Source organism: Alosa pseudoharengus, unplaced genomic scaffold, assembly GCF_046254945.1.
Source record: "Alosa pseudoharengus isolate Yale_2024_CS ecotype anadromous, Long Island Sound unplaced genomic scaffold, YU_APseudo_1.1 YU_APseudo_1.1_scf_1, whole genome shotgun sequence".
Lineage (NCBI taxonomy): Eukaryota > Metazoa > Chordata > Actinopteri > Clupeiformes > Clupeidae > Alosa > Alosa pseudoharengus.
In genome coordinates this window covers 33505211-33615193 of record NW_027468564.1, presented here as the reverse complement: position 1 = coordinate 33615193, position 109983 = coordinate 33505211, and the positions used below count along the sequence as shown (strand labels likewise).

General features: G+C 41.4%; 4 protein-coding genes across 9 annotated transcripts in view; 1 reads left to right on the top strand and 3 right to left on the bottom strand.

Annotated features, from left to right (window-relative positions):
• Nucleotides 1–4682: 4682 nt before the first annotated feature.
• On the bottom strand, nt 4683–66088 carry LOC143125921 (NACHT, LRR and PYD domains-containing protein 12-like). Of its 4 annotated transcripts, XM_076287754.1 has the most exons (23): nt 65978–66088; nt 65670–65783; nt 65186–65299; nt 64880–64993; nt 63505–63788; nt 61599–63354; nt 54526–54696; nt 52903–53055; nt 52589–52759; nt 49362–49532; nt 48016–48168; nt 47702–47872; nt 42383–42553; nt 32600–32770; nt 32044–32196; nt 31729–31899; nt 30938–31108; nt 27347–27499; nt 27036–27206; nt 13521–13691; nt 10073–10243; nt 9425–9450; nt 4683–5815 (listed from the first exon to the last, which is right to left on the bottom strand). In XM_076287754.1, the coding sequence occupies exons 1-23, from the start codon at nt 66043–66045 to the stop codon at nt 5262–5264; spliced, it is 5523 nt and encodes a 1840-aa protein (XP_076143869.1). In that variant the 5' UTR covers nt 66046–66088; the 3' UTR covers nt 4683–5261. The 4 variants fall into 4 exon arrangements, with proteins under 4 accessions (XP_076143869.1, XP_076143878.1, XP_076143887.1 ...); XM_076287763.1 differs by lacking the exon at nt 32600–32770; XM_076287772.1 differs by lacking the exon at nt 49362–49532.
• A 13554-nt stretch (nt 66089–79642) lies between these two features.
• Nucleotides 79643–83252, bottom strand: pin1 (peptidylprolyl cis/trans isomerase, NIMA-interacting 1). Its single transcript, XM_076287741.1, has 4 exons — nt 83110–83252; nt 81821–82018; nt 80623–80733; nt 79643–80065 (listed from the first exon to the last, which is right to left on the bottom strand). Exons 1-4 carry the CDS (start codon nt 83165–83167, stop codon nt 79956–79958), a joined length of 477 nt encoding a protein of 158 aa, XP_076143856.1. The 5' UTR covers nt 83168–83252; the 3' UTR covers nt 79643–79955.
• Nucleotides 83253–83600: 348 nt separating this feature from the next.
• On the top strand, nt 83601–87580 carry ubl5 (ubiquitin like 5). 2 transcript variants are annotated; one of them, XM_076287731.1, is made up of 5 exons: nt 83601–83685; nt 84219–84291; nt 85522–85605; nt 86093–86130; nt 87170–87580. In XM_076287731.1, exons 2-5 carry the CDS (start codon nt 84236–84238, stop codon nt 87211–87213), a joined length of 222 nt encoding a protein of 73 aa, XP_076143846.1. In that variant the 5' UTR covers nt 83601–83685; nt 84219–84235; the 3' UTR covers nt 87214–87580. The 2 variants fall into 2 exon arrangements, with proteins under 2 accessions (XP_076143846.1, XP_076143837.1); XM_076287722.1 differs by having other exon boundaries at nt 83605–83712.
• An 81-nt stretch (nt 87581–87661) lies between these two features.
• vav1 (vav guanine nucleotide exchange factor 1) overlaps nt 87662–109983 on the bottom strand; it is a 44100-nt gene continuing 21778 nt past the window's right edge. Inside the window, exons 10-28 of one of the 2 annotated variants that reach the window (XM_076287702.1) lie at nt 109840–109939; nt 109198–109293; nt 108768–108836; nt 108436–108522; nt 108044–108129; nt 105266–105398; nt 104929–105038; nt 104308–104409; nt 99603–99697; nt 98134–98156; nt 97930–97966; nt 96769–96905; nt 95458–95523; nt 95223–95254; nt 94703–94813; nt 91116–91203; nt 89147–89273; nt 88721–88875; nt 87662–88517 (exon numbers count right to left, since the gene is read on the bottom strand). In XM_076287702.1, the coding sequence (XP_076143817.1) occupies nt 88464–88517; nt 88721–88875; nt 89147–89273; nt 91116–91203; nt 94703–94813; nt 95223–95254; nt 95458–95523; nt 96769–96905; nt 97930–97966; nt 98134–98156; nt 99603–99697; nt 104308–104409; nt 104929–105038; nt 105266–105398; nt 108044–108129; nt 108436–108522; nt 108768–108836; nt 109198–109293; nt 109840–109939 (1708 nt within the window). In that variant the 3' untranslated portion in view covers nt 87662–88463. The remainder of the gene's footprint in view (nt 88518–88720; nt 88876–89146; nt 89274–91115; nt 91204–94702; nt 94814–95222; nt 95255–95457; nt 95524–96768; nt 96906–97929; nt 97967–98133; nt 98157–99602; nt 99698–104307; nt 104410–104928; nt 105039–105265; nt 105399–108043; nt 108130–108435; nt 108523–108767; nt 108837–109197; nt 109294–109839; nt 109940–109983) is intronic. The other variant, XM_076287711.1, reaches the window with a different exon arrangement.

Sequence of the window (109983 nt, the reverse complement as noted above, 5' to 3'; positions counted from 1 at the left end):
TTAGCTAACTTCGTGTGACACTACCGTTCGCCAAGAACTGATCAAGTGAAGTGAGCTGACCTGAGGCTGCGCAGCACTGAAGGCAATATGTAAAGTGTTGAAGGCGGGACAGACGTAAGAAAATAGACCTTGCAAAATGCAAACATGCGTGCAATCAAACAACTGCATATAGGCCTATGCCATGTAAAAACGTGACATTATTGCGAATTAAATTGAGTTTAGTTTGCATGAATTTTTTTAAACTCATGTCGTAGGCTACGGCCCGGTTAGGAATGTACGGGCCGTGGCCCGGTGGTTGGGGACCGCTGCCTAAGCTTTTCCTTAGATGGCAGGAAAAATCTTCAGCCTATTAACTGACCACCCGATTCACGTTGGCTAGGGGGGAAGGGGGGCCATCAGACATTTGTGACCAGTTAATCCGGCCCTGCCCCCAAACAAATCACACCTTCCCACCTCTGACAGCTTAAAAGAACTCACAGACCTATTCACAAACCTGCGGCATTTTGTTAGAGGAAGCCACGTTGTTGTTTAAACTATTGTTGCTTCTAGCCCACGTTACCTCCAGTTTCACTTGTTGCAGGGATGCACACATTGCATGAGCGCTCATAAGCTTTCTATTTGAGTTCTACATGCTGGAAATCTTAGCTCTCAGAACTCGTGTGTCTTGACGCGGCCGTTTGTAAGATCAAAATAAGATGTTCTAAATGGAACGCGATCGTATTTTAGACATTAAGATCTCCAGTAGATGTAGCACTACGACACACATTGACAGTGAAATACCGCCGATGTTTGTAAGATCAGGTCAAATAAGACGTTCTAAATGGAACGCGATGTAATTAAGCTGTTCAGATCTTTTCCAAGCGTCTTGGAGACGTATGTGTGCTGACGTGTGTGCTGGGCTATGTCTATATAGTTGATGACACCAAATTAATAAGTATTTCTGACTGGGGAAACTTTTGGCCTAGTTTATTTTTTTCTCAGTCCGCGGTCCCATACAATTCACTGGGCATAACTTAATTTCGCGGCTACGTGGACCAGTAGGTTAATTGTTGAGGAGGCCCATAGTTTGAGAAAAGCTGCAGATCATAGACAGAGAAAGCATAATGCTCTGAGAACAGTAGCCAAAGGTCTTTCTGCAGAAACAACAAGTGCCTTGGTGCGCACACCCCTGCTTTCACTTTGACTCCCTGCATTTCTACATTGTGACAAAAACTGTCAGTCAGACAGTGAATTTTGGTTTACTAAATTAGCATAATGCGGTAACAATTATCATTTCAATTCTACCTGAAATCTGCTCACTGCAGACGTTATAATGCAGACCCAAGCAGCAGCACAGCCTTGAAAGATGCACACTTTGAATTTGATCAGAGCGGCTCTGGTTCTTGACTGGCTAACTTGATGTGATTGGCTGGATGACCGTTCAATAAAATCAACAGACCTATTTGTGTCTCTCTGTGCGTTATGGTAGATACGGTTCCAACTCTTTACGGGAGCGTTTATTTCCATATTTTACTTTCATTTTAATCTGACAAAAAGTGTGGGGGATAGAATTGTGTTCCAGCAAAAATGTGTACGTTATAACACCCACATCCCCCACGTTTGCTACGCGCCTGGGGTTGATCATAGCATACCCAACTACAGCTACTGTAACTAGACTATTGCACTACAGGTGAGGGCAAACTGATATATATCTGACTTCCCCAGGTGCTTTAGAGAGATTGATGTTTTCAAAATGTCTCTCAGTTATCACTTTGTTTTACACACTTCACATGAACCACACAGCAACACATGAAACTGGAGACTATTACAGCCTATAATACTTGGCTCATCTACAGAATTGGAATGATTTGAAGTGAACGCCTCCTTACCTGTTCAGTACGCAGTCTTGTCCCCTTTTCCCCTCTCTCACATATTTCACAAGGCAGGAGGTTCTCTGAAGCTCTCAAGTGGTTCTTTTCTTTAAGATGGTGTGAGACTCAGTGAAACTCAACAAGCAGGATGTCTGAATGAGGTAATTCTGTTAATGATCAAGCAGCTCATGAATCACTGCAGAGGTCAAAGGTCATCTCCTCACCTGTTTTATAACTCACCGTCTTACAGCACACCAACAGAATCTAGTTTTGTGTACAATAAGAATTGTGAAGTTTTATATTACATGTCTAGATTGTCTACATGTAAAACCAGTTCACCATGAAATAGCATTAGGTCCTTGTGTGGCCTAACATGTTTTTCCACTGCTCACAGAACCAAACACATTGAGACATTGAGGGTGTGTATAGCCTGACGCGTCATACTCAGATTCTAGGTCCCAAGGAGCCAAAAGCTGCTGAAAGACCTTTAGCACTTCTTCAGAAAGGGTATGGACAAGCTGTCACATTCTCTCTGTGACGTCATAAATAAATTAATAAATAAATAATGAATACCTCCCCCAACCTGTGTGATTTAAACAGCGCTAGTACTGTCAGTCAATAAACTCCACTAGTAGTGTTATCAGTCTGTAATCATAGTCAGTTCCTGACAGCTTCAAACACAATAAATAACAAAGGCCTTCTGGAGAACACTGCAGGTCACAGCACTGTGTGCACAGTCACAGAGAGAGAAGTCTGTATTGCCTCATGTTGTGCTGCATTGGTTTTACTCAAAGTGAAATATATATTATGTGTTCACTACCTGTTATCATTGATACCAATTGTTAAACACAGTATACAGGTAATAAAAACTGACCTTGTTCCTCCCATCACCACGTGTAGTCTTAATGACCTACTGCTGCCATCTAGTGTTCCAATAAAGCAGAGGCCACATTGATGAGCCAGAGGACATATGAAAGTACCATTGTGTCTCAGCCATAACTCCTATGGGACCTATATATTGCTGTACATGGTGACTACCTGAGAGCAGTTAATGTTACCGGCCAAATTTAAATCATATAGCCTACAGTTTTTGCACAGGTGTAAATGTCTGCTTGCAACACATATAGGCTGCAGGTTATGGCTGAGACACATGGTACTTTCATATGTGCTTGTACTGTGCTCTGGTTCATCGATGTGACCTACAGCTGCAGATACCCACACTCTGATGAGGGTATCTGCAGAGATGCTCCCTGCAGCACAGGGGACCGGTGAGTAGGAGGCCGTTTGGAACCAAAAGGCCCATTTGTTCTGCTTTAAGCACCATCCTGTTGTTTGATTGGATGCTTACTCTCCCTCCTGCTGTACTGATGGTAGAAATATATTTCAGCTAGAGGAATAATAATTATTTTCAATGAATTGTTACATTTCTCGTAGCTGTGTCTTTATTTTATGAAACCTTGCCAGGTATGTGGACCTGATGATGTTTTCTTTAGGTCAGAATAAAGTGGAGCGACTTCTGCTATAATTGAGAATGCACATGCGTAGTGTGAGTGTCATTTTGGAGCACAGATAAATGCAGAGCCAGTCAGACAATGGTGGAAAAATCAGGAATGAAAGTTTGTTTACAATGGTAAACACCAAGGGGAAAGAGCATGGATTTATAAAAAGATTCAACAGCTTCTCTGATTAGAGGAGCAAATAGTTGGACTTGAAGTGTCCCTCCAGGTTGAAGAGAGAGGGGCGTTAGTCACTGGGCCCAGTTTACCTGGACCACTATAAAGCCAGCAGAACTCCAGACGAGACGTCCATCAGCATTGGTCATTCAGGCCATTTAGACTCTCAGATAACGCAAAAAGCAACAGTGACACTGAACACTCTCTCTCTCTCTCTCTCTCTCTCACACACACACAGAAAATAGTTGTCATATACAGAAAAATCTGAAAGTGAAACTCCAGTGAAAAGTGTGAAAACTATCTGAAAGAGTAACTCTAGTGAAAGTGTGGCCAGCACTAGATCCGCCGCCACAGTGACTAATCTGGCAAGGGGGAAGCTGCCCACTGAGCTGGTTGGGTCTGCTTCTGGTTCTGTCTGATTGGTGGATCTGCCAGCTGCTACAGAGGGGTTGGGCCAGTCTGTGGCCTGGGAAAGATCGCTCCATCAACAGGTTCCCCCTGAAACCAGACACAGCAACGCTGCCAAGACAACTAATCCAATGACGCTGAAACCGGAGCGGAACCAGAACAGAAGCCAAATTGATTGAACATGACAAAAAGTCATTCAACAATATACTGGGTTATGAAATGGAGGGACAGTGAGGACTGAAGCTTCAGGTCCGTCAGCGGCAGCAGGAGCATAGTGGAGCAGTACTAACCAAAGATTCTAGAGCACTCTGCTCTAGAATCTTTGGTGCTAACTTCCCAGCAGGCCTGAGGAAGCAAGAGTTGTCTGACCCCTCACCCCACTTTTCTCTCTCTCTCCTCTGCTGTGTCTCAGAAGCTGGATGAGACCCAATGAAGAACAACTAACCAGCAATATGATGATGTTTCCTTATTCCCTATAGGACATTTTCCTGGGAATGAATTAACCAGCCTCATCCATTACATGAGACATGAGTACTGAGGATGGTCAGTCTGTTAACTGGACTTAGTTCATCTAACACCTGTGCGTATTGGTTTCACAGTTGGGTCTCAAAAGGCAGTAGACACCCTCTGGACTAACTCATCAAGGTCAACTGGTATGACCTTTGCTCACTGAGAATGCACAAGACAACAAACCATTTATTTGTAATTTTCAATTTATTTCAGTTTTCCTATAAATGAAACCCTGTTCCCCTTTGTTGATGTACAGTACACATATCAAAGTAAAGACAACATTTTAAGCAAATTACATACAACCTATTATTGAAAATAAAAATACTCCCCTCCCTCTCTCTCACTCACAATCATATCAGAAAGTCTCCGCAGCAATAAACTAAAATCAAATAACAGTGGATTAAAATTCCCAGCCCTGAGAAAACCTGTCCACTCTCACTGTACGTCCACTTTTAATCTTCAAATAACATACAACCAATTCAAGTTCAAATTTACGAAATTCAAAACACTGCATCTGATATCTGATGTGTTTGGTCTAGTTGGATACTTGTCTACTCAAAATGCTCATTATACATCATGTAAAATAAATGATCAAATATTAAAAGAATAAAAGAATAAAGGATACAAATGGAGCAACAGATAGAGGGAGAGAAATGTGTGTGTGAAAGAGAAGAGGAAGACAATGGAGGGATGAAACAGAAATAGAAACAGGAGAAGGAGCCAGAAAAACAGGAGGAGGGATGATGAGGAAACAAAACAAACACACACACAAGTGTATAAACAGGAGTGTGTGGCTCTCCTCTACTGTAGGATTAGGAGGTCATGTGATCTGACACAGGGACACTGAGGAGTTAGGATGAACATAAAACCCAGGATAGAGGGGCTCAGTGAATGTGGAGTGGAACGTGTGCAGGTGGGTGAGCGTGTTAGAGGAGACGCTGTAGAAGGACAGAGTGCCTGCTGGCCAGTCCAGATACACTCCTACTCTGCTGGAGCGGGAGGAGGGGGCAGGTATGGCAGTACTCTTATTATTGTGCCAGGCAGAGTAGCTATAGTTACTATAATGCACCAGACACCAGGACTTGTCATTACATCCAAACTCACTGTCATTACTCTTCCTCTGGATGCTTTTATAGGCTACTACTATTGCAGCCTTCACGTTCAACCTAGTCTCCCATTCATCCTCCCACTCAGCCTCCCAGTAGCAGCGTCCAGACTGACCCTCTCTACACAGCACCTGATACCAGTAGTCAAATCTCTCTGGGTGGTCAGGATACGGCTGCACCTCACTCACTCGTGTCACCTTCCTGTTCCCCTCAGAGAGAGAGAGTTTTCTGTTTGCTGTGTTTGGGTCCAGTGTGAGCTCACAGGCATCTGCACACAAGAGGAGAGGAGAGAGGAGAGAACATCCTCATCAGAACATTGGGTAGGAAAGGACATGTTTACAACACACACACACACACACACACACACACAAACTCCCTCTCTCTCACAAACACATTCAGTAAACACAAACACATGGAATAGCAAAGGAAATGCTTACAATACAGACACACAAAAAACAGTGCTCTCTCTCTCTCACACACACACACACTCAGCAAAGTCAGTAAACACACAGAAGAAACAGAGTCGGCAGCAGAGAACAGGATGCTGAATAGGGTCATTCCGTGTGAAATCACCCAATTTGGCAGGTGACCCTCTCTGAAAAAATCTGAAAAAAATCACAGGTGTTTGTAGACCAAACCTATGCATAAATCTTAAATAGTATATCTGTATCACTAATGGTTCCAAAACTACAGTCCTTTGAAGTTTCAAGTCATTTTAAGCATCGTGGTGAACAATCCTTTTTGTTCAACTTCCAACATTATTGGCTCTTTTGGTATTTCACACACATTAGTGAAACTATGTGAATAGAAGTACATTTTCCTGTTGAATTAAAAAATCCAATCGGATCTGGAGTGTTTAGATTGGATATGTGCAGCAAGCAAGTGACTCTCTTACTCTTCCATTGACTTCCATTGTATTAAAAGAGCACCACATGTCGTGCAAAGTGGTACTGCAGATAAAGTACAAATTCAGTGGATTTATAGACAATATTTGTAAAAAATCTTATCTCAATGAAGAAACTCAGCAACAAGCCCACATTTTGGGCAGATGATCCTCACATACAGAATGATATATGGTAAAATTAAAAAAAATCCTGTTAACTGTCCACGTGGTGAAATGAGAAGATGAAAACGGGCTTTTTGAAAATCAAGCCCAATTTAATAAAAATGCTCTGACAATATGATAATGTTAACAACCAAAGTTAATGCATGGACATGACCTTATAATCCATACATGAGTGGGAAAAAAATCTGATGAATTTGTGTCACATACTTTTTGAATGACAAGCCCTCAAAGGTGGTGATGTTTTTTCACATAATGAATTTATAGCCATTTTCAGAGCTTTGCAGAGGGGAAATTACACAAGATACACCTGATTTGATTGGATTGTTTAATTCAACAGGAAAATGTACTTCTATTCACATAGTTTCACTAATGTGTGTGAAATACCAAAAGAGCCAATAATGTTGGAAGTTGAACAAAAAGGATTGTTCACCACGATGCTTAAGATGACTTGAAACTTCAAAGGGCTGTAGTTTTGGAACCATTAGTGATACAGATATACTATTTAAGATTTATGCATAGGTTTGGTCTACAAACACCTGTGATTTTTTTCAGATTTTTTGGGAGAGAGTGACCTGCCAGCCACTGGGTGATTTGACACGGAATGACCCAATAGAGACAGAAGGAAGGGAAGGGAACACATGCAGAACACAAACACACACACACACACCTTTCTCTCTCTCTCAAACACACAAAACATAAACACACTCAGTAAACACACACACACACACACACACACCTTTCTCTCTCTCTCAAACACACAAAACATAAACACACTCAGTAAACACACACACACAAACACACACCTTTCTCTCTCTCTCAAACACACAAAACATAAACACACTCAGTAAACACACACACACACACACACACACACACACACCTTTCTCTCTCTCTCAAACACACAAAACATAAACACACTCAGTAAACACACACACACACACCTTTCTCTCTCTCTCAAACACACAAAACATAAACACACTCAGTAAACACACACACACAAACACACACACACACACACACACACACCTTTCTCTCTCTCTCAAACACACAAAACATAAACACACTCAGTAAACACACACACACAAACACACACACACACACACACACACACACACACACACACATTACTCCCTTTCTCTCTCTCTCAAACACACAACACATAAACACACTCAGTAAACACACACACACAAACACACACATTACTCCCTTTCTCTCTCTCTCAAACACACAAAACATAAACACACTCAGTAAACACACACACACACACACACACACACACACACACACACACATTACTCCCTCTCTCTCTCAAACACACAAAACATAAACACACTCAGTAAACACACACACACACACACACACATTACTCCCTTTCTCTCTCTCTCTCTCTCAAACGCACAAAACATAAACACACTCAGTAAATACACACACATACCCACACACAATAAAAAAAACACACAAACAATCCTGAACTCATTCAAAACACACACACACACATTACTCCCTTTCTCTCTCTTTCTCTCTCTCTCTCAAACACACAAAACATAAACACACACAGTAAACACACTCAGTAAACACACTCAGTAAACACACACACACACACACACACACACACACACACACACACACACACACACACACACACACACACACACACACACACACACACACACACACACACACACACACACACACACACACACACACACACACACACTACCAATTGGGGGGCAGCCGTGGTACTGGTTAGCGCTTCGGACTTGTAACCGGAGGGTTGCCGGTTCTAACCCCGACCAGTAGGCACGGCTGAAGTGTGCTGAAGTGCCCTTGAGCAAGGCACCTAACCCCTCACTGCTCCCCGAGCGCCGCTGTTGTTGCAGGCAGCTCACTGCGCCGGGATTAGTGTGTGCTTCACTTCACTGTGTGCTGAGTGTGTTTCACTAATTCACGGATTGGGATAAATGCAGAGACCAAACTTCCCTCATGGGATCAAAAGAGTATATATACCTATACTTATACTTATACCAACACACACAATCCTCAATCACAAACAGACTGACAGACTTCACCTCTGTATTCAACAGCATCATCCAGGCCCTGCTACAGGACAAACTCTCCCAGCTGAGTGTGCCTGACTCCACCTGCAGATGGATCACAGACTTCCTGTCTGACAGGAAGCAGCAGGAGAAGCTAGGAAAGCCCACCTCCAACCCGCTAACCATCAGCAGTGGTTCCCCACAAGGCTGTGTTCTGTCCCCTCTACTCTTCTCCCTTGTGGACTTCAGGAAGAGCCCAGCCTCACCTGCCCCCATCACCCTGTCTGGCTCCCCAGTTAGCACAGTGGAGTCCTTCTGCTTCCTGGGCACCAGAATCACCCAGGACCTGAAATAGGAGCTGAACATGAGCTCCAGAACAAAGAAGGCTCAGCAGAGGATGTTCAACCTGCCAAAGCACATGATGGTGCACTTTTACACTGCCATCATTAAGTCCATCCTAACCTGCTCTATCACTACCTGGTGCGCTGCATCCATGCCAACGATAAGAGCAGACTGCAGCGTATCATTGGTTGTATTGAGAGGATGATTGGCTGTGATCTGCCATCACTCCATGACTCCACCACTCCATGACCTGCATGCCATCCCTTAGTTATGCTGCTACAAGCCTTTTCTTTCTCTTTCAGTGTGTTTCTGCAGGCCCCCATACATACAGTGATCACCTATGCCAAAGTGACATTTAGCTGCTAAATAGAAAAAAGTAACTTTGACATAATTAGTACATCTATACAACACTCAACAGTAGATCAATACTTACATGTTTTCAGTTCTCCATGGCCATGTCTTAAACGATAGAGAGAGAGAAAGAAAGAAAGAACAAAATAAAGAAAGAGAGAGAGAGAAAAAGAGAGATAGATAGAGAGGGAAAGAGAACAGAAGAGTATCAAAACATTAGAGCCTCTGTAATCGTCAGCAGCATGTGACATGTTCTTCATGAAGGGTTTTAGTGATGGTGGTTTGAATAAAACAAATCTATTCATGTTGTAGTAGAAGTGCATTCTACCATTATTGAATGTTGGTGGACAGTAGGCTTTACCAACTTGAGTATTGTGTAGCCATTCTAAACAAAGTTACTGTGTTATAAGACCAAGAAACCACTTAAAGCCTTACTAGTGACTTTGCAGGCGTATTCTAAACTTTGTCACTGATGGTGAATGTTTCCAGAGTGCATCATACCCCTCATTAGTTATCAAATTCCAAACAACTAATTAAACTGATCACTGCCTCAGCCATGATATTAGACTCCAGTGACACTCAACACACACTCGTCACCTAACCCATATTTACTGCTGGGTAGAAAAAACACTGAAATAATGTTATCTAGTGAACATATTGGTATTGAACCCATATCTTAAAGACACTGCTTAAATGCCTGAGGAAAATACAAGGAAAGTCAAACACACACCTCAATGTCTGGAGCTTACAGTTGATGTCACTTTTCAGTGCACTCAGAAGCTGAATCCCAGTGATGTTCATGTGATTGTCACTCGGGTCCAATTCTGTCAGGGAGACCATGTGTTTCACAGCAGATACCAAAACCTCACAGGATTCCTCTGTCAGTTTACAACCAGCAAGTCTGTAAAAGATCGGAGAGGAACAGGTGTACACAGCCAGCCCTGATATCATGATTCTCTTATGTGTCTCCAGGACCTACATTATTATTGCACACCCTTCTTCAACATGAGTCCTAACCTTGGTTGATTACAGAAGATTACAGAAGCTAGGTTTAGCTGGGTAACATATAAAAATATTGGTGGGGACATTTTTGCCATCTGAAAATATTGATTAGGACTAGTTCCTAGCGTCCCACCCTAAACCTACGCCCATGCATGTTCACTGTTATACTAATTCCAAAGCATATACAAGTATTCATGATTAGTATTAGTCATTTACTTCTGACAGATCATATACGAATATAAACTCTATATGCCCTATTTTCTGTATGATGTCTCAATACAATTTTGGCCGCAGTTTTTGAATTGAGTATCAAACTGTGCACATAGACGATGGTTATCTGGTGAGCCCATACAATGACAGGTCTGGTGTTGATGCAGTGCCATCTGAGGTCCAAAAGACCACGCCCATCCAGTTTATTTATCAGCTCTTTCCCTTGTTTGCAAAGATTTCTGGATTCTCTGAATGTTTTAATAATATTATGTCCTACAGATGATGAACTCCCCAAATACTTCACAATTTCATGTTAAGAAGCATTAAATTACATCGTTTCATTTGTGCACACAGGTTTGTACAGTGATGAATAACCCTACACCTTTACTTCTAAGAGACCTTGCCACCAATGTTCCCTCTAAGCTGCGTGCGCGCGGCCGCGCAGACCAGTCGATGTGGCCGCGCAATAAATTTTTCAGACCGCGCACATTTTTCAGACCGCACAAACGATTTTTTTTCGGGGGTTAAAAATCTGAGCATCAACGGCGATGTAGGCTAGGTAATAAACATTTAAAATACTGACATGTCTGACAACCAAGCCAGATGTAGCCTAAGTTAAAATGTTTACATACAAAGTATCCTTTAGGCTACTCTAGGCGGGCCCTGCTCCAGTTATGTAGTAGGCTACCATGGCGAAAAGAAAGGCAGAGCAGATGCCCCAGAAAAGGTCTGCCTAACATTTAAACATGAGTGGCCAGATAAAATACTCCAATCTGACACAAAAGATGGTCCAGGTAGGAAAAAACTTTCAGACATATTTACGAAAGGAGTGGCGTGATCTGCAAATTCTGCTCGGAGGCAAAAGTGGAAGGAGAGTTCGCTCATGGGAAAACTTGGTCTTGGACATTAACTTGGACATTAAGACTTAGACATGGGAACTCTATCGAACAAATTCTCCCCGAAACTAATAAATCCCTAGAGAGACGAATTCAGAGAGCACGATCCGACCCTGAACATATACAATTATTAATCGACAATGTGATGGTAGCAATTAACACCAACATGTCCATGTTATCAGCTCAGGATACACGATCATATGGCACAATGCTTGTGCTTTACATTACGTTTCGCAAACAAACTGATTTCAGTTACAAGACAGTTTTTTTCTGGAATCATTCAGCTTTCAGGATGCCCTGCATAAAACATCCTTGATGCCATTACCAAGTTCTACGCAGACCATGGAAAATGGTATGTTTACTTCAGATGGTGCTTAAAGGCTGTATCAGCGATTACGGCTGAACGTCACATCTGTTGATGTTCAAACAAAACAGAGAGCTAGCTCGCTACTCCCTTCCCCTCCCTCCCGTGCAATTGAAACTCTCATAAACGCGCATCTCGTCGGTTATTGGTTTGGAACACTTTATTTTGCCTTTGAGTGGTTGCCAACACTTGTTTGTAGCAATTGTTTTTGTGTACAGATCTCGGAGCCTAGGCTGACTACAGAGACGTGTTTTTTTGACGGCCTGCTTATGGCAGACAGCTAGAGGATCGTTAGGAAAGATTAGATTAATTTGATCATTTATGTTTGGGCCTTTTTTGTGCCTGAAATCGCTGATACAACCTTTAATGTTGGGCAGACTTAAAGGAGTGGCTGCTTTACTGAAGCGTCAGGTACCGCACCTGACAAGATGAGCCACATAGCCAGATAGGCCTATCTCCCTCAATAAAATTCAAATGACATGTTTTGTAGCTTAGTTTGTTGCAAACCACTCCAGTTCTAAAATGGTTTAGGCTACCTTTAGGAAAAATGACACCATGTCAATTTAATAAGCATTAGCATTTTTCTTTCACTGAAGTTCCACTTAAATGTTGTACCTGCTGAGAAATTACTAAACACCTTGGATACTTATATCATGATATATATATAATATATATATATATATATATATATATATATATATATATATATATCATTATCAGTCATAACCAGTGAACTAGTAATTACCTCTCTAAACCTTATTGAAGTTCAACCAAAGATCCTTTAAGTTCAACTAAACTGACTGGTAAAACACCACCATTAAAATGTTCCACAAGTCCAACCATTATAAAGGATATTGAATAAATATAAACCTTTTTAGACATATTAATGCATTTGCGGTCATCTCTTTAAATTCCCTATGGCTAACGCAGGCTCGTGGTCATTTTCGGCAGGCCGCGTGGTTGCGAATTGCTCACAGTGCTGAAATGTGCGCTCAGAAAACAAAATATTTGATCAGTGCTGAAAAGAATTAGAGGGAACATTGCTTGCCACTTTCAGATGCTGTTTTTCATACCCAATCGTGTTGCCAGTTACCCTAATTAGTTATGAAACATTTCTCATTTTGATTTCTTTATCATTACACAACTTTTCCAGCATTTTTTTTACCCCCGTCCCAAAATTTTTTTAAAACATGTTGCTGGTATCAAATTCAAAATTAACATATATTTTTCATGAAATTTGTCATTTTCAACATTTGATATGTTCTCTGTGTCCTTTTTGCAACTAAATAGTAGTTTCAGAGATTTGCAGATTATTACATTCTGTTTTTAATTCACATTTTACACGTCCCAACTTTTTCTGTTTTTGGGTTGTACATAAACTGAAGGGAACACTAGGTCTGAACTGTCACCCCAGTTAATGCATATTCTGTTTTATCTGGCACCCTGATTAGGTGAAATCAAAAGCAGATTATGGCCTATTCTGATTAAAAATTGCATCACAATTATTTTTTTTTATCCAGCCGGTTGTAACCTTTACATATTTGTATACATTTTTACAGGCAGCCGATTCACAGTGCGTCATTACATCAGACAGCATGCAACAAAACATTCTAAGCAACATCAGACAAGAAAGAAAACCCAATCTCTTTCAAGATGCTGGGATCTTGTAAAGCCTGTGAAACAGAATTCACCCAATTAACACCAACCTGAGTTTCTCCATCTTACAGTGTGGATTCAGTGCTTGAGAGCCCAGCTTTCCTCCACAATCTCCCAGTGTATTCTTACTCAGGTCCAGCTCTCTCAGGTGGGAGTTTACTGACTGCAGGGCAAAGGCCAAAATACCACCAGACTTCTCAGTCAGTCCACAGCCAACAAGTCTGAAAATCAAGAAGACAAGGGGGTCAAAGCAAATCATAAATTGTATCAATCATAAAAGCGCATTCATTTCATTTTATTCATTTATGGGCCATTTTACCAAATTCGTGCAAATTTCTGTCCCACACTCCTGACTCCAGCCAAATGTGTTACATCCTTCTTACCATGTCCCTCTTATAGGTGTACAGAGTATATGGAGAGCCACCATCCCTTCCACATTGTGTCTTTTGTGTAGTTCACACACAATTGTTGTTCAAACTTTGGAAACTGAAATCTTTTTATTTTTTGGAAACATAAATGAGTGTCAGACCTCCTTTTTATTCTCTGCAGTGTCACCATACCTTCCTCCCAGTCTTTTTGCATTTGTTCCTGTTCTTGTTTTAAACTCGTAATAAATTACCGTTTTCATTTCAAATATCATAATTATCGTGGTTGATTACCACGGTGTGGAACCCGTGTGTTTAATCCCTCCCAGCTTCATCCGAGCCCGCTTTTGACATACAGTAGGCCTGGTACAATTGAAATAAAACTGGTACCCTACTGATTCTGTTGTCTAATTGATGGTTTTAACTGGGATTCAGATTAGGCTATACCTGATTTTAAAAGGCGCAACATTTTCACCACAAAACGTGCACTGTATCATGTAGCCACTCTTCATCTTTCTATGTTCACATCCACATTAAATCCATTCCTCTCATGTTATCAGGAGAATACAGAAGCTTAATGTTTTATTTCGAACATTTACTTTGGTCTCACTCATTGGATCCGAATAACAGAAATAGCCAACTTCAAGTCATGGTAGGGTAAGTTAAGCTATAAGCATATAGCCAATTAAACATGACCAAAGTGAATGGGACACTTTTTGAAACTATTTCAGCTTGTGTAGGTCTATCAGTGCTTTCTGAGCATATTTTTAAAAATACCGCGGTAATACCAAAAACCGTGATAATTTTGGTCAATATAACCGTGAGGTTAAATTTTCATATTGTTACATCCCTAAATGTTACCAAGGCTGTGTGGTGGCCACCTTTATGCTATTTCTCCAAAAGAACTGAACAGATTTAATGCATTGATCAAACTTTTGAAATTGAATCTGTTATGCTACTGATTTCTATTCATATATATATTTGATAGACGTTTATTGCTAGTCTTACAATGATCGTAGATTTGTGTGTGTGTGTGTGTGTGGGGGGGGGGGGGGGGGCACCTTTATCTCCATCTCATCAAACGAACTGAAAAGGACACTGGATCTAATGTCCACACACAAAAAGGATACAAAATGCATGGCCTACGTTTTGACAATGTAAGTAAAGTATATGTAGCGTGATACAGGCAAATATAAGATTACAATATCGCAATATGTAATTGACACTATAATGTAACCATGCTAACACGTATTAACACTCGTTTTTGGTTTGTTGTCATGTTTCCCGTTCAATAACGCACTCGCTGCTGTATTGAAATAACACTACACGCAAAGAGCTGTTTGAACTGTTGAAGCGTACGTGAACCACGTGACCGCGTGGCGGCGACTTCAAAGAGTGTCGGAACTCACTTTTTCTATGGCTCTGGAAGAAACCCACTAGCTGTTAGCCAATCAGAGTCAAGCAGCTTAGCTCGTTGAATATTAATGAGAACTGAGCAAATCGAGCTGAGTCTTCCTGCAGGTTTTCAATACCACGCTAGAATGGCTTGAAACAAGGTAACCAAGGCATGTTTTCCACAGAAAATGTTACAGAGTCCATGGTAGAACTTCAGACATTACCACAAAGTAATGAAATATGTGTGGCAGGGCATCTTTAAAAGTAAAAGTATTTGCATAACAATGTATTTTCTTAATTAAAATGCCACAGCCCATAATGTTTTTTTTTTATTAGAATATAGACATTAAGTTAGTTTTAGGTTCTACTAGGCTAGTTAGTTTTAGGCTATTCTGCTTACCATCTGTGGTCCAGTTTACATCCTGACTTACAATGCTGGAGACTGTAATTCTGGTTATAAGGTGATCTGCTGAGTGAAATACCATTAAGCAAAACACGAGAGTACAAAGTTTAACGGGGTGGACAAGGGAAACGTCCGGTGGATTGTAATGCCAGTTCTGCTGGTTCAGATTGTACAGAAAAGTTTTTTCAATGTGTGAGTTGTTGAGAAAGGTGTTTTTATGATAAGGATGTGATGCTTGAAACTGATGCCTCAAATCAGCTCGATCAGTGTTGAGCTTTTGAAGCGCAAGTGTTTCGAAACACTGCTTCAAAAGTGGTTCAAAATGTCATGTGACCACGGCTAAGTGAATCTTCGGTGCATTTCACCTGTGTCGACAGCAAGCTGGTTCAAAGATTTAGAGTAAGGTAAGACAAACGTATGCCAGTTAGGTAGGCCTTTTGTCGGAGAAAAAAAACTGATCATAACATGTAACAGAACGGAACGATGGTGTTGTAGAAATGTAGTGGAGTAAAAAAGTATAGATAATTGCTGCAAAATGAAACGAAGTAAAAGTCAAAAGTATGCACTATAGATTGTACTTCAGTAAAGCACAGATACGTGGAAAATGTACTTAAGCACAGTAACAAAGTATTTGTACTTCGTTTCATTCCATCACTGCAAATAGCAAAAGCCCAGGCTGCAACACTCCTTTTTAGGCATCTGCAGGGAGGTTTACCAACATACTGCACACCTACGGGCCAGCTGGCTACGGTTACCCTCAGCCCCCTAAACCTCACTCCTGATCCGGGTCATGACTAGCCTGACTCCGCTCTCCTACGTACTTCCGCTCAATTTTCATTTCCCTTCAGTACGTCGTCTGGGTCTGCGGTATATTCGCGGGTTTTCTCCTGCAAAAAATTTGCAGGTCCAATCGGCGAACAGAGGGAGTGGCTGAGAATGATGACGTTGAAGTCGTGCGCTAGTTTGAGCCAGACATACGTCGCGACCAAACGTTAGCTATTGGTTATGTCAGATCCAGAGTCCATTTCAACAGAGTACTCGCCTTCAAGGAAGTTAACGCTTGGCAATGGAAAGTGGCCAGACTCTCTGTACATTATGAAATGTACTAGAGTCTGGTAAGACCAGGCTAGGTCATGGCACCAATGTAACCTATGTTGTGTTGCGTTTTCGCGAACGGTCCAGGATTCCTACACAGTGGACCACCCTTGTTTTGTTTTTGTTGTAGGAATTTGGGAAGGAACCTCATCTTACATTTAAAAATGTCTGTGTTTACGTTCCACCTCGAGCTCTCCCTGATGCAGCGTGTGACGTCATCCACTCCACAATCGCAAGGCTTCAAACCCAACACACTGATGCCTTTTTTGTGATCTCTGGCGACTTCAATCACATAACACTGGATTCCACACTCACGAATTTCTACCAGTTTGTTGACTGCCCTACAAGGAAAAACAGGACAATAGACCTCATGTATGCAAACGTGAGGGATGCATACAGTGCAAACCCCCTTCCCCCACTGGGAAATTCAGACCACAACCTCATTCATCTTCAGCCAATGTACAAGCCCAAAGTACAAAGGCTACCAGTTGCCACACGCACCTTCAGAAAGTGGACACCTGAAGCGGATGAGGCTCTGAGAGACTGCTTCGAGTGCACTGACTGGAGTGTGTTACAGAATGGAGAGGACTTAGAGGTCACACAGTGCACAACTGACTACCTGAACTGATCTGTATGGACATTGTTGTTCCCACCAGAACTGTACGCTGCTTTCCCAACAACAAACCTTGGATAACCAGCAATGTCAAGACCCTTCTTAATAGCAGGGGTGTGATTGGCAAAGGTAAAAAAAAAAAAGGAAAATATACGTAGCACGGAGTGACCCCCCCCCCCCCCCGATGGTTTATAGTGTTGGCTACCGTATATATTTACATCACCTACACTTCATAAAATTCATGAGGCAAATCCTATGCGAGGGTGGCACTGGAAAAGGGCCTTAAAGGAAATATATTTGGGGCAAATACTAGGGGGGTCCGGGGGCATGCTCCCCCGGAAGAAAATTTAGAAAAATAACCCTTTAAATGATGACATCTGATGACTTTTATGGGAAGTATTGATACATTGAGATACATATATTTCAAACAATATACCATATTACAGCCTATAAGTCCTAAAGAAATTTATAATTTAATTTAATTTATAATCTGTAATTTTAGCTAATTTATAATAGAGCAAAGTAGATGTAGCCTATAGACCTACACAAGACTAAACCAAATATGGCTGAAATATATAGGCCATCATGATCATTTTGCCAACAGTGACGGAGTGGATTTTTTCCATTTATAACATGTTTTGTTTATAACAACAATTGAGTTAAAATGTTGACTAAATTATTTACTATACTCCTACTTGATGATAATATATCTTCCCCCTAACAGTCCTCTGGGCCTACGTACAAAATAGTGAATCATGTGATAGGCCTACTGATATTTTGATGCTGATTGAAGAGGTTGTTGATATTTCAGTTCCAAAGATAATCAAATTACATCGATTCCTCTCCTCCCAAAGTAACACTGTAGGTCCTACACCTCTCCTCCTAAAATAAATGGTAGGCTCTGTTTTAAGCTACTGCACCAGGATTGTGTAGGCTAAGCGGCTACAACAATAGTTTTACAAGCGCACAATGGAGAGCTAGGGTTAAAATGCGGACTGCGCCTTTAAATTGGCGACTTTTTATCTATCAGCACATTGCTTCCACTAAATATTCAGCTCAATGTTATTATGTGCAAGACGTTTACTAAGTATGCCAAAGCTTTGATCTTGCACCGTCACCATAACGTTACGTTTTCTCATGGTGAGATGGCATCCTGAAATATGTTTTAGACAAGGGGCGCAAGGTTCACGGAGGTGAACCTCTGGACAAACGCGAAATGACAAGGTGTTAACTAAACAACGTAGTAGGCCTAAGGTAGACAGGCTTTGAAAACCTGTAAGGTCTGTCACAGCTAACTGCAAGCACAGCTTACACGCGCAGAAATTAAAATTCAATATCAGCATCACGAGATTTATTATCGGAAAATCCTGACAGCGAACCCGATGCAAAGCCAAAACGAGGGGGGAAAAAACTTCATACATGATGTCTTTTTAAATCAATTTGTTGACCTTTACCGTTTCATGGCTTCTGCTGAGAAGTGCGCCACACACAATGAACTTGAATCAAGCATTCTTCAGAACGCAGCTGATCAACCCGTCTACTTTCACTTTCAATGAAATCCTAGTAAACGGAATACACTACAAGCGGCGTGATATTCGGAAAGATGTGAAGCACAAAACCCGTCGTCATTGTCAGCGGCCTGTTATAATGATGGCATGTGTAATGCAGAAATATAGCCTACCTCTGATCGACAGACCCCCCCCTAAAAAGAAAACTCATCGGATCTATACGAATTGCATGGGTCTCATTTTCAAGTCGAAAAAAACGGAATTCCGTTTAAAAACGGAAGAATCACACCCCTGTAATAGGAAAAAGATGACGTTCAGAGAGGGGGGACATGGCAGAGCTGAGGCGCGTGCAAGGGGAACTCAAAGTCAAGCTGAAGGAGGCTAACGAGGACTACAGAAGGAAGGTGGAACAGAAGTTGCGGGAAAACAACATGAAGGAGGCATGGGACGGCATGAAAATAATCACTGGCCTGAAGAAGAGCAGCAGCTCTGTGGAGGGGGACCTGGACAGGGCGAACCAGTTGAACCACTTCTACAACAGGTTTGACTGCCCTGCTCCAGCTCCAATGGCAGTGGTCTGTCCACCACCCCGGCTGACTAAGACACTGCTCTTTTTTGCGTGCCTGCCCTACCCCCACCTCCCAGCCTCTCCAGCTCTGCATCCCGGTGACACCCAACGACCTAAGCCACCATCACCTCACGCCCTGCCCCCACCTGATGCCTCCTTGCTTGTGCCTGTTGAGGTGTCCACGACTCTGGTAGTCTTGACAGGGACATCAAGGAGGTGGTTATCCCCCAGCCCCCATCCCCACATCCCCTCAATACCAGTGCAACACTTACCTCCACCATCATAGGCTATCATACCCCCACCATCATTGGATATTGCACCCCTCCCCCACATGGCGATCACGAACAATGAGGTGACAACGACCTCAGTCAACAGCCATCAGACACACAGATCCCAGATGCAACCCCCCTCCCCTCCCCTTACACCCCCCATCATCACAGCAGATCAAGTAGGAGCTCAACTAAATAAACTTCACACCAATAAGGCAGCGGGGCCTGACAGGCTACTCAAGGCCTGTGCTGCTGAACTGGGGGAGCCACTGAAGCACATCTTCAATTTGAGTCTACGTCTCGGACAAGTTCCAACACTGTGGAAGACATCATGTCTCACCCCTGTCCCTAAGAAGCCACACCCTAGTGAGCTTAATGACTACAGACCTGTCGCTCTAACATGGATCAACAATGGAGCGAAGTGGTCTTAGGTATGCTCAGACCCCAGGTACGCCATGCAATAGACCCGTTACAGTTTGCATACCAGAAGAAAGTGGGCGTGGACAATGCCATCACTTATCTTCTACACAGGACACATTTTCACCTAGACAAGGGGAAAAGTGCTGTGAGAATCATGTTCTTTGATTTTTCAAGTGCTTTTAACACCATCCAACCCCTCAGACTGGGAGACAAGCTCTTGCAGATGGGTGTGGACGCTCACCTGGTAACCTGGATTACAGATTACCTGACTGAGCGGCCCCAGTTTGTTAGATTGAACAACTGTCTCTCAGACACTGTGATCAGCAGCACCGGAGCGCCACAGGGAACTGTGCTCTCTCCAGTCCTGTTCACCCCGTACACATCTAACTTCTGCTACAACACTGAGTCATGCCACATGCAGAAGTTTTCTGACGATACTGCAAATGTGGAGGTGGTAAGCACCTACAAGTATCTGGGTCTCCACCTGGACAATAAACTGGACTGGTCAGCCAACACTGACACACTCTACAAGAAAGGGCAGAGCAGGCTGTACTTCCTGAGGAGGCTGCGGTCCTTCAATGTGTGCAGCAAGCTCCTCAGGATGTTCTACCAGTCTGTTGTTGACAGCGTCCTGGGGGGGAAGCACAAAAAAGGATGCGGGGCGACTTGACAGGCTGGTACGGAAAGCTGGCTTTGTAGTGGGAGCTGAACTGGAGTGCATCACTTCAATATCTGACAAAAGGACCCTGAACAAACTGATCAACATCTTGGACAATGAGTGTCATTATTATCAGATTACAGATTATCCATTCGCATGGCTTCTCATACCACTGCTATGCAGACGACACACAGCTCTATCTGTCCTTTCCACCTGATGACCCCTTGGTTTCAGCACGGATCTCGGATTGCCTCTCAGACATAGCTACATGGATGAAGGCACCAGTGGCGGCTGGTGGTTAAAAAAAATAACGGAGGAAGGAATGTCTGCTTGTTTGACGTTAGTGGCAAATGTGAGGTTGTGATGGTGTTGGTGGCATATGTGAACAATAAAGTATGTAGGCCGCCTACCCAGACACATTTATAGCAGCAGTATGTACTATGTAGCATTTTAACTGGCAATGTTGTGCAATAAATGCTGTTCTGACATTCTCGGGGGGGCAATTCGTCCAGGGACAATGGACTTTGTAATATAATTTAAATATATAAGTCACTTTGGATAATAGTGCTAAATTAATAAATGTAAATGTAAATAAATGTAAATTTAGGTCTGGGAAGTCAGGGAAGATATGTAGGTCTAGTTATGAAATACTGTTTTCCAGATGTGCAAAATTACGGAAAGTCTGGAGGTTTTGCTCAGTGTAATACATTGGCAGAAAAGTCTATAATAATAAAAATAGACACTTGTTTTATAAAACCATGTAACTATTTACCATTAAAAATAGACCTTAAATGTTCTTATTTGTAACATGCTATTGTTTTTAAAGCCAAATCGCTATAATTTAAAGACAGGTTGTAATAGCTAAGTGGGAATTTATGAAAGCATACTCGGAAGGCAAATGTTATTGAAGACGTCATTAAAGGAATGCATCATGGTCTGAAACATTCATTAACAATGTTACCATCCAAAGATACATTTAGAACGGTGAAAACAAGAACATAACAACAAGAACCTTATTTAACAATTGTTTAGTTAAGGCATAACTTGAATGACTATAACAACGCATAACTATCCAAAAATGTTTTATCACCAAGTGAACTGTCCACGTATGTGACAGGCCAGCAGTAGGCTATGGCTGATTGTTTTCTGTGCTAACGTTACCAGTTAGCCATGAGTAGCCTATTTGTCTGACTATGTAGCATTCAGTAACCTACACTTACCATCTTGTTTTGGAATATGAATTTTTGGAGCTGTCTTCCTGCTTTGATAAACGTTATCAGTGTATTTGAATGTATAAAAGATTTGAGATTGTCCTCTGATTCCATTGTACTGTTTATTTCACGAGCAAAAAACAAGCTTTCCGTTCAACATAAGATTCGTAGTTTGACTGCAGATAACATTCTTGAACCGTTGCCGCTAAAAACAGCAACCCCTATTGCAATTGAAAATTACTGTACGGAGGAGCTTCCTCCCTTGGCCATTGAAAACGACGTGACTCACGAGCTGCTGGGGTCCGAGGCGTTTATAATGGACTTCAATGAGGGGCTTGAGGAGGAAGCTCCTCCATACAGTAATTTTCAATTGCGATAGGTGGTGCTGTTGGCATTTTGACCTAGGGGAACGATTTTGTTCATTCAAAGTGTTAAAAATAGTAATATTAACAGTAATTTATCAGATTAGTAATTCACTTTATATATTTTTTTTTTTTTCTCTGAAGTTTTACGGAGGGTGTTCCTCCCTTTCCTCAATGAAGGAGCCTCCTCTGGAAGGCACACCACCTCCAACTGAACCTCTCAAAGACTGAACTGCTGGTCCTCCCAGCTAAACCTACCATACACCACGACATCAACATCAAATTTGACTCCCTGTCTGTTTCACCTACCAGGACTGCAAGAAATCTAGGAGTTGTTCTCGACAACCAACTAACCTTCTCAGATTATGTTGCCTCAGTCGCCCGGTCATGCCGTTTCGCACTCTACAACATACGGAAAATCAGGACTTACTTAACTCAAGATGCTACTCAACTTCTGGTTCAGGCAATAGTGATCTCACGACTTGACTACTGTAACGCCCTCCTGACAGGTCTCCAAGCCTGCGCAGTGAAACCCCTTTCACTGACTGTCTGCGCGCCTGGTCTACAACCAACCCAAAAGGGCACGTTGCCCCGCTGCTCATCCAGCTACACTGGCTACCTATGGCGGCCCATATCAAATTCAAGGCTCTAACCCTTACCTACAAAGTAGTCTCCGGTTCTGCTCCCACCTACTTGAATGCCCTCATACAGACATACGCTACCTCCAGACCGCTGTGCTCCTCAGACGAACGATGTCTAGCTCTACCACCGGTACGGTCAGGCCAATCCAAACTTTTGTCATCTATTGTTCCTCGTTCCTCGTGGAACACACTGCCAGTTCCTACAAGGGCAGGGACATCCCTCTCCATTTTCAAAAAACTCCTGAAGACCCAGCTCTTTAGAGAACATCTCCTCTCATAGCACCACTTACAACAAGTCTTGCTGATACCAGCACTTACCAGCCGTCTTGAACTGACACTCAACTGTTTAAAAACAGCACTCACTGATGCACTTATTCTTACTGTACTCTACCATTTTTAAATTGTCCTAAAATTGTTGAGAGAATTGCTTTAAAACTTAAACTGTTACCATGTTGTTAGTCGCTTTGGTTAAAAATGCGTCAGCCAAATGTAATGTAATGTAATGCAATGTGTCATCCACTCCACAGCACTATTGTAAAGCAGAAGAGCCTGATCAGCTGGAGACTTCGCTCACTGCCTTGCACAACAGACAGACTGAGGAAGTCATTTGTCCCCAGGGCCATTGAACTGTTCAATGCTTCACTTAAAGGAAGAGGAGAGATAGACATCTCCGCATAGTCTGTCTGCCTCTTCACCTCCTCAATGTTTGGATACTGTCTGTCCACTAGCACACTTTTTACTACTGTCTTTCTGCCTCACTGTTTGCGTGCTATATTAGCACATATGCATAACCCCTCCCTCCATGCCACAGCTGAACTGTGGCCACACTTATACCTTTTCTTAATATAGTTATATATATATATATAGATATATAGACTTTATTCTTGCACTGTTGCACTGTTACTTACTCATTTGCACCATCACCATGACACTCACTCACACAGAGCACCATACCATACCTTACTATGCACAGAGAATCACAGTTCAGTCCCTGCCTCAGTCATTGCAAGCGCCTCTTGATTGATTAATCACCCACTATGTGGATACTGTTTTTAGAATTGATTTAATTTAGATTAAGTGTTATTTAGTATAATTTGTATTTTAGTATATTCTTTATCTTCTACAGGTAGTAATTGCCCAAAGTTGTCAAAGGACCTCATTACCCATACATCTACTGCAACTTAAGCATGTGACAACCCGCACTCTGTCGTTGTTTCAAAATCTAGAGCGAAATTAAACACTTATAGCATTCCTAAACAGCAACGATAGTCTGTAGAGTAGCCTTACGTTTGATGAAGGGATTTCCTTAATGTTAAATAATAATTTGGCCCTTGCTACTAAAACGATGCACAAATTATTAGCCAATTATTTTGTTCATATTCACCCAGACTTGTGGCATTATAGGTTTCTGCATATTAGGTCTACCGTTGGAACAAATTAAGCCCATGATATGTAGGCCTAGGCCTATTTTATTCTTGTAGGCTATATGAGAAAAGGCCAAGTGTCTTAAGCACGGTTTTATTTTATTTTGGTATTGTCTCACCTCAACAAGGTTACCGCTCCTTGAAAACAATCAGATATAACTCTATAAAATCTATAAAGTCTATAAAGTATTTTTATGTTATATTTGGCTGCTGTGTTTGACTGAAATGTAGACTATCCTTTTTTCATTTCAATACAGTATATGATATACACCTCAGTTTAGATAATAATATTCACAAATTTTTTTGCCTAATTGACAACCATGACCATGATAATTGATAATATAAAATTAATGTGCACCTTGAGCAAATTATAAAAAATCTTTCAGAATGCTTTCCATTCTTGAACTGCATCGAATTGCATCGAATCGAATCGCACTGAATCGTTTTTTATGAACATGTATCTTTTCTTGTATCGAATTGTGCCCATGTATCTAGATGCGAATCGTATCGTCTAGGGGTGTAAAGATTAACCGATACGTATCGGTATCCGTTTTTAACGCGTAAGATACGGCTACATCGATATGTGAAGCCCCGTATCGGAATAAAACTGAAATGAACTGGTCGTTATATCGATTTACTTGTTACAAATCGGTTCATAACCTTTTCTGCTCGCTCAGACTCTGATTTACGTTGCAAGCAGCGCGTTCATTCCGCTTCCTGTTTTGAAACTACACATGGCACGGATTTGTGGGTAATGAAGTTTGTTTTGGGCTACACTCATTGCCCAATGTCGTCAAAGGACTTCATTACCCATACATCTACCGCAACTTAAGCACGTGACAACTCGCACTCTGTCGGTGTTTGACAGTTTTTACTCTTTTGTTTGTCAAAATCCAGCGCAAAATTAAACACTTACTATAGCATTCCGAAAACGGCAACGATAGTCTGTAGAGTAGCCTTACGTTTGATGAAGGGATTTCCTTAATGCTAAAGAATAATTTGGCCCTTGCTGCTTAAACAATGTACAAATTATTATTAATTTGGACTTGAAACAAAATAGGCCCAGTTCATTGATATGTAGGCCTATTTTGTTGTAGGCAATGAGAAAATGCCAAGACTGTCCGCACCCTTTTATTTTATTTCGGTATTGTCTTACCTCAACAATAGGCTACAGCTCATTGAAAACAATCAGATATAACTCTATAAAATCTATAAAGTCTATAAAAATGTATTTTCATGTTGTATTTGGCTGCTTTGTTTGGCTGAAATGTAGACTATTCTTTTTTCATTTCAATACAGTATATGATACAAACCTCAGTTTAGATAATCATATTCACACATTTATTTTTGCCTAATTGACATGACCATGATAATTTATAATATAAAATTAATGTGCACCTTAAGCAAATGATAAAAAATATTTCAGAATGCTTTCCATTCTTCAACTGCATCGAATCGCATCGCATCGAATCATTTTCTATGAACATGTATCTTTTCTTGTATCGAATCGTGCCCCATGTATCTAGATGTGAATCGTATCGTCTTTTACATGAGAGATTCACACCCCTAGTATCGTCTTTTACATGAGAGATTCACACCCCTATCATATACATTTAATTCCTTTTTTTTGCTGTTAGTGAATGTGTGTGTGTTGCCTGTATGCTACTGAGACCTTGAATTTCCCCTGGGATCAATAAAGTATCTATCTATCTATCTATCTATCTATCTATCTAAAAACAAAAACTGAACTGCAGATTCACCTAACTACTTGGGCTGTCTGACCGAGTGGGTCAGAGTTTGGGCTGGCCATGGACGAGGTAAACCAGTGTCACCTGGTTTCAAGCATTCCAACAATAGTTCCATGCATACTTTCACATTTTGTTTTGCACACTTTCACATTTGTGAGTACCTAATAGGGGTAAGTGTTTATTTTTGATTGATGTGTTGTCACTCCCTAGTCAGTCTGTAGTGGGAAGTGTACGACTACAGTGACATTGCAAACCCAGCTGACCCTTGTTAATTTTGACAAGTCTCATCGAGAAACCTGGGAAAGTGTAACAGACTTTATTTTCGCAGAGATAGTCATCATATGATAAATACATTCATTACAAAACCATTTGTCCCTCAAAACAAATAATTTATGACTGTTTGTGCCCTTTCCAAAGTGAAAGTAATTATCTCCACTATTAATGTCTCAATTCTAGAACCCAAAAACAGTAGCATTAAGTATAAGTAAGTATAAGTATAAGTATAAGTATAAGTATAAGTATAAGTATAAGTATATATACTTTTTTGATCCCGTGAGGGAAATTTGGTCTCTGCATTTAACCCAATCGGTGAATTAGTGAAACACACTGCACACAGTGAACACACAGTGAGGTGAAGCACACACTAATCCCGGTGCAGTGAGCTGCCTGCTTCAACGGCGGCGCTCGGGGAGCAGTGAGGGGTTAGGTACCTTGCTCAAGGGCACTTCAGCCGCGGCCCACTGGTCGGGGCTCGAACCGGCAACCCTCCGGTTACAAGTCCAGAGTGCTAACCAGTGGGCCACGGCTGCCCATTATTACATGCCCAAAGTGAGAATGTATAAATAATGCATTTATGAACTCTGTGTTTTTCAGAGTATTACTGACCTCAGTCTCTCCAGTTGGCAGTTTGGATTTCTAAGACCAGAGAGCAGCTTCTCTTCTGATGTTTGCAGATCACAGCCACTCATGTCCAGCTCACTCAGTTGAGACATATATGACTGCAGAACTGGGGCCACAATCTCAGAGGAGCTGTATTTGAGTTTACACCTGGTAAGTCTACAACAAAAGACGGGAACACTATAAGCAACATGTCCACTATATGTCTTTCACATTTCCAAATATGAAATAAAGGGGTTGGCTGTTAATTAGATGAAAATATAAATACCACCCTCTGTCCACTGTGCAAAAATACAGACCTCACTTCACAGTCTTGATTCAGTGGCTGATGGAGCAGTTCTCCTCCACAGTCCTCAAGCTCACTGTCACTCATGTCCAGCTCTCTTAGGTGGGGGTTTGCCCCCTGGTGAGCCAAGGCCGAAAATCCTCCCCTCAGTTTACAGCCAACAAGTCTGTTAAAAGATAAACCACGTAACAGGCAGTCATCAATACTGAAGTCAGAGAGGACATCATCAACCGTTGTTTATTCAGGGAAAATTGACTGAGCATTAAGCTCTTTTACAGCAATGCCCTGAGTTTACAAACAAAAACAATTTTTGCTGGACGGTAGCGGCGTGACTCGCCAGCCTACCCAAACCTAGCACAGACAGACGAACAAACTAATAAAATAAACTAATAAAAGAAATACAAAATAAATATGACATAACGGTAAACAAAGAAATAGGCTTAGCAACACATGGGCATTGGGCAGTGATGAGGACTCGTGTTATGTGGAAAACACACAACATAAAACATGGTGCTCATAAACGGTCAATAAGTTAGAGCGCTTCGGAAGCACAGGTCAGCTGTCTTCCACAGTTTCTCCAGGCAGACGCTGAAAAGTCAGGCCGCAGATCAGTTAGGCTGTCTTCAGGGCTCCGGAGGTGCCTGATGCAGTCCGTAAGGCTATCGATGTTTAATACTGACAGCAAGGCAGAACGCAATGAAAATAGCAACTTACTCTATCTCAAAGAGTACAAACAAAAAAATAAAACAAAACAGTACATAACTAGAGATGCACCGATATGGAATTTTAGGGCCGATAACGATAACCGATATTTATTGGTTTGTTGTGGCCGATACCGATACGATAACCGATAATATTACTCTTGAAAAAAAATTGTGAAAAGTGATTTGGGGAAAGCATTTAATAAGCATACTTTTATTGCAGTAATTTTACCTACCACCAAATGATGGACAGAACTCATAATAGTCCTCAATAGTATGACAGTCAACAACATAACAGTAGCCAGCCTAGCCCTACAGTATGTGTGGCTCCTTTAAGTGAACCTGACGTCAGTGAATTGCGAGTGAGTGGCTAGAGAGTTTGAATCGTTTTCATTTAGGACTAAACGCTCATAAACGGCTCAGCCTGGAATAAGCTACAGTATAGCGACCAAATCAGAGTTTGTGAGGGAAACTTAGGTTTAGTTTCAACTGCGGGTAACTGAATAAAGCTGCAACTCCTCAGACTGTATCTTATGTCCGTCTACTCTGTTGCGCACAACCTGCTGCAGCAGAAATGAAAGGAGTTAGCCCCGAAGGTTTTAATAACTTATTATGATGACCTGTCTGGAACTGAAGCACGAATGGTTAGCATATTTCTAGGTATTAATACAAAACCCAAGCTAAAGTAATGCAAATATAATACTAAAACACAACTTAGAACTAGGCCTACTTATGTACTCGTCCCACTAACGAGTTTGTTTATTTGTTTCCCCGACCAGCGCGGTGCAAAGTGCAAACACACCAGCACAAGACGGCTTTAGATAGGGCTGAGCTCCGCTCTGTTAAGGTTAAATGGCGGATCATTCACGAGAGGATTTTGAGATGCACAGATTCTCAAATGAACGCATATCCACAGATTTTGTTAGAGTGGTGAAATACATTCACACTGCTGACATTATATTGAGGAAAAAGTATAGCCAACCAAGCTCAAGTAGCTCAGTGTAGCCAGACGGACCTTACGTAGGCCTAAATTAGGACTTTAAAAAATATCGGCGCAAATTATCGGCCAGAATTCTGTTATCTGACCGATAATAATATTTTCATTTTTTCACTTATCGGCTAATAATATATCGGCCGCCGATATATCGTGCATCCCTATACATAACTTAAAAAAATATGAAAAAAAAAGACATGTCAATTTAAGTTTAAATGCAACACAGCGATTTTGTTGTAGGCCTACATAGACTATTATAAAAGATAATGAATTTTCAAACCTGTACCAAAACACATTTTCATTCAAACATCAAGTCTGCCTCAAAATACAACAGAGAAATCATGAACTCAAAATTTTATTGTGGGGAAAAAAAACAATGACGGCGTAACAGTGCAAATCAGACCTTTCAGAATAAGGATAATAGCCTAACGCTAATAACAAGCCTTGCCAAAATTATGGGTCATTAAGTAAGAATACAAAATAATTGTTAGATTAAGTAGATTATGTTAAAACGACATCGGACATTAGGCCGAACGTGAGAAACACCAAACTCTCTTCTACACACTTTGCAGAATGCTTTCATCTCGTCGCTTAAGGCTTTGTCAATCCACGGGTACCTCCCCACCCACTCCTCCCGGTACCTGCATAGACGCTTTTGCTTTTTAGCGGCGTGTTGGGGTTCCGGTACATCAGCCATGTCAAGGAATGAATGAAAATTAGCTAAAATCAGTGCATATTCGCGCCTAATTATAGAACGTCAAAAAAGAATCAAAGTAGCCGAGGCTGCATCCAGACACTTAGCTGCCGTCGGGGGCTGCATGCAGTCGACTCAATCTCTCTACGGACAGTTTTTAATGTTTATCAGAAAATAACTACTCTTTATTCTGATTGAGTATAATTTTCGGGACAATTAGGGCCGGATTCGGGAATCGGGATAAACGCTTAGATTTCGGGACTGTCCCGAATTGCTCAGGACGTCTGGTCACCCTAGGCTACACACAGATTTAAGTTACAACACTGTTTACAGCTCTTCGACTCACGGTAAAATGTCATTTTTGGTACATAGCCTAAATACACTTATGGGTGCTTGTGTTTAGCGATATAGCAGATCTAAAGTCCTCAGGGAGACAACCTACACTCTGATTTTATTAAGAGGATAAGTGGACTCAGTTAGCAGTTAGGGGCATTGTTTTTTATGATTCCCGAAACCCCATTCAATTGTGCATAGGGATTTTTTCTTACGAACCGGAACATGCAAAAATGGTAATGAACGCTTACAAATTGACGGTAGCGTCTATCTCACTCTTGGTGAGTGACTCAGTTACGTTGTTTAAGTAGCTTAATTGTTTAAAACTATTTAATTGTTATCGATAGCAAGTCACACATGTCTAGGCCATCATAGGCTAACAGTAAAAAAAACTGCATTGTGTGACAAAACTGCAGGTTTTTTTCTGCAGTAGGCTACTGCAATATTTTTGTGCCCAAAATATTGCATTGTGCAGTACAATGTAGGCCTGTGTTGTCAGTCAGGGTCGACTGATTGGTCTTTTGTTATTTGCACAGCTTTATCAGAGCAGCTGTGGCCTACTATGGCTGTTGGTATTGGTAGGCCTATGTTACTGTTTACACTTTTTTGCACAGCTGTGTTAGAGCAGTCTGAAATCATTCTAATTAAAGCTGGTTGTGTTGTCATAATTGTCATGTTGAGTAAATACGAAACACTTGGCTCTTTCTGTTTAAAATATTGATATCGCCAATCAGCCCCAAAATATTGGGATATCAGTTTTGGTCTATATTATATACTATACTAGTAAAACTAATCTAACATTTCTGGAGCCCTGAAGAATAAAGCAATGCTGTCTACTTTCAACTGTGTGTTTCTGTTAACACAGTCTACAATATTACTGACCTCAGTTTCTCCAGTTTGCAGTTTGGACTCTGAAGAGCAGAGACCAGATCTTCTCCTGACATCTGCAGGTCATTTTGACTCAAGTCCAGCTCTCTTAAGTGGGAGTTTGCAGACTGCAGAGCTGAGGCCACAATCTCACAGGACTTCTCTGTTAACCTACAGTCAGCAAGTCTGCAAGAGAGGAAAAAGAGGATAATGTCATTATGACATTAAAAATGCAATGTCTCATGTGACTCTTGCCACTGCCTGAGTCACATGAGATGGTGCTCCATCCATCCAATTGATGTTTCTGTTAGGTACTGTACATAAATGCCTTCAGTACATTCTGTGTAAAGGCAAATAACCAGTTTGGCAGAAGGGAAAGCAGAGAGAGAGATACTTCTTTTGAAGTAAAATGTTGATTGTGAATACATTTTGGAGGACAGTATCTCTGCATGCCATCGGATCCCACTCCTATTAGTTTACATCCATCAGGTCTATAGGTAATGCAATCTGATTGATTACACTTGATTTTGTATACACCACTGTTAAGTGGAGGAAAGGGAATAATGTGTATCAATGCAAGTGTGAAAGTAGTAGAAGTCACTAAAGAGCATACAGTGTTCTTGTCAGTTTATGACCAGCAGGTTAGTGACCTTTCTATGGCTTACTATTTCCTTTCAAAGACGAAACACAAATTGAGAAAGACAGTATGCAAATGATATGTAGTATAGCTTAGATACTGCCCAGCTTACTTGCAAATTCCTAACAATCATACCAACCTCTTAAAAATCTTTCAGAATATTACTGACCTTAGTTTCTCCAGTTGGCAGTTTGGGTTTCTAAGACCAGAGAGCAGCTTCTCTTCTGATCTTTGCAGATCACAACCACTCATGTCCAACTCACTCAGTTGAGAAATATATGACTGCAGAACTGAGGCCACAACCTCAGAGGATCTGTATTTGAGTCTACACCTTGTAAGTCTACAGTGACAGGGAAACATTATGAGTAACATATCCTCTATACCCCTTCAATTCTCAAATATTAAATGGTAAATAAAGATGTTAGCTGTTTATTACATAAAACAAAGAGCACCAGTCTCTTTGCACTGTGCAAAAAATACAGACCTCACTTCACAGTCTTGATTCAGTGGTTGGTGGAGCAGTTCTCCTCCACAGTCATGAAGCTCACTGTCACTCATGTCCAGCTTTCTTAGGTGTGAGCTTGCCCCCTGGTGAGCCAACGCCAAAAATCTTCCTCTCAATTTACAGCCAACAAGTCTGTTAAAACACAAGCCATGTAAAAGACATCATAGATCATAGAACATAGAATCATACGAATGTAATCAATTTAAGAGCAGGGCCCCGAGGAGCAACCAGAAGTCTGCTCAATGTGACTAAAAGTTTTCAGTGGTCGAACCAATGCGCCTAACATTTAGCTGTCGGAGGTTAGTGGCTTGTCAATATCGACAACTTAGAGGCCCGTACCTCTACCTCTGACCCCTGACCTTTTATTGCCGTGCTGTGAAAAATGTGGGTGCACTTAAATTGTGTGCCGGTACACCTAAATGAAGAAGCTAGGTGCACCATTGCAACCATTCAAAAAAGTCTGGAGCACTGAAGTGTAAAGCAATGCTGTTATGGTGTGGTTAAGAATACTTTCACAGTCCCCAATATTACTGACCTCAGTTTTTCCAGTTTGCAGTTTGGACTCTGTAGAGCAGAGGGTATTTTTTCTCCTGACTCCTGCAGGTCATTCTGAGTCAGGTCCAGCTCTCGTAAGGGGGAGTTTGCAGACTGCAGAGCTGAGGCCACAATCTCACAAGACTTCTTTGTTAGCTTACAGTCAGTAAGTCTGCAAGAGAGACAAACGAGTATAAAAAGGTAATGACTGAAATAAAACACATAGGGAAATTGAGCCATGATTACCGTAAAATTTTAAATAATAGCCGAGTCCCAAATAGACGCCTGTCTCTTTTAAACGCCTGGTGTGGCTACAGGTTTGGGTTAAAGACTGGTCTCCAGTAGAGGCCTGGTCTGTTTTTTAGTTTCGGGTTGTATTTAATCTTCTAAAACCCGTCAGATTGTCTGTTTAAAGATTCGCAATGACACGAAACCGTTACAGAAAGGAGGTTACAGCAGTGTGAATTAGATGTTGCACGTCGTTGCAAGCCGTCGCAAAGCATTCACCTTGTCTGGTCACAGTTGCAAGGTTTTAGAATGTTGCATCAAGTTGCTGCTTATCTCGTCGCGAATCTTGGGTGTGATTTGGGCTTAAGTATGGCGCAGACTCCGCACGTGATTATGGCATTAAAAGACTGCGGTGAAAAGCTAGAGTTCCAAATTGTATAGCTTTTTTTTTCAATATGAACTATGCCTATATGTCCGACTTTGTCATCGTTCAATTCATCCCGTGTTTAAAATTTGCGGAAAGGACGATGGTAAGCGTGTTTTTATGCTGGCAACAAAACCAGAACGGTTCGCGAACGTTATTCTTTATTCTAAATGCCATGGCGATACAGAGAAAGAAGTCAGAAAAGGAATTTACCTTAGACTAGGCTATATCAGAGCCCGTCTACGGACATTCTCTGGCTATATACTGAAATAGGTTAATGATGTAAAGTCAAGTGCGGGACTGGTGTGTGCACGCACAGTTTTAATTGATGAGTCGGAGTGGCAAGTGCTGCGCATAGTTGCAGTGGAATGTGGCTGCCCAGGGCATTATAAAACTTCTCACTCTTAGACCTACTCATACACGGCGGTGAAATGGCGTATTTAGCTGTCTATATTCAAATCATATGCTGGGGGAGAAATCGTCGGACATCCATGATTATTTTGTTATTCAGCACCCCTGGTCAAAAATATGTTCCCGCGCGCCTGGAAGTATGATTTGAATGTAGACTGTTGTCAAATTTGGCAAATACAAAACGGGAGAAACAATATGGTTCATGCTCTCTCATGCTGTTTCATTCGTGCCGAAAAGGAGGGAGAATTAAACATTAAGCACGTTCCACTTTTGCATAAATAATTCCTGAACGGTTTTGGTCAGGGCTGATAATGCAACTGTATTTGACAAAGGACCGATATAGGCTATTTGCTAGTGACAAAATATGAGCTTTCAGTGTGATACGATCTCTTTGTAAATTACGGAATTAAAACGTGTTTCATCTGTTCTGGCTATCCATGCTATTTGGATCTTACTGTATCTCACTCAATGAACAACATCTCAACACTAAATGAATGATGATCTGTAATTGTCATCAGATAGCCTAGTCATAGACATTCAGTGTGTTTGAAATAATTAATTCGATAATATTTTCCATCTTTGCAGAGGAAAAGTTTTGTGTAAAGGGAATTAAAGGCCTGTCTCATATAGACGCCTGTCTCTAATACTAGCCGGTGCAGTTTGGCGATTTGGGAAAATAAAAGCCCGGGCTATTATTTGGAGTTTTACGGTATTTACTGCAGTAGACCAGCCATCACTGTATGAAACATTACAAAAACATGAAACATGACATATTACATAGAACTATAAATCATCTGATCATCTAATATTTACAGATATCTAGGCTATATTTAACATTTATTTTATATTTGGCCTGTTATGAAATCATGTATTGAACAATTTAAGCACAGCTCAGCTTTAATAAACTCAAATAGCCTAGATGCATGCTTAGCATTTTGTGATCATTAAGGCTACTTTCACAAACTCTTTAGTCAGCTGTCCTCTGATTTACCAATAGCTAGGCGATATTTACATTTATTTTGTATTTGGCCCGTTATGAAATCATGTGGAACAATTTAAACACATTGTAAAACTTAAAGCCCAAATTCGGAGACATCCATGCATGTCAGAAATGTACTGCAAATTCAAAACTGGATTACTCTGGAACGGCTAACTGTACAGGGGACTGCTTTACACCTTTGTGTTCTGATATTTGGTTTGTCTTGTGTTAAAAGAAGGGTTCGTGAAGTATTCCACCGAGATGATTGGGTAGGGAGATCATGGACGCAAAACCTTCAGTAGAATGCATGATTAAATGGAATTATATTATTTACTTTTCTCGCGAACCGTGCAATTATCACACAGCAATTATCGGCTAACGTCGTTTAAAAGCTGAGAAAAAGCTCTTTCATTTGATACTTGTGATGTCTGTGTGATGAGTAGGCTACTTCGCGAGTAGTTCAACTGAGAAGAATGGGTGAATTTGGACGCACTTTCTTTCTTGCGCTTTCTCCACTGCATAAAAGACTAAATTAATTTGCGCTGTGAATGCTAAGATTATTTTGACAGGCCACAGGCTAAATAAAAATAGCTATTAATCGGACGCAAAGCAGAATATTGAAAGAAGGTGGCATCAAGGCCACCGTGGCCTGTAAACCTCTGATTTTGAAAGGGGCATCACGGTCAACGCAAGGGGCTACGACGGCCATGGCCGTCGTGAAATTCCTACCCTGACACTTAGGCATGTCTTTAATGTGGTGTGTAGGTCTAATTGAGTGCACATTGGTGATGAGTAGGTGTAATTGAGTGCCTGTCACTTTAAGAAAATACATGAGAGTAATTGGCCTCCCTTCAGCCGGACGGTTTTAGGCTAGTCGCTAGTGAATAAAAGTTGTGCATAGTGCATAAGGATATGTGGATGCAATTCATTATGTTTTCTATGTCATTAGATAAAATGAATGTTCAAAAAACTAACAAGTTGAAGACAATCTTTCTGGGATCCAAGTGTTGACGTGACCCGAGCTAGCAGGATAGTTACCAAGGAGCTCTTTCCAGATGTAAAAGTTTGCCATGGTTGCGTAGCCCATTTGCGTAAGTGCAAAGTGGTTCTCTCTCTCTCTCTCTCTCTCTCTCTCTCTCTCCTCTCTCTGTGTGTGTGTGTGTGTGCGTCTGCATGAGGCTATGTTCAATTCAACTCTGTAGTTGATCCGTCCGGTCAATAGCACCGCAGATTATATTAACGTCATCAGACAGGCTGTAAAAGTGTATGCGGGAATTTCTCGCATTATGATGGCTAGAGTTGCTGGACTTGAACAAATTATGCGCAATACCCGCAATCCCGCACTGAAATTTAAGCCCTGGAATTATCAGCTGAGGTAACGCTAATGGGTTTGAAATCTATTTCTCCGAGCTCGGTCTGTGGTTCCAGTGTTTCCCTAGAAATTTTTCCAGCAGCGGTGCTGTTAATCGTAGGAAGCCCCCCCCCCCGCAAAAAAAGATATTTTTTTTTAAAAATGACTCCTTAAATGGTGACTTCTGGTGGATTTTGTGAAAGAAATGGACAGATTGAGTTACAGTTGCAATACTTGAACAGGATTATTCATGTTTTTCTTTCACCTTTTTCATTTACATTATTAGCAATTAGCCACTGTACAACTGTACACTGTAGGCCACTGTACAAACTATTACTATTTAGAATATACAGTGCTGTGCATAAGTTAAGACATGTATTTATATAATAACATTTGTCCTATTTTTTTAAAATTAAGACCAAAAGGCAAAATATGTTTTGTATTCCTCCCTTTAGTCAATTTCAGCATGGGTGTCTTAACTTTTGCAAAGCACTGTATAAACTATATAGACTTCTCTTTCATGTCATTACACTGTATTGGTGCTGTGCAAGTCGAATTGAGTGCCTGTCACTTTAATGCTGTGACGGCTTGCTTGATTCTCACGGTTTTAAGCTAACTTAGTAGCGTTGTGCATGGCGCATAAGAATATGTGGATGAAATTATGTTATGTTTCCCATGTCATTTGGTAAAATAAATGCTCAAAAACTCGAAGAAAATCTATCTTGGATTATAGCAGATAAGTGTCTTGTATCATATCTATAATTTTGGTGAGCTCTACAGGAATTACAAACTATCTCAGATGTAAATGGTTGCGTATCCTATTACTCAAATTCAATTAAACCCACCAATAGGCTAGCTAGACCTTAGTTTCACAGCCTAGGTATGTTAGCAACACGGCTTGAAAGCATTACCTGTATCACAAACAAAAACGAAACAATGCGTGGAATTTATCTGGGAATAGGCTACTGAAGGAAGGTAGGGGCGAGCTATCTCGCTGGCGTGTTTAATTTGGTTCCTTGGTTAACATAATGTAGGCTACGTTTTTTTGCACAAAATTGAGTCTGCTAATAAACTTAAACATAAACACAAACAAGCGTGATCTCCTGTGGAATCCTGACTGCGCCTTCAACGTTAGCCTACTATTGACATGAAACCTGAACGAACGGCAGCTGTTCCTGAGTGTTCACTTGCGTCTATTTTTTTTTTTAATTTTAAATTTTAAAAAAATATTTTATTTTTAAATAACTTTTTTGCAGTGGCGCTTGATTTCCAGGAGCGGCGCTGCGCCGCTGATGAATACATTGTAGGGGAAACACTGGGTTCTCTGCATCTATGAAAATTCATTAACAGCAATCGGTAAGGGTAGACTTAAAAGATGAAAGTGTTGCGGTGAATTAAGTGTTGTTTTTGTCTCTTGCAGGAGAAGAACCTGATTTTTGGGGGAACATTTTCTAACAGAATTTTTTCATCATTCAGACTTTTTTAAATATTCAATAAAATGAAATGAAAATATTTCTGGCATCTTTCTTGTGTCTTTTTTGATCTAATTATGACCGCTGCGCAGCGAAGCATAACATATAGGTTTTGTCAGATTTTTTTTCTTTTTTTTTTTCGCATGGCCAATTTTCCGTCAAGGATTCCCGGGACACTGAAAGACCGGGGTACACAAAACTTGGTGGGCATGTAGCCCCACATGGATAGCATGGAACCATCGTTTTTCGTTTTGATCTGTAGCCCCCCCGCTGGACTGGACCCCCCGATAGGAGGGTAGGGCAGACACAGTTTTCTGTGAATATCTCGAGAGCCATAGGGTTTAGGAGGACCACCTTTTTTTAGTATGTTGATCTTAAGGGGCCATGTCAAGCCATTCCATAACCTCATTTCATGTATAGCACCACCTAGTTAAAAACAAAAAAGTAAAAATGAGGTGTTGTAATCACAGGTATCTGTGACCTAACATGGTCGAAACTGCACAAAATTGGAAGTACAGGATCATTATGACACCCTCTGAATGCACGCCAAGTTTCGTGGAATTCCGTTCATGGGGGGCCATACAATAAATTAATTTATGTTACTGTACACCAACTGGCCTGTAGGTGGCCGGACACAGTTTTCTGTGAATATCTCGAGAACCGTAGGGCCTAGGAGGACCACCTTTTTTTGTATGTTGGTCTTAAGACACCATGTCAACCCATCCCATTTTATTTCATGTATAGCGCCACCTAGTTAAAAATTAAAAAGCAAAAAATTAGGTGTTTTAATCACAATATCTCTGACTGACATGGTCAAAACTGCACGAAATTGAAAGTGTAGGATCAATATGACACCCTCCGAATGCATGCCAAGTTTCGTGGACTTTCGTTCATGGGGGGCCATAAAATAAATTAATTTATGTGTACATTTCGTGACCGTACACCGAGTTTTCTGTGAATATCTTGAGAACTGTAGGGCCTAGGATGACCAATATTTTGCGCATGTTTGCCTCCAGGGGTCATGTAAACCCATTCCATATGCACACATGTGCATAAACAGATACACATGCACACACATACATTCACAGTAGACATATGTACGCATGCATGCACATGCACACATACAGGCACATACACAGGCAAACACACAAGCACATGCACACACACACCCACCCACCCACACACACAAACATAAACATGTACACGCACACATGCACACAATTCAAGAATTTCTCAGAATTATGAACAGGCAAGATGGGGGTGGGGTTGTATAAAATGTATTTTACATGTGAAATCTATGAACTAATCATGTTTTGGTACTTGTTGTCTAGCAGATACCAGTGAGAATTGTGCATAATGCAATTCAGTGAGACAGTTAGAATCATATATGCCTTTCAGCGTGACTTATTTTTGTGCAAAAAATGTGCTGGACTGGGCGGCGGTCATATTTTGTAGCGCTGTGCGGTACATCTAGTTCATTCATAGCCTAGTGTAAAATGTGTAATCTCAAGTTCCGACCTAAATAAATAAAGGTCGTATAAGCCGGGGGTGGGCATAGCTTTTATGAGTCGTTGAAACATTGGCTCATTGTCGTTTTCGATGATTTGTCGACATCCCGGCGATGTCTTGCCAATGAGCAAACGCTTCCTAGGCGATGTCTTTTAGACTGTAACGGCATTCAACGGCCCGACATCGTAAGATTTATGTGTGCCGTCTGGGTAATTGTAAAGGGCATGAATAAAAACGCAAAAAACGTCCTTTTCCGAACCCAAAATTTAAATAAGAATTTTATCTTAACGAAACAACTCAAAAATATCAGAGTGGGATAGGTTGGGATATTGTATAAATTTCACTTAAATTGCAACCGCAACATGCCTGATTGCCTTTCAAACGACAACGAAAAATATATCTAAGCACTTTTTGCGTTTGAATGTAGCACGAAAAAAAATTTAAACAGCTGGACAAATGATTTAGCTAATTTATCATAGCCTGTAGGCCTACACCAGCCATTGTTGAACATTTACCTGTACAGGACATTGAGAGTAGCCCAGCCTAACAAGCAGATGTTGCAAAAGACATCAAAAGACGCAATTATCAGAAATAAATAATGTAATCTGCATCGCTTTATTTAACAAACTGCAAGCAACAAGAGGATTGAGTTTGCTGTGAGGCCAAACCCAAGAGCAGAGCCTATCTGTTAAGGCAGTCGATAGGCTATATGGTAACGAGCTGTGGAAAGACGTTAGAATGCGCTGGGCACTCTTTCTACAGCCGTACAGACTTGTCATTCGGCACATCCGTGGCCGGGAAAATGTAATGGCTTCCGCCCTTTCTCGAGCCCCGGAGGGGTTGGAATGAATGTGTATATCTGTCTGTATGTCTGTCTGTCTCATGTCTTGTTCTGTTTCAGGTCTCCTGTGTGTCCAGGCGCCGGATATATGGGAGGGTGGGGACTGTAATAAGGTCATGAGCGACACTGTGGACGGGTTGGCTGTTGGTTCAGTGTGAATGTACAGCCTGTGTGGGTGTTCACTTAGGCCTATGAGTGTGCACAGTTTGTTTTTTGTGTTTGTGTTTGTTAGCTATAGAATAGATTGTGGTGATGGGGTTTAGAAAAGTTTTTTCCAGAATCCCATGATATGGGCTCCTGTCTTTTGGGGGGGAGTGATGTGATGCCCCGGCTTTGCCGTGCCGTGAGGTGTCACGCCTTTTCCTCCCTTTGCCTTTATGGTACCTCTGAGCACTAGGCATATTGTTCCTGTTTGTCATGTCTGTCTTTCGACCTGCAGGAGGAGCTGGAGGGTTCAGTGGTCTCTTGTTAATGAGGGGCGTGGCTCCGTGTCAATAGACTCCAGAATAAAGCCTGTGTCCTGTGGCCTCATTCGGCCTCTCTGTCCTGTTCTGGCTTGACGCTGCTGAGAGCTGGCTGCGGCTGTTCAGATTGCCTTTTCTTTATGCACTACACATAGCCTACACATTGCTGATGCGCATGACACTTTATGTTATCTTTTGTTGCTCCTCACTTACTGACTTATGTACACATTTGTAAATAAATTTATGATTATTATTTAAACGTTATCCGACGGTGTCAGTCTCCCTATGTCCATTCCCTTTTGAGCCAAGGTGTTTGTGACAATGCTTTCTGAATAGCACAAATGTTCTTCCCAATCGTTTTCATAAAATAGTTTTCTGTCTTTGACTTAGCCTAAGTCTTATAATTGGGGGGCAAGCAGCGAAGCTGCGCGGCAACCCATAGTGATTCTACCTTTTCTTATTGGGGGCCAAGCAGTGAAGCTGCGCGGCAACCCATAGTGATTCTACCTTTTCTTATTGGGGGCCAAGCAGCGAAGCTGCGCGGCAACCCATAGTGATTCTATGAGTGCTTTCTTTCGTGCTATTGGAGCACGTAGGGCTACAAACATAACCTAAAAAAAATATTTAACTCACCCCTGTCAACTTTCACATTTGATGAGTATTTCACATTTAATCTAAATCTTAAGCTAATGAACAATATAGCCTAAAGTGCGCTTTGTTTTGTGCGATTCAAATAGCCTACCATCGGCACCTTTAAATAGGCTATGGAACCTGATAACTTCTGCATTTTTCTTTAACATTTCGCATTAGGGCTAAATCTTACAACAACGAACCATAGCCCAAAGCTTGCTGCATCAGACCATTACAAAATAGACCTATTAATATTACAAGAAGAAAATACAACCTGAGCATCACAAACAATAGCTATATGTAGGCCTATGCTGGCAACGCTCCAACTACAAGATGCATCGAAGAACTCAAAGTCGCAGTAATGACGTAATGGTCAAAGATCGTAGGCTATCGTTGACTAAAACACATATTTGTGATGTGGTAATGTTAATTTAGACATACAAATATTGCACATATTTTTAATTTATGTTTTATTTCAGCAAACTAAAATACTGTTTTGGTTCTCATCCGTTACCCACCCGCAAGGAGTTCCTTATCCGCCCGCACCCCTGCCCGTGAATTTTAGGAATGTCACAATCCACCCGTTTGAGCAACTTTTAAGTGGGTACCCGACCCGTTGCATGACTCTGATGTGAAGGATTCCCATAGGTCTTGGCGACCCATTACTCTACTCAGAGAACCAAGGTATCCGTAACCGTTTTCTTTCTTCCGACATTAGTAAGTTTGTTATGATAAAAAGCAATTTGTATCAATTGTATATGCCCCCAGGGACCTAGAAACACATCTGTCTGCAAAGACCCGTACCTCTGCCTCTGACTCCCGACCTATTATTGCTGTGCTGTGGAAAATGTGTGCGCACTTAAATTATGTGCTGGTACACCTAAATGAAGTTACGTGCACATCGTTCAATTTATCCCTTTTGTTTCAAATTTGCAGATAGGCCGATGGTAAGCTTGTTTTTATGCTGGCAAAACAAAAGGGTTCACAAACGTTATTCTTTATTGTAAATGTGTACCGGCATGGCGATAAAGAGAAAGAAGTAGGCTATGATTTGAAATGTAAGCTGACTGTTGTCAAATTTGCCAAATAAGATACGGGAGAAGCAATATGGTTCATGCTGTTTCATTCGTGCCGAAAAGGAGGGAGAATGAAACATTATGCACGTTCCACTTTTGCATAAATAATTCCTGAACAGTTTTGGTCAGGTCTGAAAATGCAACTGTATTTGACAGAGGACAGATATAGGTTGCTAGTGACAAAATATGAGCTTTCTGTGTGATACGATCTCTATTCCCGACCTATTATTGCCGTGCTGTGGAAAATCTGTGAGCACTTAAATTATGTGCCGGTGCACCAGTGCAACCAATCTAAAATGTCTGGAGCCCTGAAGTGTAAAGCAATGCTGTTATGGTGTAGTTAATACAGTCTACTTTCAACTGTGCATTTCCATTAACACAGTCTACAATATTACTGACCTCAGTTTCTCCAGTTTGCAGTTTGGACTCTGAAGAGCAGAGACCAGATCTTCTCCTGACAGCTGCAGGTCATTTTGACTCAGGTCCAGTTCTCTTAAGGGGGAATTGGCAGACTGCAGAGCTGAGGCCACAATCTCACAGGACTTCTCTGTTATCTTACAGTCAGCAAGTCTGCAACAGAGGCAAAAGAGTAGGGGTGGGCGATATGGACAAAAAATAATATCTAGATATTTTTTGTGATTTCGACGATAACGATAATTAGTCGATATCCTTTAAAAAAAATTGTAAAAGTCACTTTACAGCTCATTATTTATGAATAGCATCAATACAATAATAACCAATAACCTAACCTGTGACTTTTTAACCAAATCAACCAATGCATTATCACTCTATGACACATTTCCAATTTTGCCCCCGTGTGTGGCAATGACATGGTCTAGCCAGCTACATTAGAGAAGATGACTGGGCCTAACAGTGTCTCAAGAAAAAGTCTGAAGCTGAAGTTCCTTTCAAAAACCTTTACTTAGGATTCACTGTAAAACTAAGCAGACCAACAGAGTACATCTCAGTTATTCCCTTCGATGTTTTGTTTAAGAGAAATCATGTAGGCTAGCATTCCAAGTTACAGAATAGAAACTAATGCGTTAGCTTATGGCTAATGTATATGAGAAATCCCATAGAGATGCTAACGGTTAGCATAATCGATACACGTAGATATTTAGAGCGAACTTTAGTCCATTTACAAAAGGGTTACATGAGAAGAGTTCTTTGTTTACAACTGACTACTAAAATACTCAAAGGCAAATGTTTTCTCTCCATATAATACCATGTAGGAAAAAAGGACTGTCTCATGCTACGTGAACAGAAGTAGCTGCACAAAATCCCTTGTAGGCTACGTCTTGATCTCGCTACACAAAATAAACATTAGACCTGCGTGTGACAACGTGGACCCACTAGGGATCATGTGACACTTGCTCTGATGCAACGGGGCTTCTCTTGCATACACCTCCTGGATTTGTGAATGTATGGGGTTTCAATGCGTGATTTTGAGTTTTTTTCCCCCATAAGTAATTTAAATACTCGATAATGTAAATTTGCACATCGTTAAAACAACAATCACAATATTATCGCAGACGATATATATCGCCCACCCCTACAAAAGAGGATTAAAAATGCAATGTCTCATGTGACTCATGCCACTGCCTGAGTCACATGAGATGGTGCTCCATCCATCCAATTGATGTTTCTGTTAGGTACTGTACATAAATGCCTTCAGTACATTCTGTGTAAAGACAAATCAAATGACCAGTTTTGGCAGAAGGAGAAACAGAGAGAGAGAAATACTTCTTTTGAAGTAAAATGTTGATTGTGAATACATTTCAGAGGACAGTATCTCTGCATGCCATCGGATCTCACTCCTCCGATTACTTTACATCCATCAGGTCTATAGGTAATGCAATCTGAGTTGATTACACATGATTTTGTATACACCACTGTTAAAGGACAGGTTCGGTATTTTACACTTAAAGCCCTGTTTTCAGATAGTTTATGATTAAATATAACGTTTAAGATTGAAATTTGGACACATGCTGCTGTCCTGAGAATTTTCGGTTTCTGTGGTAGCGCCCCCCCTCCTCTAGAACGCTGCATAGGTGCACTGGAACAATCCTTCCTAAAACGCATTAAACTTTCGTTTACAAAGACGTGAAACTCACCGAGTGGTCAGGGGTGTTCGCTGATATGCTCACACAAAAATCGCTGCAAAAGATGCTTTCCAACAGGTGTTTACCATGCGTTGTAAAACTGTGGAGCTATTTTTCCAAACGCCTCAAACCCGTGCATTCTTCCATTGAGAGCTTGAATAATAGACACTCCAGCCCAGTTGGTGGCGATAATGCACCTTACACCGTCTTGCCAATTACAAGCAAACCACTGGCATTTCATTGAATACACAGAAGAAGCAGAAGATCGCTGTCTTGAAGGATTTTGCAACAGACAGCTAAAAATGAGGCGATTTTGTGCAGTTCCGCATTGCAGGAAAATTCGTAGCAAAAAATTTTGTCACAGACTTCCTTTCAACGATCCAGAAAGGCTAAAGTTGTGGCTGGAATTTTATGAAGGTATATTGGGTGCAAAAGTGGCAAGCACATTTAACTGCAGATTTTGCATGTGCACACTAAAGTCGTAAATGTGTAACAGTAAAGTTGAAGTTGTACATATTTTTTTATATCTTGTTAACACAAAATAGGGGCTACGGGTTCACAAATCCTTTTTACAGGTACACAAATCCTTTTTACAGGTACACAAATCCTATCCTGTGAGTCACAACTTTCAAGAGTCACGCACTCGACACTTTTGCTCCAATCGTTGCAGCGCAGTAGGTGCGAAACACATTTGCACATCCGTGTTTCATAATCTGAGAACATGCACAACATTCGTGCATTTGTAAACCCAAATGTGAACTAATGCATCCGAAGTTGTGCATCTGTGAAATAATTTCTCATTAATAAAATTCTACAGATCGCTTTGATTTTCTTGCACGACTACAAGTCAATTGATACATGTGCTCGAATCTGCTTCTACGAGTGACGAGTGACTTTTGCTCCTAGCTAGGTGATAAAATAGGTGCAAAAAGATTTGTATGTGTGCACGTCGAGCAATCGATCGAGAAAACAAGGCGGCCGGATCTGGATCCTGGATCACGCTCAGACTACCATTGCCTGCTCATAAAGTAAGTAACCTCAGCATGTTTCCTTATCAATGAAGGACACACGATTTATAGTTTTTCTTTGCACAAAGCGAGGAAAAAAATGTTGCGGTGTGCGGTGTTAAGTTCTACGACCTTATTATTCATAATGTCTGCACAGCAAACAATTGCTAACTTGCCTTGCACTATCCAATAGTCTTCGTGCAAGATACAAGTCAGCTGTTCGAAAATTGCAGAACGATTGTGTCAGATTGTGTGTCCTAACGATTTTGGACGGGCAGTGTTATATTTCTGTACTTCTAAACTAGTTATTTATCTAGCGATAGCTAGCTTGATCTGGCACTGGAGGATTTAGCAAGCAGGTAAACTAAGCTAAACATAGCTGTCATGATAATGTAAACCAACAAACAAGATAACTTTCTTCATATTATTATCATGTTACTTACCTTATGAGCAGGCAATGGTAGTCTGAGCGCGATCCAGATCCGGCCGCCTTGTTTTCTCGATCGATTCGCTCGACGTGCACACATACAAATCGTTTTGCTCCTATTATATCACCTAGCCAGGAGCAAAAGTATCGTCACTCGTAGAAGCAGATTCGAGCACTTGTATCAATTGACTTGTAGTCGTGCAAGAAAATCAAAGCGATCTGTAGAATTTTATTAATGAGAAATTATTTCACAGATGCACAACTTCGGATGCATTAGTTCACATTTGGGTTTACAAATGCACGAATGTTGTGCATGTTCTCAGATTATGAAACACGGATGTGCAAATGTGTTTCGCACCTACTGCGCTGCAACGATTGGAGCAAAAGTGTCGAGTGCGTGACTCTTGAAAGTTGTGACTCACAGGATAGGATTTGTGTACCTGTAAAAAGGATTTGTGTACCTGTAAAAAGGATTTGTGAACCCGTAGCCCCTATTTTGTGTTAACAAGATATAAAAAAATATGTACAACTTCAACTTTACTGTTACACATTTACGACTTTAGTGTGCACATGCAAAATCTGCAGTTAAATGTGCTCGCCACTTTTGCACCCAATATACCTTCATAATCTTTTTGCACCTATTATATCACCTAGCTAGGAGCAAAAGTCACTCGTCACTCGTAGAAGCAGATTCGAGCACTTGTATCAATTGACTTGTAGTCGTGCAAGAAAATCAAAGCGATCTGTAGAATTTTATTAATGAGAAATTATTTCACAGATGCACAACTTCGGATGCATTAGTTCACATTTGGGTTTACAAATGCACGAATGTTGTGCATGTTCTCAGATTATGAAACACGGATGTGCAAATAGGATTTGTGTACCTGTAAAAAGGATTTGTGTACCTGTAAAAAGGATTTGTGAACCCGTAGCCCCTATTTTGTGTTAACAAGATATAAAAAAATATGTACAACTTCAACTTTACTGTTACACATTTACGACTTTAGTGTGCACATGCAAAATCTGCAGTTAAATGTGCTCGCCACTTTTGCACCCAATATACCTTCATAGAATTTCTGGGGTTGGATGTGAGCACACCTGTTGAGAATCTGCAGAAAGCTGATCACCGTGTCTCTGCGGTCTGCTTTTTACTGAGGTCGCTGGAGGTCGAAAGAAATCGCCCAAAAAGCTCTTTCGCCTGAGAAACACAGCGGTTCCCACATTACCTCCTGGGACGACAGAGTTGGAAGTACTTGGGGTGAGAACTTATTTGTTATGTCCATAACCTGTCATGTTCACATCATGAGCCTAACACTAACCCTAGCCTAAATGAATAATTTGGCTACATGGTTTTGTACTTACTATTTTTTTGGCTGTGGAACTTTCATGATGAAAACGTAATGATTCACGTAGGCCATCATTCACATCGTGCAAGTTCCAAGACATTTTAGCATTAGCCATGGTTGGACGTGACAATAATTTGGATAGCGTAGTAGCCTACGATACCACGACTGCATAAGACTACAGAAAGAATACAAACAACCCCATATCCGTTTCCGGCAGCGGAGTAATACCATACCTCACAGCACATCCAATACAAGTCAATGGAGTTGGACAAAAACTACGATAAAACCTGTTGGAAAGAATCTTTTGCAGTGATTTTTGTCTGAGCATATCAGTGAACACCCCTGACCACTCGGTGAGTTTCACGTCTTTGTAAACGAAAGTTTAATGCGTTTTAGGAAGGATTGTTCCAGTGCACCTATGCAGTGTTCTGGAGGAGGGGGGGCGCTACCACAGAAACCGAAAATTCTCAGGACAGCAGCATGTGTCCAAATTTCAATCTTAAACGTTCTATTTAATCATAAACTATCTAAAAACAGGGCTTTAAGTGTAAAATACCGAACCTGTCCTTTAAGTGGAGGAAAGGGAATAATGTGTATCAATGCAAGTGTGAAAGTAGTAGAAGTCACTAAAGAGCATACAGTGTTCTTGTCAGTTTATGACCAGCAGGTTAGTGACCTTTCTATGGCTTACTATTTCCTTTCAAAGACGAAACACCAACTGAGAAAAACAGTATGCAAATGATATGTAGTATAGCTTAGATACTGCCCAGCTTACTTGCAAATTGATTCCTAACAATCATACCAACCTCTTAAAAATCTTTCAGAGTATTACTGACCTCAGTTTCTCCAGTTGGCAGTTTGGGTTTCTAAGACCAGAGAGCAGCTTCTCTTCTGATGTTTGCAGATCACAACCACTCATGTCCAACTCACTCAGTTGAGAAATATATGACTGCAGAACTGAGGCCACAACCACAGAGGAGCTGTATTTGAGTCTACATCTGGTAAGTCTACAGTGAGAGGGAAACATTATGAGCGACATGTCTCATATACCCCTTCAATTCTCAAATATGAAATGGTAAATAAAGGTGTTAGCTGTTTATTACATAAAACAGAAAGCACCAGTCACTTTGCACTATGCAAAAACACAGACCTCACTTCACAGTCTTGATTCAGTGGTTGATGGAGTAGTTCTCCTCCACAGTCCTGAAGCTCACTGTCACTAATGTCGAGCTCTCTTAGGTGTGGGTTTGCCCCCTGGTGAGCCAACGCCAAAAATCTTCCTCTCAATTTACAGCCAACAAGTCTGTTAAAACACAAGCCATGTAAAAGACATCATAGATCATTGAACATAGAATCATACTAATGTAATCAATTTAAGAGCAGGGCTCCGAGGAGCAACCAGAAATCTGCTCAATGTGACTAAAGGTTTTCAGTGGTCGAACATTTTGCTGGTCTAACTCTTTACTCTTTTTGTGTCTCTCTGGCCAGGGTCCTGAAGTGCTTCGTGGAATCGTGCCGGAGTTGACTGCGCAGGCAGGAGTCGGGCAGGATTCCACCATACACCCCTTTATTCTTTAACTATGGAAGACGGGAGGCGTAAGGGGAGGTGGTGGGTTGCGAGCGGAGTAACGCCAATGCTGCAACTTCGGCAGGTAGACTATGAATAAGTAACCTGACTGATTGAAGGAGGAGTGGCAAATTCCGTCACGCTCCTCCTGAACTTCTGTTTGTACAAGCCATTTCACTTTTAGAGCTCAAGGTTAGAGTCATCACCACAGCAGTCACCACTGCAGAGTTTTTTTCAAACAAATTGAGTTTGTTCTTATTGCAACAAAGTCAATTGCGGAATATAGTTGCCGAGAAGTGCAAAACAAATTTACATTTCCTGGTGCAAATTTTATGACATGTAATTCTGTGCTCAGACATTGCTCAGACACAATTTCCACCGACAAATGTAAATTAGTTTTGAACTTTGTAATTTTACACCCACAAATGCAAATTTGTTTTGCACTTCTCGGCCACCACAGTGGAAACCAAATTCCTCAAATAAATTATAGCACGCATGTAAGGAGCCTTAGTATAGGGAAGCTAATGCTCTGTTAATCCCAATGAAAAGTGATAAATATTGTACAATATTGAAAAGTCTGCTTGTCTGGAGGAGACACAAAGACAGCCTGGACCAGATGAGAAAACAGAAAGTAAAAATAAAACACATAGGGAAATTGAGCTGAGGTTAGATATCCCATTACTTTGTATGTATCTCCAGGTTGCTAGTGACAAAATATGAGCTTTCTGTGTGATACAATCTCTATTCCCGACCTATTATTGCCGTGCTGTGGAAAATCTGTGTGCACTTAAATTATGTGCCGGTGCACTAGTGCAACCAATCTAAAATGTCTGGAGCCCTGAAGTGTAAAGCAATGCTGTTATGGTGTAGTTAATACAGTCTACTTTCATCTGTGCATTTCCGTTAACACAGTCTACAATATTACTGACCTCAGTTTCTCCAGTTTGCAGTTTGGACTCTGAAGAGCAGAGACCAGATCTTCTCCTGACAGCTGCAGGTCAATTTGACTCAGGTCCAGTTCTCTTAAGGGGGAATTGGCAGACTGCAGAGCTGAGGCCACAATCTCACAGGACTTCTCTGTTATCTTACAGTCAGCAAGTCTGCAACAGAGGCAAAAGAGTAGGGGTGGGCGATATGGACAAAAAATAATATCTCGATATTTTTTGTGATTTTGACGATAACGATAATTAGTCGATATCCTTTAAAAAAAATTGTAAAAGTCTGAGTTACTTTACAGCTCATTATTTATGAATAGCATCAATACAATAATAACCAATAACCTAACCTGTGACTTTTTAACCAAATCAACCAATGCATTGTCACTCTATGACACATTTCCAATTTTGCCCCCGTGTGTGGCAATGACATGGTCTAGCCAGCTACATTAGAGAAGATGACTAGGCCTAACAGTGTCTCAAGAAAAAGTCTGAAGCTGAAGTTCCTTTCAAAAACCTTTACTTAGGATTCACTGTAAAACTAAGCAGACCAACAGAGTACATCTCAGTTATTCCCTTCAATGTTTTGTTTAAGAGAAATCATGTAGGCTAGCATTCCAAGTTACAGAATAGAAACTAATGCGTTAGCTTATGGCTAATGTATATGAGAAATCCCATAGAGATGCTAACGGTTAGCATAATCGATACACGTAGATATTTAGAGCGAACTTTAGTCCATTTACAAAAGGGTTACATGAGAAGAGTTCTTTTTTTACAACTGACTACTAAAATACTCAAAGGCAAATGTTTTCTCTCCATATAATACCATGTAGGAAAAAAGGACTGTCTCATGCTACGTGAACAGAAGTAGCTGCACAAAATCCCTTGTAGGCTACGTCTTGATCTCGCTACACAAAATAAACATTAGACCTGCGTGTGACAACGTGGACCCACTAGGGATCATGTGACACTTGCTCTGATGCAACGGGGCTTCTCTTGCATACACCTCCTGGATTTGTGAATGTATGGGGTTTCAATGCGTGATTTCGAGTGTTTTTCCCCCATAAGTAATTTAAATACTCGATAATGTAAATTTGCACATCGTTAAAACAACAATCACAATATTATCGCAGACGATATATATCGCCCACCCCTACAAAAGAGGATTAAAAATGCAATGTCTCATGTGACTCTTGCCACTGCCTGAGTCACATGAGATGGTGCTCCATCCATCCAATTGATGTTTCTGTTAGGTACTGTACATAAATGCCTTCAGTACATTCAGTGTAAAGACAAATCAAATGACCAGTTTTGGCAGAAGGAGAAACAGAGAGAGAGAAATACTTCTTTTGAAGTAAAATGTTGATTGTGAATACATTTCAGAGGACAGTATCTCTGCATGCCATCGGATCTCACTCCTCCGATTACTTTACATCCATCAGGTCTATAGGTAATGCAATCTGAGTTGATTACACATGATTTTGTATACACCACTGTTAAAGGACAGGTTCGGTATTTTACACTTAAAGCCCTGTTTTCAGATAGTTTATGATTAAATATAACGTTTAAGATTGAAATTTGGACACATGCTGCTGTCCTGAGAATTTTCGGTTTCTGTGGTAGCGCCCCCCCTCCTCTAGAACGCTGCATAGGTGCACTGGAACAATCCTTCCTAAAACGCATTAAACTTTCGTTTACAAAGACGTGAAACTCACCGAGTGGTCAGGGGTGTTCGCTGATATGCTCACACAACAATCGCTGCAAAAGATGCTTTCCAACAGGTGTTTACCATGCGTTGTAAAACTGTGGAGCTATTTTTCCAAACGCCTCACACCCGTACATTCTTCTGTTGAGAGCTTGAATAATAGACACTCCAGCCCAGTTGGTGGCGATAATGCACCTTACACCGTCTTGCCAATTACAAGCAAACCACTGGCATTTCATTGAATACACAGAAGAAGCAGAAGATCGCTGTCTTGAAGGATTTTGCAACAGACAGCTAAAAATGAGGCGATTTTGTGCAGTTCCGAATTGCGGGAAAATTCGTAGCAAAAAATGTTGTCACAGACTTCCTTTCAACGATCCAGAAAGGCTAAAGTTGTGGCTGGAATTTCTGGGGTTGGATGTGAGCACACCTGTTGAGAATCTGCAGAAAGCTGATCACCGTGTCTCTGCGGTCTGCTTTTTACTGAGGTCGCTGGAGGTCGAAAGAAATCGCCCAAAAAGCTCTTTCGCCTGAGAAACACAGCGGTTCCCACATTACCTCCTGGGACGACAGAGTTGGAAGTACTTGGGGTAAGAACTTATTTGTTATGTCCATAACCTGTCATGTTCACATCATGAGCCTAACACTAACCCTAGCCTACATGAATAATTTGGCTACATGGTTTTGTACGTTTACTATTTTTTTGGCTGTGGAACTTTCATGATGAAAACGTAATGATTCACATAGGCTATCATTCACATCGTGCAAGTTCCAAGACATTTTAGCATTAGCCATGGTTGGACGTGACAATAATTTGGATAGCGTAGTAGCCTACGATACCACGACTGCATAAGACTACAGAAAGAATACAAACAACCCCATATCCGTTTCCGGCAGCGGAGTAATACCATACCTCACAGCACATCCAATACAAGTCAATGGAGTTGGACAAAAACTACGATAAAACCTGTTGGAAAGAATCTTTTGCAGTGATTTTTGTCTGAGCATATCAGTGAACACCCCTGACCACTCGGTGAGTTTCACGTCTTTGTAAACGAAAGTTTAATGCGTTTTAGGAAGGATTGTTCCAGTGCACCTATGCAGCGTTCTGGAGGAGGGGGGGCGCTACCACAGAAACCGAAAATTCTCAGGACAGCAGCATGTGTCCAAATTTCAATCTTAAACGTTCTATTTAATCATAAACTATCTAAAAACAGGGCTTTAAGTGTAAAATACCGAACCTGTCCTTTAAGTGGAGGAAAGGGAATAATGTGTATCAATGCAAGTGTGAAAGTAGTAGAAGTCACTAAAGAGCATACAGTGTTCTTGTCAGTTTATGACCAGCAGGTTAGTGACCTTTCTATGACTCACTATTTCCTTTCAAAGACGAAACACCAACTGAGAAAAACAGTATGCAAATGATATGTAGTATAGCTTAGATACTGCCCAGCTTACTTGCAAATTGATTCCTAACAATCATACCAACCTCTTAAAAATCTTTCAGAGTATTACTGACCTCAGTTTCTCCAGTTGGCAGTTTGGGTTTCTAAGACCAGAGAGCAGCTTCTCTTCTGATGTTTGCAGATCACAACCACTCATGTCCAACTCACTCAGTTGAGAAATATATGACTGCAGAACTGAGGCCACAACCACAGAGGAGCTGTATTTGAGTCTACATCTGGTAAGTCTACAGTGAGAGGGAAACATTATGAGCGACATGTCTCATATACCCCTTCAATTCTCAAATATGAAATGGTAAATAAAGGTGTTAGCTGTTTATTACATAAAACAGAAAGCACCAGTCACTTTGCACTTTGCAAAAACACAGACCTCACTTTACAGTCTTGATTCAGTGGTTGATGGAGTAGTTCTCCTCCACAGTCCTGAAGCTCACTGCCACTAATGTCGAGCTCTCTTAGATGTGGGTTTGCCCCCTGGTGAGCCAACGCCAAAAATCTTCCTCTCAATTTACAGCCAACAAGTCTGTTAAAACACAAGCCATGTAAAAGACATCATAGATCATTGAACATAGAATCATACTAATGTAATCAATTTAAGAGCAGGGCTCCGAGGAGCAACCAGAAATCTGCTCAATGTGACTAAAAGTTTTCAGTGGTCGAACATTTTGCTGGTCTAACTCTTTACTCTTTTTGTGTCTCTCTGGCCAGGGTCCTGAAGTGCTTTGTGGAATCGTGCTGGAGTTGACTGCGCAGGCAGGAGTCGGGCAGGATTCCACCATACACCCCTTTATTCTTTAACTATGGAAGACGGGAGGCGTAAGGGGAGGTGGTGGGTTGCGAGCGGAGTAACGCCAATGCTGCAACTTCGGCAGGTAGACTATGAATAAGTAACCTGACTGATTGAAGGAGGAGTGGCAAATTCCGTCACGCTCCTCCTGAACTTCCGTTTGTAAAAGCCATTTCACTTTTAGAGTTCAAGGTAAGAGTCATCACCACAGCAGTCACCACTGCAGAGGTTTTTTCAAACAAATTAAGTTTGTTCTTATTGCAACAAAGTCAACTGCGGAATATAGTTGCCGAGAAGTGCAAAACAAATTTACATTTCCTGGTGCAAATTTTATGACGTGTAATTCTGTGCTCAGACATTGCTCAGACACAATTTCCACCGACAAATGTAAATTAGTTTTGCACTTTGTAATTTTACACCCACAAATGCAAATTTGTTTTGCACTTCTCGGCCACCATAGTGGAAACCAAATTCCTCAAATAAATTATAGCACGCATGTAAGGAGCCTTAGTATAGGGAAGCTAATGCTCTGTTAATCCCAATGAAAAGTGATAAATATTGTACAATATTGAAAAGTCTGCTTGTCTGGAGGAGACACAAAGACAGCCTGGACCAGATGAGAAAACAGAAAGTAAAAATAAAACACATAGGGAAATTGAGCTGTGGTTAGATATCCCATTACTTTGTATGTATCTCCAGCATAGAGACATTCAGGAAGAGATCACTGTAGAGAAGAGTATGGGAGGAGGAGGGCAGTAGCTTACATGGTGCTGTGGGAGAGCCAGCTTGTTCAAGCAACAGCTGAGATGGACAGCATGTGGCCTAATTTCTGTTAGGGTATCAGCAAGCATAGATGCACTGGATAGTAGCCTAGTAATATCTAGTGATATCTGCAAAATGCTCTTTGTGTCTCTTTCTTCTGACATTAGTAATGTGTTATGATAAGCAATTTACATAAATTGTATATGCACTCAGGGACCTAGAAACACATCTGTCTGCAAAAACCCTTACCTCTGCCTTTGAGCCCCGACCTATTATTGCCGTGCTGTGGAAAATGTGGGTGCACCTAAAATGTGTGCCGGTACACCAGAGCAACCAATCTAAAAAGTTTGACGTCCTGAAGTGTAAAACAATGCTGTTATGGTGTGGTTAATACAGTCTACTTTCAACTGTACATTTCTGTTAACAGTCTACAATATTACTGACCTCAGTTTCTCCAGTTTACAGTTTGGACTCAGAAGAGCAGAGACCAGATCTTCTCCCGATAACTGCAGGTCATTTTGACTCAGGTCCAGCTCTCTTAAGGGGGAGTTTGCAGACTGCAGAGCTGAGGCCACAATCTCACAGGACTTCTCTGTTATCTTACAGTCAGCAAGTCTGCAAGAGAGGAAAAAGAGGATTAAAAGGTAATGTCTCATCATGTCCTAGTAACGTTAGAGCAACACTGTGAAATGTTTCATAATATACTAAGAACTGTTAGTAGTCAGATTGAAATTATAGCATCTCTGTAGCATTTCTGTAGTTGAATATGATTGAAAGAGATGTGTTTGGAGTTGTTTAAAGGTTGTAGACTGATTCATAACTAACACACATTGAAATAAGCAAATAAAAAGTTACATTACATTATTATAATAGAGTAGTTCTAAAATGTGATTTGTTTGTTGATGATTGAGTATTTATGATGGACAAAGAAACAACAAGATAGACAAATTTGGGTAGATTAAATGCAAAAAGGGCTATCAGCGTTAATAGAGCTATCATCGTTAATGCTGTTGTTGAGATGTTAATCATGGTGAGATTAAGGGCCCTGCATAACACTCAATTTTTTTAATAGCATTTATCACGTGCAGCCAACCATTTTTTATTTTACACTGCCACTTGTGCTGTAATCAACGATTCTCTTTGGTTGCTTTGACCCTTTGATGGGGGTCCTATGTGCCCAGGGTCCTATGCTCCCAGGGTTTTATGTTCCTAAGGTCCTATGTTCCCAGGGTCCTATGTTTCCAGGATCCTTTGTTCCCAGGGTCCTATGTTCCCAGGGCCTTATATCATACCTGCCAACACTCCCGTTTTTTTATTTTTTTATCGCACACGCCATTTATTTAGGAAGTGAATAGGAAATTATATGTACCGGTACCTAATTTTACCAGCGATCCAGTGATCTTAACTCCCATAATTCATTACAACTAGACCGTTGGACCTGTTTGTTTCAGGTTTGTTTTCTCACCAACAGGACCGCACCAGAGTGCGTTAGATGGTGCGGACTGAGACCACCTGTTTTTGGACATGACATCATTTTAGTATTGATTACAGAGCCATAAAGTGAGATACGAGGTTATGACACCATCATCACAATGTTGTAATTCTCTGGAAATAGAAATTATGCATATGAAGGCTTAACTCTTCCCCATTCAGACAACATTGGATGACTACCCATGTATCCTTAATGACAAGTTTTGATGACCACCCCACTAGCCTATTACTAAAACTGTCATTGGACACAACCATATGGGTAGCCCTAGTAATGTATAAGGGTGGCTCTTATTAGACATCCAAGGGGAAAAGAGTTAAAACGCATTAGATGTAAAGTTATTTGCTGTTAAAGTGATGCCAAAATGAACAGAGGTCAATGGAATGCTAACAGCATTATTAGCCCCAGAGCCTCCCATAGGGGGTACACTTTCCGAACGTTCGCTTACCCCCTTGCAAATACCTTATAGAAGCTTTGCTTCCTTGTAAGCTTCTGCCTGGTCCTCCTGCTGTACAGGACAGAGGCGTATCAAGCTTTTTAAAAGTGTGGGGGTTGTGGGATAGGAAAATGAAACAATCTGGCCAAATTATAAATAACTCCCTACAGGGATGTTGTAAGTATTTTCTGAGAGGGGTGCGGACTATATTGGTGTCCGGGAGTTTCTCCCCCGAAAAAAATGTGAGATTCTAATTGCTAAACACACCATTTTAATGCAGGTTGGGAGGGACAGAAGAAGCAGTGCCTATGTGTGGCTCATGTGACATGTAGGCCTACATGCTCTACCTGCTATCACTTTACTAGTTGACACTACCCTACATGGAGACATATCTCATGTTATAAATCAAGAATCAGAAATTATGTTTTGTGCATGTGGGTTAGCAGGCTACAATAAATTGCCTCACAGATAACAGCCTAATTTCGAGGTATCACTAATACCTATTAAATAAATGTAAAGGACACAGAATAGTGACAGAACTGTAAGCTGAAATTCAAAAACGTTTGAAGTCCACCCAAACATATGCAAAGGGAATATAAATAAATTGTGTTGCATATAGCCATCTTAATTAATGTCAATTTAAAGATTATGATTAGCAGTTTCTATGTTTTTTCCATTGATAGTTACAAGCCACGTTGTTGTTTAAACTATTGTTGCTTCTAGCCCACGTTACCTTCAGTTTCACTTCCTTCAGGGACGCACACATTGCATGAGCGCTCATAAGCGTTCTGTTTGAGTTCTACATGCTGGAAATCTTAGTTCTCAGATGTAGAACTCAAATTTGTCTTGACGCCGCCGTTTGTAAGATCAAAATAAGATGTTCTACATGGAACGCGATCGTATTTAAGACAATAAGATCTCCAGTAGATGTAGCACTACGACACATATGACAGTGAAATCTGCCCTACTAAGGCAAAAGACCTTAACTCACCAGAGTGTGAAACTGAGAAAAATGCCTTTAAAGTTATCTTAATGTCCTGACAATTGAGTAAAAGGTATAATATTGTAATTTTCACATTTTGTAGTGTATACCTGTATTAATCTATCTACAAAAAAAATGAACTCAAATTTGACCTTTGACCCTTTTTTGGAAGTTACTGTATTCTGCCTTAGTATTGCCCACTAAATGACAATCGGTCATACTAAGGCAAAATACCTTAACTTCTATTTTATAGCACAATGTTATGATAACAATGATAACTTTCACTTAAAATGTAAGCAATATTAACCCTATTGGACTCACTATGATAAAATGATAAAATGTGGCTTCACATTTATCAACATCATATGAAAATGATAGTTTTTTTCATAGTTTTTTTCTGTATTTCATACTCATACTAGTACCACACAGACAGTCACTTCTGACCGATGTCAGAATTAAGAATGAGAGTGTTTTGATGTTTTAATATATATAAAGCATATTTCTGTTTGGATATGAGGCACTAATTTCTAGACTAATTGGCTTGTTTATTTCTATAACCAGCCTAGAACAGCATACATATTTCAGAATCATCCCATTGTAGCATCTTAATGTCTGCTGAAAAGTTTCAGTGAAAACATAGGAATTAATATTTCTTGGGATTTTACTTGCAGTCGGCTATTTGCATTATTATCATGAAATCAGGAATACATTTTGATGATGTGTGTAGGTCTTTGATTAAGTTATGATTGTAGGCCTATACATTTTCCTGGATAGAATGGAAACTTAACCAAATGCAGATGATAAAACAAAGTTCTCCCACACAAATTAGGTAGATTAGGATGAGATTGGTTGCCTTTATTTGGTCATTTTATATTACTGCAATTTAAAGCTGCCTGCTTTGCGACTAGCTTTAATTTCCCCACCAACCCGCAGCTACACTAAACTTTAGGATGCGTTGATAGAATTGACAGCCTGTAAAAACTTGGGAGTTTTGACTAGCCGGCAGCAAGTTTTAAAAACTCGTGGCAGATTTAATGGATTCGCTTTCTCGTCGGTTGTTTGGTATGGATTTTAACCAGGTTTCAACAAAAGGTAGGCTCTAAATTACTACATTCCTGCTGCTGGTGTGTGTGTGGAAGGTGTGTCGTTGCGGCTCCAACAAACTCGCGTCGTTTTCAGTCAATCACTTATCATTTGCAGGCGAGAGCTAGCATACAGTATGAGAAACATTTCCCAGTTGACATGTAGCCTTGTATTACGGGCTGTGGTGTGAATTAAGATATCCTAGGCTACAAGCCATGCTCTAATGCGATTGTTACTGAATATATTGTTGAGTTTAGGCTTTTAAGTTAGGCTAATCTTGATAGCCTAGCTAGCCTATCTTTAACGCACCAGCATATCCTTGATCGTGGCATTTAGGCTAGGTAACGTTTCAAAGCCATCAATCTAACAAAAATCAAGCACTGCAAAACATGTAGGCTACTGTAGCCTATACACTTTATTGAAGTTAGTGTGTGTCTGAGGTGATTTAATTGAATAATGCATAGCCTAGACATAACTCCAGCCGGCAATACAACTTCACGTTGATGGTCGGTCAGAAGGCAGCTTGCCATAACTTCGCATCGTAACTTCAATCGAGTGTTCAGTAGCAGCATGAAAGGAAGGCATAAAGCCGTATCTGATGTTATGGGCTTCTGCCACAGTTTCCCCTCGGCTTTTTGAAGTTACGGCAAAAACATCATCTTATTTCTCCCAAAAAACAACCGAATTGAAACTTGATGTTTGTCTACATGATAAAACGTATGTTTATTGTCCTAATAATGACAAAAACTAATTTTCGCCAAAATCGAAGTTACGACCTTCTGCCTTAGTGCGGCAGAAATGCCGCCGACGTTTGTAAGATCAGGTCAAATAAGACGTTCTAAATGGAACGCGATGTAATTAAGCTGATCTTTTCCAAGCGTCTTGGAGACATATGTGTGCTGACTGGGATATGTCTATATAGTTAACTCATTGAGTGCCAAAAACGTAATATTACGTTTTTCCTTCCCATGCGTTGAGTGCCAAAAACGTAATATTACGTTTTTAGCTTTTTTTTTAAATTACGAAACTAGACACTCTAATACACCTTACATGTGATTTTGGGAACTCTGTGATGAATTGAAATGAACTATATGACGATCGTGAAACTCATGAAAACGGACAATCTGGACATTTTATCATAACTCGGTTGCCGCTTTGGGTCGAATCAGTGACGCATGCACGTCAGGTCAAAACCAGGCCATTTTCGTGGGTCTATCACGAGGTGGCAGTCTCGCCAAGTCTCAGTGATCACTTCCCGGAATGTTTACACGAGTAAGTAACAGGCAAGACTTCATATTTCATGAAAGACGTTTATCTCCATTTCTAGAAAAAAACAGCGATTTTGATGAAAACTAGCCACTGTTTAGCTTGGGATTTCTCAGGAACGGAGGCGTGTAGAAATACACGGTTTGCACGCACTGAGAGCTTCAGTCAGACAGTGAATTTTGGTTTACTAAATTAGCATAATGCGGTAACAATTATCCTTTAAATTCTACCTGAAATCTGCTCACTGCAGACGTTATAATGCAGACCCAAGCAGCCGCACCCTTGTAAGACGCACACTTTGAATTTCATCAGAGTGGCTCTGGTTCTTCACTGGCTAACTTGATGTGATTGGCTGGATGACCGTTCAATTAAATCAACAGACCTATTTGTGTCTCTCTGTGTGTGCGTCATGGTAGATACGGTTCCAACTCTGTACGGGAGCGTCTATTTCCATATTTTACTTTCATTTTAATCTGACAAAAAGTGTGGGGGATAGAATTGTGTTCTAGCAAAAGTGTGTACGTTATAACACCCACATCCCCCACGCTTGCTACGCGCCTGGTACAGGAGGTGACATTTGAGTGACATTTAAGCCTATATTATGTAGCCTAAATATACCCCAAATATAGGCTACCCATTGTCTTTATGTTGAATTGTTTGTGTATGGTGAAGTTATAATCAGACTTCAAGCAGTGCAAAGCATATCGTATCTTATCTTATCGGTGGTTGTTTCATATGAATCTTTAATGTAGCGTATCGTTGGCAGTGTATCGAGATCGCCTCAGTCCACAGCCTTACTGCAAAGTGGTTCTGTGCGCGTGTACCTGCAATCCTGTGCTGAAATTTAAGCCCTGATAACATAAGCCCCATAAGTGTCACTTTTGCATTAATAATTGTAGATAGGTGAAATATATGAAAATGTCAAGGTTTACAGACAACCTCAAAAGTGACTGACAGGCCTCGGACTGGCGAATCATAAATGGCTAATAAAAGTATATTACTGACAGTTTTGGTATACAGGCTACCAGGGTAGGAATTTCACCCCTTCAGCCCCTTGCGTTGGCCGTGAGGCCCCTTTAAAAATCAGAGGTTTACAGGCCACGGTGGCCTTGGTGCCCCCTTCTTTCAATATTCTGCTTTGCGTCCTACTAGCGATTTTTATTTAGCCTGTGGCCTGTCAAAATAATCTTAGCATTCACAGCGCAAATCAATTTAGTCTTTTACGCAGTGGAGAAAGTGACTGCACAAGAAAGAAAGTGCGTCCAAATTCACCCATTCTCAGTTGAACTACTCGCGAAGTAGCCTATTCATCACACAGACATCACATGAAGTAAGTATCAAGTATCACATGAAAGCGCTTTTTCTCAGCTTTTAAACGATGTTAGCTGATAATTGCTGTGTTGAATGGTTCGCGAGAAAAGTTAATAATATAACTCAATTTAATCATACATTCTACTGAAGGTTTTGCGTCCCATGATCTCCCTACCCATTCATCTTGGTGGAATACTTTACGAACCCTTCTTTTAACACATGACAATTAACCATATATCAGAATAAACAGGAGACCTTACCGAACACAAAGGTGTAAAGCAGTCCCCTGTACAGTTAGCCGTTCCAGAGTAATCCAGTTTTGAATTTGCAGTAAAGTTTGACATACATGGATGTCTCCAAATTTGGGCTTTAAGTTTTACAATGTGTTTAAATTGTTCCACATGATTTCATAACGGGCCAAATACAAAATAAATGTTACAAATATCGCCTAGATATTGGTAAATCAGAGGACAGCTGACTAAGAGTTTGTGAAAGTAGCCTTAATAATCACAAAATGCTAAGCATGCATCTAGGCTATTTGAGTTTCTTAAAGCTGAGCTGTGCTTAAATTGTTCAATACATGATTTCATAACAAAATAAATAAATGTTATATATAGCCTAGATATCTGTAAATATTAGATGGTCAGATGATTTACAGTTCTATGTAATATGTCATGTTTTCATTTCCTGTTTTTGTAATGTTTCATACAGTAATGCAGGTCTACTGCAGTGAATAGGCTAAATACAACTTTGATCATTTTTATAGTCTACTACTGTATAGTTAACTTTGGCCTTGGTGCCCTGACATGTGGCCTTTGTGCCCCCCACCAAATATGCCCAACTGAAGGCCAAGTGGCCTTGCCCCCAGAATTGTGAAATTCCAAGCCTGCAGGCTACATAGAGAAACAGAAGTATTGTAGTATTGAAAATTGAAGCATTGTTATACTCACAGAGCCTTCTTGCAGCATCTCACTGCTGGCACCAGTCTCCTCCATCCCTCCTCTGATGTTCTGTATTTCTTCAAGTCCAACTCATCCAGCACCTCCTCAGACATCAGAAGCATGTGGGCCAGTGCTGAACATTGGGCAGGTGACAATTCACCTGAGAAGCCATCTGGAGATGTCAGATATTGTTTGACTTCTTCATGTAGAGAATGATTATTCATTTCAAATAAGCAGTGTAAAAGATTTATGTATCTTTCAGGAGATGGGTCCTTCCTCTTGAGTGTTTTGATGTACTGACATGTTTTCTTGATGCTCTCTGAGCTGCTGTGTGTGTTTGTCAGCAAGCCTTGCAAAAGGGCCTGATTGCAGTCCAACGAGATACCTACAAGGAAGCGGAGGAAAAGGTCCAGGTGTCCATTCTGGCTCTCCAAAGCTTTATTCACGGCTCTCATCAACAGATCAAACAAGTCAAAAACAGACAAAATGTTCAAAGAGAAGACAAACACATGCAATGCAGCCAGAAACTCCTGGATGCTCAGATGGACAAAGCAGTAGACCTTCTTGTGGTGAAACACACATTCCTCCCTGAAGATCTCAGTGCACATGCCAGAGTACACTGAGGCTTCACTGACATCAATGTCACACTCTCTCAGGTCGTCCTCATAAAACATGAGATTGCCATTTTCCAGATGCTTGAAAGCCAGTTCTGCCAATTTCAATATGACACTCCTATGTGATTTCATGAGCCGCTGTCTATCTATCTCACTTTCCTCTTGATACTTTTGGTTCTTCCTGGTGGTCTGAATGAGCAGGAAGTGTATAAACATCTCAGTCAGAGTTTTGGGTGCTTCCTTCCCATCCTCCTGTTCCAGTATCTGCTGAAGGACAGTGGCTGAGATCCAACAGAAGACTGGCATGTGACACATGATGTGGAGACTCCTGGATGCCTTAATGTGTGAAATTATTCTGTTGGCTTGATTCTGGTCACTGATCCTCTTCCTGAAGTACTCTTCCTTCTGAGGGTCATTGAACCCTCTAACTTCTGTCACCTGATTGATACACTGAGAAGGGATCTGACCGGTTGCTGCTGGTCGGGAGGTGATCCAGAGGAGAGCAGAGGGAAGCAGAGTTTCCTGAATGAGACTTGTCATCAGTTCATCCACTGATGATGTTTGTGTCACTTCAGACAGCTTCTGGTTCCCTTTGAAGTTCAGAGGAAGTCGACTCTCATCCAGACCATCAAAGATGAACACAATGTGGCAGTCTTTGTATTCAGCACCCTTTAGCTCCCTAAGCTCAGGGTGGAAGTCAAGCAGGAGCTTGTGAAGACTGTACTTATCATCTTTGATCAAATTCAGCTCACGGAACGGAAGCACAAACATAAAATCTACATCCTGGTTAGTTCTCTCCTCTGCCCAGTCAAGGATGAACTTCTGTACTGAGACAGTTTTTCCAATGCCAGCAATCCCCTTGGTCATGACAGTTCTGATGTGTCTCTCCTGTCCAGGTAAGGGCTTGAAGATATCATTACAGTTGATTGCTGTGTCTTCTGTAGTTTGTGGCCTGGATGCTGACTCAACCTGCCAGACTTCATGGTCATTATTCACCCCTTCACTCTCTCCCTCTGTGATGTAGAGCTCTGTGTAGATCTTGTTCAGGAGTGTTTGAGTCCCTGACCTAATGATGCCTTCACATATGCTCTCAAACCTCCTCTTCATACTGGCTTTATGGGTAATCTGTACTCTGTTCAGAACATGGTTGTCTGTTTGGCATTAAATGAACAAACAAACAAACAAGCAAGCAAAGAGATGAGCATCAGGTCAGCGTCACATTTTCACCATAACAATACTATTAATACATTTGAATTTAATGATATGAAATGTCAGCACCATTTTGATTTGAAAAATCTCACCTGTTAGTTTGGCTCTTTTAACTGGAGCATGCTCAGTTTCCAGATGGGTGCTGCCTCCCATGACTGTGTGCTCATCTAAAGGAGGCTGTGCCATAGTTTTGGAGGGTTGTGTTCTGGGTCTCTTTCTGCACTGGGGGCAGCTGTAGTCTCCTGATGGACCAGACTGGCTCCAGTAGCTGCTGATGCACTGCCTGCAGAAACTGTGTCCACAACTGGTGGTGACTCGATCCCTCAGTAGCTGCTTACACACTCCACACCTGGACTGATCCTGGGTCAGATTATTCCTAAACCAACGCCAGAAACAACAATTATTACACACACACACACAAATGCACACAAACACACACTAACAAATAAACACACACACAATCTCTGACTCGGACACACACACACACACATACAAACAAGCTAACAAATAAACACACACACAATCACTGACTCGGACACACACAAACAAATAGGCCTGGGCGTTATATCAGTATTACAAGTTATGCCGATATATTTTAGAAAGAGTAATTATTATTTACAGTTAAGTTTTCAGACCCTTTCGAGTTTTCCTTTCCATTTCTGCAGCATTGAAAGTGCCCAAGAGCACAGTAGCCTCAATCATTCTCAAATGGAAAAGTTTGGAACAACAACAGTCTTCCTTGATCTGTCTGCTCAGCCAAACTGAGAAATGTTCTTGTATCTTTGCCCAGATCTGTGTCTTCACACAACCCTGTCTCGCAGGTCTACGGATAATTCTCTTGACCTCGTGGCTTGGTTTTTACTCTGACATACACCATCAACCGTGAGAGATGTGTGCCTCTCCTAATAATGTCTACACAAACAGAAATAGCCTAGTCCATATCTCCATGTTCAGTTCATGTGTAACAGTGTGAGTGTAAACAATGTTTAGCTTGTAGGCTAGATTAAAGCTTAAACTCAAAGTGCTTTGGTGGTATTTTAAATTCCATGTCAACTAACCCCAGCGCCGACATAAGTGCACTGCTATTTTATACAGTCTATGGTGCACTGTCACTTGCCACACACATCAGCGCCGAAGTTTTTAACTGGCAAACACTGGATGAACAATGGATTTTATGGAGCGGTGCCGACCAAATAGAACTGAATCGTGATTTACACGGCGACAAAGTGCAATGCTGGTGTGCGGAGTGGTATTGAGAAAAATGGAATCTAATGTGAATGAATGTCAAAACCAGAGTGACCCGCACTCATGTCGGCATCGGTGTCCACAGCACTTTAAAGCACTATTCAGCCGACCGGGAGTTCAGAACTGTGTTGGTGTTTATTCTCTTCATGACTACAGGAGGACGACTAGGCAGAAGACACACACACACACACACACACACACAAACACAATCTGAAATCTCACTTTGGATCTGATCGTGGTCGTCCATTGCAGAAATTGTTAGGATGATCCATGGACCAGTCACTCTTCATGGACACACAGCTGGGCACTGGAGACACTGGTCTGTGTGTCTGTGGTCTGGATACATGAGACAAAATACATAACAGATTGAGCCGACACATCTTCACAATAGTAACGAAGGTTAGCATGTGTACACACCCTTTCTTTCAAACACACACACTCTCTCTCTCTCACACATACACAAACACGCAAAAATGCTAACAAATAAACACACACACACACACACACACACACAATCTGAAATCTCACTTTGGATCTGATCGTGGTCGTCCATTGCAGAAATTGTTAGGATGATCCATGGACCAGTCACTCTTCATGGACACACAGCTGGGCACTGGAGACACTGGTCTGTGTGTCTGTGGTCTGGTTACACAAGGAGACAACACATATAATAGACTGAACCGACATATTTTCACAATAGTTAGTATGGTTTGGATGTTTGCATACTCTCTGCCTCTCACTCTCTCACACACATACACACAAACATGCTAACAAATAAACACACACACACAGAATCCCTTACTCACTCGCGTGCGCACACACACACAAACACACACACACCACACACTCTCTCTCTCTCTCTCTCTCACACACGCAAACATGCTAACAAATGAACACACACACACAATCCCTGACGCGCGCGTGCGCACACACACACACACACAAAAAAAAAAAAAACACACACAAAAAAAACACACACACAAAAAAACACACACACAAGCTGAAATCTCACTTTGGATCTGACCGTGGTCGTCCATTGCAGAAATTGTTAGGATGATCCATGGACCAGTCACTCTTCATGGACACACAGCTGGGCACTGGAGACACTGGTCTGTGTGTCTTTGGTCTGGATACATGAGACAAAACACATAACAGATTGTGCCGACACATCTTCACAATAGTAACGAAGGTTGGCATATGTACATACCCTTTCTTTCAAACACACACACTCTCTCTCTCTCACACATACACAAACACGCAAAAATGCTAACAAATAAACACACACACACACACACACACACACACAATCTGAAATCTCACTTTGGATCTGATCGTGGTCGTCCATTGCAGAAATTGTTAGGATGATCCATGGACCAGTCACTCTTCATGGACACACAGCTGGGCACTGGAGACACTGGTCTGTGTGTCTGTGGTCTGGATACACAAGGAGACAACACATATAATAGACTGAACCGACATATTTTCACAATAGTTAGTATGGTTTGGATGTTTGCATACTCTCTGCCTCTCACTCTCTCACACACATACACACAAACATGCTAACAAATAAACACACACACACACAAAATCCCTTACTCACTCGAGTGCGTACACACACACAAACACACACACACACTAGTGTTGCACGGTCTATCGATACTAAAAAGGTATCACGATGCCTTCACGCAAAAAACGATACGATTTCCGACGTTTTTAGAATCGATACTTTATTAAAATAATAACGTTCTGCGTCTGTGTGAACTGCTGCTCTCACTGCTCCTTGCACGCATCTAGGCAAGTGGGCGTGTCAAGCAGGCAGCTCTGAGTGAGTGAGTGGCAGCTAACGTCAACAAAGTTCTTTGCCGACAGTCCTCTGCCTTGTGGATAAAACAAAAGGTGAAGTGAAATCTGGAACTATATGGGATACATCGGGAAAAGTGAAGGCAAGCCATCAGGTACACAGAGGCCCGTTTATAAAATATGTTTCAAAGTCATTTATAAGCAGTAGCCTAGGCTACGCATGGCTAAACACCTCGCAGACATATCCCAACATTTTTAAAGAGTTCAAAGAACGACAGATTAACGAATATACTAGAAAACACGACTACATGGTTAGTGCCCAGTTCTTCTCTTCTGTTTTAGTCTAGCCTAAGTGAAACGAGTAGGCCTATGGTTCTCTGGGATAAAGCGAACCTTTCTTCATCAATGAATTTTGACGAGACATAACGAGGTAATCATTTTGACGAGACATAATGAGCTGTAGCCTAATCAGGGTGCTAACGTGATGAAAGCGCAATGTTCACGCCATAATATCATTACCATAACTTGTAAACAATCTAATTCATGTTCGGTCAGCACTACTGGTAATATTTGTCATGGCATGTAGACTGCAATTTGTTCAATAATTATTGCCCAGATGTTGGATAGGCTACCCGAAATGCACTAATTAAAGCCCACAGCATATTACCACCGTACGTGTTGAGTCCTAATAATAATAGCGGCTTATTGTTACGTGGTAGCAAATCATGCTATCAAAGAAACGGACGTAATTTAGGAATGCACACAGATATATTGCAACAGGTAATGGTAGGCCTATCTGACGAAGACCTGAGTGGTTGGAACGTCGTACTTGTACAGTGGGCGCAAAGAAGACTATACTAACATTTTCCCTTTGCAACTGTCAAAGAAATCCCATGAACACGGGAAGGCCTAGGGTAGCCTATACTGTACATCAGATGGCCTAAAGATTAGGCCCCTCTGCATAGCATTCAGTGATTTGCATGCAGTAGTTTCAACACTGACCTTGATCTAGCCTAGTTTGGCTATTTAAAGCTACTTTATTGCCAAAACACAACACAATCTAAATTAACTATAACAAACAATAAAGGACTTAATCACACAAAGTAGGCCTACTATTTTACTGACTATAAAAAATAATAATTATGTAGGAAGTTTAGAAGTTTAGAACCCAGAATTGACCTGCACACTAAAAAGTGCATCGAATTCAACACAAATTACCCAATACACTTGGAGGAGGTATGAGTCCTTTCTTTTCCAGATATCTTAGGATTTCGCCGTAGTATCGTTTCAGTATCTAGCATCGTGATATTTATGGCAGGTATTGTATCGAAGTCATAATTTTGGTATCGTGACAACACTAACACACACACACACACACACACTCTCTCTCTCTCTCTCTCACACACACATACACAAACACGCAAACATGCTAACACATAAAGGTTAGCATGTGTAACGAAGGTTAGCATGTGTACATACGCTTTCTTTCAAACACACACACACTCTCTCACACACGTAAACATGCTAACAAATAAACAAACACACACAAAATCCTAACAATACACACACACACACACACACACAATCTGAAATCTCACTTTGGATCTGATCGTGGTCGTCCATTGCAGAAATTGTTAGGATGATCCATGGACCAGTCACTCTTCATGGACACACAGCTGGGCACTGGAGACACTGGTCTGTGTGTCTGTGGTCTGGATACATGAGACAAAATACATAACAGATTGAGCCGACACATCTTCACAATAGTAACGAAGGTTAGCATGTGTACACACCCTTTCTTTCAAACACACACACTCTCTCTCTCTCACACATACACAAACACGCAAAAATGCTAACAAATAAACACACACACACACACACACAATCTGAAATCTCACTTTGGATCTGATCGTGGTCGTCCATTGCAGAAATTGTTAGGATGATCCATGGACCAGTCACTCTTCATGGACACACAGCTGGGCACTGGAGACACTGGTCTGTGTGTCTGTGGTCTGGTTACATCAGGAGACAACACACATCATGAATTGAGCTGACACATTTTCACAATAGTTAGTAAGGTTAGGATGTTTGCATACTCTCTGCCTCTCACTCTCTCACACACATACACACAAACATGCTAACAAATAAACACACACACACACAAAATCCCTTACTCACTCACGCGCGTGCGTACACACACACACACACACACTCTCTCTCTCTCTCTCTCTCTCTCTCACACACACACACATACACAAAAACGCAAACATGCTAACAAATAAACACACACACAAAAACACACACACACAATCTGAAATCTCACTTTGGATCTGATCGTGGTCGTCCATTGCAGAAATTGTTAGGATGATCCATGGACCAGTCACTCTTCATGGACACACAGCTGGGCACTGGAGACACTGGTCTGTGTGTCTTTGGTCTGGATACACAAGGATACAAAACACATAAACACATCTTCACAATAGTAACGAAGGTTAGCATGTGTACATACCCTTTCTTTCAAACACACACACTCTCTCTCTCTCTCTCTCTCTCTCTCTCACACATGGCCCCCACATGCTTGACGATGTCGGGGCATGCTCCTAATGAGACGGTGAATGGTGTCATGGGGGATCTGCTGCCAGATAGCCATCACTGAGCTCCTTGACAGTCTGTGATGCAACCCGGCGGTGTTGGATGGACCAAAACATAATGTCCCAGAGGTGGCCAGCCATTTCTGTGCACAAGGATGAACCCAGGGCCAACAGCACCAGTACAGTGTCAGAGAATAGGTCTAAAGACTTCATCTCGATACCTAAGAGCAGTGAGGGTGCCGTTGTCTTGCCTGTAGAGGTCTGTGCATCCCTCCAAGGATATGACTCCCCAGACCAAACCGGTCATGCTGATGTTGCAGGTATAATAACTTTCTCCACAACATCTCACCCTTTCACATCAATCACATGTGGTCAGGATAAACCTGCTCTCATCTGTGAAAAGCACAGGGCGCCAGTGGTAAACCTGCCAATTTTGTATTCTCAATACCCCCCCCCCCCCCCAATCACCCCATCTAAAACGATGTTAAACTGTGGCCAGATAGTGAACTGCAACCAGTCTTTGAGTTAATAAAACATTAAGACAATGAAATTCTGACCAGAGTGCGGTCCAAAATAAAGAGTGCGGGCCAACATAATGTTAGTGTGGGAGTGGCTATTCTCTGAAGACAAGGCAGATATAGTTAAGCTTATCTCAGCCGTTCATCTAAAAATGCTTAATTGCATATCATGCTATGACAGCATTTGTAAGGGTTTGCTATGCGGATAATTCATGACTTAAATGAGGTGGACTATGAACTGTGGATGATTTGCAACATTCATAGTCCACCTCATTTAAGTCATGAATTATCCACATAGCAAACTCTTCCAAAATATCTGCCTTGTCTTCAGAGAATAGCAACATTGTTGCACTCCCACACTAATATTATGTGACCCACAACTTAATTTCATGCACTAACTTGATTAACAGGCTACATGGCAATAAGCACATTGAAGAGGTCTTCTGTTCATTGTATTACATTTTATTTTCAGTTTTCAAAAGTGGTGGGGGCAAAATTAGTGACGGCAAAATCCCCAGTTAAACTGATGCATGTCAATCGATGTCAGGACAACTCATTGTTGTTTTGAAAAATCACAGGTGTGACAGGAGCATCTGTAATTCCCATACGCTATTCTACACACCCAATGTTTAGTTTGCTATTTGGTCCTGCCTCCTGGCTCCTCAAAATGCTGGCTTATATATGAACAGAAGAACCAGGCCGGCAATCTGTTGCCTCGTTTTTAGACAGGTACTGTAATGCAGCATAAAGACGTCTCTTCTCCCTGTGAATATTACAGACTTTCTATAAAAAAACGGCTACAGAGAAACACAAATATACACACTCTGAACATTTTTAAAGAACAAATTTAATGTTTTTTTAAGACCTCTAAAGGAAAAGACCTCTGCCTGTCTGATTTCCACCAACAGCATCATCACCCTCTTGATGGAAATCCATCCTAATCAATCAATCAATCAATCAACCAATACATAAATAAGCAGAGATGAAAGAAAGAAAAAGAAAAAAGGTCCAACAGGAGTTGCTGAGGAAAATATTTCTCATATGGGGCTTGCCACGACAAAATGAGTCTTGTGTCACGGAAATCCATTTCGAGATATAGCGATTTGAATGTATATATATAAGTATAGTATATATACTCTTTTGATCCCATGAGGGAAATTTGGTCTCTGCATTTATCCCAATCCGTGAATTAGTGAAACAGACACAGCACACAGTGTACACACAGTGAGGTGAAGCACACACTAATCCCGGCGCAGTGAGCTGCCTGCATCAACAGCGGCGCTCGGGGAGCAGTGAGGGGTTAGGTGCCTTGCTCAAACTTCAGCCGTGCCTACTGGTCAGGGTTTGAACCGGCAACCCTCCGGTTACAGGTCCGAAGTGCTAACTAGTAGGCCACGGCTGCCCCCAAATACAGCGTGGGTTGAAAATGACAAAATTATGCATTTTCTAATTTCACCACAAACACATTCTTTTACCTCTTATCTATCACGCATAGACGTATCTTACTGTAAAACGACCTAGAAATATTTTGAAGGCCAAATGTGTAGGCTGCACATTAAAGTTTGGATAAAAAGTTGATGTTTTTCTTCCTCGTTCAGATGCTTGCTGTATGTGAGAACAGGAAAGTTTGTTCATTGTTTATTTCATTAGGCTATTGATTGAATTGACATTGTTGTTCATTATTGCTATTCTCCTTATTATAGTCTGACCAACATCTTAATTTGTTCCCTGTTAAATTTAAGCATTATATTGTTTTGTATTTGTATGTCGCTTTGGACAAAAGAGTAACCATAACCATAACCATCACAAATCCCATCTATTACTGAGTATTTTTTTTTTTTTTTAAGTTAAGACTAATGAAAACCAAAGGAAGGGAAAAAGCCCGGATCCCATCATTGACAAAGATCAGCATGTAGCCTACCATAGGACATGAATCAAGCTGGCGCCAAGTCTTTCTGAAAGAGATGGAATGGAGATGGAGGCAGAGGCAGATCACAAGATAGGGTACCTCAGATTACATGTGTAACCTAGGAAAGTGTATTTTCCGCTCTTTCAATGTGGTCATCCTCCCCGTTTTTCCCCAAAAGGGTCCTATGTTCCCCGGTCGCAATACATACTGTACCAGGGAACATAGGACCATTTTTCAAAAAAAGGGTTCTATGTTTCCCACTGTGAGAAACTGAACTGTACCACTCACTGTCTCATTCGCGTTGCACCGCAAGCGCAGGCAAGACAGAAAGAGACTCATTCATTCGTACACAGGCGCACACATTCCCCCACTGCGTCCCTCTTTGATTGTAAAATGTTTTGTGCATGGTAGACTCTCCAGTTGTGAGGCAGAGTAAGTGAGTATTTATTTTGACTGTGCATTGTTTTGTTTGTTTTTGTTTATTAGTGTTGCTATTTTTGAATATGTTGAAAAATAAATAATTTGAGTTATTAGAACCAACATCCAGCTCTCCTGCAAGTGCCTTTTCTCCATTACCACCTAAACTCACAACCCAACACGTGGATTGACCGCCTGTATTTAGTGTGTATTTATTATCAGTATTAACCTCTCAAGCGATGCCTTGTTTAGAACTACGGTAGCCGTCGCATATAAAAAACTGGCACTAGATCCGGACTCCTAGGCGCGTCAAAACATAAACTTTTCTCTGAATAAGCAACAACATATTGATATAATTTTGTGTACCAATGATGCCAAAGAAACATTCTTTCGGACACAAAATAAATAGTTTAATTTTGCCTGTTAAAGGTGCTCTAAGCGATGCCACACGTTTTTAAGGCTAAACCATTTTGTCACTTACTGCAAACATCACCTAACCAACCGTTAGTTGTCTGTGTCCTGAATACACTGTAAAAAAAATGCGATCTCTGTGGACAGCCCAGGCTCCAAAAACAGCAACAAAAACAACCTGGGCAAACCTAGCCCATAAAAACATAATAAACTGTTCCAGCAAATCAAAGAAGAGATGCGCGTTTGTTTCAATTGCACAGGAGCAGCACGGGAGGGAGGGGGAGGAAGTAGCAAGCTAGCTCTCTGTTTTGTTTGAAAGTCAACAGAAGTGACGTTACCCAGCATCGCTTAGAGCACCTTTAATGTCCAAGTCTGAGCCATATTGGGAGCAGACCCTTAGTAACTGTTGAAGGCCAGCACTATAGGTGTATCTAAATTAGCTATGTACCAAAAATGACATTTTATTGTGACTCGAAGAGCTGTAAACAGTGTTGTAAGGCTGCGTGTACACAACCGCTTGGAGCTCCAGTGGAATTTTAATTTCATGACGAGAATTCTCGGTCTAACCGTTCATGTGCCGTTGAAACGGCGTAAATAGGCGACCCATCAGGCCAGCACTATAACTCCAAGCGTGGTAAACAAAATCGGATATTTCAGGCAGTAAATGCTCCCGTTAAGAACCAAACCAGATTTTGGTCAAATCTACACACCTGGCTACTGAAAAATGTAGGTTCATTTAGCAAATGTTATTTTGAAGTGTTAAAAAACATCGTTGTTTTAGAATTTCTGAACAAAAGTGGTGATAATTGGGGGTGTTACGATATGTAAATGAAGATTTCTAAGCCAATAGACATGCATCGAATTGGTGGTTGTGGTAATTAAACATAAATTGGGCCACATTTATGTATGGGAAATGTTGATTTAGTTAACAAACAACTGAAAATGTTACACAGGGGACCTTTAAACTGTCCAAACGTGACAAAAACAAAAGACAAATAAAATTTACAGCCTAATCTCTCCTCCTCTAGGCCTATTTGGAGTAACTAAGTAACTTTAAAGACTTTTTACTTTTAATTGAGTACATTTTCAGATGGGTAATTTATAGGGATGCACGATATATCGGCGGCCGATATATTATTAGCCATAAGTGAAAAAATGAAAATATTATTATCGGTCAGATAACAGAATTCTGGCCGATAATTTGCGCCGATATTTTTTAAAGTCCTAATTTAGGCCTACGTAAGGTCCGTCTGGCTACACTGAGCTACTTGAGCTTGGTTGGCTATACTTTTTCCTCAATATAATGTCAGCAGTGTGAATGTATTTCACCACTCTAACAAAATCTGTGGATATGCGTTCATTTGAGAATCTGTGCATCTCAAAATCCTCTCGTGAATGATCCGCCATTTAACCTTAACAGAGCGGAGCTCAGCCCTATCTAAAGCCGTCTTGTGCTGGTGTGTTTGCACTTTGCACCGCGCTGGTCGGGGAAACAAATAAACAAACTCGTTAGTGGGACGAGTACATAAGTAGGCCTAGTTCTAAGTTGTGTTTTAGTATTATATTTGCATTACTTTAGCTTGGGTTTTGTATTAATACCTAGAAATATGCTAACCATTCGTGCTTCAGTTCCAGACAGGTCATCATAATAAGTTATTAAAACCTTCGGGGCTAACTCCTTTCATTTCTGCTGCAGCAGGTTGTGCGCAACAGAGTAGACGGACATAAGATACAGTCTGAGGAGTTGCAGCTTTATTCAGTTACCCGCAGTTGAAACTAAACCTAAGTTTCCCTCACAAACTCTAATTTGGTCGCTATACTGTAGCTTATTCCAGGCTGAGCCGTTTATGAGCGTTTAGTCCTAAATGAAAACGATTCAAACTCTCTAGCCACTCACTCGCAATTCACTGACGTCAGGTTCACTTAAAGGAGCCACACATACTGTAGGGCTAGGCTGGCTACTGTTATGTTGTTGACTGCCATACTATTGAGGACTATTATGAGTTCTGTCCATCATTTGGTGGTAGGTAAAATTACTGCAATAAAAGTATGCTTATTAAATGCTTTCCCCAAATCACTTTTCACAATTTTTTTTCAAGAGTAATATTATCGGTTATCGTATCGGTATCGGCCACAACAAACCAATAAATATCGGTTATCATTATCGGCCCTAAAATTCCATATCGGTGCATCTCTAGTAATTTAACTTGTACTTCAGCAATATTTCATCAAAGTAGGCCTATTGGTACTTTTTCCACCTCTGCTTTGTCAATTCAGAAAAATTGCAATACAAAAAAAATAACTTAATGTAAATAAGCTGTGGAAGTTTAAATAAGCTATAGGCCTGTTAGACATTTTGTTGGGATTATTTATGATTTTTAACATATCTGAACAGGTAACATAATTAACAACTCCAGGCTTCCCACGTTAAATGTAAATAAATTAACTCCTTTTAATCGGTATGCAGCTGCAGAAGTGCACGCACACATTTCGTTTGAGCAGGAGAGAGAACGGGGACGTGCACGCAACAGACGCAGAATAGCCTACCAACCTGATCAGACTTGATTCTCTGGCTTGGTTCCAGAAATATCCACCCTCAAATAGATTGTATTTGTATATGTAGGCTAATAATAATAAGAAGAAGAAGAAGAAGAAAAATAATAATAATAATAATGTATTGCGCCTTATAATGTACTTACTATCGATACATAAAACTTAGGCTATTTGAAGTTGTAGGCCTATCATGTTTAGGCTACGGCAGATTTGTCGCAAAATGGAGATAATAGGTGTGAAACTGGCTAGGCCAGGTATTAGACGATAGTCTAATAGATTTACTGAATCCAGCAAGACAACACTATGCTATTTAACTAAACATTCTGGAGAATGTGATTTGAGGAAACAGTAGGCCCAATGGCGTAGCTAAAGCCAAATCCATGAAAACAACAGTGTCGTCTTCGACTGTTGTTCAGTTCAGGAAAACGGCATCAGTTAGTATCGATTACTTCTTCCGCTAAATTTGACTAATTATTATGTTTACTTACCAACATAAAAGCGGTGGAAAATTTACGGCCTTACAGTCGCAACAAGGCTAGACAAGACTACTTTCGTTTTGTCTTGTTCCGCGTTGATCACATGGGCATTACAAGTTCCACCAACCAAACTTCCCTTGTGGTTGTTATAGTTATAGTCATAGACATTATGTCTATGGTTGTAGTAGCCTACTAAACAGCATCGGGGAGCTCAATTCAAACATAAAAGCACAGACGGTGGGTTTCCACCTTTGCGCAAAACATTTAACACTGAAACAGATACTGTAAAAACAACTAAATGGAACTTTACAATAAGAAAACAACACTGTAGAGTTGAAATTGTGTTGTTAGTGTAATACAAGATTGTAACTGCTGTGGTTACAACATTACTATGGATTTATTGATAGGCCTACGCCACATGAAGTTTGGAGAAAATAAATAACCATAATTAACCAACCCAAAAATGTAGTTAAATGATACATGTGGCCACCATGAAAGGGCTACTGGTGTCGGATTTGCAAATATACTCGTCTGGGTTCATCCAAGCTAGAAATTATTGGATTTAGGCTATCCCTCTAAAAATATCAACATATGGATGTGTCAGAATTTCCTCCAGCCAGTGGCGCAAAAAGTGGGTATGCGCTATATGCGGCGCATAGGGGCGCAGCACCATGGGGGCACCAAAGCGATGGTAAAAATAATCATAATCATAATAATAATAATAATAATAATAATAATATATTTGGTATATTCTATATGTAGCTACTGTTGTACGTTTATAAATCATTTCTGCATTTCCTCAATGTTAAAGGGACACCAGGCAAGCCTGATGCTTTTTCTCTACGAAACTCCCCCTCGCTCGGTCTGAAGCTCTTTTCCTTTTCTTTGCATCTTTCGTCAAGGGTTTTCGCTGCTTCTTTGCCGGCTCTGCCATTATACACACGTTTGCAACAATCGCTAGCATTTCGTTAGCCTCCCTCTGTGCTGTGGATGCAGGATGGAAACTGAAACTGCTTCGGTCGCCGGGTATACACTGAACTTGCAAGCGGGATATTCTTTCTACAGGCAGTAGGGGCAGGCGAGAGAGTCTTCATTCGCCCTGTAATGAGTCATTTAACCATATACCGACTTACGAAGATGATTAATTAACACGAAAACGTTGCCTGGTGTCCCTTTAAATAACATTTTAGAGGACTAACAGGCGCCCTATCTCATAAGATTCTATCATAGAATTTTGACATAGAAGAGGGAGTGGGGGCGCCGTGAGCGCTAAGTGAGCAGGTAGGCCTACGAGTAGTGAGTTTTCGTCTATGGAAAAAGATGAATAGAGCAAAAAAGCTGTCGGGGGCTAAAAATAAAAAAGAAAGGGAAAATGAGATGGCATGTCAAGGGATGCGACAGTAGATAAATAAGTGGATAGTGAAAAGCCAACATGTAGGATTTAAAGTGTGACGTCTGTGCTTGGAGACACGTTTCATGTTCATGTTATTCATGTTACCAGACTAACTAGCGTTTGCTAAGCATATGCCGATTGAAACATAGCCTATTCCATTCAGATAGCTAGGTGGCTACCATGCTCATACTGCACTTTTAATGGCAAACTGCAAACAGAAATGTCACACTAACAACAACTCATTACATGTTTCCATTTCCTAACAATGAAGACTCCTTGTAATAACTTAATATTGTGCTGTCAATGTGGCGCAAACAAAGGCTAGAGTTGGATCAGCCTTATCCTTTGTGTGCAACAGGTGATAAAAGGACGTTATGAGAACCGTTTATACTCTCTTAAAGTGACAATGCTATACTTAACAATATTTCAAGTTCAAATCGGCAGAATTTCTTTTAAAAAATAATATGTAATACATTATTGGCCTTTTGTTTTACTTTAGTTGTTTTTGTATACCCTTCAAAAAATGGGTAGCTGCGCCCCTGCCTCCAGCTAAACAAGGAGAAAACGGAAGTGATCGTATTTGGTAGCAACAACTATAGGCTTGAATAACTACATCACATGCAGTTCGTTATCACCATGTTACGACAAAAACTCAAAACAATTCAACTGATCCTAAAAATAAGGTATGACTTGAAGCAATAGAGTGACCCCAGTGCCTAACATATGGAAGGCATTCAATTAAGATCCCAATGTGCACCGAGATATATTTTTTCTAAAAAAAAAATCCCATCCACTCTGCTAAACTCTAGGAACGCAACCACTAGATGGCGATGAGATTACTTTCCCTCCCTAGAGTGGAATGCGACACGACAAAATGAAGTGAAGTACAAGTGGATCTGAGAAAAAAAGAGACCTAGGCCCATTTCACACTGGAGCGTGTCCGCTGCGTGGCGTGTCCGTTTTTTTATTTCAGCAATATGCGTGTTGGAAGCGTTTCCATTTAGTGAATAAGGAAAAAAAATGCCGTGAGAAAAAGAGACGTTTTAATTGGCAGAGAGGCCGCCGCAGCGCCGTACCACACACACGTCTGGTAAGCAAGACATAGAAAATGCCACACAATTGACACGCAACAGATACACCGCGTTCACGCCACACAACCGGTGTGAAATGGGCCCTATTCCTAGCATGCACTCGAGGACTCGAGACGCGCCTGAGACGTGTGTGTCACGTAGGCGGTGTGCAAGGTCTAACCTGTTAACATGGGAGCCGAAATAAAAACGGACACGCCATGCAGCTGACACGCTCACACCACGCACCCGGTGTGAAACAGGCCTAACCTTCAAAGAACTTGGGCTACACTTCAAACTAGATCAGATCAGAGCCGCACGGCGCTGGATCAGATGGCTATAGACTGACATCTAGTGGACATTACCAGGAATTATCAGAGAGAAATTATTTAGCATGTGAACCCTAAGTATGAAGCATGTTTTGCAAACTATATTTTTATTTTTCAGATTTGCTGGTCTGGGTTCACCCAAGCTAGATGTTATTGGATTTATCCATAAAATCCTAAAATAGTTTTCTTGTTATTTATCATTTGTTTATCACATTTATAAAATGTGAAAGCCTAAGCATAGGCCTAATCATGCCATTCCCTGTCTTTGTCTTGAAATCATAATATGTCAATGAAATACATAATATTACAACCAGCTGTGGACATCAACATCTCAATATGGGCCTATTTTGTATTTCAGATAGACTATCTTACAAACATGAATGAATTTAACACAAGTGATGAAATATTTTACCTATAATGACCTTACTATATGAATTCTCTATCTTTTCTACATTACTAGATTGTAGGCTATATTATGTACACTGGAGGGAGTAGTGTTAGAATTGCTTGTTATTTACAGTATGTGTTAAGGAAATAAGTTGCTTTGGTATTAAATGAAAATCTCCTCTACAATAAAGACATCCAACCCGAAGGCCTTGTTCTTTCTCCTACATGTATAGATCACAGATTTCCATAAAAAGACTAACCTGGGTGAACTCAGACGAACCTGTTAGTAAATTTGAATGAATCTGTTTAACCCTGTCGCCATCAACGCAGCCATTCTGTTGAATGTACACGATTGTGATTGGATCCTGGGTTTTTGGTCATTTGGAAATGGGAGTCAGTGGGATCCTTTCCAGACTAACCTGCAGATTCAAATTGGCTAATTTGAATGAATCTGGGTTCATAATGTAAGACATGTTCATGGCATCGTTATTAGAGGCCTGTGTGTACTATTGCCTTTGTGTGCAGTAGTGTATAACATGAGGTCCTACATATTCTGTTATCTGCAAAATCAGATGGAATTGAGCCAGCAAACAGCAGTGTTTGGTCACATAACGAGTCGTCTTTATTATCCTCATCATCTACCATCATGTTATCACACACAGACCGGTCCCAGGTGGCTGATGCCACCATTCTGATTCTGATCTGATCTCTGACCAATCAAGATTGAGTCTGACCCAGGCTTGCCCAATCAGGACCGACACTAACCTACAGTAGGCCAATCCAGATCCGCATCTGAGCTGGACTTGGCCAAGCAGGATGAGTTTCATTTGGAGTCAGCCACCTCGCTTAAAGGCAGCTAGCTGGGACCAGAGTGAAGTGGGCGCTTTTTGATGATGTCACTATTTGCTTGCTGTTTGGGAGTGGGTTCACTCGTCTAGCATGCATCACTTTAATCCAGCACTGTTAAGTGGCTACCTGAAGAGGAACGCACCCAGTGACCGGAGGTCAACACAGGCAGGCAGAGTTGGGGATGGTGTTTATGGGAAGTAGTTTATGGGATGTAGTGAAGTGAACTGGTGCCATGGGGCCCCTACAGCTGGACACTGAGACTTAACTGGAAGGTGAAGGCGCAACTTTGGAAAAAGGTTTTTATTTGATTTGATACGATGACATGAGCTAAGATCAGCTTTGGGACTCATAAGGCAAGAAGAAGGATGCGGAGGGACACAGCCTGGTCCACCATTGGAAACGGTCATGACAGATGGACACTTTTTTTTTTTTTTTTAAAGGGGAAGGACAATGCAGTGCATTCATTCATGTAGATTTGTATGTATATATATTTTGTGTGTGTGTGTTCAGTCCTTTTGTGGAGAGGTTAGAGGAGTTGGATTGTGCCTGGAGGGGACGGGGGAGGGGTTCCCCCAATTCCCACCCCACCAGTACGACCTCAACCAGTCCGCAGGATGATGTGAACTCCAGAATCAGTGAACACAGGACCGCTCATGTCCCCCACTTTTAGGGCGAACGAAGCATCCTCAAATGGCTTCTGCATCTGACCTGGGGACCACAAACAAGAGTACCAACATCAGTGTGTGTGTGTATGTATTCAGTATTCCCACAGTGTTGGACCCACAAACAAATGTGTGTGTGTGTGTGTATTCAGGTATAATTATATACATGTGTGTACGGCTATCTCTACGCTGTATTTACAAACTTGTGTGTTGAGCGTGTGTGTATTTTTGATTGAGGTTTGTAAAATTTCAGCTGCATTTATGTATTTCACAATGAGCGAGCGAGCAAGCGTGTGTGTGTGTGTGTGTGTGTGTGTGTGTGTGTGTCTTTGATACATCAAATAAAGTTTGTACTTCTGTGTGTACGTCAATCGTCAGTCAGCAATAATGAAAAACATTATATTTCCCAGGATGTGAATGATGCCTCAACAATAAATATTACAACCACAATACTTTAAGTGTTCACATGCATTACAATTTCTGTCTATTCACAAAACATTTTAACTCAGTGTGATATTTTAACTCCGTGATTGTCAATCCAAATAAAGATGTGTATGTGTATGTGTGTGTGTGTGTGCGTCTGTGTGTGTGTTGTTGACGTACCTCGGCCGAATAAGCCCAGATCTCCTCCATTTCGGGCTGAGCTGCAGTCACTGAACTGGGAGGCCAGGTTCTCAAACTTCTCCTCACCGGACTTGATCTTCTCGATGTACTCTGACACACATTAACAACACAAAGAGTCATTTCACACAGTGCAGACGCAAGGCCAGAGGAGTTTCACATGTCAAAGCAACATGAAACAAGTGAGAGTAGGGTGAAGGCTGGGCACAAGGCTGTTGCCTCTTGTCCAATCAGAAGTGAATGAATTGTTCAACCACACCCAGCTGTTGTATAATTAGTAACAACACGTGATGCTCGCGGTTCGACTATGCTGATTGAACGACAAGTAAAAACGAATAAAGAAAAACAAACAAATGCCAAGAATGTTTGTGATGCCACAGCTTCAGTAAATGCATGTAAACAGCTATGATATACTGACACCAACTTTGTTTCAATCAATCTCAGTCTCTTCCATTCAAATCTCCTTTAAAATCAGCTACTTGAGAGACTGCTATACAGCTTACACATGATCAACAACAGCCCCTCATTCACTCAAAACACAGTAGCATGTAGTAGTAGCATGATCATACCTACAGCACAGCTACAAGGGTCATAACTAACTGTGTTTAACAACAACGGCCTAACAAAAAAAAAAATTGTATTTAGGCTAGCACTTTTCAAGATACCCAAACCGCTTCACATTGAACGGGGAATCCCACTAACTACCACCATTGTGTAGCACCCACCAGGGTGATGCACGGCAGCCATTATCTCTCGGAACGCTCACCACACCGGCTTGAGAATGCTAGATCTTGAGCTTAGAATCTGCAAAGTTTGCTGGAGAAGATACTGAACAGACGTCAGGCCAAATGTTTATTATGCTTCCAATGTTTTGCTCAGTAGGACAAAAAGACTGGATATTTCACTGGACTAAAAAAGCGGCAAAATTACTGCTGCCTTCATGAAGAAAAAATGAATGCTTAATTTCATTCTGTTTTAGGTTCAAACTTATTGTGAAATATCAAATGTGATGCTGCCCCCCCCCCCCATCCTTGATCCTTTGAAATACCCTTGTAAAGTAGGCCATTCTCCATATCTACTCTAAATGGGACCAAATGCTTTCACTTGCACATGTCTGTCAGAGCACTAACTATTGCCCCGTTTAAAATAGCACACGCGTATTCTTTTCTCCACCACCTACTCTGAATGAGATCCAGGGCATCTTCTTTGCTCCGGGTGATGTTCTCCTCACGCCATGACGACGGCCGCCGTGACTGGTTGTGTTTCACCAGCAGGTGAGAGCAACGCACTTTGTCGGGGTCCCCTCGCCCGTCGCCGGAGCCAACCGGCCGCTCCCATTGGCTGGCATTAGTGATGTGGTTGAAGTAGTACACCCTGCCTGTGGGGAAAGGACAGAAAAATGGAGGAGGAAAATCACAAGAAGTATAACAGGAAGAATATGACATGAAGAATATGACATGTTTTAAAGCAAAATGGAACATTATGCAAAATGTTGCCACTTTCTGAGTTATGCTTTTATGAGGCAACTAGTTTTTGGGGTCATCTTCAAATTCCTCCTGGTATGGTGTGTAGTCGTGTGTGTGTGTGTGTGTCATCCGCATCTAGGATATGCACTACTTCCGTGATAAAAGCTGCCGTTTGAGGTAGCTAGCTCAATAGTTTCAGACCAAAATTCTGTAATGCGCTGATACTGCTTCACACTAACAGATTGTTTTCTCTGTGTGTGTGGCTGTCTACTGGATATTATAACCCTATATAGCAAAACAAGTGGTTTATCAATTTATGCCTAACATACATCGCGATAGAGATGGCCGAGATTTGAAAGTGGTGCAGTGCACACCTCTCGGGATGCTTGAATGTAGCGGAGCTGATGCAGATAGAGTTAGCTGGGCCTGAATGAATGGACCCCAATATTCGCGCCATAGGCTTGAAGACAGGGTTAAGTTTCGCAGCGCAAGTACTACACATTTGTCAGGCCATGCTATTTGCCCAGTGTAACACAAACTCGTCCCACGTCCAACCACTCATTAAATCATCACAGTCAAACAACACACTTACACCATACGTGAAATGTTATGGGGGAAACCCACAGAAGTGGCTAGCTGATTTAGCTAACGTTAAGCCTGCCCTGACCACAACGAGTGCTAGCCGGCTAGCGGTAGCTAGCATAACAATCCAAACTTGAAAGTTAACATGCTTTAAAAAGCATCTCGTGTAGAACAAATCTTAATGCGACTTGTTATATCATAGAATAGCAAGAACATTTTCTTAAGATAGCAACCTTTAGTGCTACGTTAAGTGCGCGGTCTATGCTACATGCAGACAGACCCGTGCCAATGCTGCAGTTAGCTAGTGTTAGCTATCATTAGTCATGAACGCAGACGTTGAATTTCTTGGATGACATAATGTTGAGCAGCAGCATCGGCGACGCTGACAGATAGCCAGCCCTAAATCCTGTAAATTACCTACCTGAACTGCGACTCATTCGCTTTTCCCATCCGGACGGTAATTTTTCATCGTCTGCCATTTTCGTCTGCTTTTATGTGTATGCAAGTCTGCTTTCCTTCCTTATCGTAGCAAACTGCACCCTTTCCCATGGATCATCATGTTATGGCATTTCTCCACCAACAGAGAGCGGTAAAGGCAGGTTCACCATACATCTGTTTTCTACAGGCTCTGGTTATTCAAGATATTTGATACAAGTGCAATATGTATGATTTGGGATTTGGAACAGTCAACTGTCTGGCTAGATATATATGTCCTGGATAAGTATTGATGTTGACATCTGATATGAAAAGAGCTTGGTGCGCTGTGGTATTAACACAGAATGTCCGTGTATTTACGACAGTGAATCTACGACAGGATAGCACGATTGTTGACATAACCGCCCCCCCCCCCCCCAAAGCTAATAAGCCATTGGCCAGTATTCACTGTCACTCATTTTTCAGAGCACAGCATTGGTCAAACACTCTCTGTAACGTACGTTTGTTTTCCGCCTGTTGTGGACACACAAGACCAAACGTGCGAGTTTCGTCTTATGAATCAGTGGGTAACGTTAACTTCTTAATTTTGGTAAGCATTTTATTATATACTATAAGATCTCTGTGTTGTCAACCATACGAGGGAAACTTCGTTTTAGTCATGAATCATGCTCTGCCTCTATATTCTCAGATCCCTACAATGTGCAGTAACTTGAACGTCAGTCAACATAGCGATATTCCAGTAATATTAGCATTGTGTATATCAACTAAATGTATATTGTGTACCAACCTTCATTCCGTTTGCGTCATTAAGTTGTGTAGTATACATGTTCCATAACTAGTATGTAGCACTCCCAAACATCATTTCTGTCGTGATAGCTAAGTTAGCTCACTGATAGATTGACGGCAAGTCTTAACATTAGCTTGTAAGGTAACGCTTGCATGGTATGGACAGAGAATGTATAATAAGAGCTCTAATGCTATATGGACCTTGCAGTGCATAGCAGCCATGACATTTATTGTAGTGTTCAAGTGTGTGTGTTGTTTACCTGACCTGACAGATATGTTTACATGTTTTTTTTAAAAAAAAAATTAAAGGTTTGTTTGCAAAAACGATGATTGAAGTGGTGTGCAACGACCGTCTGGGCAAAAAGGTCCGGGTGAAGTGCAAGTATCCTTTGTCACATTTATCCCCATTAACTTTTGTGACTCGGTGTTACAGTTTCATTTGGTGTTTCTAGGGCACATTACAGAGAGATGATCTTCAAACCTCTGTCTCTGTGAAAACGTTTCAACCAATCAGCTCAGTATCAGGCTTTGGACCGCCTTAATTATGCCTATGGACAACTAAAAGCACTAGGTAAATGCAGTAAATACTGGTAAGATAACACAAGTAACGGAAACGGGAAGGCAAGTGTGGAGAAATGAGTCATACAGGCCAATATGGTGTCAAACTTTACACCTTAGCGGCTAAGGCTTAGCCAACTGAGATAACTTTGCCTACAATCACAACTGACATATTCTTTCACAAGACAACTTGCAGACTATTGCTAATGTGGGCAGCCATGGCCTACTGGTTAGCGCTTCGGACTTGGAACCGGAGGGTTGCCGGTTCGAACCCCGACCAGTAGGAAGCGGATGAAGTGCCCTTGAGCAAGGCACCTAACCCCTTACTGCTCCCCGAGCGCCGCTGTTGTTGCGGGCATCTTTGCTCGCTTTGTGCCCGAACTTCCCATTGAACAGTACATCCATTGCGATATATATATATATCAGAGTTTTATCGACATGACTATCATCATATGTTATGGGTCATCCTAAAGTTAGGATGTTGGTGACTAAAGACTTAGGAGCGGCTGTTCTGTAATGACTTTCTAAACATAGTTACCATGGTTGCCAAATAGATCAGATATGATTTACGAGTTAGGAAGTTTCTGTAATAAGGCCCCGCAGTAAGTGTTTTGGTTTTAGCGAATTTAGCCACAGCAGCAGAAGTGGCAGCAACCCTCTGTGTGAGCCCTGCAGATGTTTCTGTCTGTTGGTCTGCCCGTGTGTATGAATGTATGTATGTATGTATTTATGTATGTATGTATGTAAGTTTGTTTGTATATGTACGAATATGTGCGTGTGTGTGTGTGTCCGAGGGTTGGTTGGGGTTTGTCTGACGTTTGAATGTATATGTACGAATATGTGTGTGTGTGTGTGTGTGTGTGTGTGTGTGTGTGTCTGAGGGTTGGTTGGGGTTTGTCTGACGTTTGAATGTATATGTACGAATATGTGTGTGTGTGTCTGAGGGTTGGTTGGGGTTTGTCTGTCAGTCTCTCTGTGTGTCTGTGAGTGTAAGATGGCTAGCGGCTGCAGTGTTGTCCATCCCTCTGTGTGACCCTTGACCCCTGGCCCTTAGCTCAGAGGACACCATTGGAGACCTGAAGAAACTCATCTCCGCCCAGACCGGCACCCGGTGGGACAAGATTGTCCTGAAGAAATGGTGAGAATGGACATAAGGGATCTCTTGGCTTTCAGATGGTTCCCCTCTTTCTCTCACACACTCCCTCTGTCCCTCCTCTCTATCACACACACACACACACACACACACACACACACATACACTCTCTCTCTCTCTCACTCTCACTCTCATTACCTATTTGTATATGCATAGTAGTCAGCGGTGCATATGTAGAGTTTCCATTGTTGAGAATTCAGAGGTAACACGTTTATTTCCTCACATTTTTCTGTTGGTAAGAAATTGCCTTTTTAATTCAAATAGTGTACATTTCACATATGTTGTAGAGTAGCCTACATTGCAGAGGAGTGTAGACTAAGAGCAGGGCTCTGTATTTCTTAGTCCTGTGGTTCATTACTAAATTCTGGGAATCGTTCGTTGTTAGTTGGTGTGTGTGTGTGTGTTTGTGTGTGTGTGTGTGTGTGTGTGTGAGAAGTTAGGGTCTGAGTTATTCACATCTTTTCCCTTACAGGTACACAATTTTTAAGGACCATGTGACGTTGGGAGACTGTATCCTTTGTCTGGTATGAATCAGATGCCCTATGAAATGTGACATCACACATATAAACATTTATCTGTGAGATCATACACACACAGTACATTTAACAGTGTTTTCAAAGTCAAAAGTCAAAGTCTGCTTTATTGTCAATTTCTTTACATGTCAAGACATACAAAGAGATCGAAATTACGTTTCCCACTATCCCACGGTGGAGACAAGACATATTTTACCAATTAGGTCCACAGACAAACATAACATTTAAGTAAACAATATAAAAAGTAAATAAGAAGGCACATACAATGAAGAAATAAGAGCAACAAAATTTGGGTTGAAATTGTGCAATTGTGCATACAGTAGACAGTCAATATAATAGTGCAAAAGTCAGGCCAATAAATAAATTGCTGAGGTAGTTCTGTTTGACCTAAGTATGCAAGTGGCATAGTGGTGCAAGTTATGTAAGAGCAGCAGAAGTGTGTTCAGAAGTTTTTTCAGGACAACAGGACAACAACAACAACTTGCAAGTGTGCAAGTGTACAAGTGGAGTAGTGCAAGTGGAGTAGTACAAGGTTTTACAAAGTAAGTTTTACATTGCCTGATATTACATTGCCTGATATTAGATATATACATTGCCTGATATTAGATATATTGCCTGATATTAGATATGTACATTTTCCTGTTCCATATTGTGATAATGATATGAGAATTTTGTCATTGGAAGGAATTCTACTGGTATATCGATAACGATACAATATGGCTCATCCTCGTTTAAGAGCACCTCTCTCTTAGATTCAGTCAGGTTGTGATGTATGTCCTCTTCAATTTTCTTTTCAAACTATTTTGATAGAGACACCAGTATGGAAAATGTATGCAAAATATTTACAAAACATTTCAGTACATTTTCGATAATCAATGCTGTGACGTCCAGGCGCTTTAAATATGACATGAGTCTACCGACAATTTCTCTGTATACCCAGTTAAAATGAAGTGTTGAAGTTGAAACTGAGTGTTTTTTGAGCCAACATGTCTGCATGCCTTGACTCTGCTGCTCAGATGAGATCCATGATGGGATGAACCTGGAACTGTACTACCAGTAGTCAGTACGACAGTTCGCACAACTACCAGTAGATGGCAGTACTGGGATGACATTCAGACCGGTGGAACACGCTGAAAGACTCTCCAAACACACACAAACACACTCAATTTGCAGTTCTCTTTCATACCTACCATCATTTGCAAAAACATTGTTCTTTCCTTTGTAATATTACTTCAGTAAATATTTAGTACATATTAACTTAATCACACGCGCGCACACACACACACACACTCTCTAACCCAGATGCACACATGACTATGGAATAACGTATGTTACGGATGATCATGATACAGGATAGATGCAAGTTGTTTTTTTGTGATGCTTTTATTTTGATATCCTTTGGAAATAAATAAGAAAAATCAAAAACATCCCTTGATTGTCTTTCCCTAGAACCTTTATTTCTCAAACATGATTTTTGCAGCCGTAGCAGTAAAAAAGAGCAGTCATGGTGACGTTGAAAATGTGACTTTATTTAATCGTTTTTTTCTTCTGCTGTTAACAGAACACTACTTTTTAAAAAAAGACATAAATAGTTCATTGCCCTCACTGGAGAGATCCTCTTCCTTATACATAACAGCAACACAAACATAGCCACATCCCTGACACGTTCGTATACTCTCGAACATTCTTCACACACATTTTTTAAAATAATTTTGCCATTATTTAAAAGGTACATTTTTTTAATTACTTTTTTCTTTTTCTTTTTTTGCACTTTCTGTCAAATTCAAAACCCTAAAGACCTGGTATGCCCAGATAAACTGTGACTAAATACCCAACAGGTTGAAGTTATCAGTGTGTCTGCAAATCCAAAAGATGAAATGAATGCTTCTGAAATGGGACCGTGAATCAGTACAAGGCTCGCTGACTCAAATGATTCACTTGAAACTAAATGTGAAACTCAGTGAATCAGTACAAGGCTCACTGACTCAAATGATTCACTTGAAACTAAAGCTGAAACTCAGTCCTGTAAGCCAAAACTTACTGAATCAGTATTATATCCTCAGGAGTCAAGATGAGTATTCATATCTAGGAGAACCAAGTTCAATCCAAACCAAAGGGTTCAAGAAACCAAGGCTTAGGTGAGTCCTGACCTTTGACCTTTAACTCAATACATGGCCTACTTCCCCTCAAACTGACTTCCCTACAAGTTTTGGCGTTGACCTCCTGACTGAAAGCGATGTGATCTGGAATCTTCCATGGATGAATTTTCTTCCTGGAGGGGGGTGAGGGGTGGGCAAGGGATCTGTCCAATCAGCAGTAGTCGGAATTGTCCTCCTCCACGTAATTGGCTGGGAACAGTCCCACCTGATTAAACAGAACAGGGTTATTTGTGAAGAGGAGGCGGCAAGTGTGGTCATGGTTACTATTGCTTATGTATTTGGCAGATGACTTTGTCAAGAGACTGCCGTGTGTGTCTGTAAAGAGTGTGACTCTGTGTGTCTAAGTGTGTGTTTGTGTGTGTGTTTCTGTAAGAGTATGTGTGTGTGTGTGCATGTGTGAGTGCTTACCCGTCCATAAACCTCTCCCTTCCACCAGCCGTTGTGGGCCTTCTTGGAGATGATCTTGACGGTGTCGCCCTCCCGCAGTGACAGCTCCGACCGGTCCCGTGCAGAGAAGTCGTAGCGCACCTTCGCTGTGCCGAAGTAACGGGCGCTGGAACGGTCTGGCAAGAGGGGGAAAAGAAAGAGATAAGGTGTGTGTGTGTGTTTGTGTGTGTGTGTGTTCATGTGTGCTCTTGTATAGTGTGTGTATGTGTGCATGTATGATCTTTTGTATTTGAGTTTGTGTCTGTGTGAGCTCTTTATTCTGTATTTATTGTGTGTGTGTGTGTGTGTGTGTGCTCTTTAGTTCTTCATTGTTTGTTTGTGTGTATGTGTGTGCATGCATGTGTGTCTGTTTTTTTATTTGCTTTGTGTGTGTGTGTGTGTGTGTACCTGGCCTGGATGGTAGTGCAGCTGGGCCACCTGTCTGCTCTGGGAGTTTGTAAGGGAGCACCAGCCGTGTGTCCACATCCTTGAAGTACTCCTTCAGAGAGTTCTGCTGATAAAACTGAACCATTTCCTGTGTGTGTGTGTGTGTGTGGTGAATGTGAGAGTGTTTCCATAGGTGTGAGAGAAAGAATTTCAGGTAAAATATTTTGAGTGTGTGTGGTAGGAGAGAGAGAGAGAGAGAGATTAAATACAAGAAAGGCAAATTCAGCAGACTGATGGCATGGTCACAAGCACCCTGATGACATCATCTCTCATGATAAAAAAAGAGAAAAATTCCAGTGACTCATGATGACCTTCAGCAGCTTGTTGCTTAGGCAGCAAGAAAAAAGACGAAAAAAAATAAAAGAAAGACATGTGATGGAAAAAGGCAGTCGGTGAACCAGTGAAGACTGCAGTGTCATGACCTATCCATAACCTCTGCAGGCACAGAATAGCTGGAGCTGTGGAGCAGTACACAATCTTTTATTGTATCTCTGGCTTTTATTTAGATAGGGTGTATACTATGTATCAATCAATCAATCAATCAATAATATATCAATCTACTGCTACTGCTCACTAGCCCAGCTCCTTAACCACTACACTACCACCACCACGATAGTTTCTATAATCTTCTTACACTGATTAGAATAGTTTGTTTTATCTTTATAGATTATGCTCTTATTATTCATAAAAATAAAACCACCAAAAAGACACTTTTTATACTTTTTGTTGGTGTTTATAAAGTATATCTGTAGGCTTTTAACTAGGTGGCACAGTCGTTTTAGCTAAAAACACTACTGCTGATTAAAATAATGATTGATTAAATGACTGGCTTTTATTTAGATAGGGTGTATACTATGTATCAAGCAATCAATCTATAATATCAATCAATCAATCGATCTATAGTATCTACATTTATGCATTTAGCAGACCCTGTTATCCAAAGTGACTTAAGTATATTAGAAGGGATTACATTGTTCCTGGAGCAACTCGGGGTTAATTGCCTATGCAAGGGCACAACTGTAGCTGGGAATTGAACCCACAACTTCACAGGCTGCTGCTCGCTAGCCCAGCTCCTTAAAGGGACACCAGGCAACGTTTTCATGTTAATTACTCATCTTCGTAACTCGGTATATGGTTAAATGACTCATTACAGGGCGAATGAAGACTCTCTCGCCCGCCCCTACTGCCTGTAGGAAGAATATCCCACTTGCAAGTTCGGTGTATCCTACCCGCCGACCTTCAGTCTCACAAAGTCTCAGACATCGCGAGAAGAAGGATCAGTTTACATCCTGCATCCCCAGCACAGAGGCAGGCTAACGAAACGCTAGCGATTGTTGCACATGTGTGTATAATGGCAGAGCCGGCGAAAAAGCATGCGAAAACCTTTGACGGAAGATGCAAAGAAAAGGAAAAGAGCTTCAGACCGAGCGAGGGCTCGCACACGTATCGACACGTACAGACGGTAGGGGGAGCTTCATAGAGGAAAAGCATCAGGCCTGCCTGGTATCCCTTTAACCACTACGCTACCACCGCCCTGATAGTTTCTATTGATCAATCATACGGGAGACCCTGTGTGTGTACACACGTGTTAGTGTTGTCAAGATACCAAAATTATGGCGTTGCTATGATACCATGCCTAGGTATCAATAACAATACTGAAGCAATACCAAACCAAAGTCACCTGTAATAAAAGTAATAGAACAGGCCTAGATAACAGAGCATGGCTCTTATGTTCCGCTGTTCCTGATTAAAACACCATTCACACCATTCACCATATCTGTTGTACGTACAGATTCTTGAGTCTACATGCTAATCTAATGTGTGCAACCAGTGCATGTTCCTTGAACAGGTTTCCAAATTAAAAATGCCCCCAACTTCGGCCATGTTTTGCCATCTATCAACCTATCGATCTAGGAAAGGTTGCACTCACCACAACACCCTTGAAGGCCTTCTTGTCATTGATGCGGAAGAGGCCTTCAGACGACGTAATCTTGATGTGTCTGATATCCATATTAAACCTGAGAAGGTAAGGCAAGCAGAGAGGGACAATACATTTACATTTATCTGACAGTGTTGTCCAAAGCGACTTACATATGTTAATTATATCACAAGGGTCATTCTCCAGAGAGCGACTCGGGATTAAGTCCCTTGCTCAAGGCACAACAGTGGAAGCCGGGAATTGAACCCACAACTTTTCAGGCTACAGTATGTTAGCCCAACTCCTTAACCACTACACTGCCACTAACCCATTAGGGCCTCCTTACGTCAAACAACTTTGACAAGATTTGGGACAGGTTTTTGGAAGATTGGAGTCTTTTGAGTAAAGCTTGAATAGGGGGGCATTAGATAAAAGACTTGTTTGGTGTAAGGAGACCCTTAGTTGAAAATGCTGTAATGTTCCAGTCATATCGGTTGTGTCTGTGCCACTGTAGACACTAGACGAGGGTACATGAGTACAGTCATACCTGTCTGTGTGTGTGTGTGTGTGTGCCTGCGCGCATGTGTGTGTTTACAACAGACTGGGAAATGTTTAAGCAGGCAGCCACTTACAACAACCAGACAGACATAGAGGAGTATACAGACACTGTAACCTCTTACATCACCAAGTGCATCGATGATGTGACCCACACAAAAGACATCATCACTCGGGCTAACTGGAAGCCATGGCTGACAGGGGATGTCCTCAGGCTGCTGAGGGCCAGAGACAAAGCCTACAGAGCTGGGGATGAAACTGGCATGAGAACAGCGAGAGCCAACCTGTCCCGTGGCATCAAGGAAGCAAAAAAGGAATACACTCACAAGATAACCACCCACTTCAAAGACAGCAGGAACGCACAAAGCCTATGGCAGGGCATTCAGGCCCTCACGGACTACAAGCCCGCGCCACAGAGCTGCGAGAGCAACATCCCTCTGCTCAACAACCTGAACCGCTTCTTTGCTCGCTTTGAAGCACAAAACAGCACCTGCCCACAGAAGACCCATCCCCCTCTACATGAGCAGCCCCTGTGCCTCTCTGCCGACAGCGTGAAGAGGACACTTGCTGCTATCAACACCCGTAAGGCAACAGGTCCAGACAACATCCCTGGTCGTGCGCTGAAGGACTGCGCAGGGGAGCTTAAGGATGTCTTCACAGACATCTTTAACACTTCCCTGAAGCAAGCCATCGTCCCATCTTGTTTCAAAGCTGCCACCATCATACCTGTGCCGAAGAAAACTGCTCCATCCTGCTTCAATGACTACCGCCCTGTGGCACTGACACCCATCATCATGAAGTGCTTTGAGCGGCTTGTCATGTCACATATCAAATCCATTCTCCCCCCCACCCTGGACCCCTTCCAGTTTGCATACCGAGCCAAACGGTCTACAGAGGATGCAATCTGCTCTGCCCTCCACCCAGCCCTCACCCACCTGGAAAAAAGAGACTCATATGTGAGATTGCTGTTTATAGACTTCAGTTCTGCATTCAACACCATAATACCACAACAACTCATCTGCAAACTTGACAAACTGGGACTCAGTACCTACCTCTGCAACTGGCTACTGGACTTCCTCTGTCAGAGGCCTCAAGTAGTACGTGTTGGCAACAATACCTCAAGCAGCATCACACTGAGCACAGGGGCCCCCCAAGGCTGCGTGCTCAGTCCGCTGCTCTTCACCCTGCTGACGCATGACTGCACTGCAACCTACAGCAACAATCACATAGTGAAATTTGCTGACGACACAACTCTGGTGGGTCTCATCACCAAGGGCGACGAGACTCAATACAGGTTGGAGGTCGACCATCTGACCACGTGGTGCAGGGACAACAACCTCCTGCTGAACGTCAGCAAGACCAAAGAGATTGTTGTTGACTTCCGGAGAGGTCACACCCAACACCTGCCACTGACCATCGACGGTGCTGTGGTGGAGAGAGCGAGCAGCACCAAATTCCTGGGGGTGCACATCAGTGAAGACCTCTCCTGGACCACCAACACAGCATCACTGGCGAAGAGAGCTCAGCGCCGCCTGTACTTCCTGCGGAAACTCAGGCGAGCAAGTGCTCCACCAGCCATCATGACCACATTCTACCGAGGCACCATTGAGAGCATCCTCTCCAGCTGTATCGCTGTGTGGGGCGGAAGCTGCACTGAATACAACAGGAAAGCCCTGCAGCGCATAGTGAACACAGCTGGAAGGATTATTGGTGCTTCACTCCCCTCCCTGAAGGACATTTACACCACCCACCTCACCCGCAAGGCGACCAAAATTGTGAGTGATGCAAGTCACCCCGCTCACAATCTGTTTGATCTACTGCCCTCTGGGAAGAGGTACAGAAGCCTGCGCTCCCGCACTACCAGACTCACCAACAGCTTCATACACCAAGCTGTTAGGATGCTGAACTCTCTCCCTCCTCTCCACCCTCCACCCTCAGCTACATAACATCCTGGACATTGGACCCACAAATGGCCGCCTGCACCACTCCACTTGCACACTTGTACACTTTGCAACTTGTTGTTGTTGTCCTGGAAACACAACACTTCTGCTGCTCTTACATAACTTGCACCACTATGCCACTTTATTTCTTACTTAGGTCAAACAGAACTACCTCAGCCTCTTATTGGCCTGACTTTGCACTAGTATTTTATTTTATTGACTGTCTATGCACAATTTCAACCAAATTTTGCTGCTCTTATTTTTTCATTATATGTGCCCTCTTATTTACTTATTTACTTACTTTTTTGTTTACTTGAATGTTATGTTTGTCTGTGGACTTAAAATTGTTAAAATATGTCTTGTCTCCACCGTGGGATAGTGAGAAACGTAATTTCGATCTCTTTGTATGTCTGGAACATGTGAAGAAATTGACAATAAAGCTGACTTTGACTTTGACTTTGACTTTGACTTTATTAGTTTCTCTATGGAACTGAAAGTGCACAGCTGCCTGGAAGCACACACATGAGTGTGCAGGTCTGAAGGCTTCCGTGGGTGGTGGGTAGTGATGATGTGCCTCTTGAGTAATTGTGCAAAACCTGCACCCTGCACACTCCTCACAACGGAGACGTTCTCACGCCAGTCACCATTCACACCACTGCGATAAGCTGAGGGGGTTTCTATAATCTTTTTACAGTGAATGGAATAGTTGGTTTTATTTTTATAGATTATACTCTTAATATTCATAAAAATAAAACCACTTTTTGTTGGTGTTTCTAAAGTATATCTGTAGTCTTTTAACTAGGTGGCACAGTTGTTTTAGCTAAAAACACACTACTAAAAAACTAGCTAAAAACACACTACTGCTGATTAAAATAGTGATTAATGAAATGATGACTAAATTAATTAAGGCTGCTTTGAGCACTCCTTCATAAGGACAATTTAGAACAAGAACATGGTTTAGTAAATTTTTAGTAGAAATGTGGATTAAGTGATGACCCTCTTATTAGAAGTTAAAGAAAGGCCAACAGACACTACATACAATCACCATGACTACCGTGACTTCCTGTTTGTGTTTGGGTTCTACATCTGTGTCTGTCCACTCACTTGATGCTGATGGCAAACTCTCCGCCATCTTTCTGTCGGACCAGGAAGGTTCCGTCCGATCGGGATATCAGAAGGTTCTTGGCCGCAGAGCGGTCCATGTTCCCAGCGAACCTGCGTTGAGAACAGAGGAGTTTGTTATAAAATAGTATTTTATTGATTTTATTTATTTATTTGTTTATTTGTTTATTTAATAAGGACAATGCTCGTTATTCAACAAACAAGGTACTGCAAGTAAGCCAGAGTTAGTGATATGGGCTAGTTTTCATTTGTAGACATGCTATATACTGTATGCATACTGTATATATGGACATATTTGTTGCATCATACACATTATGTCATTAGCAATATACGAGTCACCTATTTGGACATGAACAACACCTGGAAGATATCTGGACTATTCAGAAGTTAGTATGTTCATGCTTACCTGATGCTATTTTGTTTGTGCTATCTGAAATGGTTGTGTGTGTGTCTGTATAAACTGTACATGGCCTATCCAGTGTTTATGAAGTGTTTCACTCACCAGGGCAACCCAGAGAGATCAGGTGTAGGGGTCTGAGAGAGAGAGAACACACACACACACACACACACACACACACACACACACACACACACACACACACGCAGAGAGAGTGAGAGAGATGTGACTCAGATTTCCTTCAGTTCTGTTTCATTCATTTCACTTAAAAACAATTCCATACATCGTAATGACAATGGCCGTGGTGTCATGTGATCACTGTGGTCCAGTGAGAACTCACCGGTCTGAAGGGCTGCACTTTGGTGCAGGGGAACCAGCCCATCTCACCTGCGGTCACATTCCTGCCCTGTAAACACACACACAACAAACACACCATGCCATATGGTTTTAAACACACAAACACACACGGTGATATATTAACAAGCAAAATTAAACACACACACACACACACACACACACAACAAACACACCATGCCATATGGTTTTAAACACACAAACACACACGGTGATATATTAACAAGCAAAATTAAACACACACACACACACACACAACAAACACACCATGCCATATGGTTTTAAACACACAAACACACACTGTGATATATTAACAAACAAAATTAAACACACACACACACACACACAACAAACACACGTTGCCATATGGTTTTAAACACACCAACACACACACGGTGATATATTAGGAAACAAAATTAAACACGCACACACACACAGAACACACACGCACAACAAACATACAGTACCATATGGTTTTAAGCACACAAACACACACTATCATATATTAACAAGGACAATTAAACACACACATAGCAATACAAACACAATATGCACAAACTCATACAAGCATACAACACACATTTATACACTTACACACATGTAATGACACACTTTAACTACACACATATTGTATATTTTACACACGTTAAGACACACAAGGCATTGCACAACATGGGAAACATTTTTTGTTCTCTAGCTTTTGTCTATGGAGAGAATGCCTGAGGCTGGTCTGTTCGGTGCCAATTTAACTTCCACCTTTTATTTTAGAGGTGAGGAAGTTGGTGCTATTTCGAGGACTTTCTTACCAGCTAGACACCACACACATCACAAACTTCCCTCTCGAAACACCTTCATAGATAGATACACACACACACACACACACACACACACACACACACAGCAATGGTTAGGCCGCTTTAGTCAATCTTCCTCTCCCTCGCAACAGATTGGCAGGCTAAACAGCCGATCAGAGTAACAGATTGGCAGGCTAAACAGCCGATCAGACCAATAGATTGGCAGGCTAAGCAGCCGATCAGACTAACAGATTGGCACAGCCGATCAGAGTAACAGATTGGCAGGCTAAACAGCCGATGAGAGCAACAGATTGGCAGGCTAAACAGCCGATCAGAGTAACCCTTTTACCAATGGCTCCATCAGTGATTATACATGAATGTCGGTCAGTGTTGGCAGTGCTGTGCACACTGCACCGATTTTCTGCACAACGCCGGACCGTATCAGATGCCCAACCATGCGTGTATATTCGTGTGACCTTTGACCCCCCCCCACCCCAACACACCTCCCACCACTGTAGCTCCACCTCTGCCCGTGTCAGCTCGATGACATCACCCAGAGAGAGGTGCAATGGTTGGCCGAAAGCCACTGGGGGTGGCGGCAGACCGTAGTACTCCTCACATACCTCCATCTTAGGCAGACCTGGCAAGGGAAGGGGCAAATGACAGGAAGTGACCTCACAGGCAGGCGAGGAGTGATGTCATGAAACAAGTGGCGACTACAGAAAGTAACACCAGAGCTACGCTGGGTCCACAACTGAAGCGCTCCGTTCGTGACGCGTAAAAAATACCGTTAATAGTGTAAGCTAATTGTTGCAGTAGACGCTGTGCGAAGGGAACGCTTCAGTTCGGTGCCTGGTGGTGTAGCCTTCCTGTAAGTGACAGCCTTTGTATCATTGTAACTGTGCAAATAAGTACATCACATACTCAGTAACAACCTTGCTAATACTACTGTTACCCACACTTTACTCAGGGATATCATTACATTGTAAGACTGTAAGGTAATATATTATAAGGCGAGTATCACATTAGCCAGCAGCAAGCGGCAGCGGCAAACGTAACGCAACGCTCAGACCATAATACGTTTTATCCCATTCCTAAGCAACACAAACGGTTGGTCAATTGAATACGCTCGCGTTGCACGTTGAAAGTTGAACCAAGTTCAACGCTCAGCTTGTTCAATGCTAGCGTTACGCCAGCGTTGCCACCGTTCCGCTGCCGAACCATAGAGAACAATAGGAAACCTGCAGCTTGCCGCTGGCTAATGTGATCCCCGTCTAAATCTACTGATTAATATTAACTTGAAATGTTCCATGAGTAGTGTTATGTGAAATATTTATAATTATGGTCAAATAACTGGTTCTGTTAGAGCCAAACAGTCGATGGCTCTGCTACATACATATAGTGTATGACACTCCAAAATGTATGCATAATTATTTATATTAAAATCATTTAAATTATATCTTTATTTTCTTCATTTAATATCACTAAATCAAAACATCTAAACTTCAGTTTGACTGAGAAAGCACAACACACACAACATGATTCTGAATGAATCTGAGATTTAGTTTAGTTAGTTAGTTTGTTTGTTTGTTTGTTTGTGTGGCACATTTCTGTGTTTGACTCCTCATTGAACTCCTCATTGAACTGAAATGGTTTCGTCCTACCTGGTTTTGGTTGTCTTTGAGGCTTCACAGTTTTACTCTATTGGGAAGACAATTTTGGAAAAGTTACAAGCTATACTGAACAGTTTTGACTCTTTTGATATGTTTGCTGCAGAAAAAACACACACACACACACACACACACACACACACACACACACACACACACAAAAATGCACAGCTTTACAGCAGTGGGCCAAGGTCGTACCTTTTTAAGAGTTCCAGAGTTTTCTGTGGAGCAAATGAAAAGTTGGAGCAGTTGAATTCAATCATAGATTCAGTGAAAACTGACCACAATGCATGTTGTTGTAAGATGTGCTTTCAGTAAGGGCTACACTTAGTAATAATGTTTATACAAAGGACACAGTGGTATTTATTGCTTATGTGAGTACATTGTGATAATGTCCCTCAGTATAGTGATAAACTTAAAACTCATCAATTTCAGAGAGAAAAGTTGTTGTTTGACATGATGTAACTCAGCCATTACTGTTCGTCTTTGAAGAAGAAATTGAATGCTTTGTGTGTTTTGAAATCAACTTCCTGTAAGGTCTTTGAACATAGCAAACAGTGTTGGGAGTAATGCATTAAGAAAGTAATGTAATTACAGTAATGCATTGCTTTTTGCTGTAATGCAGTAATGTAAGGCATTACCAATACAATTTCAGTAATATTTTACTCGGTACAATTCTCAGTAACTGAAGTTATTTTGCTTTTTAATCCAAAATTGAGAAATGCTCAATTGGCACCAGAGAAGATAATCCAATAATTAAAAAAGTCATCTATGCTGGTCCTGGAATTTGATTGCCTTGTTTAGATGACTGTAGGGAAATTTGAGTTATCTCTGCCATTCATAAAACAGATCTAACATGGTTAGGCTATACTTCTCATTTCAAGCAGTGAGAATAACTAAAATTTTGCTTTTACAGACAAAGATCGTAGCCATTATTCTCAAACTATTTGCATTAAGTCTACACCACTGTAAGTGGAAGGAAAGGCAACCAGCAATGATGAGAACCATTTAAAGTCAACATACAATTTCACTATGGCTATATTTTACTATATTAAGTTGTGAGTGACCTTTGGCCTTTGGGGCCTACATTGTTCCATGAGCCATAACTGCAACCATTATATTGTTCTTTTGTTAGCCTTAAGCCTAGCTCAGTCATTATGTCATACCACATCACCTCCTGCCGTGTAATGAGCTGCATTGAACACATGAAGATCTATTGAGAACACCAAATCCATATTTCCTGTTATTTTGGTGAAAGTAATGTAAACGTAGTGTAATGCCTTACAATTCAAAGACAGTAATATTGTAATGTAACAAATTACTTTGAGAAGACAGTAACAAGTAATAAATAATGCATTACCGCTTTTGAAGTAACTAGCCCAACACTGATAGCAAACGGTCAGAGAGTGTTCTATATTTGAACAACTGACACTGTTTCATTTGTCCTTTTCACAGAACATTATGGTTGACAAACTCCCACACATATACACACACAAACACATACATAAACACTAATATGCTCTCTCTCTCTCTCTCTCTCTCTCTCTCTCTTTCTCTCTTTCTCACACACACACACACCTTCATAAAAACACACACTTTCAGTCTATCTCTCTCTCTGTCACATACACACACACACACACACACACACACACACATTTACTTAGTACCTGAATTTTTTCCACATAAAGGAACCCTTCCCAGACACTCCTTATGGGCAGCCATCTTACACCGAGTGCAGCGGTAGCCCTGAAAAAATATACCCCTGAGAAAGAGAGAGAGCGAGAGAGAGAGAGAGAGAGGCAGAGATCGGGATAGAGAGAGAGAGAGCGATCGGGATAGAGAAAGAGAGAGAGAGATCGGGAGAGAGAGCGAGAGAAATCGGGATAGAGAGAGAGAGAGAGAGAGAGAGATCGGGATAGAGAGAGAGATAAATAGAGATAAATATACTATCAGAGAAGGAGACAGGGCTTATCTTGCTGCCCAGTATATATCAACATGCCACAACCTGAGGGACAATGAGTAACCTACACAGACAAAATGATAATAATAAAACACACACACACACACACACACACACACACACACACACAAACGAGCATACATACATATATGCATGCACACACGCGCACAAACATACAGACACAAATACACTATCATATACTGCATTTTCTTTAACTTCATTATTTTTCTTTTGATTGATCCCCAAGGGGAAATTCAAGAATGTATGTATGTATGTAAGTGTACAGATTTATTGTATAATACCTGCTTTGGCAATATGAGATTCAAGACAACAACACAACACAACACAATACGTGCAAATGACTAGCGAATATCCGATGTAACGTCACATCTTTGGGTCCTCTATAGTCTGCACTGATTGCCAGTCTGTGTGGCTGAGTCACAGGAAGTGAATCAGGCTCCAACTATGTGACAGCAGGAAGTCCTGCAGATCAGCAACATACTGAACATGCTCACAGGAAATCCTTCAATCTATCCATCTCACTCACTGCATTAGAGTCGCACATGTTATCACAAGTGGAAGTCCATCGATCTGGGCTAGAGAGTCAGCAGATTACTGATTACACATGGTGTGGTTTCGGCCCTGGTCTGGCCCTAATCTGGCCCTGGTGTAGTGTGATCTATGTTGTATCTGACGAAGTAGCTACACTGGAGTGAAACTCGCCAGACCTCCGGAACAGCTCACAGAGTGAAGTCATCCAGCCTCACTCTGCCAAACTCACGTGCCGCAGTGGAAGTCAGGCAGTTGGCTCACACGTTGAGTCACCTGCAGCTCAGCGAGGACAGTTTGGCACACTTCACATTTGTCTGTCTATGATCTGGCTCAGATCTGGCACTGGTTTGGCTCAGATCTGGCACTGGTTTAGCTCTGGCTCTGGTTTTGATTTGATCTTGCTCTGACACTGGATTCTGTAATACAGTATATCTGGCCACCAACCAAGTCCATCAGGCCTCAAGATCACACAGTCTCATGAGGTCAAGCAGGGCTCATGTTATCAGAATTTGGCAAATGTAAAAAGCTGATTAAAAATCACAGACACGGCCCCGGCCGTGGCGCAACTGGCTGGGGCACCTGCACCGTACGCCGGCGACCGGGGTTCGATTCCCGCCCCGGATCCCACCCCGACTCTCCCATTCACTTCCTGTCATTCTCCACTATCCTATCCGCAATAAAGGCATAAAAAAGCCCAAAAATATACTTAAAAAAAAAAAATCACAGACACAATTACAGTTTTTTTCAACTGCTTACACACTAAATCTTTGCTTGTCACACAATTTTCTAAACATGTTCTCCAAACATCATAACCTGACACCAAATCTGCAAAACCATACACTAATTCTCAGTGTTTGACTCAGTTTTCAATTGACTAAAACACATTTTGCAAAACACCACACACAATTTTCTACCTAACACACAAAAATCTAACAGGAAGTAACTTGATTTCGTTCTTTAAACACAACCTATCAAAATGCCACATTAAATCACCAGTGCTTCACTCTTTCTCTTCACATGTGCAAACACTCTTTACTTTACTGAACACCATCCAATCATTGCCTTAGTATAGGTCTATGAATAGATATACTCTCTATATAGGTATAGACCCTTTCAATCTGCTCCTAGAGGATTTCCGGTTGAAATATTCAGAACCAATGCAGATACTTTAAAAATAGAGAAAATACAGTAATCGGACTTACAGCTTACAGTAATGTTCTACAAAAAGTTAACTTTATGTAAAATTTGTATTTTTACTCTATTTTTGTTTGTCCCCATGTTACAGTACCATTAGCTCAATACATTTTTCTGTGCCTCCAGAAAATTGTACAATTGTTTGTTTCTGCAGTTGAAAGGGTCTATAGGCCTATGAATACATACTGTACACGACCCCCCCCCCCACCTCCCACACACACACACACACACACACACACACACACACACACACACTTGTCTTTAGAAGAAAAAAAAAATCAGTGTTTTCAAAACTACATGTACATCTGGTGGTCACTGTATTCTTCTTTGCTTTTTTTCTTGTTTGCTGTAAAATACTGTATTCACAACAGCAAATTATTTGGGAAAAATCACTATTTTTGGTTTCAATATTGCTTGCATTTTTACTGTGTATTTCAACTTCTCTTTGTTGATACCGTAACTTTCACTCTTGTATGGAAATACATATAGAAAGCCTAAGACAGAAGAGCTTTAGGTTTTGAGCAACAGTGTGTACATGATGTATCCAAAATGTCATATTATGACAAAAGTGTTTGTAATGTGAGGCGAATGTTTGATTTAAACATGTGTTTTTGACATTTTGAATGTTGTGTGTCATTTTGCTGGAGATTTGAGGCATTTTGCATTTTGTGTGAGCAGTTGTGGGTTTTGTGTGTGGAGTTTTGAAAAATAGACACAGAGTTTTGAAAACGTGTGTAAACAATTGTAAAAAACTGTAAGCAAGTCTCACAAAGAATCAGAGGACTATATTGAGCAGGGCTCAAAAGAAGAAGTGATATATATTTTCCTGGAAGGAGCTTTGGTCGAATACTAGTTACCTACATTGATAAAATGTAGATGTACTACATACCTATGTACTACATACCTACATTGATAAAATGTCAATCTGGACTTAGAGAAGATACAGTTTTTTACAATTGTTTACACACGTTTTCAAAACTCTGTGTCTATTTTTCAAAACTCCACACACAAAACCCACAACTGCTCACACAAAATGCCCCAAATCTCAAGCAAAATGACACAGAACATTCAAAATGTCAAAAACACATGTTTAAAGCAAACATTCGCCTCACATTACAAACACTTTTGTCATAATATGACATTTTGGATACATCGTGTACACACTGTTGCTCAAAACCTAAAGCTCTTCTGTCTTAGGCTTTCTATATGTATTTCCATACAAGAGTGAAAGTTACGGTATCAACAAAGAGAAGTTAAAAAATACACAGTAAAAATGCAAGCAATATTGAAACCAAATATAGTGATTTTTCCCAAATAATTTGCTGTAAAATGATGTGAATACAGTATTTTACAGCAAACAAGAAAAAAAGCAAAGAAGAATACAGTGACCACCAGATGTACATGGAGTTTTGAAAACACTGATTTTGTTTTTTTCTAAAGACAAGTGTGTGTGTGTGTGTGTGTGTGTGGGGGGGGGGGGTCGTGTACAGTATGTATTCATAGGCCTATAGACCCTTTCAACTGCAGAAACAAACAATTCTACAGTAAGCGTTCCTAAGGCATTTCTGGAGGCACAGAAAAATGTATTGAGCTAATGGTACTGTAACAAACAAAAATAGAGTAAAAAGACAAATTTTACATAAAGTCAACTTTTTGTAGAACATTACTGTAAGCTAAAGTCCGATTACTGTATTTTCTCTATTTTCAAAGTATCTGCATTGGTTCTGAATATTTCAACCGGAAATCCTCTAGGAGCAGATTGAAAGGGTCTATACCTATATAGAGAGTATATCTATTCATAGACCTATACTAAGGCAATGATTGGATGGTGTTCAGTAAAGTAAAGAGTGTTTGCACATGTGAAGAGAAAGAGTGAAGCACTGGTGATTTAGTGTGGCATTTTGATGGGTTGTGTTTGAAGAACGAAATAAAGTTACTTCCTGTTAGATTTTTGTGTGTTAGGTAGAAAATTGTGTATGGTGTTTTGCAAAATGTGTTTTAGTCAATTGAAAACTGAGTCAAACACTGAGAATTAGTGTATGGTTTTGCAGATTTGGTGTCGGGTTATGATGTTTGGAGGACATGTTTAGAAAATTGTGTGACAAGCAAAGATTTAGTGTGTAAGCAGTTAAAAAAAACTGTAATACAATTCCACTCTTGTAAGATTTTTTTACTTACCTGAGCAAAACTTGAAGAGTTTGTTTCCAAAACGCTACATCCACAATTTTAATGAATTTTCATAAATAATATTTCTACATTTTGTTTCCAAGTAATTTCAGTAGAACTGTAATTGAGCATTGTTATTTGATTATCTTTACTCAATCAAAACAACACAACCGCAATTGTATTGATATTACCTGAAATACACAATTAAATAACATGATTTTAAATGTTTTTTCTTTTTTTAAATGGAGATATAGCATTTTGGAACCAAACTCTTTATTTGTTATCAGAGCATACATTTGGCAGACTTTGCAGGAAGTAATACAATTTCACCTAAGTGCATTGGCAGGCCAATTGTACTGTATATAAATAATTGTATATAATAAAAATAAAGAATAAAATATAAAATATAAATAAAATATAATAAAATACAATAAGATTGTATGTGAATAAATAATAACAATTCCTCCATTCTAAGCTGACAGGAAGAGACTGGTCCTCACCTGAGCAACATCTGACAGGCCTTACAGGAGGTCGTGTCCTCGAAACAGTGCATCTGAAACTCGTGGCCATTTGCACCGCTGTTCTCTGGAATCATGTTTGACCTGAGAACATGGTGGGCAAAACACACACGCACACACACACATGTGCACACACACACACAAGCACACACACACACACACATGCACACACATGCACACACATGCACACACACACAGACACACACACACACACACACACACACAGATTCAGGTGTGATATTGAGAAAAAGAAAGGTAAAGAGAGGGAAGAGGAAACAGTAGAGAGAGAAAGAGAGAGAGAGGGAGAAATGGGTGGAGAAGGAACAGGGAGGGTGAGGCAGGGCAGGGAGAGAGAGAGTGAGATAGAGAGAGAAAGAGAGAGAGAGAAAGAGAGAGAGAGAGAGAGAGAGGGGTGGAGAGGGGACAGGGAGGGTGAGGCAGAGAGAGAGGGAGAGAAAGAGAGAGGAACCAAGAAATAGAGATTTAAAGAGACTTGATTATGAGAGAGAGAGAGCCAGAGTGGAAAAGAGGAGAGGAAGAGAAGAGGAGGAGAGAGAGAAAGAGAAGGAGAGAGAGGAGGAGGAGAAGGGAGAGAGAGCTTACATGGCCATCTCAAACTGCTCCATCCATTTCTTCTTGAGCTCCCGGGTCTTGAAGTACAGGTCATAACCAAAGTGACCATGGAAGTCTATCAACAGGAAAGAGTGGGACCACTGTGGACGCAATGAGACCAGGTCAGACCAGATGAGAAGGGGTGAGAAAAGCATGTATGATAAGTGTCTAAAAATGAGAGGACAAGAAAACGAGGAGATAGCAGAACAGAGGGAGGGAGGGAGAGGGGGAGGGAGGGGGAGGGAGGGAGGGGGAGGGGGAGGAGGGAGGGGGAGGGGGAGGGGGAGGAGGGAGGGGGGAGGGGGAGGGGGAGGGGGAGGGGTCTCACCTTCTTGTTGTCCTTCTCCGAGATCTCCTCCCTGAGCTGGTAGTGTTGCAGTTCAATGAGGTCCTTCATCTCAAAGTTCTCCCCAGACTTCTTCTTACAAACCACCATGGCCTTATCAAACAGGAACGCATATCTGGACAAGAGAAGGGATGAACAGACAATTACCTAATCGCAAAAGCTACAGATGCACAGTTCATTTTTTTCACATTTATGACTTATATATTCGTGTCATCCTCCTTGCCCGTGCCCCTTCTGGTTGATGTGTGGGTGGGTGGGTGGGTGTAGTGTATGATGGGGCATTGAAACTCTGTTTGGTGAGTTTCACAGTCTGTCGAGGGTGCTGTGCTTATTTGTGCACTGGGAGTGCTCACCAATCAGGGGTGGCACGACTTACAGAGACATTTAGAATATTGAGCAAAAATCATATCGCAAATTGCAATCGCAATATCTGTCCAAAAAAAAAATCGCATTTATGTATTTCCCCCAAATCATGCAGACCTACTGCCTTCTCATAACACATTCCCCAGTGATCAGACAAGTCACTGTTTATGGTGATATTTATCACCTCAGAGCCAGGGACCACCACACATGGGCCAGCTAACACTTATTTCAGTTTGGGAACGTGCACACATCCAAATTAAGGTGCAGGAGCCAAAAGTCCAAGATCCAGTAATCCGCACACATGCTCTCCGTTTATTTTCTTTTATTTGATTTCAATCCCCAACACACATATGTTTTTTAAATGTTTTTATTTTATTTTATTTGACTTCAATCCCCCACACATATGGGGATTGAAGTCAAATAAAAGAAAATAAACAGAGAGCAAGTGTGCGGACCTTCTTTCTTACCAGCTAACACTTATGCCATCTCCCTCTCTACTGAATTCAACATAAACAGATGCAACATGTCAACTAGTCCTTCTCATAACCATTCCAAGCTAAACAACTACCAGCTACTCACATCTCAACCAAAGCTTAACTTCACTTGACGCCCCTGCCATCCCTGCTCCAATGTGTACAGAGCAACAGTCGCTACTTCCATGATAAGAAGAACATTCTCATCAGTGTCTACTAAAGTCGTTTTTTAATATGAAGCCTGGGACTCGTCTGCTGAGTCATTGAAATACAGTGGGCCAAAGATAATGTTCTTCTTACCAGCAGAGGCGCTGTTTCTCAAATTATTTTTCAGACAGAAAATTGCAAGCTGTAATGCAACATAGTTGACTTTGTAAAGGTTGCGGACGGTGATCATTTTTGAAGTCGGCTAAATTAAAAATGTATACTGCTGTAGCTACAGCCGTGTCGCAAAACTGCCAGCTGGTTGTTTGTTGATCAAACAGACAATTTCAATAATAACTGTTCTAATTTAAATTTCAGTTGGTTCAATACGGAAAACTACTCATCAGTACATCGCATCACTACTGACAGTTTAAGAGACACTAATACAAAACATATTTTACCCTAGCTGCTCGTGGACCACAAGGGATGACTTGTAGCATCTGTGGGAATCACTGAGCTATACTAAGGGAGAAAGGAGGGAGGGAAGTATCGGAGGCCAAATAATTCAAAAGTTTAAGAAAAAAAGGACACCATCCAGTCACCATCCAGCCAGCGAGTGACCAAACTGGACAGCGCAGCGCTATCCATTCCAACTAAGGACAGGACACCACCCATCCAGCCTTATTGTATGGAATAAAACAACATCCAGTTTTATATAGATATATTTTGGAGAGAGGGAGGGAGGGAGGAAGAGAGGGAGGGAAGGAGGTAGAGAGGGAGGGAGGGAGAGAGTGAGGGAGAGAGAGAGAGAGGGAGGGAGGGAGGAAGAGAGGGAGGGAGGGAGGAAGAGAGGGAGGGAAGGAGGAAGAGAGGAGGGAGGGAGAGAGGGAGGGAGGAAGAGAGGGAGGGAGGGAGGAAGAGAGGGAGGGAGGGAGAGAGGGAGGGAGAGAGAGAGGGAGAGAGGGAGGAAGAGAGGGAGGGAGGGAGGAAGAGAGGGAGGCAGGGAGGGAGAGAGGGAGGGATGGAGGAAGAGATGGAGGGAGGGAGGAAGAGAGAAGGAGGGAGGAAGAGAGAAGGAGGGAGGAAGAGAGGGAGGCAGGAAGAGAGGGAGGGAGGGAGGGATGTCAGACAGATGAGTGGTCAGAGAGAGAGTGAGTGGTCAGAGAAAGTGAGTGAGTGGTCAGAGAAAGTGAGTGAGTGGTCAGCATCTGTCTGAACGTAAGAACAGACGAGGGTCAGATAGAACTGATAGGAGCAGCCATCTCTCACCTAATCTCTCACTCTCTTTTCCCCTTCTAACCTGTCTGACCTTCGACCTTTAGAACAAAAAAGAGGACTGCAGCGGCCTCCTCTCAACTGCCCTTTTCCCCTTGTAGCAACGGGAGAGAGCAGGGACCCAACCGGCCCGGGGCTCCAGGGTACTGAATCTAAAGCTTGACCGCAGCTCCAAAGAGACTTGCAGAGACTGGTATGGCAGTCAGAGCGCATACTCAAACATAGTGACCGGCACTACGACACCCCCCTTCTAACCTGTCTGAACTTCGACCTTTAGAACAGTTAGAAATGGATAGATATGATAACAGAGGCATCTTCCCAACTGACCTGTCCTGCTTGGACTTATTTTCCTACTGAACCTAAAGCTTTACATACAGTTATGTGTGTGTGTGTGTGTGTGTGTGTGTGTGTGTGTGTGTGTGTGTGTGTGTGTGTGTGTGTGTGTGTGTGTGTGTGTGTGTGTGTGTGTGTCTGATATGATAGCAAAGGCGTCTTTCCAACTGACCTGTCCTGCTTGGACTTCTTCTCCGAAGTGCAGACTTTCAGCTCTCCGTCTATCTTTGGACGTCCAAACAGTGCAAGGGATGTGGCCTGACAGAGTGGATGAAGAATGAATGAATGAACAAATTAATTAATTAATTGGTCTGTTGAATGAATTGATCAAAACCCTCCAAAGTCATGTCTGGAATGAATGAATGAATGAATTGTATAGTTGAATGAATAGGTCAAAGCCTTGTTTTCAAAGTCATGTTTGGAATGAATGAATGAATAATTAATTAATGATAATTAATTGTGCAGTCGGATGAATTGTTCAAAACCCCATTGTGTCTGGAATGAATGAATGAATGAATGAATGAATGAATGAATGAATGAATGAATGAATGAATGAAGTCTCACCATGTTTTCGATTGAAAGCTGAAAGGAAGTAATCTGCTTCATGATCTCATTGTCCCTCTTAACTTCATTCACACACTGGGCCAGATCCTACACACACACACACACACACACACACACACACACACACACACACACACACATACGCACACAAAAAGTCATGAGCCAGCTTGCTTTGCATTTTCAATCTGTTCCATTACACAACCCTTCATGAAATGTAAATGACAGAAAATGCTGACAAATGCTGTACATCCCATACACAGGAAACAGTTACTCTTGGACAGAAGTGTCTGACTGCTAATTGGACGAGCAGCATTTAAAGGGACTATCATCACCTTCATGGCGTCCAGAGCGTTGCGCAAGTTCTCTTTGTCAGCTGGGTTCACAGTGTGTTTCATCAGCTCCTAGGAACAGGAAGAATCTGAGACGGCTACTTACTGATAGCTTGCACACACAGACACACACTCTCACACACACACACACACACACACACACACACACACACCAACATGGACATGCACACAAACTGATATCATTCTTGTTACATAAGCAATGATCGATCATGAGGTGTGTGTGTGTGTGTGTGTGTGTGTGTGTGTGTGTGTGTGTGTGTGTGTATGTTGAGAGTATAGTCTACACTTCCCTTTTTGTGTGAACTGTGAGAAAATCTGTAAGATTTATGAATGAGCATAAGTGTTATATGTGTGTATCTCTCTCTCTGTCTGTGTGTGTGTGTGTGTTTGTGTGTGTGTGTGTGTTTGTTACCTGGAGTAGCAGGTGGTACTTCAGCACTCTCTGCATAGGGACCATGAGCAGGTCTCTGAGGGAGAATCTCCCGCTGTTGGCCCTGTTGGAGCACTCCTTACACACCACACAAGACCAGAGGGGAACATTAACATCACACACACACACACACACACACACACACACACACACACACACACACACACACACACACACACACACACACACACACACACACACACACACACACACACACACACACACACACATCTGTGCATCTGTTGGAGTTGGAGTTCTAACCCTGCTGGAGTTCTAACCCACCAAACATTAACCTTCTAAACATTTTCGGTGGCCACAAAACTTTCTGGTGCACATGGGAAACTTTCTGGTGCACATGAAACTTCCTTTTTTTTTAACACATATCCACTCAGGGGCTCCATTAACATTACCACTCCCCCCCCCCACACACACACACACAAACATACACACACATACACATGTGCACACATGACAGAAACAGAGTGAGACAGAAAGATCTCTAACCTCATCACACACACACACACACACACACTCACACACACACACGCACGCACACACGCACGCACGCACACACACACACACACACACACACACACACACACACACACACACACACATACATACCTCTAACTTCATCCTCAGGTCTTCTCTCTGGGACGCCATCTTGTCCAAGAGTTTAGTAGCGGACTCCACCTGACTGCAGTAGCGCCCGTACAACAGTAGCCTAGCAACACAACAACAACGGCAACATCAACAATAACAACAATG

Coding starts and splice junctions, on each gene's coding strand:
- pin1 (XM_076287741.1), bottom strand. CDS start 83,167: ATGGCAGACGATGAAAAATTACCGTCCGGATGGGAAAAGCGAATGAGT. Junction 82,019..83,109: donor GCGAATGAGTCGCAGTTCAG/GTAGGTAATTTA, acceptor CTTTCCCCACAG/GCAGGGTGTACTACTTCAAC. Junction 80,734..81,820: donor TGCCCTGGATCTCATTCAGA/GTAGGTGGTGGA, acceptor AATGTGTGTCAG/AGTACATCGAGAAGATCAAG.
- LOC143125921 (XM_076287754.1), bottom strand. CDS start 66,045: ATGAAGAGTGACTGGTCCATGGATCATCCTAACAATTTCTGCAATGGA. Junction 53,056..54,525: donor TGTAAACTGGAGAAACTGAG/GTCAGTAATATT, acceptor GTGTTTTAACAG/ACTTGTTGGCTGTAAATTGA. Junction 32,771..42,382: donor TGCAAACTGGAGAAACTGAG/GTCAGTAATATT, acceptor TCTCTCTTGCAG/ACTTACTGACTGTAAGCTAA.
- ubl5 (XM_076287731.1), top strand. CDS start 84,236: ATGATTGAAGTGGTGTGCAACGACCGTCTGGGCAAAAAGGTCCGGGTG. Junction 85,606..86,092: donor AAGATTGTCCTGAAGAAATG/GTGAGAATGGAC, acceptor TTTCCCTTACAG/GTACACAATTTTTAAGGACC. Junction 86,131..87,169: donor CCATGTGACGTTGGGAGACT/GTATCCTTTGTC, acceptor TCTGCTGCTCAG/ATGAGATCCATGATGGGATG.